This window comes from Lissotriton vulgaris, unplaced genomic scaffold (genome assembly GCF_964263255.1).
Source record: "Lissotriton vulgaris unplaced genomic scaffold, aLisVul1.2 SCAFFOLD_2741, whole genome shotgun sequence".
Lineage (NCBI taxonomy): Eukaryota > Metazoa > Chordata > Amphibia > Caudata > Salamandridae > Lissotriton > Lissotriton vulgaris.
Genome location: NW_028244740.1, coordinates 29,498 through 173,676, shown reverse-complemented (window position 1 = coordinate 173,676; position 144,179 = coordinate 29,498). Strand labels below are relative to the sequence as shown.

The following is a 144,179-nucleotide window of genomic DNA, read 5'->3' as shown; positions in this document are numbered from 1 at the left end:
CTTAACAGCTCATCAAGGGCTGGAGGTGTGAGGGTAGCCATCCCGCTGTGCCTCTCCAATGCTGCGGGGCATCTGAGGAGCTTTGGTGCAGCATCGGAGTGAAGAAAAGAGGTGGGTGCAAGCTGTGCCGGCTTTAGGGTGAAGCAACCGGTGCCCTGTTAAAATGACGGACAAATGGCGTCCGTTAGAGATTCCTTCACGGACAACGGACAGACGGCCGAAATTACGGACTGTCCGTGAAATTTACGGACGGTTGGTCACCCTAGCACCAGCGAGGAGGCTGCCCATGTTAACTATTGCAGGGTATGGTGGGTGCTCTCACTATTCTATAAAGCAATCCCAGAAGGTCCATGACTATTCACCCTCATACACCTCAGAGGAGTAATGGCCCCCCGGGGGCACCTTCCTGCAGAGGTGGACAACCTCCTTACCCAGTTCACTTTTCAGGTGCTTGCCCGTATGCAGGCGAGTGTCAACCGGCTATCAGCCTAGGTTTCCAAAGGCACAGGAATCATGGGGGATGGGGGGCTGGGCCTATTGGGGTGACCTTGGTTCCCACATGTAAGGCCTGCAAGCGTGACGCGGGGCACCTTGAGGGCTTCGGCCGTTGGGCCGACGTCTTCCATAAGAGTGCGGACACACTGAAGGATGCACCCTACCAGGAGGAAGAAACACCCAGGACAATGGGCGACGTTGTTGCAATGGATTTTGATCCCGAGGAGAGATTCCTCGATTAGGGGGAGGGTGATCTGGAGGATGACGACTTTTCATCGGACGAGGCCCAGGCCTCAAGAAGATTCTGGTGTCCGCATACGGCCAACTCAGGCCCATATGAGCACTCTGCCCCATGTGATATGTTTGACATGGAGGACATATAGAGACTGCGCTCTGCAGAGTGGGTCCCTGAAAGAAAGGTAGCAGAATATGTGGGGAGTAAGATCCGCCAACCACTTAGCAAAAAAGTGAGAGCCCGGCTCCGGGCAAAGTGCCCCAGACCATCCCTAGGGGATAAGGTCACCCTACCTCAGATATCGATCTCAAACTGTGTACCTTTTTCACCAAAAAGGGAATTGACTGGTCCTGGAGGGCGGGCCAGAACAAACTTCTGGATGTAGTGGGGCCCATAACTAAGATTACTGAGCTGGCTGAACAAGCAGATCGGGGGAAGGCAAAGAGAGGCAGATTCTCTGAATTGTGCGGGCCGCAGAGGGTCTTTAGGGGAGCCTGATTTTACTTTGATAACAAGCTTGTTAAACTCCTCCATAGAAAGCTCCGGAAGATGGGATAGCTTGATGGTAGTTTTAGGAATGGCAGTAGTGCCCTGCCGAGATCCAGTAGAGTTGGGGAAAGCTTGACAGATACCTTCCACTTTACTAATAAAGAAGGTAGCTAAATCCTCACAATGGGAGGAGGAGCAGATCTCAGCGGTAGAAGTTCTACAGGTAGTAAGCTCTTTAAGAGCCTTAAAGATGAGCTTAGTAGGGTTGGTGCTAGCACTGAACTCACGTGAAAAGTAAGAGGCGCGAGCCCTGCAAATGGCTCTGTGATACTTCTTAATGGTGGCGAGGTACAAAGCTTTCCTGTCCGGATCGTATGATTTACGCCAGACTCTCTCGGCTTGTTTACAAGATTTTTTTAACAGCCTGAGAGAGTCATCATACCAAGGACTGGAATGGGAGCGCTGTTGTTTAGTCAGGGTAGCAGGAATAAGCTTTGCCTCTTAATTCACTAATGGTATTGTTCTCAACGAGGGGGGGGGTGTTGTTTAAAAATGTTTGCTTTTAACCCCTTCGGGGCTGTGCAAATTCTCCTGCTGTGCTGGAGAATTAATAAGTGGGTGGGATTCGGACAGCCCCCTTCCATTCTTACCACACTCCCACTGTGAAGTCGGATGGACGGGGCCGTCCTTTGCACCGAAGAGGTTAATAAATGCTTCCCAGCACAGTGATATAATTTGACTCTATATCAGGACCGGAGCTGAGGATTATGCATTACTTTCTTCACTTTTATTAAACAGCACTTTCAAAGATAAAAAGTAAAACACCACTAAACAGTACAACTCCCATGAACCACAGGGAGTAACCATGACATAACCATGACCACCATCAGCCAATCCAGTAACAGTCCATGAGTCCATATAACACACTCTATGCCATAGTCCTTCCTCTTTCTTCACTGCTTTTAAACTGCTGTTTGGTAAACCCTTCGTCAAGGAGTTGGGGAAGTTCATCATAACCTTTTTGGCCCTTGATAAAGCCTAGTCATCCATGAAGAAAATCTTCCCGGGGGTTTTTGGAGGGGGCGGAAGAGGTAGGTGTCAGGAACTGACATTGGCGCCTACATTACGAGCTGTATGCAGGACTACATTGCCCAGAAGGTTTTCTGGGCGGATCCAAAAGGCATTTAAATCACATGACACGCAATCCGAGTTGTACGTGATTCTAGTTTCTATGGACGAACTGTGCGGAGAGTCGAGTCGTCAGTCTTGGTTCCCGGCTTACTTTTCCTCGTATTCCCAGCTGGGAGGCTAATCTTTGGTGCAGTTCCTGAGACGTTCCTGTTGTCTCCGTCTTTTCGATCCTGCTCGGCTGAGCAGGGCTGTGCAACTACCCTTCCCGCTTGTGGCTGCAGCGGTAAAGGGAATTTCGGCATGGTGCTCGCTGACGCCCCGTTCTATCTTCGCGGCAGCAGTTCTTCTATTCTGCCGATTCCGAGTCCGGCGTGACTCACCTGGATTGTTTTCCGGATTCTATTACAGGACCGGAGGCTTCAGATTATGCTTCTCAAACTTTACTGCATCAACACAGCAGCCAATGAAAATATATTATTTTCTCAAGTAAACAATAAAATTACTACATTTCCCATGAACACCATGGTTATAGGCACGCCCCCACAGTCCATAAGAACCCCTTGCGTGCACATCACTTCCTCTTTCTTTGCTGCTCAAGCCAGAGTTAAGTGCACCTTCCCCTGGGTCCCCTCACTCTGTTTGTGTTTGGGTGCTTCCCTGTGGGGGTATTGTTCTTGATTATTGTCCTGTTTAAGGCATTGAATTGCTGGGCTATTGCTCCGTTTATTGTGTAAATTATTTGATATTTTCAGCTTGTTCTTGGTGTATTGTTTGCGCGCTAGCAGCGAGGCCTGCGAGCGCTTCAGCACTTAGCTCTTTGCTGTTGTGAACCACGTCCCTCCGATCGGGTTCGCCCGCTTGAACTCGCGCTACCAGCGCGCTGGTGGTGACGGTCTTTGACCGGCGGGGGGCCCGCCGTGTATTCAATTGAGCCCGGTACCGGCTGCCTGTGAGGCGCGCAGAGGCTTCCCTTGTCAGCCCTGACGCACACGCCGGGTGGCTCTCGGGCGACGCGCGCGCCCAAACGCTGCCAATTTGGGCTTGTTTTTAGTAGGATTTTGGTAGAGTTTGGGCGGCGCGCCTCGCTCCGACTCCTCGGCTTACGCTGAACGCGTTTTTCGCGCGTTCAGCATTCCGGCAGGTCCCCTGTGTGAGCGCCTGCTCTGTTGATCGGCTGGCTGCATAAACGATTGGCCCAGAGTGCGCACACGCTCCAGGGAATTGAAGGGCCTGGATCTTTGATCCTCGGATTACAGCATTGCTGAGGGGGTTTGGGAAACGTTGACTGTTACATCTGAGTGTGCTTGGGCTGACCCCCCCCCATTACCCCCCATTTCACCCAGTATTATATTTCTCTACTCTGTAGTGGGTGTGCCTTCATAATGGAAGGTTGGGTTCGATATCCTGATGAAGAATTCAATGATGGGGAGGAGATTATGGATGGGCAGCAGGAGGCTGTCCTTGAGGATAATATTGTCGAAGCTTTGAATGCCTCGGTTCAGGCTTCTGTTAATAAGGCAATGGAGACGAAAGTCCCACAGACTGTGCAGCAGGCACTTGCGGAGGCACTACGACCCATTAGAAAACAACTGAAGGGTTTTGCGAAACGACACGGTTATGGAGATAAAAAGAAGAAGCAGGCAGCCACTTCTTCAGCGGCGGACTCAGCTGACACCATTCAATGGCCGCACGCTCAATCATTGGCCTCTTTGCCGCCAAAAGAGTCATATAGTTCGCAGTATGTGGGTGGCAAGGCCAAGGCTAAACGTCCTATCCCTGTGGACACGGACACTTCCGCTACTAACACGGACACGGGGACCGATACTGATACGTCGGAGGAATTCCCTCCTCCCCCGAAAAAGGCCAAAGTGGATCCTAAGCCGGCTGAGGACAGGATCAAGACATTCGATTTTGACCCTACGGAGATAGTCCATCCCCGATCTTCGGATTGGATCCCGCCGCCGGCGGTCTGTGAGTACTTGCACGAAAATCTCCGGAAGGGCTTCAGTAGAGAAGTTTGGACCCGCTTGCGGTCGGAATGCCCACGCCCTGAACTTCCAGACGGCGTGGCAGACACTCCCGAAATCGACGCAAGTATGCTTACTTTCTTGCGGAAATTCTCCAAGGACCCCAAAAGGGGACTAGACAGGGCTTGGCCGGGCTGCCAAGACAAGATGCTGGACGTCGTGGGGCCCCTGGCAAAAATCTTGGAGATGGCCCTGAAGGCTAAGGAGGGTCAAGGGACAGTGAACCCGGATATCCTGGCGGGCTGGGCTCAGCACGCCATTTGTCTACTTGGCAACGCCAACTGCGCGATCTCCTCGGAGAGGCGCAAATCACTATTGCTCCGGATGGACAGCAATTTGACGGAGCTGGCGGATGCGGAGCCGGGACCTCTGGCAGGAGGTTTCCTCTTTGGAGACAGGTTCGTCAAAGACGTCTCAAAGTACGTCGGTACTTTTACGGCACTGGACAAGGCCCAAAGTGGGATAAAGAGAGCCCTTACACAAGGGGTTTTCACCAGGGCCGGACGAGGCGGGGGTCGCTCGTCAGGCCGAGGATACCAGCAAGGATCCCAACGCGGTGACTTTGGCCGCGGACGTGGAGAGTGGGACTCCACCCGTGGCGGCACCTTCTATCCGTCCAAGAGGAAGTTCAACCGCGGACGTTTCCAGTCGGGAAACAATAGAGCAAACTTCAAATCACACCAGAATACCGGTGAGTGCCTCAGATGTTTCCCTTCTTCCATTGGGGGGGCGCACGCAGCATTGCATGGAGCAGTGGCGGACTTTGACGCAGGATGTGTGGGTGCTGCAGACGGTTCAGGGGTTTCGCCTAGAGTTCTACTCCAGCCCAGCGCAGGCGGTTCCCCCTCCACCTCTCCTTTTTTCCCTACAAGAGCGCAGTTTTATAAGCAAGCAGGTGGAAGAATTACTGAAGAAAGGGGCGATCTCTCGTTGCAGACAGGGTCCCCGTACTTTCCTCAGCAACGTCTTCCTTGTCCAGAAAAAAGGGGGCGGCAACAGGTTGGTGCTAAATCTGAGGGAGTTCAACCAGTACTTGACGTACAACCATTTCAAGATGGAGGGTATTCACCTCCTGGCAGACTTGCTCCAAGAAGGAGATTGGTTCGTACGCCTAGACCTGAAGGATGCATATCTATCTATACCGATTTTTCCACCTCATCGCAGGTTTCTACAATTCATGTGGGAGAACCAGTGTTACGAGTACTCGGCTCTTCCCTTCGGTCTTTCCTCGGCTCCATGGTGCTTTACAAAGGTGATGAAGCCGGTGGTAGCGTACCTCAGGGAACGAGGCATACGGCTAATTATATATCTCGACGACATCTTGATCATGGCTCAAGATCAGATCAGCCTCTCACGACATCTGAACATGACTACAGCCTTGCTGCAAAGTTTAGGGTTTGTGATCAATCTGGAGAAATCTGTGATGTCTCCGACACGAATGATAGACTTCTTGGGATTCATGATCGATTCCCAGACCTCGCAACTTCGTCTGCCCCAGGCCAAGCTGCGGGACTTAAAACAGGAAATAAGGAAGTTGCTAGACAGACAGGTGGTGACCCTCAGGACGCTGGCCAGAGTTGTGGGTATACTGGCATCGTCCATCCAGGCCATATTTCCGGGGCCGTTACATTACAGGGCGCTACAACGCCTCAAGATCCAACATCTACAAAGAGGCCTTTCTTATACCGATTCGGTTCCTCTGTCGGAGGAGGTCCGGACGGAGTTACAGTGGTGGCTCAGTCACGTAGACGCGTGGAACGGCAGGGCGATCTTTGGCTCCCAGCCGGAAGTAGTAATCGAGTCCGACGCCAGCCGGTGGGGCTGGGGCGCGCGCTGTGGAGAGGTTTCTACAGGCGGCAGATGGTCGGCTCAAGAGCTCGAGATGCACATCAACTGTTTGGAACTGCTGGCGGGGTCGTTCGCGATCCGCACGTTATCCCCGAGGCAGACATCCTGTTGCATCCTCCTCCGCCTGGACAATGTGTCGGCGGTGAGGTATATCAACAAGTTGGGCGGCACGAGGTCATCCATGCTTGTTCAGATAGCCAAGGATTTTTGGCACTACTGTCTGCAGAACCAGATATCGGTGATAGCGGAGTATATTCCGGGCCAGGCGAACCAGGTAGCGGACTGGAATTCCAGGCACTTGCGGGATTACAGCGATTGGAAGCTGTTCCCTCGTATCTTCCATTGGCTGCAGGAGATATGGGGACCGTTTCACACGGACCTGTTTGCCTCCAGACTGACCTTTCAGATTCCCCGGTTCTTCAGCTGGAGACCGGACCCATTGGCAGCGGCGACGGATGCCTTTCTTCAAGACTGGTCTCGGGGGACCCACTATGCCTTTCCCCCGTTCTTATTGATCCCCAGGGTGATGACGCAAGTGATCAGACAGAAGGCGGAAATTGTCATGGTGACGCCATGGTGGTCGTCACAAGCGTGGTTTCCCAAGCTCCTTCAGTGGAGCTGCGACAGTCCGAGGATGCTCCCGGACTCGAGTTGGTTATTGCAGGGCCCTCAACAGGAACAACACCCGTTACTGGTAGAGGGCAGAATGTCGCTGATGGCATGGAGGCTTTCCGGCAACAGTGGCACTTGCCAGGCATTTCGGGACAGGCTGCCGCGCTTATCAAGCAGGCATGGGCGCCTTCCACAAGGAAACGTTATTCCTCGGCCTGGAAAGGCTGGGTGGATTGGTGCATGGGACGACACCTGGATCCCGTGGGGGCAGAGTTGTCCCAGATTTTGAATTTTCTAACCGAAAAGGCGGGAGTCGGCCTGGCGTACAGGTCGGTGAACAACTTCCGTTCAGCGATTTCAGCGGGTCATAGGCAGATTGATGGCAGGCCGGTGGGTATGCATCCACTGGTATGCAAACTCCTAAAGGGAGTCAGGGTAGCCAACCCTCCCAAACCCAAGTATACTGGGTTATGGGATGTGTCGTTAGTTCTGGATTTATTCAACAAATGGCCGGTCAATAATCTTCTTTCTAGGAAACAATTGTCGGCTAAGCTAGCTATGTTGCGGTGCTTATCATCTTGCAGGCGGACTTCTGATGTGAGGGCGCTCGACGTTACAGGTAGAGTGTTTTCCCCGGAAGGGGTTTCTTTTCATATTACAGGTCGCACAAAAACTTTATCGAGACATATTTCATACAATGCTTTTCCTGCAAATGAAAAATTATGTGTGGTTCAATGCTTAAAATGTTACGAGGAATGTACTAAGGCCTTGCGGCCGCAGGGTTGTACTCAGTTATTGATTGGTGTTAGAAAACCCTTTAAACCGGTGGTGGCAGCCACTATAGCAAGATGGCTTCGAGATGTAATGAAAGAAGCTGGTGTAGATACGCAACTTTTTGGTGCTCATTCTGTGAGAGGCGCGATGGCGTCCAAATCATATGGTTTAGGTTCCAGTATTCAGGATATCATGCGTTGTGCAGATTGGTCGTCTGAATCGACATTTAAAACCTTTTATTATAAGCCGGTGGGTGACATTACTTCTGTTGTGTTTACTCAGCGTTAAACCAAGCATAATCTGAAGCCTCCGGTCCTGTAATAGAATCAAAAATTTTCTAGCATTCGCGACAAGAATTTTCAATTCTATTAAGGACACGGAGGCGAGGATTATCCCACCCGGCGTACTGTATTATATATCAAACGCTTACCCACCCAATTATTTCAGTGATTACGGTGGTGTTATTTCCTTTATTTCAGGAGCTGAGAAAAAGTCGGACTGACAGACGACTGACTTCGAGATGACGACCTGAAGTTCTTCTTCCACGTTGGAGGATTTGTTTGGTTCATGTTATGGACTGTTTTGTTTGGTTCACGTTATGGACTTATCGCCTCAAAGAAAGAGGAAGTGATGTGCACGCAAGGGGTTCTTATGGACTGTGGGGGCGTGCCTATAACCATGGTGTTCATGGGAAATGTAGTAATTTTATTGTTTACTTGAGAAAATAATATATTTTCATTGGCTGCTGTGTTGATGCAGTAAAGTTTGAGAAGCATAATCCTCGCCTCCGTGTCCTTAATAGAATTGAAAATTCTTGTCGCGAATGCTAGCAAATTTTTGATTCAAGTTCCGCTCGGCTGAGCACGAATTCGGGACTTTCCTGCTGCTCTTGTTTTAACCAAGGACCTGAATGTACTGGTAAGCTTAGACATCCTGGCTGGATGTGCTAAGGCTAGACTGTGTGTTATATTTGCTTTCTTTCCTTATTGACTGCCTATCACTTGGAATCACAACCCGGATGGATTTAGTTGGATTCTGGTGAAGCCGTGTGTCATAGACTTTATTACAAACACCAAGTTAATTTCAAAAAGATTCTTGGAACTTTCCCATCACCTCCTTGACTTTACTTTTGCTATCAAGATAGCGGTTTTCGTGGGTTTTGTTTAGAAGCAAGGGGAGTGCGAGCAAGGGTATGTATGAGGTGGGCTTGGTTTGATTGGTGCACAGCTGGAAAAGATTGTGGTGTCTATAATATCTGCTTTGGTTTTCGAGGAGCAATTGATCCTCATAATAAGAGAAGCATCTTGTTAACTGAGATGTTAGGAAGGGTCCATCTCCAGAGCTGAGAATAAAGAGGTGTGTCTTATATATCAAGCTAGAAATAATGAGAGTAGCTAGTAAACTTGATTGTGCCTAACCCTTGTATCTTCTTGTTTCAGGTGCCCCTTCCACTGCTGCTCCCTCCCTTCCTCTCCCTCACTTGATTACCTCTATGCTCTGTGTGTTCATCACTAGTCAGAGTGTGGGGAAATCAGGAGGTGGACCCCTTTAAGCATTACTCTGATCCTGAGGAGTTCGACCAGTTCATGACAGTAGGTGTTGTTCCTCCGCCCGCCAGTCTTATCAAAGCCCTAACAGAGCCCAGGCCACGAGGAACAAAGGATGGCACGATGGCCGTCAGGGAGCATTCTACCCCATCCACGGGAGTGGAAGAGGAAGGTACAACCAGGCCTGGGGAGGGGCCAACAACAGTAGTGGATACAATGGTAAGCCCCATACTTTCATTACCTCTCCGTTTGGGAGGAAGACTGCATTTATTCACACACAAATGGGCAGACATCACAGCAGACCCATGGGTGCTGGAGACTGTGCAAGGGTACCACATAGAGTTTTACTGGACTCTAATTCAGTCAGTAAAACCCTGTGTTTTCCACACAGGACATGTTTCTTATCGACCAAGACATATAGGACCTTCTTGCCAAGGGTCCAGTATGCACTTCCGCTCTTCATCCCAAAAGCTTTCTCAGCAATTTATTTCCGGTGGAGAAAAAAGACAAAGGCTTCCTTCCTGTGATCAACCTAATAGACTTCAATGAGTCGCTGGTTTATCCCCACTTCAAGATGGAGGGGACCCTTCTCCTCAGAAACCTGCTGCTCCAGGACAATTGGTTAGCACCTCTAGACCTCAAGGATGCAAACCTGGCAGTCCCATCGTTCCTCCACATTGCAGGTTTCTCCAATTCGAATAAACAGGGCAGATCTTTGAGTTTCTGACTCTCCCATTCGTCCTGACATCAGCACCATGGTGCATTACAAAGCTCCTCAAACCAGTAATGGAACACCTACGGATACAGGCATCAGGTTAATCATCTACCGAGGCGATATACTGCTGATGGACCAATCACACGAACTTCTGGTGGCTCACCTGAGTGATGGGAAAACAAAGCCATTATGGAGATGAAAAAGCAGCTCAAAACAATTTTCACAATTGATGAAACAACCGATCTTTCACTGTTAAAAAGTTAAAAAAGAATGGATATTTCATCAGAAAAAATAACACTTATTATATGAACAATAGAACACCTTGTCCTCCCTGGAAGATATAAATGTGAATATACAACATATGTATGAATTTGTCATTATAACAATGCAATATTGCAATTTTGGTTAGCTCATAAAATAGTGAAGGATGTATGAAGAAGAATAAATGAATGTTAGGGTTGTCACATCATATAGCAATAACAAGGTATTCTTGCCTAACTGTATGGTATTTAGATTGAAATGTATGTATTTATGATCAATTTCTATTCCCCTTTGATACAATGACAGTATTCTATCTTCATTTGTGATCTGGGTTTTGGTATTTAAACTTTGGTGCCCCCATTCAGCATGGTTGTCTAAGTATTTCTTTATACAATTGCTTTTGTATCCCTGACTTAGGAACCCTATTAAGTAGCAGGGGAACTCCTTTATTTGCATTTGTTGGCTCACCTGAACACCAACATATCCTTGCTTCAGGACTCTGAGTTTGTCATCAACCAACTGAAGTTGGATTTCACTCCACAACAGACCATGACTTTTCTGGGCTTCTGCATAGACTCCAGAGCAGCGACCCTAAGTTTTCAGGACCAGAAGAAAACCAAAATCAAGAAAAAACTTAATAGGGTAAAGATCTCCCTGCAGCAGCCGGCCAGGATAGTTGGTTTGTTATCTTCCTCGATACAAGCCATGTTCCCTGGACCTCTCCACTACAGAGCCCTGCAGAGGGGTGAAAGCGGCTCATCTTCGGAAGAGCCTTACGAATTCAGAGCTGGAGTCACTGACATTGGAGGCCAAGCCAGATATGCAGTGGTGGATAGACCACATGAAAGCATGGAACGGACGGGCGATTTTTGGTTTCCATAGGGACCTTGTGATAGAATCAGACACCAGTCGGCTCGGCTGGGGAGCCAGATGCGGCTCCATATCGATGGGAGGCAGATGGACAGCAGAAGAATTGACCCTTCACATCACCTGTCTTGAGTTACTAGCGGGATTGTTTGCTATTCGGTGATGGTACTTTTAACCCCTTCGATGCTCATGACGAGCTGAGCTCGTCATGAGGCACGGTTGAGCTGTGCTGATGACGAGCTGAGCTCGTCATGAACAATGGGAATGCAGAATAGTTAGCATATGAGGAGAATTGCTGCAGCAGCGATGGTGTTAAGGATAGACAATACAACAGCTGTCAAGTATATCAACCGACTGGGCAGGACACGGTCAAGAGCCCTGGTGGAACTAGCCAAGGACTTCTAGCACTACTGCCTCCAACGACAGATTTCAGTGATAATGGAATACCTTCCAGGAGCGCTGAATCCAGTGGCAGACTGGGACTCCAGGTACCTCAAGGATGCCAGTAACTGGAGGCTCAACCCAAGGGTATTTCAGACTCTGATGACGGAGAGGGCCCATGTCAGGTGGATCTGTTTGCTTCCAGACGGAACATGCCACTTCCTTGCTACGTCAGATGGAGACCGGATCCGGTGGATGGCTTCAATCCAGGACTGGTCGATAGATCAAGTGCATGCCTTCCCACTCTTTCTCTTTATTCAGCAAGTGATGGCGCAAGTCGGGCGTCCCTAAAACTGATCACTACGGTATGGCGATCGCAAGCATGGTTCCCTTCTCTCCTGGAGCTAGCGTGGGCTGCTCCGGTAATTCTGCCATTGATTTGAATAGGGAGCTGAATTCCTCATCCGACAAGTGTGGGCTCCAGGGACTACCAAGAGGTACAGATTGGCTTGGAGGAGATGGGTTCGTTGGTATGTGTAGAAACACCTGGATCCCGTGGGCACCAGTGTTACTGACATGGTGAATTTTTTGGTCTAGAATTTCCAGGAGAGACTGGCATATTGCACTACCAACTTCTTCATGTCAGCTGTCCCAGCGGGCCATGTGCCGGTGAACAATGTTACGGTGGGTGAACATCCTTGGGTAAGCAAACTCCCAAAAGGCATCAGGATATCCGGTCCCCCCAAGCCCCAGTACGCAGGCCTTTGGGTCGTCAATTTGGTCTTGCACTTGTTATCCTCCTGCAAGATAACAAATACCTTTCTAGGAACGAGATTTTGGCAAAACTGGTGATATTGGTCTTTCTTATTTCTTGCAAGAGAGCTTCGGGTGTGCAAGCTTTAGACCTGTCAGCTAGAATCTTTACTCCGGAGGGGTTACCTTCACCATTTACAGGAGAACAAAGACGAGTACCGGTCGGTATTTTATACAGCCTTTTCAAAGGCCTCCAAGTTATGTGTGGTAAGGTGAAGGTATACGAGGACATGACATTGGAGGTTCAAGTTCAAAGAGAACAGCACCTGTTGATAGCCATCAAAATACATTTCAAAGCAGTGTCCTCTCTGACCATTGGCAGATGGGTCATGGCAGAGGCCAGAATTCATACCACTGATTTCGGGGCTCATTCGACTTGCGGGGATATGGCTCCAAAACTGTCCAGGTAGGTGGCAGGCTTGAGGATATCATGAATGCCATAGATTGGTCCTTGAAATCAACTTTTAAATGGTTCTATTTTAAACCAATCTACGACACCTACGAACCCCCCCCCCGCATTGGGGGTCAGTACGCTTCAAACATCCATAATCCTAGTCTCCGGTCCCGACATAGAATGACAAGTTTCCTATTCACAAAACTACCAGCGGCGAACCATAGGTTCTGCACCTCATTTCCCATCACTTGAGTTATATTGTCCTGTGCAGTCCTCTTACGGCAATTGCCACTGTTTGGTGCCACTGAGAACCAGAAAGATCAATAAACTTTGAAATGGAAGGTGCACCAGAATTAAAGTCAAAATCACAAGTTTAGGTCCATCATCTTCTTTTTATTAATCAAAATTTGCCTAAAAACGTGTTTCGTTCCTGTCACAGAGGATCTTTATCAGGGCTGGAACAATCACATAAAACGCAGTATAAATCATAACACATAAAAACATATAAAAGGACATCACATATTAACATATATACATACATACAACTTACTAGTTTACGTCTGTCCATTGGGGATAAAGCTCTACATGAACAAAGACTAACGCATATGACACACTACATTTAGATATAACCGAATAAACATAGTTTGTAACTAGACAGTCCACAAAATGTACATATATCAAATAGTGAATCAAAGAATATCAAGAAAAACATTCTAATAAAATTCCAGAAAGGATTCAAGAAACAGTACGTTCAAAGACATAAAAAAGTACACAGCAATATAATACAGCATTCTATATAGCCATAGTACCTTATAATGGATATGCCACTTACTAGTTTAAAGACAAGGAATAGAAAAAAAGCAAAGAAAAAGAAGAGATAAGAAAAAGGGAAAAGAAACTTGAAAGGAAAGTCAAATTTAATGTAAAGGTGGGATAATTACTTTAAAATCTAATGATATATAAGTAGTTCTGAGTGCACCAAAACCATGCGCCACTTTCTGTTATTGTGCCTATTGTAGAATGTGCCTCACCTTCAAAAATCAAATAGCATATTCACACAGATTTTCAAGAGAACCGTAGGGTCGTCACCAGGATGGCTACCCGCAGATAATGGTGTATATTCAAAGTAAATTCCACCTCGAAATCTATATGAATAATGATTCAGTTAGCCAACTTAAACAACCTATTTAGTATGTAAAGGATATTATAACATTATAAAATGAGCTTTGGTTTGCATGGGGATTGCACTAAACCCTTTAAAATGTAAAGGGGTGTCAGACAAGGATGTGTTCTGGCCCCCTTTTTGTTTGCTCTATAAACCAACAACCTAGATGATGCCTTGATCAAAAGCTCGAAAAACACTCCACAATTCCAGTTTTCTCCCCTCCCGTTCCTCCTTTATTTAGTCGATGAGGTTTTATTGGCTATGACTCCCATGGCCCTTCAAAATATGATCGGACAATATACAGTCTTTGTGCCTAATTTGGACCTACATGTAAATAAAGCCAAAACTTGTATTATGGCGATGGGAGGGGCCAGAAAGAAGACAATGAAATATTACTCAGAGGGTGCAAAGATTGAACAGGTGGAACATTTCAATTATTTGGGGATAGTTTTTGATGTACAACAAAATTGGAAGGCGTTGCTGGATAGTTGTGCAAACCTAATGGCCCAAAGCATTGTGGCAATTTTCAGATTCTCCAAAAAAACTGGGCAACAAGCCAGTTGTAGAAATGCAAAAAATCTATCAGGCAAAAAGACATTCAATTTCTACATATGGGGCAGCAATTTGGGGAATAACTGACGTGACTTCACTTCAAGTCATTGAGGACAAATTTATCAAAAGGTTGCTGTCAGTCCCACCTTCTTGTAATAATTGTGTTTGTCTAGTGGTGTTTTTACTTTTTATCTTTGAACGTGCTGTTTAATAAAAGTGAAGAAAGCTATGCATAATCCTTGCCTCCGCGTCCTTAATAGAATTGAAACTCTCCTTCTTGTTAACTAGGAAATTTTTCATTATCTTGCTGAATCACTTCTGCATGCCAAAGAAGTACATTCATGAATTTTAAAACAGTTTATCATATTTAATATGAGAATTGTAGCACATTTGACGTGCCACACGTGTTCAGGACGCAGCTTATGCACGAGCTTAAAGCTCAGTCAGACCCTGGGCTTGGCTCTTCTCTACCTGATATCTTACATCCACATGCACGCTGGCAGTACATGCACTAACCTCTCCTGTCCTCTGGCTGGGCTTCTCAGGGATTAAACACTGGGACCTGGTCCATGCAGCATTTTGCATTTACTTACCCAAATGCAAACACTAGGTCTCGCCCTTTTGAGAAGTCTGGTGGCACACTCCTCCATACCTGCCAACATTTTAGGAGAAGGAAGTGGGAAATTTTGAAACAGAAATCGGGAGAATACAATTTTCCTGTTGACTTGTGTTATATTCTGTACTTCCTAGTTCCTCATAGCTGCCAAGGTTTCAGATTGCCATGTGTGACACCTTCAAATTTGGGTCTATTTATGAGTGACATTTCAACAACTATGAGGGACATATTCTAACAAGCAAAGTCAAGCAATGAAGCTTCTGAAGAGCAGGAGAGAGACCATCGCGTCTCCTCCCACCCACCCACGAGCAACTTCGCCGACTAAGCGAGTGAAACCGCCCATCCGAGCGGCTTTTCTCCCCCGATCAAGCAAGAAAGCACGGACTCCAATTTTCCGAGTCCCAAAACCAAGGAGGTTTCGTTAAACCACAACCCTCAAACTAGTAGGCAACACCGCCCCCGGATATTGTTAATTCTTGAATATTCACCAACGTCTGTCCAAGTCCGACCTAAAGACCAGACAGGCGTCCCTAAAGAAACAGGCCGTGATCAATACAGTCCTGATGATGATCCCGGTTCATTAGGAGCCTAGGGATCGAAACGTTGACGCTTTTAACAGTGTTTCATGATATTAAATTGTACATTAATCTGTATACACTGTATGTCGGAATTTGCTTAGATTGATTACGAAATTGCAAACAACATTTTGGCTCCAAAAAATCTTTCTTCTGCCTGTAAGAAATTTTCCTCTTGATTCACTCACTCTTCTCTACTTTACGCTCTTTCTAACCCTCGGGATAGGTACAGGAATGTGCTCTATCTGAATGTTTATATGTGACCCTCTTAAGGTCAATCAACTTCATTTGTTTAATTAAATGACTCCTCGCCCGGCTGGGTCACGAATTTGAACTATAGTACTCATTGTGGGCTATTAGTTTATTTTGTCTAGTTATTGATTACCCTGAGGACCGTTGTTCTCCCCAAAATAGTAAACTACCCATGGTCCAAAGGTATTTATTGGGTTCCCTTGTGTATATTTTACAGCCATTACGGGTCGTGGTTGCGCCTGCGCTGCCCACAAACCAGTACCACCCTGCGCACTGGCAGCAGAACATAACGAGCCCGGCTCAGCACCACAGTCAGCCAACTGACTGCCTGGCCCGCCCCTTTGTATCATTGAGCACTACCTTGTAAGGTCAGGCAGCAGGCTCTCTGACTCAGAGCCACGCGGCGCCACAAGAATCGAGATACATTGTAGCTGAGCAGGGAGCCTGCTAGCAGACCATAGCTTAGGTGCGAGGCCCTAAGCCTGCAGGAACAGCGCACATAGGCCAGTGCGATGCGCTGCCAGCTGCCACATACTCTGTAGCGTCTTGCTACTAATAACGACACTACACAATCTGTATTATTCACGAGCTCTTTATTATAGCTCTGCACTGTTCCCCGTCCCTACTCTAACTAACCCTTTCCTGTCGCCGCTCCTCCTCTTCCTGTGTCCCCCTAACTCCACCCACCAACAACTAGACTGCACACATTATTACATCTCCCCCTTTGTTAACAAAAAGTGATGAAACAAAAGTCTGACTTGGTTATAGTTCTTCGATCAGCCGCACAGGTCGTCGAATATCTAGTCTGGGTCGCAGGACCACGCCTCCCTCTTCAGATTCAGCTTCTGCCGGAGTCTCAAGTCTCTGTACTGCAGCTGCACTGCCAGATCTCTCTGCGCCCAGTCGTTCAATCGTTTTGCTGAGGGCATCCTTAACAGCCGGGGTGCACCGTTGAAAGTGCGAGACATTCCTGGTAATTCTCCTGTTCTCCGACTCAGCTGTTATCATTGTACCCTTCTGTTGAGTGATCATTAGAAGTTCGGCTCTAAACTTGCAATCTGTCTTTTTCTGTTGTTCCTGCTTGACCAGTACGCAGTCCCCTTCATGAAGGGATGGAGATCTGGCTCTCCTCCGAGTGTCAGCATAGGACTTCATTTTGTTCTTGTGCTCGCGGCCGTCCACCACTAGCTCTTTATGTGTACTTGTGGGCGACACCGATCGCAGGGCCCCTTCCCACGTAGGTATCCGTGTTCTGATCGGTCGTCCTAATATGAGTGTGGCAGGACATTTCCCCGTAGTGGCATGGGGTGTTGTTCGATATCTCTCAGAACTTCATTGAGAGCCACTTGAAAGTCCTTCTTGTCAATGGTGGCCTGCTGGAATGTTTTCTTTAATGTTGCCATGAATCTCTCTACCATTCCATTGGCCTGAGACCATAGGGGAGTGATCTTGCAATGCTTGAAATTGAGGTGCTTCGCAAATTGTCCAAACTCATGTCCATTAAAAGGGGGGCCGTTATCCGTCTTGAGTTCTTTAGGAACGCCCCAGGCAGCAAACACTTCATCCAACACAGCAATGGTGCTGGTGGCACTGGTAGATTATATAAACTGTGCTATCGGAAATCTAGAGTACTCATCCATTATCACTAGAACATATTTTCCCTAATGAAGGGGTCCATAAAAATACATGGCAAGCTCTTGCCAGACACTACTAGGTAGCTTTGACATCTGTAGAGGAGCTGGAGGCTCTCCTTGATTGACCAGTTGGCACTGGGGGCAATCTTTTAGAGTGAGCTACACCATCTGGTCAAGTAGCGGGAACCATACTCGCTCTCTGAGCGCTCTTTTTGTAGCGACCACTCAACGGTGGCCCTAATGGGCTAGATTGATGACGCCCTGGCGGAGCTGCATAGGGATGACGATTTGTTGATCCCTCAGTAGGAGCCCCTCTGAGGTTGCAGAAAGTTCCTCACTCACATGCCTGAAGGCCTGCATCTCTTGACGGATGTGTGGATCGCACCCTTCCTCCTCATTGTCATGGCGCCATCGATTGGTCCGCAATCGGCACATCACCCTTTGAAGGATATCATCTTGAGCTGTGGCTTCACATATTGCCTCCAAAGGAATCGCCCGTGGTCAGGCTTGGTCCACTACGAAGTGTATGTACTCTTCTGCCATAGATGGACGTGAAGCCTGCGATGCTTGAGGGTGTCTCGACATGTAATCAGCCGGATACGCTGATTTTCCTGGTTTGAGCACTATTGTGTAAGTGTACTCTTGTAGACGCAAACCCCAGCGCTCAAGTCGAGGTGGCATTTTGGCTCTGGGGTTTCCGAAAATGGTAACTAGCGATTGATGGTCGGTCACTAGCGTGAAGTGCTTGCCATATATAAAAATGTGAAAATGCTCGCAGGCCCACACAACAGAAAGGCTTTCTTTTTCGGGTTGGGAATAGGCCTTCTCAGTGTCCACTAAACTTCGGCTGGCATAGGCCACGATGTGCCTCTGGTCTGTTTCGTTGTCAAATTGAGCCAGTATTGCACCCAGTCCCACCGGGCTAGCATCAACGGTGATCTCTGTGTTTCTCTTGGGGCTGAAATATGCCAAGTTGTCCTCTGACACAACAGCTCGTTTGATTTCCTGGAACGTCTGCTCACATTGGGGAGTCCAGATGAATGGCTGCCCTTGTTTGGTAAGGGCACGTAACGGGTGACGGATGGTGGCGTAATCCTTTATGTATCTGGCACAATAACTTGCCATGCCTAGGAACGATCGAATGTCACTCACGTCTTGTGGACTTTTGGTATCGTTTAGGGCTATCACCTTCTCAGGATCAGGCTTCATCCTGGCTCCAGAAAACACATGTCCAAAGAATTTAAGAGTGGACTGATGGAGCTCACACTTGTCTTTGTTGAGGGTGAGGTTGGCTTCCAGGAGAGCATGGCACACCTGGTCTAGCACCTTGTCGTGTTCCTGGACATTCCAACCGTATACTAGAATGTCATCACTATAATTTAGTGTATTTGGTATGTGATGTATGGTCTGGCGGATGGCTTCCTGAAAGATCTCCGCAGCAGATGAAATTCCAAAACTGGGAGGAGCTTAGCGCGCATCCAAGATGGTCTCGTGAGCTGTGAGCTCCCGAGACCCTCGCCGCCTCCACCGTCTATCCTGGTGCAAATCCTGTTTCTTACGACGGGTTCTAGTAGCTGAGACTCTCCTGATCTGAAAGGCCTTTTTCAATTTTGAATCGGATGCCGAACGCCCTAATTGCTCCTTCCTGAAGCCTGAAGGCCTACACCGTGGCTCGTCCTGGGACTTGGGCATCCGGAACACCCCGAAAGTAGTTGAACAACAACGATGTGAGGAATGGGACGGGTACCCGGGTCTACTTTCGGTTTCACTTTTCCTGCTAAGAAGGTTGGAAGCGGCTGCCTAGTGATCAAGCTGGCCTGTGAGCGCACTCGCTTGACTGATCTTCACCGACGCCCTGCACTTCAGTCTCTCGTGGTTTATTCCTTGTGGGGAGCCATTTACACCAGGTCCCAAAAGCCCCTGAGGGGCGTGCAACCCACCTTGGTGGGCAAGTCTGATAGTGACAAGCGGTCCCTCAAGAACGCGACTCACGGTGGCGTAACTCAGACCACCATTATGGACAGATTTGCGTGCAACAAGGGCTCGCCTAGTGGGACTGGCAAAACCCCGGAGGACCTTGGTGGTGGCCCCCCTGAATCAGAGGAGCCAACTCTTCGAGACGTGATGGGCGCCATTGCGAGTATACAATCATCGATGGGCCAACAATACGAAACTTTGGCGGTCAAGATCGACACGGTGACAGTGGATGTCGGCTTGATTAGGGCGGACTTGGCCAAGACTAACGAGAGAGTTAAGTCGTTGGATGTCAAAACAGCCAGTCTCACCACCGATGTCTCCAATCTCCAGACTGAGATCCGGACTCTTCGGACCACGAGTGACCAGTTTGCCCGCCGGCTTGAGGATTTCGAAAGTCGCGCTAGGCGCAATAATGTCCGCGTAGTCGGAGTTCCGGAGTCCTCAGCCGGTCAATTGACAGACTTACTCGTTGAAGATCTGATCTGATCTTCTTGGAGCGTGCCCACAGAGTCCCGGGCGGCAGACGCAAACAGGGGGCTGCCCATCATTGCGCAGATCTTCAATTATAGGGACAGAGATGCCATTTTGCAGGCCTCGAGGACTAGCGGCCCCACCAAGTTCGAGAATGCGTCCATCAACTTCTACCCTGACTTTACCCCTTCGGTGCAGAAGCAGAGACTGGGATTTTCCGAGGTGAAGCGGAGACTAAGAGACCTGGGCATGAAATATGCTATGCTTTTCCCCGCCCGATTGCGCATCAAACATAATGAGCGGGTGCTGTTCTTTGATATGCCAGAGGTGGTCAGTGACTGGTTGGACACACTATCTATGCCACGGGACAATGCAGAACAATCTGGAGGTGCTGAAGGCAGCCAACGGGACCAGGAGGAGTAGGGGCACCGGCGTGTGCTACCATCTTACCGTGCTGCGGTGGATTGTTATCCTTTTTTGGGTCAATGATACTCTTACAGACAAACCCTCGGGTGGCGGGTAGTTCGGGACATTTCCTCCTCCGGGGGTGTTTCCTTTTCTATTTGTAGTTTAGTTTCGTGGGGTAGGGCGACAGGCACACTGCAGAATGGGGTGGTTTTTTGGTTTTATCGCAGGGGTGCAGGGTGGGGGGTTGTTCTGGTATTTTGGGGGAGGGGGGGGTCTTTTCTTTTTACTGTTTGCATTGTTCTTGAGGCTACGTATTGTTGTATGGCTTATTCTGTGTTTCCTTCGTGGGGTTCGGGAGACCCTGCTATTCTTTCTCGGGATGGGGGGTAGGGGGCTGAGAGTCTTGAGTTGTAATGTCAACGGCTTGGGGGACAAAATAAAACGGGGAATTGTACTCCAATATGTGAAGCGCCATTCCCCCGACATTGTATTACTGCAAGAAACACACTTGGTTGGGGACACGTTTCAAGCAATGAACCGGAGGGGCTACCGGTTGGTGGCACACTCGGGATTCACTTCGGGCTCTAGAGGGGCTGGTGTTATGATCCGTAGTTCCCTTCCCCTGGAGATTGATGAAACGATATTGGACGATAGGGGAAGATATGCAGCGATTGTTGGTAGGTGGGAGGGGAGAACAGTCGCCATCCTCTCGATATATGTCCCCCCGGGTTTGCAGACCACCACATTTGTCGACCTGGGGAAACTGGTGTTGAGGCTTCCTGAGGGGATTCTAGTGGTTGGAGGGGATTTCAACTCGGTGGTTAACGGCCTGGAGGGCCAACATCCTCCCAGGGCTCTTACACCATCGCAGTCCTGCCTGAGTGGTTTTTTGGAAACGTTTGGTATGGTGGACTGTTGGAGGATGCTTCATCCAGGGCAGGCTCAATAAATGTTCCACTCTGGGGCCCATGGGAGCTTAGATAGACTTGACTATATTCTTGTGCCCGCAGCTCAGGCCACAACGGTGTGAGAGGCCCTACATTTGCCTAGAGGCATCTCGGATCACTCCCCGCTATGGATCCATATAGATCTTCATTTAGACGCAGGGTGCCGGGTCGCCCCAATTAATCCCTGGCATCTCTGTGTTCCGGAGACCAGGGCAGGGGTGATTAAAGCCATAGATCACTACTTCGTTGAAAATGTGGGATCGGTGTCTTCGTCTGTGTCCCTATGGGAGGCCTTTGAAACTGTGATGCGGGGTCAGACGTTGTCGCTAGTCGCCAGCTCTAAGAAGCGCCACAATGGAGAGGTTGAGCAGCTGGAGTCTGATATAGTGGCTTTGGAGAGGGATCTTGAGTGTGGAGTCACGCGTGAAAAGATACATGTTTTGCGACTGAAGCAGTCTGATTATAAAGCCTTGGTCACGAGTGCCGCGAAGGCCATGAGTCGAGCAACAGGGCCGTTTGTATGATGTGGATGACAAGGCGGGGAAGTTGATAGCTTGACTGGATAAGAGGGAGAGACTGAATCGAGTGGTACCGGTGGTTGAGCGAGTGGATGGTGTACGTGTGACGGATCCGTTGGAGATCGTGGAGGAGTTCGCTTGCCACTTTCGAACGGTGTATGCGCCGGTCTCGGACCGGCCGAAGGAAGAGTACCATCTTTTGCTTAGGGATATCGCCTTGCCTTGCTTGTCCGAATCTGACAAAGAGCTAATGGAGGCAGACTTTTCCACTGATGAAGCAGTGCTCGCTATTCGCTCCATCCGCTCTGGAAAAGCCACGGGCCCGAACGGCATACCCATCGAGAAGTACAAGTTGTGTCCGAACAAAATGGCGTTGTATCTTCGCTCGATGTTCTTGGAGTCCAGGGAGAGGGGTTCGCTTCCTCGTGACCAGCGTTTAGCGTCTATCGTGGTGATCCCTAAAGAGGGTAAACCCCGTGAACTCTGTACCTCCTATAGACCTATCTCACTTCTCAATGTGGAGCCTAAAATCTTGGCAAAAATGTTGGCTAACCGTCTGATTAAAGTGATCGGAGATTTGGTGCACCCGGACCAGTCTGGCTTTATTCCGGCCCGCAATACCGCGTTGAATTTACGCCGTCTTCATGGCGTGCTGGCGAGGGCAAAGACGCTACGCGAGCCGGCCGTTTTGGTTTCTTTGGATGCCACTATGGCATTTGACACAGTGGAATGGCCGTACCTATGGGCAGCACTGGCGAAGTTCGGCTTCGGACCGGTATTCATCGGATGGGTCCGGTTACTCTATGAGGAGCCCCTAGCCCAGGTAGTTGTTAACGGTCGAGTGTTGGCTCCCTTTGTTCTGGGGAGGGGTACGCGACAGGGGTGCCCGCTGTCTCCGCTGCTTTTTGCCTTGCCTCTGGAGCCCTTGGCCGCTTGGTTGCGATGGGAGCCCTCCCTCAGGGGTATCAGGTGGACTCCCGGTTTTGAAGATCGCATCTCACTCTATGCGGACGACATTCTCCTTTACCTCACCTCCCCTCGGAAATCTCTGGGGGTATTGTTCGGCGTCCTTAATTCCTTTGGGAGGAACTCTGGACTGGTCATCAATTGTGGTAAGTGCTATGTTTATTCGCTCACAGACGATACTCCACTCGTACCGCGCAATTGTCCAATACAAATTTCACCCACCGAGTTCAAGTATTTAGGTATCTATGTTTCGCGTGATTCAGCTGTCAGGTATCAGTGCAACTTACTCCCCCCGCTTCTTCGCCTAAAAGCGGATGTGAAAGCCTGGAGCAGACTGCTGCTGTCTCTGGTGGGCAGAGCAGCCTTATTCAAAATGATGTCCCTCCCCAGATTTTTATATGCGCTCCAAAACACACTGGATCTAGTGCCTTCCAGCTACTTCCACGAGATCGAGTGCCTACAAAGAAAACTGCTGTGGGCCGGAAGTCCCTGGGTTGCCTTGGCTAAGCTTACGCTGCCTTGGTATGATGGTGGTATAGCGTTACCGGACATAAGACGATATTTCTGGGCTTCACAACTGAGCTCAGTTAATCATGCGATGTATGGTCCAGCTTCTAACCCAGCTTTCGCTATGGACAAATGGTTGTTGCCGGGCGGGGACTACAACAGGGCGCTTTATTCCAAACGGTCTGATGTAGCGTTGACGGGGCCCACCAGAGTCGCGGTGCGGGTTTGGTACTACGCTAATGCTGCTATGGGCTGGTCGGACACTCTCACTCGAGCGACTCCTCTCTACGCAGCCGAGAGGTTAGGCAATTTGTGGACTACCAAGGGTTTCGAAAAATGGGACCTCATTGGGATTAGTAGGGTGGGGGACCTTTGGCGGAAAGACAAGATAAAGTCTTTTGAAGAGCTGCAACTTGAATTCAAACTCAGCAATCGAGAATACTTTCGGTACCTACAGGTCCGACACGCCCTTTCCTCTGTTTTTCCAGCCGGCACGCTCGTTCCAGAATCCTCACCCCTGGAGGACAGAGTACTTGACGGCTATGTCCTGGACAGTACGATCTCGCTTATATATAAAAAGCTGATAAATGACCGAGCGGACCTTCTTCTACAGCTCCGTACGGCCTGGACCAGCGATGGACTGGAACTTGATGATGAGGACTGGCAGGCGGCGATATCCTCCCCGAAGGAGGTAGCAATCTCGGCCCGTCTGAGATTGGTGCAGTTGAAAATCCTACACTGAGTGTACATGACGGATCCTCGCTTGTTACGTATGGGGTATGCTTCCGATGATTTGTGAAAACGCGGGTGTGGAATGGTCGGTACATTCCTTCATATTATGTGGGAGTGTCCAGCGGTAGTGTCTTTTTGGAATCGTGTGCATGGTGTTATGACCGAGGTGACTGGTGTTTCGCTTTTGCCTGAGGCCCGTAGGTGTCTGTTGAATGTGTGGGAGCCCAATGATTATAATGTAGCACAGACGCAATGGGCCACCTTGGGTAATATGATCGCTAAGCGTGACATTGCGCAATCATGGGGATCGTCGAGGGCGCCCAGTCTGTCGGCCTGGTCTAGAAACATGGACTGGTGCATGTTTCGTGAAAAAACAGTCTACATTGCTCGGGCAGGCCCAAGAAGTGGGGGAGGGTGTGGAACCAATGGAACCAGTATTGTGGGGAAATTTGTACTCCCCCTTTTGTGCCTCCACCGGAGGTGTTACACTCCCCTTAGCGTGATGTTCCTTCTAGTCTGGATTTTTGTCTATGTATTGCTGGCTTGCTCTCTTTCCCCCTCCCCCTCCCGTCTGCTCTTCTTATAGCTGCAATTTCACTTGTTACTACGTAACAGTTGTAGATGTGGTACTCCCTCCCCAGAAGGATTACTTATGTATCTGCCTTGCGTTTAGCCTCTGCAGTTATTTTCTTACTTTTGGTTGGTTGGTTTTTCAAAACATAAAATAAAGACCTTATTTCTCCTGTGCTGTAGTGAATGACATGACATGTTTGCTTAATTGCGGCCGGGCCCTAGGGTTGTCGGCTGAAGGGCTGTGTATTCATTCATCCTGTTATGATCATTGGGAATGTTGCCAGCCGACCCGATGTGGCTGTATGATTGCTATTGTATGTCTATGTTTATCAATAAAGGTTTTTTAAAAAAAAAGAAGAAATTCCAAAACTGAGTCATTTGTAGCGGAACAGCCCTAGATGAGTGGCAAATGTTATTATATAGCGCGACTTTTCATGTAGTTCCAACTGGTGGTATCCTTTATTCAAATCTAGTTTGGAAAAGACTCTTGCGCAATTTAGGGATGAAATCATGTCACTTAAATGAGGTCCTGGATGACGCTCCCTTTCGATGGCGGTGTTGGGAAGCCTCATATCTACACACAGGCGCACCTTTTCAGGTGTGTCCTTCTTTGGCACGATGACCACTGGTGAAACCCACGGTGTTGGCCCTTCTGTCCGCTCGATAATGTCAGTTCGCAATAACTCCTGAATTTCATCCTCCACAGCTTGTTGAAGGTGGAAGGGCACTCGCCTGTGATGTTGTGCGACAGGACGTATTTGTTCATTAATGAGCAACCGGATCTGGCACTTGTTCATTTTTCCAAGTCCGGTGAATAGTTTAGGGAACTTGTGTATAATGTCCGGATCATCGCTTACCCTGTACAAAATTTAGTTCAGCCGAAGACGCTCCGCAGTGGGCAGACTGAGGAGACAGTCAGCTTCCGGGCCTTCAATTACATGTACATAGGCCGGCACAGAGGGGGTTTTGTGCTTGAGTGTAGTTGCAAATTTTCCCAGGCATGGGAGAGGTTTCTTCAACATCCACGTGAACACTCTGACACTCTGACGCTCAAGGTGGGTGGCGGTTTCATTTTGTTGTATTTAGTTACAGGGATATAGTTCAGTGATGCCCCACTGTCCAGTACAAACTTGGTTGCATGGGTTTCACACTTATGGTCTGGAACAGCTACCATGCTGGTATACTCATCAGTGTACATTGATTCCAGAGATGCTGACCTGGATTCTCTGGATGGAGACCTTCTCACCCATTGGGACCTGCAAGACTCTGCTGGAGTGTGAGGGAACAGAGGATGACTCCGGCCGATCCTGTACCACCTTTGCATGATGCCGCCTTGTGTCTAGTCGAGACGATCTCATTGGCTCTTTCATCCTTTCTTTACGATACACATAGCCTCAAAGTGATTTTCTCTTCCGCATTTTCGACACTGCTGACCAAGTGCCGGACAAACATCTGTGTGCGGAAAGTCGAATCCACATCGATAACATTTTCATAGGCGATCTTGTTTCTTGTCTCCACGGCCAGACTCATGGCGTCTGCGCCCTGTGTAATGTTAGCGGGAAGACGGCCTGGATTTCCGCCGTCGATCTCGAGAGTGTCTGCGAGTGTTCTTAGCTTGTACGCGATATGCTTGTTCCCGCATCTCACCATGTCCCGTCTCCATTCTTCTAGCATGTTCCTCTGCTTGGTCATGTACCCGGGTCATCTCTTCAATCTCGTCAAGGTTGTGACTCTTCCGTAGTAGCCGCCTTCTGAGAGTTTCCGATTGGCAATCTTCAATTATTCGCAATCTTATGCCATCCTCCGTGGAAAACGTATCAAACTCACAATACCGAGACAGTCGTCGTAGTCTCATTATAAACGTACTCATCAATTCCTCCTTTTCATGACGGGCTTGGTGAAACATGTACCTTTCATAATCCACATTACTTTTATGTAAAAACCTTTTATTTAAAGCATCTTGCACCTTGACATATGATCCTGTTTCGGCAGTCGGCAATTCCTTGATTAACTTACTGACTTCTTTCCCAACCAGATTGCGTAATGCAATTAACTTTTCCTCTTCATACGTGACTTTTGATCCTTTCATATAGTCCTCAAAGTTCTCGAACCACTCCTGCCATCTGGGGCCCACGGCCCCTCCAGCTATCAGGGCCAGTGGTTCTGGGGAGCGCAGATATGAGACACCGGTTGTGGTCGGCGTGGTCGGCGTGGTCGCCGCCGGGCCCGCAGCGTTCCGGCGCGGTGACGTCGACATCTTTGATTTATGTCTTGGTCCCTCTGCCTTTGCTCGTGCTTCTTTATCTTGTTGTTATCCTTGTCGATTTCATCACTTGCATTTGCTTGTGCTTGTTTGTGTCACTCTTGTATTTACTTGTGCTTGTTTTCTTATTTCAACTCTTGTGTTTGCATGTGCTTGCTTTCTTTTTCTCCTTTGCATTTGCTTGTGCTTGTTTCCTTTTGCTGTTGCCTTTGCTTGTGCTTATTTTCTTTTGCTGTTGTATTTGCTTGTGCTTGCTGCTCAATTGTCTGTTGCCTGACTTCAAAATGGCCGCCCTATGCTTTTAATAGGGACTGGGACTCACCACCTGACTTCAAAAAGGCCGCCGTTATGGAAATCTCATTTCCCACGAGATTTTAGGCGCATTCACTCCTTCAGGCTCACGCTTCAACCGGCACTCACCGGCAGCCGGTCCCCGCAGCAAGCAGCACCTCCACACGCTCCTTGGACCTCAGAGCGGGAGGTAAGATCGGGGTGGGCTCCCGATCTTCGTTTCTTCAGCCACCCTCTGCGACCTCACGCATCTGGGGTGGGCACCCGGTCCCAGCGCTCGACCGCGCTTATTCCGACTGGGTGATTCCAACGCTCGACAGCGATTTCCCGACTGGGCTTCACGGGACCGGCTGATCGCGGAGCAGCGGGCGTTCACCGCTGGCCTTTCACTCTCGGCGGCGGTCTCCTGCACAGCACACGTGTCGCGACGGCGACTTCCACGGTGTGCTGCTCTGGACGGGTCACTCGTCTTCAGGGTTCAGGTGGTGACAGGATGCACCATCCCTTCCTCGTCGCCAGCTGTAGCGTCTTGCTACTAATAACGACACTACACAATCTGTATTATTCACGAGCTCTTTATTATAGCTCTGCACTGTTCCCCGTCTCTACTCTAACTAACCCTTTCCTGTCGCCGCTCCTCCTCTTCCTGTGTCCCCCTAACTCCACCCACCAACAACTAGACTGCACACATTATTACATACTCCACAGGGCAGCACTTCAGCAGAGACACATAATGCGTAATGCATATATGCATGACAATGAATTTAATTGCGGTGATGGGGAGCACCACACTGAAATGCGTTAGTCGAACGCCTGATGCATAGTACTTGGCAGGACTGGTTCCTTGCTGCTTAGCCTGTGTGAGTGTGATGCAATAGAATGTTCATGTGTGCATGGTTTGGATGAGTGGTCATTTGGAATGAGTGGGACTGTGCAGCTGGGTGCTGTTCCCGGTGGGGCTGGACCATCTTACCTGTAATTGACTCAGTGGTTGAAGTGGTAGAAAACAAGTAGGGAAACTGTGGGTGGAGAATGAGAGGGCGTGAATAACCAGTTGATTTGGTCAGTGGACGGAGTCAGAGGTGTGGCAGAAAGAGCAAAATATCCCATTTTTTTGTATTTGTTTCCCATTTCACTAACCGGCTACAGCTTATTACTTTATCTAATTCAACCAATGGATACACATGGTTATTTAAGGTTTAATATGAGTTATTGACATTAAAATACATTGATAAAATGGGATATGTTTCCAATCACAGAATGTCCCAAATATCCTTAAAAGTTGAATCACACGCCATTTGTCTCCCAGCCATGGAGTTTCTGTCATCAGCATTTCTACTCCCTTTTTTTCCACAAGAGCAGTTCAAACATGAATGGAAAAATATCCTAGTTTGCAAATGTTTTCCACATAATTATGGCTCTGCCATATTTGCCACATAATACACCATCTGCTGCATAATCTGACGATTTTAACTGATAAACTGTTTATAGCTCAAATGAATCAAAAGTTACAAAAAAATTTGACATGCTGCTGTGAAGTGGAGGGCCCTTTGCAACGGTTGACTGGTCACCTTTCTCACTGCTGCAGTTGTATGTTCCACTGGTACTAATAAGGAAACGTAAAATGTCAAAATAATAAAGTATCAGAAAATTTACAGCACCACTAATACCAGTGTAGGGTGTCAGAGCACTTTACATCACACATAATATACACAGAGACAATCAATCATACGTGTGAAAATCACTGTAAACTAAATGTTACATGTTGGAAATGGGGGCCTCTGGTTGGCGCAGATAAGTACCAGCGACAAGCAGGGACCCTCACCTCCAGTCAGGGTCGGAGATTACCCCTGGGAATAACCCTTGCTCACCCTCTAGGTGCGTGGCGCGAGCAGACAAGGCTAAACTTTGGGGCGCAACAGTTAAGCATTTATGGCTACACACAGCAAATCCAATGATCCCCCACAAATGGACACCAGACTGTTTTTATATCAAAAATACGTAACTTTATGAAAAAATATGGATACGAGGCAGTGACTTATCACAAGACAAATATAACACGCAAGTTGGGGCCACAAGATTTTTAAATAGGCAATTGTTCTTTCAGCAATACTTTAAATTACCAGAGTTCCTTTAGGAATGCTTATTTTGCAGGTTCCCACACTTCCTTCCATTCTAAAATACGTAATGCAGTGTTTCAGTCCCTTTGGTAAAGGTTGGAGCAAGCTGTACGCCTCTTAGCGCTCCTGTGCGCTTCGTACGGTGCGAGAAACAAAGGCCCTACCGATGCTCACGCATCTCACGGTACGGGCCGTACGGAATGAAAGGCTGGGAGACAGGAGTACTTGGCGTACCGTCCAGGCGGTTCACAGCGCACAGCTTCTTGGTTAGCCACAGGCAGGGAAAGAAAACGTTGCGGGTCCTGTGTCCGGGAAGAAGAGTGAGGCGCACCAGCCTCAGAAGACATGTGCAGGGACTTGTGGGGTAAAGCGTGGGGGTGGGGCGGCGTGGCACTCAGCGGCGGGTACGGTCCGTACCGGTGACTCTTCACATGCAAGGCGGCCCCCTCGTGGTGCTGTGCGATCCCTTTGTGCGCACCGTACTGCGCTTCGATTTCGATGCGTCTCAGCTGCGGGGCAAATGCAGGGAGATTCTAGGCGGCTGGAAGCGGGGAGAGGCGACGTCAGATGCCTCGAAGAGATCCCTGCTTCGGATTCCAGCGGTGGGGGCTCTAGGCTGCAGTGAGGAGCAGGGGGGGAGAGGCGACGTCAGATGCCTCGCAGAGATCCCAGCCTGACTTTTCCAGCGGTGGGGGCTCTTGCGGGAGTGCGGCTCAGAGGAGAGTCGTGGGCAGGGTGCGGGACGGTCCGGCCGAGCAGGCACGGCTCCGGGGAGCGGTGGGGGCTAAAGGCGGGACCGGCCAGGCATGGCTGCCAAGGGGAGTGTGAGGCACTCCAGAGAGGAGCCCAGCAGCGTGTCAGAGAGGATCATGCAGAGTCCAATGGTCCTGGGACTCTAGTCAGGGGACCAGCTCAAATACAGGCCCTTGGAGATCGTCAGAGGCCCCATGGTTTACAGGAATAAGGCCAGGGGGGTCAAGAGGGCCTTGCAGGTTTCTTCTTGTCTTCTTTGCAGCAAGGTCCCTTTTCCTCCGGCAGAGATTCTTCTTTGGGCTGACAGGATCTGATCTTTTGGGAGCAGGGCTCATTCTTTTATACAGTATTTCTTTTGTTTGCCAGGGGGGCCTTTGCATAGGTTCTTTCAGTCTCTGAGCACTTTGTTGTGCAGGGTGTGCCTTCTGCTTTCAGTGTGTGAGGCAGGGCAGCAGACGCTCCACAGGAGGTGGAGCCGCCATTGAGATGATAAGGACAGCCAGGAGCACTTTGTTGATAGGCTTCCCTCTTCCTGGGCCAGGTGTCGGGCAGAGTCATCAGTCGCTCCCAGGAGGTGGAGCCAGCATTGCGGTGGCAGAGCACAGCCCTAATCAGAGTCAAAGGGCACTCCCACCACCTGTCATCCCTAGTCCTGTCACTCACACAGCCCAGACAGCAGATACACATCCTGGCAGAGGCGGGCTGAAATTGTTAGGCAAGCAAATGCTAACTTTCTAAAAGTAGCATTTGCAAACACAAGATATTAAAATAAACTTTACTAAAAGAAGTATTTTATTATTCTGAGTTCAGGGATACTAGACTTGACCTTCTACCATGTTCCCTGAGCCTATGAGAACAGGTAGCCTTACAATAGTGAAAAACGAAAATGGCTGTAATTCACTATTAGGACATGCCACACACATCAGGGCTTGTCCTACCTTATGCTTGAAATGCACCCTGCCCTAGGGCCTACCATAGGGGTGACTCACATGAAGTAAAGGGAAGGTTTAGGGGCTGGCAAGTGTGTGCACTTGCTCAGCCAGCATGACAGTACCAGACTGCACGCAGGTTCTGCAATGGCAGACCTTAGACACATAAAAGGCTGCTTCTGTAGGTGGCGCAACCAGCGCTGCAGGCCCACTAGCAGTATTTGTATTTACAAGCCCTGCCACTCCTGGTGCACTTTACTGGGGACTGACAGTAAATCAAATGAGCCAATCATGGAAATCAATTAAGATACACATTTTCATAGGGAGAGCATATGCACTTTAGCACTGGTCAGCAGTGGTAAAGTGCCCAGAGTCATTAAACAAACAAAAACAGGTCAGAGAGAATATTGGAGGAAGGCAAAAAGTTAAGATGACCCTGCAGAAAAGGCCAAGTCCAACATTACATAAGAAACAAGGTGTAGGAGTCACATAACAACCATACAAGTAGGCAGCATAGTTTAATAGTGATTGGTCTGGAGAAACACAAACTCAGAATTTAAAACGTAATACCATGGTTGGGGGTTCTCTTTAATAATCAGAATTAATTTTGACCCAATTTAACCCTTTTTTGCAACATTAGGATAATCAAAGACTGGGGAAAAAGCTATAACGCTCTAATTTATACCTTGCACTTTGCATGCAGCTCTTACATGACAGTTAATAGCTCACTGTTCTATGTTTGGATTTTAACATTAAGTGCATGTAACAATAGGGTCTCTCTGACAAAAGAAGTAACCCACTTACCTATTTATATTATGTGCACTTTGTGATCTGCATGGTACATGTTTTTTTTTTTACAGAGTTTTATATAGTGCGAACTTGACCCGAATCGGGTATCACAGCGCTTTATATAGCACCAGTTGCAGTACATGAGAACTCATTCATTTTTGTTAGGCACAGGGAGATAAAGTCATTTGCCTAGAATCACAAGATGTTCAGCGTCATTGCCGAGACTCGCCCCTGTTCCCCAGATTCGAGGTTGACCACCCTAGCTGTTAAGCCAACTCCTCTCCCCTGTTCTTTGCAACAGGCACATTAACCCTCTGCACTTCTTTTCCATGAGTCAAAATTGTCCACTAGACAAAACACCATCTCTCTCTACTAAGAACATCAACCACTGGAGGTATCATGATATTTTTATTGTTGCCGAAAATTGTTGGAGGCCAGGAATGAGGCAGCAAGTGCCTTTAAAACCATATTATACTTGCAAACACGACACCCCCCCACTGAAGTCAGTGCCAGCCGCGGTCCGTGCAGCTAACAGCGGTGGGGCCGGATAAGGGGGGTTCCAGGGACGTAGCAGAGGGAACATTAATTATTTATTTAATTTTCCCTCGAAATTATCCATCGAAATCCCCCTTTACCCAGCCCCTCTGCCCCATCGCTGTTACCTGCACTGACCGTGGCTGGTCAGCGCCTGGTGCTGTCACTCTGCCCCAGAGCCACACTGCTCAAGGGTCCAGTGACAGAGTCACTGTCACTCTATGGTGTGCTGCTTCATAGGCCTGCCTGCAAGTTTGGAGGTGAACTTCAGAATGAATTGTGGCGGACAGGCCTTCAAGGTTATCGCACACTTGCCACTACTAGGGTCCACTTGATGTTGCTAAGACACCAGGGCTTTTCAGATCTTTCAGGCCTTCTAAGGTCTAGCATGTGAATGTGCTCCCTTAGGGGCAGTGGTCTGGTGGACTGGTCATAAAGGCTGAGCCTGGTTCCCCAGTTCCAAATTCAGCAGTTCTGACCATAGTGCCGCATCCTCTCCCCCACTGAACACCATACTGCCCCAACGAAAGAAACTCGCACTGCCTTAAACTACAACCCAATTGCGCCCCGCTATAAACACCTGGATGTGACTCAATTCAAATGACACACTAGACAAGAGCAATATGCTGTCTAGAAAAACATTAACAACATCCCAGAAAAAGCAAACACTCATAGGGAATGCAAGATTGAGTAAAGTATGTGAAATGTAAGCAGAAACACCATGGTTACCTTTTTCTTTTTACACTCATTATTTAGAAATTAGTGAGTGCTTTTGCCTGAAAAGTTAAGGACATGACTACAGGGCTCGGAAGGAACCTGTTTCAATGCCCATTGCTTATATCATGACAAAAAGTAAGCAGTATGGTTTAAAAAGGCCACATTGGTGAACACACAGCCGCTCTACACATTTTGATTTCCAATTCACGAATCAAGCAAGGATTTTTAGTATCTCCAGGAATAGTGCATTTTCCCACCTAGGGAAAACAATGTTGGTCAAAGCGAGGTGAGAAAACAAAAGTGACGCTTCACTGGCAAACACTGTAAAGTGGCGCTAATGTGTTTACATGTGAACAAATCCATCTGGCCACCTTGCAACCACTCTGTCTTACTTTAGTTAGTTAGTTATTTTTCTATTTTGAATGTTTTATTTTTCTCCACCCCAAGGCTGTACTTAGATATTGAAAAATGTCATAAAAAGACGATGTTTCCAGCAAAAGTGTTTTTAGGTCGAGCCTATGGCAGCACGCATGCGCTGCATAAGAAATCGACCTCTTGGATTCACTTCAGCTTTCTTCAAAGCGAGTTCATGGTGTGCTCACACGCTATTGAGTAACTCTCAGTCAGGGCAGAAATCAGACTTAGATACCATTGTGGTCAACCTGTCCGACTATGCCCTCACAGTTCATGAAGAGAGGGTGCTCAACAAGGGACTTGGGTTTGTCCCTACGCCCAAGCATGACTCCTTTAAATGTAGGGTGGAATTTCACGAGACCATGCGCAGGATTAAGCTCAAAAAATGTTTTGCCAATAAACCCCGGGAAATCCCAGCGTTTTTTGGAACTGATCTGAAGAGACCCTCGTCATTCTGCCCCCCGTTCCATTCAATGGCACCTGAAGTGGCAGTGTTTGAGGCGAAAGTACTTCAAGATATCATGAACCTTGAAACACAAGCTAATAGGTCTAAATATAACAACATGACCAAAGAAGATTGGATGGCAGTTAAATCTTTGCAAAACAACCACTCTTCGACCATACAAACAGCTGACAAGGGTGGGGCCGTAGTTGTTTTAAACACTGAAGATTATGATGCTGAGGTTAAGAGACTCCTGGCAGTACGAACTAACTACAGGCCACTGAGCCAGGATCCCGTTCAAGATTTACTTAAAATCATAGGGGACCTTGTATGCAGAGCTAAGGAAAATAAATGGATTTCGGTGAAGGAGGCAGAGTTCTTGGTGAATGAACATCCCAGAACTCCTGCCTTTTATGTCCTCCCGAAGATACATAAACCCACGCACCCACCTCCAGGACGACCTATCGTGTCTGTGTTACAATCTGTTCTTGAACCCCTGTCCCAATTTGCGAACTACTTCTTGAAGGAGTCTGTGATTAATCAACAATCTTTTGTAAAAGACACAACGGATGTCCTTAACATTCTTGATGGTATGCCCTTTGATGAGGAATATGATTTTCTCATCACAATAGACATAGAGTCACTCTGAACCTGTTTCCCTTAGGATGCAACGCTGGTGGCAGCAGCATGCGCACTTAGGGAACAGGAATGGTTTTATGATGTACCTCAAACTTTTGTGATGCAGTGTGTAGAGTTGGCTCTCACAATAAATTACTTCAGTTATAAAGATCAACTGTATCTCCAAACATCTGGAACATCAATGGGGGCCACAATGGCACCCAGCCTTGCTTGTATCTATGTCGGACAGTTTGAGGAGAACGTTGTCTATAAGACCACCAACCCCTTCCAGAGGAATCTTCGTCTCTGGAAGAGGTACATAGACGACGTGCTCTGCATCTGGACGGGGACTGAGGAGATGCTTCTGCAGTTTCTGGTTTGGATTAATCAGCAGGACCATAGCCTCAAATTCACATGGTCCTAGAGCCACAATATGGCTGTGTACTTAGATCTGGCGATAGAGGTAAAAGATGGAGTAATTAATACATGTGTACATCACAAGTCCACTGACAGAAACTCTCTTTTACTCTATGATTCTTATCACCCCTAGGGCCCTGCGGGACAACCTCCCTGTAGGATAGTTTCTGCGGTATAGAAGGAACTGTTCTTCTATACAGACTTATATGGAACAATCACAGGTACTAGCTGAAAGGTTAGAACAAAGGAACTACCCTCAGAGAACAATAAAACAAGCTAAGAAAAGAAGCCCTGAACACCCCACGCTGTGCCCTCTTAGAGAAAAATGAGAAAGAGAAATATGATTGTGTTCCAGTGGTCATGACTTTTGACCCCTTGGCTTCAAAAATCACACAGTCCATTCGTAGGCACTGGTCCTTACTCTCATGTAAAGATTTTCTCATGCCACCACCGAGGTTTGCATTTAAGAGATCAAGCAGCCTCAAAGACCAACTGGTTCATACTCGTGGACCCCCAAACCCAGAGTAAATGAAACAACCATTCCTAAAGGACACTTTCCATGCAGAACCTGTTCTGTGTGCCCTCTCACTAAGAAGACGACAAGTGTGATTCCTAACTCAGGGAGAGAGTGGTTTCTTAACCACTTTAGCAACTGCAATACCACTAATGTGGTGTATAGATTGCTATGCCAATGCGGCCTGCAATATATAGGCTTGACATCCAGAAAAGTAAAGAGGAGAATGCAGGAACATTTGAGTACCATCAGGGCTGGGAAATTGACAACTAAATTGGTTCAACATTGCCATACAACCAAACATGGGTTCACATGGATCCTTCTAGAGGAAGTACTAGGCAACCCCCAGAATGTGGAGAAGATCCTCCTGTCCAAAGAAGCCAGATGGATCTACCAAGAAATGAGTGACCAACAGGGTCTTAATGAAATTATTGAATGGAATAAAGTAGGGTAATAAACTGTTCTCACTAACTTTTGTTTTGCTCGTTTGGTCCTTGGTAGCAAGCACGCAGCCATTACAGAGTGTTCTACCCCCTGAGTTTTGAGGACCACTGCAGAATAACTACCTAAAGTAAAGATGTGTTAGAGTCTTTAACCTAAGCGAATAATGACTTATATAAGAGGCGGTTACATAATACATCTTACATCTCTTTACCACTGTTTGATGTTTTTTTGACGGACCATATTATTATTTTATTGTAGCAGTGGGGAGTGTGTATGAAGTCAATTATCCCCCTTTGGTTGTCCGTTGACTGTGTGCATAAAGTTGCATGATTTTGAATTGGGATCCAAATATGAATTGAGTGCCATAATCTGTAAGGCTTTAATCAGGTGTTGTTTATGTTGGTGAATCATTAGACATTTCCACATTATTCTGGTCCATTTAGGAAGTTACACATCAAGTGGACTGGGATGAAGTATGCGGCTACATGAGTGGGTTATACATTCCAATATGGTAGCATTACTTACTGGGAGTTGAATATACAGGTGGCTGCTCCCTGTGTTGTACATGGGAGCACGCTATTTCAGTACCAGTTATTGTAAACCTGTGACCATAAGCAACATCCTGTGTGTTTTTGTAACAGTTTTTTAATGTTTTGAGCTCTTTGGCACAATATATGAATACAAACGCCTGTGGCTTTTGCGATATCGAGAGTTTGTTTGCTTCCCCGATCCAAGATGGCGGCCATGGAAGTCGTGAGTCGCGTTGTGTTACGCGACCACGTCGTTCGTTATCGATGTTTTAAACCCGCTGCAGGTACCGGGCCATATGCAGGATGAGACGCTGTGCCGCGGCAATCCCATACTGGTGAGGAGTAGGGGGACCGGGATCTCCTGTGATGAGATAGCGAGTGTACAGGGTTTGGGCGATCAGTGTTTATGCACCTTAAGTAAGTTGCAAAATATCAGGCAGCATTACTCTCTGGGAGAGGGATCATGCCTGAACACTAACGCAACAATTCAGCATTATGGAAACAAACTCTGAACATTCTAGTTAGGTTAATGGAAGTTGATGACAGTCATTATTGCAGAAACGTGTATATCAATCCGAAGGTAAAATACTGTGACCTATAAGGAATATTGTCACTCATCCCCATAGGAATATATAGCTAATTTTGAGGGTTTTTATCTCCGTTGCTATACAGATCGATATCACGACTAAGGATTAGCAAGAAAAAGAAGGATTCACATAAGGAGTCTGGTTGTGAATCCTATATTCACCCGCAAGCTGGTATGCGAGGAAATGGCTTAGCGAGGGTAATTATGTGTGCTTTTGAGTGTGAACAAGGTCCTGCACATGAGTTTTATCTGTGAGTAATTCGACAGCAGATAGTGGGTTTTAACACAGTGTTGCATTTTTCTTCTTTCCATTGACAGTGTCTGTAGAAGGGTGTGTCCAACAGGGGTGCTGTGACGTGTTGTCTAAGCCCTGAAGAATTTGCCGTATATTGGAGGCAATGAAACATGTTGGCTTGTGAAATAGGTATGCATGAATAGCATCCTGTACACAATTTTATTTTGGCAGCTCACCTCTTTGAATAATAAAAGTATTGTATAATAGGTGTGCTGATCAATTTTAGTTACACATCGTCACCATGGCAGAGTGGATTCGCCTATCACTCTATCTGCACCTTGTTTCTGTTTTGTTTGGACACTTAATTAGAACACATTTTTTGTTCTTTTTTTGAGATAAGTTGACTACCTATGATGGGAACAGTGGGCTGATCTGGTGAGTACCTGCCAGTTCCCCCTTGGTGGTTCGCCCGTGAGGTGTCACTTATCTCTCTCACATTTTTTCACCTAGACAGGTGAGTTGTGTTTATTGGTAAAAGTTGATGACTGAACAGGGTCTAAAACCAATTACCGACATGTTGTTTCTGGAGGCCTGTCATTGGAAAGAGGAACTTTAAATAATAGGCATGAGAGTGGTGCAAAAAACCATAAGATATAAAGAAGGTTTTTGTTTAAGATTATATAGAAAGATATGGTGATGTACACACCACGCTGAAGAGGAAACGATAGCGGCTGATACCCTACTATTTATATGCCACAGAGAACGGGTTTCGTAGTTTGGTGTGCTCACACGCTATTGGCCTTTGCGTCTGGCTTCAGTACACAACTGGCCAGAGGCGTGTGGATGTCCCAGCTTATTTTCAAAGGTTTACTCCCAGAGCGTTTTGCTCTCGGGAGCCAGCAGCGGTGCGCAGGGGCCATCTGTTTTGTCTCAGGTTTTCATCAGCGGCGTGCAGGGGCCATCTGTTTTGTCTCTGGTTTTCATTTCCATTTAGCTTTAACTTTCGCGGCCGCGCAGCTTTTAGAATTTGCCTTCATGCCAGCAGTTCCCCCTAATAATGGGGGGTCGCCTTTTGCTAGATTTTCGAATTTGTCAGGCAGGCAAGTTACGGGAATGTTCCATGATGCACACACCGCCACAGTGAGGGGGCGCATAGGGGCTCTGCGGTCTGACAGCGGGCCAGATGTGCTCCCCCCATAAACCTCCCTGCTCACTCTCACCGCCGGGGGACTCGGACGGATTCAGGCAGAGGGCTGTGGCTCAGGTGTTTACCAACAAGAGTACGCACGGGGCATCTGTCTCGGGCAGGGTTGGCTGCCGGGCTCAGCACGCAGAACAAGCCGGGAAGTCCCCTTTAGGCAGCAGGAGCCGCAGCAGGGGTCTTTTCCTGGGTCCGGTAGCGCAGAGGGAGTAGTGAAACCCTGATTTGTAAACACTGAATACACTGTGATGCCTTCTTTACAATCAAAGTAAAACGTTTTGCGGCATTAGCCTACCAAGATACCCCATAATGACCAATGTGGAGCATATTTAAGTTTATCGAAAACATAATTTCAATATAGTATCTACCTGACAATAATGTAATATCTATACATAAAAATATACTGTAAAAACACTGTGAGTACGCAAGTATTCCCTCACTGATTGTGGCATGCACTGATATCGTCCAAAGAGACAAATCCGATCATTGTGTTGTCGGTTAGTACACAGAGACGAGCAACAACACAAAAAAAGTGGTCCTATAGCAGATTGTCTGGCGGGCTAGATTTGTGATGATGTTGGTTCAAACGACACGACCATCGGCTTCATTAAAAAAAAAAAAAAAAAGTTCGACAATGTTAGAAAAAGCCATCTGATGCAATGGGAAGTGTATATTTGATCAATATTTAGCGCTAAAGCAACTTAAAAGGCTTATACCGCTACACACAGCAAGTAAGTGCAAGAGTACCCATGACAGTTGCTGAGCCTGAGTAACACATTTCAGGGGTGCAAAATGTATCTGTAAATGTAAGGTTTTGCACTCCGCAAGATCCACGTGCAGCAACAATGCTCCACCTCCGGACCGACCGAACACCCTGAAGTAGAAACACAGGGTGCTCAGACGATACGGCGAGGGAAAAAACCCCAAAAGGGGAAAAAACCCAGAAAGAATAAAGAGAAGAAGGAAGGGGCAGCAGGGATAAAGAAACTGTAAGACAAAAGTACATAGGTTAATACTTTACACAACCCTACTCTCATCAATTCTCACTAATTCCATACCCCCAGGACTTCACCTGTAAATGGATGACTCTACACCACCCTATCGCTGTATCTCCCGTCTTCCTTCCTTCCTGGTCAACACAAGAGAAAAGGCATTACCAACAAGCATGGTTGTAAATGACTAAAAGTCTTAAATGTAGATCTACACATACCCCATTGTGCTAACAAAGGAATTGTAAATGTTTCCAAAGTAATAGTAAGGAGCACCCCTGTGCTATTTATTGGTCAAAAGTTCACTCTGTCATTTTCTTAAAGGACACTGTTTTCCTTTTTTCCTGTTGTACCCTCAAGATACCCAAACACGGCAGTGCGTAGTTCCTTCACTACCACACTCCGCTTTGGTAATTATAATCCACAAGTTTTAGGTATATAGATCGTTGTACACTCGAAATAACCAAACACGGCAGTGTGTAGTTCCTTCACTACCACACTCCGCTTTGGTACTTATAATTCCACAAATGTTTTGATGTAAGGAATCCCAGACCAAGGATTCGTGACGGCAGTGCGGAGGTCCTACAATCCCCCCCTGTACTCCGCCACTTGAATGTCCGTAATACAAAAAGGCACTCACGCCCAGGAATCCTCTCATGAACGAGAGCGAAGCCCTCAAACTATATCAAAGTTCCCTCGCAGCTGCGAGGCAAAACCAAACACCAACGCCGTACTTATTACTTGATAAGCACAACACGAAGTCAATACTACGGAGCGCGCTAGCCAACGCGCTACAGATAAACAGAACAGAAGACTCCCGAATACCGATAAACAGGAACTCTTGAAGTCACTTGAGAACGCCGATCAGAGGAGCAGCCGCCGTCTCCGAACCCTGAAGAATCACTAGCACCGGTCTTCCGGTTTGGCCCAGAGATATCCCGTGATTCCCGCCGAGAATTCTGGGTAATGCAGTCCCGCGCCCGTGAGAGTCGGGAAACGTAGTTTATTGGGCAGGCGCGCTGGGCTAGATCCCGACAGTAAATTTAAATGTTCCCGCGTAGGGACAATTCTAGGGCATGGCAAGAATAGACAATTCAGTATGGCGGCAGCAGCAGAGCACCAGGCTACCCTTACCAGCAGCAGAGGCCACCCTGTGTTGCTGGAGGCTGGTAGTCATGGTTGGACTGGCCTATAGGCAGGGCCACTGGAATGAATGCGATTGTGCAACAGTGGCGTTTCCGCATAGTTATAGATATGCCTCATTTGCCACATAATCGATCATCTGCTGCATAATCTTGAGTTTAGCAAAACAATAATTGTTTCTAGTTCAGATGGTTCAAAAGCCAATAAAGACACAGCAACATGTGTTGCTGTCTGATGGAAGGCCCTTTTCAAAGGTTAACTGGTCATCTTTCTGTTGCTTCTTGCTATATTTAGATGCTAAATTGGTACCAATGAGATGCAACCTAAGCTCAGAGAGTGTTATCAAGTGTAAAAATGTCAGAATAATGGAACAACTATGTCACAAAATGTGCCTCATTATGCTGCATAATTTGCCCCCCTTAACTTAGTCAACCCAGCCACATAATTTGGCCATCTCCTGCCCCATAATTCCAGGGGCCCTGTCTATAGGGCAATCTGGCAGGGCATTGAAGGCTGGATTGAAAGGTTAGTGTGTGGGACGTTTTTTGGCTGTTTGTGGGCCTGTTTTATTGCTTTTTGGGCCAGTTTTTACATGGTACCTTGAAACGAAGGGTCCCTCAAAGAAAACAGATAATGGAGCGGGACAGGGAAAACAAGAAAAATGGAACAACATCCCAACTTCAATCAACAATCTCTATGTATAGAGTCAAACACAGTAATGAATAGCTCAAAGGGAATATAATAAATGGAATATATCCAATGGTGGCCTTTATGTTTGCATTATCAATCATTTTATAATTTTCACAGCATAATAACATATTGGAATATAGTAAGAAGAGAACCGTCTCACCCTCACCCACTAACTCTCATCATACCCACAGACTACTCTGCTATTCATTACTGTATTTCACTCTTTATATAGAGCTTGTTGATAGGAGGTGAGTTGTTTTCTCCTTTTTCTTATTACTGCAAACATTACTTGAAACAAACACAAATTCATGCTGTTGCCCATGTAGTATTTAGTTATGTAGCACAATATCCTTGGTGCAACAACATCAACTGTTGCATGGGTAAACACTTATAAGGTCCCAAAGTCGAGACCTATTGGCTATGCCAATTTTGCTCTTTATTTATTCCATTTCACAGGGGAGCAAATAAACGAAAGGAGGAAAGAGAAGGTAATACCTATTTCTTGAAGACTCGGTTTTCACTAAATGAGGCGGAGCGAGACAGAAAGAGAGGGAACAAAGAGAGAGGCCAGCTGCGAGCGGCAGGAGAACTGGACACTGCCCTGGTCTTCTCGTGGCACGAAGGAAAAGACAGAGTCCTTTTCCTTCTCTGCCCGTTCCCAAAAGCTGAGCCTTAAATATCGACCTTGGCGATTTCTGCCGTCCAGGAGGAATGTTTAAAATAATAAAGTAGGGGAACGGACTCTATGAAATTAAAGAAGTAGGGGCACGCCATGCCCTGCCGATCCCGCCCACTTCGACCACTAAACTGAATAAACCTACACAATCCATACAACTGGCTACCAGTACTGCCAAGTATCACACATCAGGCGTGACTCTATCGCATTTCAGTGTGGTGGTCCGCATCACCGAACTGATATGCAAAGTCACGCATTTCTGGTAGGTCAAAGATCTTTACCTGCACTTAACTCGGGCCCTGGGATAGAGGACGTGACAGGCTGCAGAGAATGGCCTGATAACAAGGACCCCATTATCACTCTGCTACAGCGCTATTCCAAACATCGCCACTCAGCCTCGGCTGACACTAGATCACGTGTCAGGGAGAAACTGTGTGATGTTTCCGGTTATGCTATGACGTCCTGTTACCAGTGCATTACCAGCTACACTGTAATAACTCACTACGCAGGCATATGCCAGATCGGAAGTTATTCGCTGCTTGCTAAGGGAACAGATCTGGTGGTAGCCTCGAAACTGTGAATTCAACTTCACAAGAGGTAGAATGCACACTTCACAGAATGGTGCTCTGCTGTCAGCGCCTGTGTTAGGTGTAGAGGTGTGATCTACATTCACCGTTACTAAATAGGAGCTTTAGCGTTTGGGATTTGTTATTATGAAATACAAGATTGGGCGCCTGCACCGTTTGCCGAGAGTCTACAACATCCAGTTTGGTATTACATTTCTAAATGAGGTTACATTTTGTCTTGCTTACCAAACAACATTATCCTAATATTAAAAGAGCAATGTATGTGCTTACAATTATTTTAAAGCTTATTTTAAGGCGTCATCGTCACTGAGCCTGTTCAGAAGTGTTCACTGTTTGGCTTTGTTTGTAGTAATGGATGCACTGATTAGGCCCAGTCACAGTGCCCATCCAGTTTGGTGTGGGCAGGACTTCCAGCCTAGGCAGAAAGGAAAGTCTTTAGAACAGACTTTCACCAGCCGTTGTCTAGCTCACAAAGTGCTTTTCTATCTACGACGCCCGAAGCCAGAATGCAGCCGCTGGTGCCTCTCAGGTCGGTCGGTTCCTCACTTTTCAAGATAGTTAGGATTGCGAGCATTGGAAAAATATACCGGATATTAACATTTGTTCATGTACACATTAAGCCATTTGTATTCACTTTCAACATGACTTTTCTGTTTTTGTTTATTTTACGTATCAGTAGGGATCATTACGAGCATCTCTAAAGCACGTTTAAAGTGATTTCTATATTATACCTGCTGCTTGTAGTATGAACTAATGAGGGAGAAAATACCGTCTTTTTGTGATTTTCTTTTTCTAATTTTCTACCGACTGGTACAGTAAAGTGTGAGTTTTTGGCTGCACAAATGGGTGTAAATTCTGATATTTATATGTTTCCCTGGTCTTCATTGCTTTATTTTTCTCACGAGAAAGTGTTACTCACAGTTGTTGAATGTCACTCATAAGTACACTGAAACAAGCATTGGGAATGTAATAGGTCTCGCATTAGGAAAGTTTGAGCGATTGGTATTGTAAATGACACTTTTTTTATTTATGTGTTGGTTTTGAAAATAGCAAAATTAATAGCTTTGTCAGTTACAATGTCAATAGTTTTAACTTTCGCAAATGTGACACCTATAGCATGTGTAATGCAATGTGTGTTGTATTTACGTGACATAGATGTATTGATATTACAAATAACAATGGCTTTTAATTTTGTAAATAATTAATACTTAAATAAAAGTTATTGTAATTTATAATGGCAATAGCTTAAACGTTTGTAAATAACTTTTGTGAAGATTATGTTCAGTGTATTTTATTGTGACGAAAATCCAAGAACATTGCATTTGCACCTACACACACACAGAGCCACACACACACACACACACACACACACATACAGATGTGGTGGTGGTGGATGTGGGTGATATGGTGGTGGTGGATGTGGTGGTGATGGTGGAAGTGGTGGTGATGGTGGTGGATGTGGAGGTGGATGTGGTGGTGATGGTGGTGGATGTGGGGGTGGATGTGGTGGTGGTGGTGGATGTGGTGGAGGTGGTGGATGTGGTGGTGGTGGATGTGGTGAAAGGGGTGGTGGATGTGGTGGTGGATGTGGTGGTGGTGGATGCGGTGGAAGTGGTGGTGGATGTGTTGGATGTGGTGGTGGTGGATGCGGTGGTGGTGGTGGATGTGGTGGTGGTGGGTGTGGATGTGGTGGTTGTGGTGGTGGATGTGGTGGCGGATGTGGTGGATGTGGTGGTGGATGTGACGGTGGATGTCATGGTGGATGTGGAGGTGATGGTGGATGTGGTGGTGGATGTGGTGGTGATGGTGGATGTGGTGGTGGATGTGGTGGTGGATGCGGTGGATGTGGTGGTGGTGGATGTGGTGATGGTGGATGCGGTAAGTGGGTGAATGCTTGGGCGAAACGATGCATGGGTGGATGTTGAATGATGGATGTCGGAAGCAGCTTATTGAGGGAGTTCTGTGAAATAAAATATTCACCGATTGGCCCCATGCGTGTCACCTGAGCCAACCTTGGGTTTGTATTTAGATCACACACCGAACATTAAGAATGCAAGGTACCGGGAAAAATCCCGAAAAGTGTGGGCAGTGTGCACAATGACAGAACGGAAGGCAAGAAACTGAATAAGCAGAAACAGACTGAGTAACTGGAACGGAACCTCATCTGTGTGTGTCTGCCGTGTCCAGGATTCAAATGAAGTGAGGGGCATGGAGGCAGCAGACGCATGGGAAGGGGTGACCGGATGACATAGGTGGGGGCTGGGCGGGGAAAAGAGGGGGAGAGAGCAGAGGCTGTATAATAGATACATTCACTCCGATGTCATTCTTTCATCAAAACTCCTGGGTTTTACCAAGTCTGCAGCAAACTTTCAGTCCGTCTAGGACCTTACGAATTTCTCATGAGTCGGTTTTATACATTTTGGTTATCCATTCGTTGTGGGCAGGAGATGGGGAGATTACCAGTGACGGAGGGCGGATTGACGGCGCAATGACAGAACGGAAGGCAAGAAACTGAATAAGCAGAAACAGACTGAGTAACTGGAACGGAACCTCATCTCTGTGTGTCTGCCGTGTCCAGGATTCAAATGAAGTGAGGGGCATGGAGGCAGCAGACGCATGGGAAGGGGTGACCGGATGACATAGGTGGGGGCTGGGCGGGGAAAAGAGGGGGAGAGAGCAGAGGCTGTATAATAGATACATTCACTCCGATGTCATTCTTTCATGAAAACTCCTGGGTTTTACCAAGTCTGCAGCAAACTTTCAGTCCGTCTAGGACCTTACGAATTTCTCATGAGGCGGTTTTATACATTTTGGTTATCCATTCGTTGTGGGCAGGAGATGGGGAGATTACCAGTGAAGGAGGGCGGATTGACGGCGCAATGACAGAACGGAAGGCAAGAAACTGAATAAGCAGAAACAGACTGAGTAACTGGAACGGAACCTCATCTCTGTGTGTCTGCCGTGTCCAGGATTCAAATGAAGTGAGGGGCATGGAGGCAGCAGACGCATGGGAAGGGGTGACCGGATGACATAGGTGGCGGCTGGGCGGGGAAAAGAGGGGGAGAGAGCAGAGGCTGTATAATAGATACATTCACTCCGATGTCATTCTTTCATGAAAACTCCTGGGTTTTACCAAGTCTGCAGCAAACTTTCAGTCCGTCTAGAACCTTACGAATTTCTCATGAGGCGGTTTTATACATTTTGGTTATCCATTCGTTGTGGGCAGGAGATGGGGAGATTACCAGTGACGGAGGGGGGATTGACGGCACAACAGGGGCAGAAACAAAAACAAGAAACAAGTTAAAAGAAAAGGAGACACGTCCGGCCGATCGTGAAACTGAAAGCACGGCCGGCCGGCCGTGAAAGCCTTTGTTGCCGCAGGGGGTGGAGTGGCAGGAATGTCACACTGAAGTGAAACCCTTCCGTTAACGAGCTGTGCAGGTTCCCGGGCCGACTCTCTGCACTTTATCCACAGTGGGAGAGTGACATGAGTCGAGAAAAACATTCAGTTAATAAAACCGCATCCGAACCAAGTCCTGCAGCTATGAAAAGAGCAAATACATGTAATAAAGGTATTGTTTTGAACGTTTGACGCTGAACCAGATACCAAGCACAGGGGCTATAGGGGGGGGGGGGGGGGGAAATAGTTCCTCCATGGTCTATGTTCCGGCAACACACGTAGATGGATGAAAGTGTGAATGGGTGGGTGAATGCTTGGGTGAAACGATGCATGGGTGGATGTTGAATGATGGATGTCGGAAGCAGCTCATTGAGGGAGTTCTGTGAAATAAAATATTCACCAAATGGCCCCATGCGTGTCACCTGAGCCAACCTTGGGTTTGTATTTAGATCACACACCAAACATTAAGAACGCAAGGTACCGGGAAGAATCCTGAAAAGTGTGGACAGTGTGCGCAATGACAGAACGGAAGGCAAGAAACTGAATAAGCAGAAGCAGACTGAGTAACTGGAACGTAACCTCATCTCTGTGTGTCTGCTGTGTCCAGGATTCAAATGAAGTGAGGGGCATGGAGGCAACAGACGCATGGGAAGGGGTGACAGGATGACATAGGTGGGGGCTGGGAGGGAAAAAGAGGGGGAGAGAGCAGAGGCCGTATAATAGATACATTCACTCCAATGTCATTCTTTCATCAAAACTCCTGGGTTTTACCAAGTCTGCAGCAAACTTTCAGTCCGTCTAGGACCGTACGAATTTCTCATGAGGAGGTTTTATACATAATGGTTATCCATTCGTTGTGGGCAGGAGATGGGGAGATTACCAGTGACGGAGGACGGACGGCGCAATGACAGAACGGAAGGCAAGAAACTGAATAAGCAGAAACAGACTGAGTAACTGGAACGTAACCTCATCTCTGTGTGTCTGCCGTGTCCAGGATTCAAATGAAGTGAGGGGCATGGAGGCAGCAGACGCATGGGAAGGGGTGACTGGATGAAATAGGTGGGGGCTGGGAGGGGAAAAGAGGGGGAGAGAGCAGAGGCCGTATAATAGATACATTCACTCCGATGTCATTCTTTCATCAAAACTCCTGGGTTTTACCAAGTCTGCAGCAAACTTTCAGTCCGTCTAGGACCTTACGAATTTCTCATGAGGCGGTTTTATACATTTTGGTTATCCATTCGTTGTGGGCAGGAGATGGGGAGATTACCAGTGACGGAGGGCGGACGGACGGCGCAATGACAGAACGGAAGGCAAGAAACTGAATAAGTAGAAACAGACTGAGTAACTGGAACGTAACCTCATCTCTGTGTGTCTGCCGTGTCCAGGATTCAAATGAAGTGAGGGGCATGGAGGCAGCAAACGCATGGGAAGGGGTGACAGGATGACATAGGTGGGGGCTGGGAGGGGAAAAGAGGGGGAGAGAGCAGAGGCCGTATAATAGATACATTCACTCCGATGTCATTCTTTCATCAAAACTCCTGGGTTTTACCAAGTCTGCAGCAAACTTTCAGTCCGTCTAGGACCTTACGAATTTCTCATGAGGCGGTTTTATACATTTTGGTTATCTGGGCAGGAGATGGGGAGATTACCAGGGATGGAGGGCGGACGAACGGCACAACAGGGGCAGAAAAAAAACAAGAAACAAGTTAAAAGAAAGGGAGACACGGCCGGCCGGCCGTGAAACTGAAAGCACGGCCGGCCGGCCGTGAAAGCTTCTGATGCCGCAGGGGGTGGAGCGGCACCAAGCTGGGCAACAGATGGCTGACGATTTGATGCTGTGCACACGCATTTTATGTCAATGCGCTTGCGCATTGACCTAAAAGCGCACGGGCACAGCATCAAATCGTCAGTTAGTTAAAGTCTGTTTAAACCCCTATAGTCTCGCTCCGCTCAATGCGTATGCGCATTGAGAGGCGAGACCTAAAAATGAAAATGTCACTCATAAGCAGACATGCCAACCCTCCCGATTCAGGCGTGAGACTACCGATTTGAAGGTTAGTCTCCCGCCTTCCGATTCGTACAAGCAAAAACCCGATTCGTCTGGGGTTCCAGCTGACACGGCTTGGTATTGTGTAAAGTGCTAATACTTCCAACAAAGAGTGGCGATGCAGGGGCTCTCGAAGGGGTGAAAAACCAACAAAGCGTCATTAACTTGGGAATCGTCTTTCAAAAACCTGCGAAGTACTTGGGGGGGAGCTGTTTCAGCCCGGGCTGCCACAGGGGGGTGGGGGGTGCATGCATTACCAACAACCTGCCAGGCCAGTGCTCAACACTTGCATCACCCTCTCTGCCTGCCATTATGCTCCATGCTTCCGAAAGGTAAGAAAAAAACGTGCATTTACGTTTCAAATGCCGATCCTGCAGCAGCCACTTCCAAAGCCCATACATGCCAGTAACCCGATTCAAAGCCCCATTCTCCCGATTTATTTTTTTAAATCTCCCTCTTTGCTCTCCTGAAATGTTGGCATGTATGCTCATAAGCAAGCTGAAACCTTGGCAGCAGCTATGGACTACTGGACTGATTATCTACAAGGACCTTGCCTTGTTTACAAAAACTTTTATCTAAGAACATGCAACTTCAGGCGGAAGACGGCTAAAATAAACCATTTTTTTTTGCTCGGAAAATCGGGATTCTCCCGTCAGAACCGGGTCTATTGGCACGTCTGCTCCTCTCAAAGGCTATGCCAGACTAACACCTTCCCCAACCACTCGAGGTAAAGAGTTCAGGGAAGGATCAGGCGACTTCTGCTTCAACAGAAGCTTAAAATACTACAATGACAAATTTCAAAGTACGCGGGATGCACGATGACACGCATGCGCAAGGAAGCGACACCTACCTCTGGAACGCATGCGTACCAAGACGCATTCGTACAATGATACGCATGCGCACTAAAACTACACCTGCGTGCTCCTGCGCACACAAGAAAATGCGGCAGCGGGGAGCACATGCACACAATGACACGCATGCGTACTAAAACGGCAGCGGACTATGAAGCGTAAAATGACCGGTTCTGTGACAAATTGCATAGTACGCGTGCTTACGAATACTTGCGTACGGTAACACGCATGCGCACCAAAGGATGGAGCACAAACAAATTGGGAGCTTAAAACGACGGAACACTGCGTCTGGTCAGTCTAGTCCTTTGTTGGTGTCTATCGGCTGTAGCCCCCCCCCCCCCCCTCTTTTTCTCCTGGGATAGAGGCACAGGAGGCCTGCTGATACCCCTGCTGCTCCCTTCCAAATCACCTCCGTTGTCTCCTGCTGGGAAATCCTTGCGCTCCTCCAGTAACGAATAGGCTTGGGGGGGAGCACTAGAACTGTAGCGATAGGGTCCTGCTATCAACCTAGGAAGAGGAGCAGCATCCCTGCTGGGGCCTACTACCTGAGGCAGGAGCACCTAACAACCCGCCACCCGAGACTCCCTGCAGCGCTTTCTAGTGTCTTTCAAGCTATACTTCATGGGACAGCAGTATTCGTCCCATCTCTCCAGGGTCACGAAACTGCATTAAGTCCCCCCCACCCATCCAAACACCGCCCTGGACGAGCACCAAGAAATAATTCCTGGAACAGAATCCGACCAGTTCCCTGACCAAGATCCTGCGTGTAGGGACCTGCAGCAGCATTCGTCCACCTTAAGCCGTACGTGCAGTTGTATTGTCCACCTCCTAAACTAATCTGCTAGAGCCACTGGCTCCATCAAGCCATTTTACCCTATCTGTTGGAAGCTCGTAGCAGATTTCAGGTTAGAGCATGTCTTCTCGAGCCCCCAAGACCAAACAACGCGACGGAGCCAGCCTCGGTGAGCCCATCTTTGCGGGAAGCTGCAGAAGCTTTCAACCTCGCAGCTGATGCTGCAGACGCTCTCATAGCATCCATCTCTGCAGAGCCCCGCCCACTACAATGGACCTGCAGCAACATCCAGACCTTGTGCCCTCTGTCTGAGCAAGTATTCACTCATTTAATACCATATGTAGGACTTTAAGTGGGCTGGGACCTGCCGGTGCTCAGCACCGACAGTTCTATAAAGCAGGTGCTGAGACGGGTCCCTGTCGGGTCCTACGTTTTTGCTCTTATCCTCAGAGTGAACGATTCTTAACTCCGCAACAGTACCACCGTTCACTGCTTTTGTTTAACCTCAGAGACTCGTTGTAGTTATTTCATAGTCTCATAATTTCAGAACTGAAGCATTTTCAATATTCTATACAACCAAGCCATAGTTGTTGCTTATTTATCTTATACAACCAATAGTCCTGGCTTGTTGTAAGTGTAATTTTACTTGTTATAGTCTATACTGGGATGCAATGACAGAAGCAGCAAATTTCCAGTTGGGTGACACACTATGCTAAACACAGATTTTCAGCATACTTTTTAAGCCACATCCTAATGACATCGGCTGCGCCCCTTTGAGGGACCCCCAGTTTTGTAATCTCACTGAAAACCCTGGACATATGCCTTTTACCCATCCCTCGCTGACGGGCTACACATCAACGGCCACGCTCCCTTGATCCTCTGCTTGCAGAAGTCCCTCTCCCCTCTAGAACTTTGCTGGGCAGACACCTGCAGTAGTGCCATAGGTCTCTTTGATCCAGTGACTGCAGGCTACGACACAAAGCCATCCTTTACCCATGACTGCCGAAGCATCCAGGTTCACACAGCCCTACCTTACAAGAAGCTGCAGCCCTCTATGTTCAACTTGAGTCATCGGAAGCCCCAACCATGGGCTCCCAACAGGTATGTACTCTTCCCTCTTCTGGTGGTCGAGGGGCGTGGGGGTGGCTGTACATACTTTTTACATTTGCTATGTTAATGGAATGTATTACCTTAATATTTTTGTTCTGCTGTATAATATAAACAGTAACTAAACAACATTTCCATTTACCAGGGTACAATTATTAAAACACTCATGGAGCATAAATACATTTATTATGAATAGATACGTCTTGAAGCTCATGGAGCAAAGGCCCTTCAAGCTACTTTACAGAAACAGGATTTAGCCAGGTGTTTTTTATATGTGGCAAGAACCACATGCTTTTCCAGACCTTTTATTAACATGGCGACAACACAAACCTATTATTGGACCGTTATAAGATATTTCTTCACAGCTTTGACTAGTGGACACTGTCCTGTCCGGTTGCTCCCCTCGCCCTCTGCCTCCCCCAGACGCTGCATTCACTGCTGGCTGCATTCGCTCCTGCCTACCTGCCTGCCTGCCTGCTGCTTAAGCGCACTCAGCGCTCGGTATCGTTTTTGTGCAGATTTAATTTATTTATTTAATTGTCTTTCTCTGGATTGTACTCGGCGCTCGCTAGTACTTGCCTGCTGACACTATATAGAGGTCCTTCTGCGCACTACTGCTGATTTTTCAGATAAGAGACGATTGTAGAGTGCATTTTCACTGTTTACCTACTTTGTAGCTGTGTTTACCCTCGGCAGCCCGTGGCTCCTCCCAGATCCCGCCTCCCAGCCGCCCCTCCCACCCACAAGCACAGCTAACGCGTCACGGCCTCCCACCATTTGTGACCGAGTGGACACTGTCCTGTCCGGTTGCTCCCCTCGCCCTCTGCCTCCCCCAGACGCTGCATTCACTGCTGGCTGCATTCGCTCCTGCCTACCTGCCTGCCTGCCTGCTGCTTAAGCGCACTCAGCGCTCGGTATCGTTTTTGTGCAGATTTAATTTATTTATTTAATTGTCTTTCTCTGGATTGTACTCGGCGCTCGCTAGTACTTGCCTGCTGACACTATATAGAGGTCCTTCTGCGCACTACTGCTGATTTTTCAGATAAGAGACGATTGTAGAGTGCATTTTCACTGTTTACCTACTTTGTAGCTGTGTTTACCCTCGGCAGCCCGTGGCTCCTCCCAGATCCCGCCTCCCAGCCGCCCCTCCCACGCTCCACCCCCTCCACCATCCATTTATGGCCAATGCCCCCACGCGCAGCGTCCACGCGCTACGGGCGCGCCGAAGGTGCGCCAAAGGTAAGCCCGTCTACGCCTGGACCGCGCCTAGCGCCAGACCCCCTGCCCCTCGCTCTGCCCAGCCCCCCGCATTACCTACGATGCCGCCACCATCCTAGCCCTCCACCCCGGTCGCGCCCCCAACTGCGTCCAAGCCGCCCCTGGCCACACCCATGGACCTTTCTCTTGCTACTCCTGCAAATTCTGCGGCACCGACAACATCTCCACTACGACTACACCACAGATTCCCGAACCCAACCACCTACAATGCATCCTTCTCAACACCCGATCGGTGCACAGGCACGCCATTGACCTATGGAACCTACTAGACACCCTCTCTCCAGACGTCGCCTTCCTTACGGAAACATGGATGAATGCTTCCTCCGCACCAGACATCACCATTGCCATCCCTGAAGACTATAAGATCACTCGCAAAGACCGTACCAGCCACACAGGAGGAGGAATCGCTATCGTCCACAAGAAATCTATCCGCATCTCAACCAGCTCTGACACCAACCTCGCCAACTCCGAACACCTTCACTTCCAGATCCACATCGACCCCAAAACCACACTCAGAGGCACCCTCCTCTACAGACCACCAGGACCCCGCGCAAAATTCAGTGAAGACATCACAGACTTCCTCATGCACTCCCCTCCAAAGACTATATTCTTCTGGGAGACCTCAACTTTCACCTTGAAAAGATAAACGACCACAACACCGCCACCCTCGTGGACAACCTCGCCAACCTCGGACTTAAACAACTAGTCACTTCCCCCACCCACATCGCAGGTCACACACTCGACCCCATCTTCACCTCCAGCAATCATGTCTCCTTCAGCCACACTATGGATCTCCTATGGACCGACCACAGCTGCAATCACTTCACCTACAACAAGCCGAAACCCATCAACCACTCCCAACCTACCCTGCAAAGAAACTGGAACAAAATCACCACGGACCAAATCTCCGCATCGCTCCTTCGAAACTCCCCAGCCCTCTCTTCTAACGCCAACGAAGCCGCCGCCAACCTCACCCTATGGTTATCCATCACCGCCGACACCTTAGCACCACTGAAAAAACGTCAAAGCAAACCTGGCAACAAGAAGGCCTCCGGGTTCAATGATGATCTTAAGAAATCCAAGAAACTCTGCCGCTCCCTTGAAAAGGCCTGGAAAAAAGACCCAACCACCAGCACCAAGGACGCATTCAAAAGCGCCACCCGCACTCACCACCAACTGATCCGAAAAGCCAAGAAAACAGCATTCAAGGATCGACTTGACAACAACGGCCACAACAGCAAGGAACTTTTCAACATCGTCAAAGAATTTTCCAACCCCTCGGCCAACTCCAATGACATCACCCCCTCTCAAACCCTCTGCGACTCCCTAGCCTCTTTCTTCCACAACAAGATTGCAGACATCCACAACAGCTTTGACAACCAACCCGGAAACCAACCCACCCTACCATCTGCTGACCATCTTCCCCCCGTTAACACCCTTAACGCCTGGAACCCAATCTCCACTGAGGAAACCATCCGCCTGATGAATTCCATCCACTCTGGATCCCCCACAGACCCATGCCCACACCTCATCTTCAACAAAGCAGACTCCGTCATAGCACCGCACCTCCGAGACGTCATCAACTGCTCCTTCAACTCCGCTACCTTCCCAGAAGTCTGGAAACACGCTGAACTCACCGCCCTTCTGAAAAAACCAACAGCGGACCCCACCGAACTCAAAAATTACCGCCCCATCTCGCTTCTTCCATTCCCGGCCAAAGTCATCGAGAAAGCCGTCAACAACCAGCTCGCCGCCTTCCTCGAAGCCAACAAATCCCTCGACCCCTCACAATCTGGCTTCCGAGCAAAACACAGCACTGAGACCGCCCTCATCGCAGCAACAGACGACATTCGAACTCTACTGGACAATGGAGACACAGTCGCCCTCATCCTCCTCGACCTCTCTGCAGCATTCGACACAGTCTGCCACAGCACCCTTCTACATCGCCTCAATAACATCGGAATCCAAGGAAAAGCACTTGAATGGATCACCTCGTTCCTCACCGGAAGAACCCAGAGAGTCCGCCTTCCTCCATTCAAGTCCGAGGCCTCTGAAGTCATCTGCGGCGTACCTCAAGGATCCTCACTCAGTCCCACCCTCTTCAACGTATACATGAGCCCCCTCGCGGCCATCGCCCGCCAACACAACCTCAACATCATCTCTTACGCGGATGACACTCAACTGATCCTTTCTCTCACCAAGGACCCCAGCACCGCCAAAACTAACCTACACGAAGGAATGAAAGAAGTCGCCGAATGGATGAAACAAAGCCGTCTGAAACTGAACTCAGACAAAACAGAAGTCCTCATCTTAGGTACATCCCCCTCTGCTTGGGACGACTCCTGGTGGCCGGAAGCCCTCGGAAAAGCACCCATCCCGACAGACCACGCACGGAACCTGGGCGTCATCCTGGATTCTTCACTCTCAATGAACAGACAAGTCAGCGCCGTATCCTCTTCCTGCTTCAACATTCTTCGCATGCTCAGAAAAACATTTCGCTGGATCCCCTCCGAAACAAGGAAAACAGTCACCCACGCTCTGGTCACGAGCCGACTGGACTACGGAAACACCTTCTACGCAGGTACCACCGCTAAACTCCAGAAGAAACTCCAACGAATCCAAAATGCCTCAGCCAGGCTCATATTAGACATCCCACGCAACGAACACATCTCTGGTCACCTTAAAGACCTCCACTGGCTACCCGTCAATAAGAGGATCACTTTCCGACTGCTTACCCACGCACACAAATCACTCTACGACATCGGACCAGACTGCCTCAACTCTCGACTGTCCTTCTACACCCCCCCCCGCCAACTACGTTCTTCCAGCCAAGCCTTCGCCACTGTACCTCGCATCAACAAGTCCACCATGGGAGGCAGATCCTTTTCATATCTGGCTGCTAAAACATGGAACTCACTCCCCGCTTACCTTCGCCTCACCCAGAACCACCTAGCGTTCAGAAAGCAGCTTAAAACGTGGATATTTGACAAATAATCCTCCTCCCCTTCCTAAGCCTTCCTAAGCGCCTTGAAACCCTCTGGGTATGTAGTGCGCTATACAAATTTTGTGACTTGACTTGACTTGACTCCATCTAAATGGGTTTATTCTACCCCGCACAGGCTCCCTGTTTCAGCCGTGCGAGTCGCTTGATACTGATAGAGCGCAGGCTCACCTGCTCGTTTTACCATACTCACCTGGGCCCACAAAAACATACACACGGTGAACAGGTTAACGTACGCTAAATCAGGTATTTATTAACCTTTTTAGGACCTATACCATTTGACTTACCAATTCTAGTCACCGGTACCTAGATTCCTAAGGGATCAAGGGTTTTATAATAATAGGCAGTAAAATAACATTTACATTCATAAAATAACCACAAACTCGGGAAAGTTTAAAACACTTTATCTATAAAAATTCTTAAATGTCAGTCCATACCAATTTAATTAAAAGCTTGTTCAATTAGAAAGAATATGATTAAAGCAAGATGATGTGAAAATATTGTGAAACTTTCTTTAAGCATTGAAACATAGGAAGGGTAGAAAAAGGGAAACAGTACAATGACATACCCACACTTATTTATAATTACCTAGAATGGTGTGAAGACCAACCCTTGCCAAAGGCTGCGATAAAGGACAGAACCCCGATAGTGCAGGTGCCAGCAGAACAGGTGAAGACCAGAATCAGGACAGGTACGGACCAAATTGGATCAGGACGGGACCACCGTAGGTCAGGACCGGCACCCACAGCTAAAGTGCAACGCCAACGTCACACCCCTCTCTGCAGCTAAAAGTCAGACCCCGATTGGGTTATCAAATCTCCTTCCTAGAACCCCGATTAGGTTATGGATTCTTCTGACAGAGTGCTCTGCCAGCACCTCTGCTCTCGATAGCCTATTGAGTGCGTTGGGTCAGTGACAGGTCAGCTATTCGGACAATCTAACTAGCTAAGCCTACCCTAGTTATACAATTTTCCAGGGCAGTGTACCTCCCCCTAATGTTGCAGATTGTGTGTTCCCTCAATTTGATTGGTCAAAATGCGAGGAGAGGTCATCACACCATACCAGTTATGAGGTCATTCCATTCAAATATTAAAATTAAGGTTCCCTCCCAGAATATTATTTTCTCATACACTTTTATTCCACCCAACAATGGATGTTTCAATAACAAATACAAATCTATCAGTTCTGTACAGTTGGTCTTCCTCTTTAGAGGTCGAAGGGTGAGGTTCCCAGGGTTTTCACAGTCCAGTCTGATGCTGGCATGGATTCAATGCCATGGCTTGTGGACTCTGGTAAATTCAGCACAAGCGCATTCTCGGGACCCAAGATGGAGCAACATTGTACTTGATTGCTCCAAACACGAGCTAATAGCAAAGTCAAAGAAGAACAGTTTTAGAACAAAGAATAAATGAATGTACTATATGCCATTTATCTCTACTCTATTCCCATTACTTTATTTTATCTACAGCGTTGGGAATTAAGCAGAACTAACAGTTTAGGGAAAGCAACAAAGCAAGCGGTTAGCATGTGAAACTTATAACAGCCATATTTAGCTCTAGTGCGCAGAAGCAACGTTTTCCCACCAAAGCAGAGAGTGCGTCATATCATATGAGTGTGACAGACGCATGCGCATAAAGGTTCCCACATTGCGGCGGCCATTTTTAGTTCACTCGAGTTACGATTAGTAAAAGGCACATAGGTAAGCTTCCCCTAGATACTAAAAATGTTGTGTGGTGCATTGTTAGTAATACAAAATAATTCTTCTCTCAAATGTGTAATGTTTCTTGCATATTTCTTCATTTCAACACTTTCGTCTGGAATGTAAGTGCAACAATGTTGCATTTTTAGCATCCTAGAGACTCCGCCCTCTTTTGCCAATAATATATAAAGAGCAAGTCGATTTGGTAAAACCATTGGTCTTACCGCAACTAATTCAGTATTCATCATCAAAAATCCACTAGCAGTGTCAGTCGATAGGCGATCTACCACTGTTGGCAATGTAGTAATTCTTTTAGTGTTCAGACCACTCCCACTGAAGGTATTATTGCACTAAATATGTCACCTACGATTTCAGCAAACGTTGCTCTTTTACTACGTGTTAGTCCATTAGTTTCTTCATTGTTTCCAGTGATTTTCTTTACATGGTTTATCTTTGGGAATACACTTCCAAAATAGCAACTCCCATACCAATGAACAGGCAACTTAAAATAGGCCTTGTTCCCGCAAATATAATACATTCCAGGAAACACAGGTTCAGTTCCATCTTTTTAACCCCAACCACCAATTACTTTGAAATTGTGTTCACATTCACTGGAACCAATGAATATATACTGCACTGCACTCAATGCAACATACACTCCAAATACAACTCAGTGCCACATAATTACACACCACATAATTACACTGCACTCAATGCAACATGCACTCCAAATACCACTCAGTACCACATAATTACACGCCACTTAATTACACTGCACTCAACATCTAAGTCACGTAAATACAACACATATTGCATTACAAATGCTATAGGTGTCACATTTGCGAAAGTTAAAACTATTGGCATTGTAAATGACAAAGCTATTAATTTTGGTATTTTCAAAACCAACAGATAAATATAAAATTTGTCATTTACAATACCAACAGCTCAAACTTTCCTAATGCGAGACCTATTGCATTGCAAATGCTTGTTCTGAGTCCTTGTTTGCTCAGTGCCATTTAAAGTCATCTACTCGCTTAGCCCAGTAGGCTGATCCAATGGGCATAATAAAGGCCTTTACCATTATTTCGGGCACTAGCAAATTTACTAAAGTCCCTGGCGGTGCGTTATCATGATATTGTACAAAGATGATTTGATTCTGACTGTTTTTGTACCTCTAGGAATTTGTAGAAAGCATTAGGTATCAAACCAAGGGACCCCTGCCTAGTTAAGGAATGCTGCAGCCAGTATAAGTCTGAATTGGCAAGACGGAAGGCTGTCCTGAAGGACGAGACCTAGTCAGACCTTATTGAGGCTAGCACTTTAAAAAGCAGTTCAAAGTTTTGAAGCATCATAAATTGTCCTTTTTTAGCAGCGGATCGTGCTAACTTATTGAACGCCCATGTTACAGAAGACGACTGGATAAGGCAATTGGAGGAAATGTTTCAGTTCTCTTCTGTCTTGAGTGAAGGCCGGGGCTTGGGTAAAGGGAAATTTACTGTGGTGTTCACAATGAAGGAAGTAAGAAAGGGCATAGCAGGGTTGTCTAAAAACTAGGCCCCAGGTCCAGATGGGATTCCACTTGATCTTTACATCCCTAACGCAGATATCTGGGTTACTTCCATTATCAATGCTGCAGTCGTAACTGGTCCTCGGGGTACCCGGGCAATATCTTCTCTTGTCCCTGTCTTCAAAAAGGGAGCTAGAGACAGTACCTACTGTTCAAGGCTAATCTCGGTAGTAAAGGCAGTTGGGTGCATTCTATTAGGCAAGCTTTCTGGGTGGGCAGATGAAAACAATATTTTATCCGAAGTCCAGTATGGCTTTCTCCATTGACGGTCAATGGTGGACCAATGTCTGAATATTTATATGAGCCTTAACAAGTACACTGTTACCAGCTCTGGCACCATCCACCTAGCCTTCATGGATCTGTCTTCCGCATTCAATCACGTTAACAGAACCAAGCTCTGGCAGATCATGTTATACATTAGAGTTATACAGTAGAGAAGTGTGGCTCAATGGTTAGAGCGGCAGACCCTGCTGCAGTAGTCTGGCTGGGACCAGGGTTCAATTCCCGCCTCGGCGGGTCTCTGGCTCAATTTCCCCGGACCTGATAATTCCCGCCTCGGTGCCTATTCTGATCATGAGCCCCACGCGGCACCTCTGGGCAATAGCTTGCTTAATCTCTACAACGGCCCCAACAACGCTAGGATGCCTGGCTTCACCTTGGGGGTGCCCAGGAGTGGGCTCCTCACAGGGAACAGCCAGGAAGGGTTCCTTGGCGGTATTCGTACAAGCGCCGAGATGCCTCCGGGTAGTCGTGCGCTATATAAGTGCGTAATTACCATTACCATACAATGGTTTAAACAGAGCTATTGTACATTTTTCAAGGGCTATCCATAGGGATACCAAGACGGTGGGTCGTTATACAAAAGATCTTAAGATCACCCTTTTTTTTTTAAATACAAAGAGGGTTCCGGCAGGGATGTATCCTGGCCCCTTTTCTTTTTAATTTATATGTTGACAATCTGGAGCAGGTCCTCTTGAAGTTAAAAGTAGACTGCCCCCAGGTGGGACGGCAAAGTCTGCCTGTACTGATGTATGCTTACAACGCTATCCTTATGGCCTGTACAGCTAGGGGGCTGCAAATTGGACTTTTGTCCACTTTATGGAGTACTAGGATCTGTTGGTCAATATCAACAAATCTTATGTGATGCAGGTGGGACCCTGCTTAAGAAAACCTTATTACTGTCTGGTCCACTCCAGTCCCCAAGACTAATGTTTTTTCATACTTGGGTGTATTGTTCGACTTTGCTTTGAACTGTCAGACTCTTCTATGTAGAAAGAAATGGGATTTCATAAGGGACAATGGTGCTGTTTTTAATTTTGCTTCAAGACTGGGCAATAGACCCATTGGGGCCCTTTTGCAGATCTATAGGGCCAATTGTATTTCCACTGTAACCTATGGCAGTGAATCTTGCCCATGACAAGTTGCAAATTGTAGAAAATTACTTCCTGAGATTTTTTATGTGTACTAGAGAGCACCTCCACCAATGTAGCTCCTAAAGAATTGGGTATGTCTATCTCTCTGATATTCTGGCTTATCATCCCCTTTTGTTATGGATGAAAGTTTGGCTCAGGAAGGGGATTGCTTTAAGCTAAGAGATTTTAAATGATTGTCTGACCCTTGACCATTTTTATCATATCCCTTGGTTTAAGTATATCATGGAGTGTTTTATGAGTCTGGTAAGGGCAAACCTATTTATTAATCCAGAGAACCTCTGTAGGAAGGATTTATGTTGGGTGAAGGAGTCCTATTTTAGGAAAGCGGAAGCTGGGCAGAGAATCTATAAGTGGCACTGAGGAAGTCCAGCGCCAGTAGGCACATTATAGTGAAAACTGTGCAATCAACTGAGCAGTATCTTGTATGGATTAAAAGCAGCTATGACCTTTTTTTATTGACCAGGCTCTGTTTGCACCTTCTTTCATTTTCTCCTTGCCTACCTGTGTGGGGCGAATACGAGTCAGTCATGTGTCCTGTGGCTGTGATGGAAAGTCTCCACAGGACATGGTACACTTTTTACTGTTTTGTAGTTTTTAGGAGGTACCCAGGAAGTCCTATATCATCCCCATTTAAAAAAAGGCAAACTTTAGGCAGGTCAGACACGCTTTTAACTTTTTAAAAAATGCTTTTAGGTAATACTGTACTTTATGTTCTAAGCTTTTTAAGGTTTGCTGTGAGGCTTACATCTAGTTGTGGCTAGCAGATGTTGGCTAATCTTGGCTGAATGTGTCCTAGTGATACTTTTTATTCTGTATTTACGAACTTTGTAGACCTTTTTAAAAAGAAAATTTGTGAATCAAGTATCAATTTTATTGTATTTGAAGGAGATGTAGTAGATATATTGTTTGTAGATTTTAAACGATGTATATTGTTTTAATTTTAATACTTTACTTTTATGGTTTTTACAAAAGCCAAATAAAGTCTGATTGATTTAAAAAAAAAAAAAAAAACTTGGAGCTTAAGAAACATGATGACTATAAAAAACACCTGCTCACAAAACCTATGGCATTACAGGGTTGGTCCAAGGAAGGGATTCTAAATTTAAGTGCTTCTAGTGTGGTAGTTCTAGCCATTTGTATAACGGTCCCTGTTGTTATGCACGCAATATGGCGTGTCAGAGTTTTCATAAGAGGGAACCTTTTTCACAATGTGTGTAAAAACAACGTACAGTATGAAGAGGAGGAAGAGGAACAGGTGTCTATTCTGTCGGAAGTTTAAATAATGTGGATGGTGAAGTTGATGGTGAGAAAGTCAGAATGCCGGAATCTGTCATGACCGTTGGTAGGAAGGAATTGGTATTGCTTGCTGATTCTGGATCACCATTTACCCTTATTGGAGAATCTATGGTAAAGGAGGTGTGCAGTTGTTGCCGCCTGATATTAAACCAGAGGATTATGGGTGAGCAATGATGGGTTTGATCGGATACACTGTCATGAGTATCAACTGTAAGAGGAGAGAGACTCTTGGCAAGGTTTATGTGGCCAAGTGTGGAGACAATCTCCTGGGCTGGCCCATCAAATGGATTTGGGAATCATTCTAAATCTAAATCCTATTGGTCGCCATGGAGGAGGGGAATTCACCTATCATTCAAGAGTTTCAGGATGTGTTTAGGGACGAGTTGGTCTTAACACAAGATTATCCTCAAACACACAAGGCCTGTGGTACACAAGATGAGGGTGTCTCATTTGATGCTAAAACTGGTCCCGGGTGAAATTGACAAATTGTTTATGTGGGTGATAGAGAAAATTGAGGCTCTGAGTGGCTGGTACTATTTGTTGTTAATAACTTTTATTTCGGTCAAGCGACCATAAAAAGTGCATATAAAATACATCCGCACAGACAATAAAACAATAAATAATCATAAAATGTTAAAAAGAGAATTAAACTAAGAGTTATCACAGTACAAGACATTAAAAACTGTGTATACAACAATCAAATTAAGAAGGTATATCTCCTGCGCCACATATTAAATAAATAACGAGAGACCGCAAACACAATGGGAGGATGTGTATCATATGTCGGTATCCTACAAGCCTGTGTAAAGTGCAAAAGTCCCAGGTTCTTACAGATGGGTGTTAGCCAGCGTTTTCTAATTGCAGAATAGGCAGGGCAGATAAACAGTACATGGGTTACGTTCTCAGTTTTGTAGCTACATGCAGGGCAAACTTAATTGTTAGGATTTGACCATTTAGATGTAAAAGACCTAACTGGAAGAGTGCCATGCCTTAACTGTAGATACAGCTTTCGAGCAACTGGGGGTTCGATTAGGTCCATAAATTCCTCGACTTTAGGTTCTGGTTTAACTAGGAGGAACTCAGATGTCAGCTTACCCAGTGATGCAGAGCTCATTAGTGTTTGATAGTTTGACATGCGTATCTGAGAAAGAAGTTCGTTCTTAGATATCCCGAGGCAGAAAATCTCAGGGGTTTCCCACAGTTCAGGGAAACCTAAACGGGTACTAACAGCACTAATTTGCTGGAGCCAAGGGATCTTTATGTTTTTAAGAAGAGGCAAGATCTCAGAAAATTCCGCTCTGTACGCAACCAGTTCACGGACTGACCACAACCTCTTCCAGTACATAATTGGTCTAGCACTAGTGATCTCCTCTATTGGCAACATGCCAAGATCAAATCTAAGAGGGATGAATGGCGTGCTAGATGGTAACCCAACTAAATTTCTAACGAAAGACTGCTCCACCTTTTTAAAATTCATTATCTGCTTGTGCCCCCAAAGTTCAGCCCCATAGGTTGCTGCCAACCTAGCCTGACGGCAATATATCTCTAGGGCTGGGGACATCGGCCTGAAAGTAGACTCCCTGAAAACCTTGCTTATGCCCCCCGCTAGCTGGGATAACTTGAGTGTGAATTTAGCGATCTGCATATTCCAACCAAAATTCTCTGTTAACGTGACACCCAAATAAACAAATGTTTTAACCCCAAGGCTAATGGAAATAAGATCAGAATGTGTGTGGACTTGAGAGACCTGAATCAAAATATGTAGGTGGATTGCCAGCCTCTGTCCAATATAGCGGAAGCTTTGTCCTTTCTTAAACATGCTTGTGTGCTCAGTGTGAGGGATCTGTCAGCCACATACTATCGGGTGCAGTTACATGAGGACTCAAAGGCATTCACTTCTTTCGTGACACCGTGAGGGGCTTTCAGATTTGTGACGGTGCCTTTTGGGTTGGCCTTAGCTGCAACTTGTTTTCAAAGACTTATGAAAACAGTGCTTAAGGGGATTGATTGTGTTGTGTTCTTCCTGGATAACATCATGGTTTATGGGAGGGACAGAGTCATGACTAGGCACTGTGGCAGGTGTTGACAGGACCCTCAAGAAAGAAAAGTGTAAATTTGGGGTCAGTCCTGTCTCTTATCTTTGAGACACCATTTCAGGGGTTAGAATATGCCCAAAGTTGGAATTGATAGTCAATACGGATGCACCTGTCAAAGACTAAGTCAGAACATTCACTCCGCTTGCAGAACATTAGGCCAAGCTTATTCCCAACTTTGCTGGTATGATTCAACAAATTAGGCTGCTCTTGCAAAAGGGGCTAACTTTGACAGGTCTGAGGAATTGTTCATCCTTAATGGGGAACTGTACTGTGGTGAGCACATAATTCAACCCTTCGGCTTGTGGAGGAAAATGGTCAACTTGGCTAATGAGGACCATCTTGAGAGGAACCTGACTAAGTCCAGGGTGACAGAATGTTATATGGTGGCCTGGTGTGGTCCAGACTGCATACAGTGTGCAAGGAGTGATAAAGCTAGATCTATAAGGTCTGTTACTCTTTCTCCTGTAGAAGTCCTGTCTGAACCCTGGAACAAATTAGGGTTGGACATAGTGGCCCGCTTGAGTTGTTACCTACTTTTGAGAGATTTGTGTTGGTCCTGGTGGACTACACCTCGAAGTTGGTTACGGCAAATTGTGTAAATTCTGTCACTACCAGACACGTAATTGAGATTTTGCGAGAAATTTTACGTGTGAAGGTGTGCCCAAAACAAGCATTACAGACAACGGGTTGCAATTTTTATCTCTTGAAATTCTTGGAGGATCTTGCCATTGAGCATTACTGATTCGCTTTATATTCTCCCCAAGCAGATTACTTGATGGAGAGCACAAGCTGGTTTGTTAAGGCTTGTGCTCACACCGTGGTTGAAAAGGGTGTTTCTTTAAAAGTGTTGCTTCGAGGAAAAACTCTGGGCACACCGAAATACTCCCTATTTGGTCACTAACATGTCTCCTTTTTTGTGCTTGAAGGGTAGGTTAGCGGGTAGTAAGTGGAAACCTTCATGGTTGGATTTCAGGAAACTGGCTCATAAGGTTGACTTACAGTCTATCAGACTGCACCATCAGAAATACAAGAGGCAATTTGATGACAGACTTAAGGTGCATATGCTTGCGAGGAGTGTGGGGGGATGAGGTTTTCATTAAAAGCCCACTTTGATCCCCTCAAAAGAAAATCGAAATTGCAGGGTCCCAGATACATAATCCAACTGAAGAAAAATGTGATGGTGGTCGATGATGGCAGTGTGTGGAGTGTGTCTCTTAGCGAGGAGTGGAGCCAGGTGTACATCTGATGATGGTTACAGTAGTGGCAATTGAGAGGGGAGAGTGGATGTTGGCGCATTTCAAGATGGTATTCACCATAGTCACGTCCAAACAAGCAATTAAAGCATCTGCATTACTATATTGAATTTTTATGTTACTATCAGCATTTTTTCTTGGTTTGTGCCTGATGTAACTCTTTTTTGTCAATATTTGCACTGGGCTATTACGTTTTGTAGATAGTGTACTTATTTCAATGTAATCCTTTTAATTCTTATACTCTTGCTCTTGATTTATTTTCTTGAATTTCTCTCATACTTCAGCTCTTTCCTTGTATTCATAGGGACAGTGGCTTCGTCTTATGTTACTGATGCAATTATTACCTGCATGCTTGTCGTGTATATTTGGTATTAATCTTGCTCTAGGTTGTATGAACTGTCAATTCTTTTTATTGCTAAAAAGGGAGAAGTGTTATTACTTGCTCACTGCTGTGTGGAACCGTGGCACTCAGGTGTTCTATGTGATGTCTTTAGCTGCCATGGTTACAGGAAATAGAATGGTGGGTTGTTGACCCCGGCTGTTGGAGTGAGAGGTGCTAACAAGGCTTTGCTGTATATGCTGGTGGATTAAAAGCAGGCTTGAACTGGTGACTGCGTCCAGAGTACTTCTTAACACGATCCACACACTAGACATCAGAAATAGGTCGAAGCCATCCTGGTGCATGGACAAGTCCTCTTACATCATTGCTCTCACATTTCTCCTTGGCAAAGGCTATTTCAGCTCTCCTTTGAAGGGTGAGTGATAGGGGTGGGGAGAAGAAATCCCAGTAGACACAAGGGATCATTTATTTATTCGTTTTTAGGTCTCGTCTACGCAGCCCGCATGTGATGCATAGGAGAGAGACCTGTAGCCATCGGCACAGCTTTCCCTGCAAAGACGTGCACGCGTTGCATTGCTTGCAATGTCACCGCGTGCACGTCTGGCGATTGTCTTACTGGAGCGCGCGGTGCCATATGGTGGCACGCTCCCGCAAGGGAATTTCGCAGCCCCCCCACCCCACCCGGCTCGCACATGACGTTTCTCATTTCTCTCTTCTTCGTTTTGTTTCTCTCTTCTTCGTTTTGTTTCTCTTTCTTTCCTTCTTTTGCTCGAGACTTCTTCCTTGCCCTCATTTTGCTCCTTTATTTCCTTCCTGTATTTTTCCTTCTTTCTTACTGCGCCTTCTTATTTTGTCTTTCCATATTCTCTCTCTCTCTCTCTCTCTCTCTCTCTCTCTCTCTCTCTCTCTCTCTCTCTCTCTCTCTCTCTCTCTCTCTCTCTCGTTGCGTGAGGGATTGCTCGACAGCTGAGAAGTGAAACTTTATACCAGATCGACTGACAGGAGAGGTTCATGGCAAACTGCTTACTAATGATACGCCAACAGCGTGACACAGCAGCATCACTGTAACCTGATGTGTGTGGTCAGGGCTCTGATGTAAACACGCCGCGGAGCACAGGGCTTTGCAGCCTTGCGGGGGGTAGGAAGCGCTACATTAATCTTAACAGAGGAGCCCTGGGGCAATGCCATTTAGTAAAAGTTACGAGCTGCTGCTGCTGCAGGGACCCAAAGGGCCCATCACATGTGTGTGACCAGCGGACCAGACCATCGATCTGGGCCCCCCAGGGGGCGGGAAGCTGTGGATGGGAGGCAAGGAGAGGTCGCCTTGGTTTCAAAGCCGCAGAGAGGGATGGAAAGGGTTCAAACTTCCCATCACGCTTTGTAAACATTTGGTAAAGTTGGATGCAGCTTGTCTTGGGGGAGGGGTGTGTTGCGAATTGATTGACTCAACAACCTAATGAAGATGCTCAAGCCCCCCTCCCTCCCCCTTTCCTCCGGCACGTTGTCCAATCCGAGCAGAGCTGCAGTGGGTGGTAGGCTGTGAGTACTGAGGATGCAGGGTCCCTTTCTTCAGTGGAGTTGGAGGATGGAGAGGTTCTGGGCATTAATGCTGGTTAACACACACTGCACCTGACAGGACCAGGACGTCTTTGTGCGAGGGATGGTGTGGGGAGTGCGGGGTGAAACCAGGAGTCTGCTGGCGCCAGATGTGCACAAGAATCATTGCTTCTGTGACTCGATGAAAGATGAATCTGAGAGACCAGTTGTTGAGAAGTAAACTAGCATTGGCATAGCCAATAGGTCTCGCCTTTGGGACCTTATAAGTATTTAGATATGCAGCACAATATCCTTGGTGCAACAACATTAACTGTTGCATGGTTAAACACTTATAAGGTCCCAAAGGCGAGACCTATTGACTATGCCAATGCTTGTTTAAAAGGTGATGGTGACCCACCCCCCTACTCTTAGAGAGGTTGGGTGGTAGCGGTGGGGGGCTGCTGGACTGTAGGAAGTTTGTGGATCCTCACAGATTCCAACACTTTTGTTCATTCACAGAAGTGTGAAGGAAATGCATAATTGAAGCTGATGTTTGAGAGTTGTAGGGCTGTCTGGGTAAGGCACAATCGTGGGATCCCTGAAATTCGCACCTTCCTGGACTCCCCATGTTGTTTACTTTTCAGAAATGTTTGTGTTTTGTAGGTTTCCCTGAGTGGTGGCCAAGCCCCTGCCCAAATACTGTAGCTATGAAAATTGGGTGATTTTTGATGGTGAATACGTTGTCTTTCCATGTTGCGTTTTTTTGCCTTTCATGTCACGAATGCTAGGATCAGCAACATAGTGAGGTACTCTTGTTACCTGCCGAACTGTGGGAACATAGAATAGTAGAACATTTGTTGCTATGAATTTCATTTCTCTCCATGTATGTAAGCCAGTGTTGCGAGAATACATTTTGCAAAATAACTTCTGAATCACACAATAGTGTTGGTAACCCAAAATTCAGAATTGTACAAATACCACTATTCCTAAACTTTGCATCTAAGGTAAATTTCAAAAATACCCATTTTGCATTCACTAGATTTTACAATATGAATTGAAGCATAGTCTTACACAATGATAACAACAAACACAATATATGCCCGTGTCCAGTAGGGTCTGATGGACGCATAAATATATATATATTTATTTAACTGGCTACGGGGGCAAAAAATTAGATGAAAGATCAGCAGTTTGTATTTTTTTCCTATTTAGTTTTTACATTATATCTCAACAATTAATTTCTTTGGACGATGCTCACAAACTAATTCTTGAGGAATTTGGAATGTTGCCTCGTTTTCAGATATGTATACCGTTTCCATCACAAACTTGCAAGTAGAAGTAGATTTAAACTATACAAAAATATGAAAACTGGATTTTCACAGAAAAAGCAACGTTTTTTTTATTCAACTCTGGTTGTTTCTGACTGCTGGGAAATTGTGATATTACCACTGCAAACGTTTTGTTGGTGGTGTGTTGTTTTAAGAATAATAAGCTTTCTTGCACTTTTGGATCGTTTGGCCGTTTTCTCGGTTCGCTCCAGGGGGGAAACCACGCCACAAACTCTGAGTGCCTTTACAATCCACAACATGTGGGGGAAATAGGGATACAAATGTAGCCTGGATACATTTTATGGAGAATGTTACAAAAGGTAAAACTTCAAACAGGGCTAATTTCTGGGAATTGAAAACACCCAGGAGTTAACATAACAGGGTCCTGCTATCATTTACTCAGAGTTTTTGTTACGTTTGTTTTCTTTCAACGTTAGTTTCTTTTTGCATGAGCAGGTTTGCTGTAGCAGAGCTTGCACTTCCTTCATGGCTTAATTGTTTTTTTAATACAAGTGTGTTTATTATTATTTTTATTCTTAATTCCCGATAACTCAATTTAAAATATTTGTCTAATTTCTACATCATATGCTCTTTTATTCTGTTCATCACTGTACATTGGTGACGTTGGGAGATGTCAGCTTATTTTCATTTGCATAATGTACTTTATTTCTATAAATAACACTACGTTCACTCGTGACTTATCTGCTTCCGCTGTTTTAGTTCCTTCCTTATTTTGTTTGTTGACTTCACATCTCCTGTTCAGTTTCCTTTTGTCTCGCACTTCATCTCTCTCTTCGGTATTTTCTTTGTTTTCAGTTTTCCCGAGGCGATCGCCACCAGATACCTTTTCCTGCTCGTGCCAGCTCCGAGGTGTTGTCGTGTTAATTTTTACATTTAGGTTTGAAGTGCCTTGAGACGGGAATCACACAGTGTAAGTCTGCTGAATAAACCAGCAAGTTCAGGGGTGGGATTACTGATTTAATGATCTAAAAAAACATGTCACCACGTTTACACAACATAAGCTTTCTGATTTTAGAGCTACTTTCCTTATTTATTTATTTAACTATCTATCTATTTATCTATTTATGATTATCCCATGTGCAAACCAGATCAGGACACCAGAGTGCTTTTACATAAAAGATGGTACAGTAATGCAAAACGTGCAATTTTACACACAAAAAAACCCATTGAAAATGAAACTATGCAAAATGTCGCTGAAGAATGTTAATATGTCATACAGATGGTTCAAGAACATGCTATCTTAGACCTCTATAGTGTGAATGGGCTGATTGTGTAGTAGTGTGTATTGAACATTGTAAATTAAAATGCAGTAAGAGATCAGTAAAGTTTAGAAGTATATTCAATGAAACTAGTACAGAATGTGCCTATTTAATAGATATATCAGGAGTCCTGGGTTCAAATTTGAGAGACGTTAAAGAAGGATAAACAGAGGGGAGATATTGTTGTCTGGTGGTGAGCACAGAAAGTAACCTAAAATAATAGACCTTGTAGGGTTGCAATTAATATTTTCGCCTACATTCTAAAGCAGGAAAGATTAGCATATGTGTATTGGGATTCCACGAGGGAGCAAACATGCATAGTTACCAATGGAGTATGAAGTCCTAGTTCTTAGAGGAGAGAAGGCTTGAAATAGAGGGAATGAGGTTAGAAACGTGGAGCTAGGTACCTGAAACTAGGGACGTGGTTTTCTAGAATATGCAAATTGTAGATGTGGGCTAACCTCCAACTAGAGAAAATGTTTTATGTTGTGCGGTCAGACAGGTGATTTTAGTTTTTTTGTTTTTGAGAAGTAGATCAAAATAGAATATATTTATGTTTTAGGTCTTTATTATACCCAGTGTGTGAAAGGAAGAGGAAAGCAGTTTCAGATTGTTTGCCCGTAGCATGAAATTACTTCTGAATTATTTTGTGTACCAGTCATGCTGTTTTGTAAATGCCTCTAGCACCTATGGGCTACCATTGAGGTGTGTATAGGTGTGCTGCGATTGCAGCCAGCTATAATGTGAACTTTAGATGTTGAGCAATAGGGGAACGGGGTGATGTTTTGTAAGTGCTGTGGCAAGTAAGTAATGGAGACTAGACAAAACAAAGGACTGCTCTACAAGTTTGAGAACTCTAAGGTTTTTATGCTTTTTCCCCTTACAGTATTCACAACTATTGTTGACAAATGTTGGCCATAACGGTATGGGTAAGCAAGTTTAATTGTCTAGATAAAGTCTAGAAATACTGTCAGGTTAATGTTAAGTTTACTATCCAAGATAGAAAAAAATTAATGTCAGAATTTGACATACAGGTTTGCATGGAGCGGCGATATTAGCAAGAATTCCTTTTTGTGGGCTTGATTTTAGGTAATGGTAGGTTAGGCAGACTCCTAGTGCTTCTGAAAGGTTTAGGCAAGATTTTTGATGTCCTCTGGAGAAGTGGCCTTTAGAAGACACAGAATTGTTTGCGTATGTATGGAATTATATGTCTCATTGTCAAAGAAGCTTTCTGTGTAGTTCCCTCAAGAGGTGATAGCATAATTGGAAACTTGTGGGCACACCATGTTTTAGAAGTACTGCATCTGAGAGGGTGTTTTCAGTGTTTATCTGCTAGCCTCCAGTAGAATTATAACCAATTAAGTTTTGTCCCCACTGTCCATTTATGTTTAAGAAACTGGTGCAGGATTTCTTGATTGCAGTGTGAAAAGCTGCACTTTGATAAAGAAACATGAAGATACTGTTTTTGTCCTTTGTCAAGGATATAGAATGCATGATCTACTATCTGAGGTATCACAATTCTACACCCTGGTCAAAAAGTTATTGTAAGCCCATGATATTTATTATCTTGAATGTGCCGGTTGAATTATAAATGCAAAAACACCAGTTGATGGACAGAATGCAGAGCAATGTCCTACATTCACCCCAGTACAGAGATCTGGGCCGAAATCCATCGTTTTATTGCTCACCACACCACCCCAGTTCAGACATGGCCATATGCAAATCAACCTTGACCCTGTGCCTCATGGGAACAGTCCAGCCCGAACTGCCAAGCCATGTCTTCCCTGGACCAGAATCAAGCATCCTAAGACTGGTTTCTGGCTATCAGCCATCTTCAGCTAGGACAGCTTGACTCCAGTGGCGTGGAGAGCACGGAAATCGCGTCTGAGCATACCCGTCCCACTCGGGGTGACCAATGCAAAAACAACAGTTGATGGACAGAATGCAGAACAATGGATTAAACCCAGATCTGTGACTGGGGGTGAATGTTTTGCCATTGTGCAACATTTCGTCCATCATCTTGTGTGTTTTGCTGTTCACCCTATGTGGGAAGGGTATGCCCAGACATGGGTCCTGTGCTCACTACGCCACTGGAGTAAAGCTATCCTGGCTGATGAAAGCTGATAGCCAGAAACCGGTCCTAGGATGTTGGATTCCGGTCCAGGAAAGAGATGGCTTGACAGTTCGGTCTGGACTGTTCCCATGAGGCACAGGGTCAAGACTGATTTGCATATGGCCATGTCTGAACTGGGGTGGCTTGGTGAGCAAAATAACGATGGATTAAACCCAGATCTGTGGCTGGGGGTGAATGTTTTGCCATTGTGCAATATTCCGTCCATCATCTTGTGTGTTTTGCGGTTGAATTATAAAGCCACACAATTCCCAAGAACCTTCAATATGAATGGCCGGCAGTTTTATGATGTTGAAGGTACTCTGGGCCAGAGAGGGGTTTTTCCAGTAAAGAATTGTACTGTGAGGTTTTTTGGGAGTTGGCATTGTACTAGGGAAGAGTTGACCAAGTTTGTCCAGACGGACGTCAATTGAAATCCATGACCTTTGCTAAAGATGCAGGCTTAGATTCTAATATTCTGGTTGAAAGTTATATTTAGAAAAGGATTTTGATTTGTTTGTCTTTGAAATCTCCTTGATTGAATACATTTTGTGAAGGGTTAGTTCTCTGTGATATTCTTGAAGTTCATGTTTGTGGAGGGAACCATACAGAGGCCAGTGGTTTAGTTTTTTGGAATGGAAAATGTTGCAAACTCTTTATTTCACAGCACTGTTTGCAGATATGAGGCTAGTTGTAGGGAACAATTGTATATTTGACGACCTTGAACAGTGTTTTTGTGACCTATCAGTGAGTTTACTCTATCATGAAAGTTGACTAGCATTGACAAGTCTGTTCTTGTAATCCTTTTCTTTCTGTGTGTAGCGTCTGGAGCTTAACATTGAAGGTTTTGGCATCGAATGTGCTTGATTTGTCAGCGCTCTAATTGTATGTATGTTTTAATTTCGCAATGAGATTCACCGATGACTTTTATACAAATGTGATCATTTTATCCTTTGAGGGTCGTGTTTAAGTAGTTCAGAATTTACCGTTTTTTAGCTAGTAATGAAAGAATGTGTTCCATAGGTTGGGGTATGAGTCCTTTTGTGGCAGAGGTTGTACAGAGAGAGGAAGGTGCTAGTGTATAGTCTGACAAATGTTATGACTGGAAGATAAATGTTGTAAGTAAGGCCTTCCTCAATGCAGCATCCCCTTGATCTCTAAGCACCATCGCCGAGTAAGTCAAGCACCTCTATCTTTGAGGTTGATCAAACGTTCCTAGTGTTTTTCTTCTTGAAATGATTACAGGGCATGCATTATTGTCTTCTAAATTGCCCTTGCTTTGTTGTTCCATTATACCTTGTTCATTGCATGGGGCGTTACTACCTCTTTTACTTTAGAAACCATTTAAATCAACTAAAAAGCAAAGTGCTTTTATTGATTGAGGAGTTGTCTAACAAAGCAGGAAGAAGCATGGTTAACTATCTCTCGACATGCTCTATAACAGAAACAGTGGATGGTCTTACTTCCATTGTCTCAACATTGAAGAGACTCCTCAAATTGCCAGAGGTTGCGTAAGTGACATTGCACAGACTGTGTTAAACAGTGACATCACATGACGAGAACTTTGTACCAGCCTTGGCCTCTCTATTCCTTCTGCTTTGCTATTGATCATTCAAGGGAAGTGCAGAACGTGGAAAGTTGAAAAGTAAACAGGTCTGTTGAAGCTCTATTTATGTTCCTGCTGATGCTGTCATTTCACTTCTAAGACCAAGAGAACTAAAAGGCAAGCTAGTGGTGGCAGCTGATACCCCTAATAGATGTCCATGCTTAACGCTGTTTGATAGGTGTCATGGCTGATTTATAATCATTGAACAACACCTGAGATTTGAAATCGAGAAATGGGCACATATGTTTGTAAAATGAAGTCCTATTGAGTTCATGTGTTGGTTTGGTATGCTTACACATCAATATGGCCATTTTGGACATCAAACCTTAGTCTTCCATTTATCGGTTGTAGCACATGAATGATACAACATACACCTTTGTGGTCAGCAGCCCTTTTCCTCCGTTTATTGCACTTTTCCCTCTTCCTTCAATGAAATGCCATATTCACTTCACAAGTAGCACAGTCCACTGTTTTGCTGCTGTAACTGTCCTTTTCCTTGAGCCTGTGCATTGCCATCTGAAAGCCGCAGGAGCCACCCTAGTACATTTCACCATTGTAGTCTTTGCTTCACTGCCGCATTGTCACTTTTTGTTTTTTTGTTTTAATAGCAGAGGAGCCGTATTAAATCATGCTGAACTGTAGTAGTGAACTGCTATGCGGTCAACCTCCACAATGAGAAATTTTACAAACCAACTTTCTCTCTCTACTGTAATATTTTTGTCAAACAACAAGGGGTGGTGATGGACAGAGTCTCTGAATTAAGCAGAATACTCTCACCCAGTCAAGAGATCAGGGCTAGATCCAACACCGTTTTTTAGCTCACTGCACCATCCCAGCTCAGAACCTGGCTATATGCAAATTAGTCTGTTCCTGTCCCAGTGCATGATGGGAACAGGGCAAACCAAACTACCAAGCCAATTCTTTCACTGGGAAGGAAACAAGCTTCCGGGGACCGGTTTCTGGCATTACAGCCGTCTTCGGCCCGGCTTGCTTGAATCCTGATGGTGCAATGAGCAAGGGACTCACATCTGAGTATACCCTTCCACGCTTATGGTGGAAAAAATAATTAAACAACAAGGGGTGGTGATGGACAGAGTCTCTGAATTAAGCAGAATACTCTCACCCAGTCAAGAGATCAGGGCTAGATCCAACACTGTTTTTTAGCTCACTGCACCATCCCAGCTCAGAACCTGGCTATATGCAAATTAGTCTGTTCCTGTCCCAGTGCATGATGGGAACAGGGCAAACCAAACTACCAAGCCAATTCTTTCACTGGGAAGGAAACAAGCTTCCGGGGACCTGTTTCTGGCATTTCAGCCGTCGTCGGCCCGGCTTGCTTGAATCCTGATGGTGCAGTGAGCAAGGGACTCATGTCTGAGTATACCCTGCCACACCTATAGTGGCCAAAGACACTCTGTTCATCACCACACCCTTTTCTGAATCGTTTTTGGCCACTATAGGTGTGGCAGGGTATACTCAGATATGAGTCCCTTTCTCACTGCACCATCAGGATTCAAGCAAGCCGGGCCGAAGACGGCTGAAATGCCAGAAACCGGTCCCCGGTAGCTTGTCTCCTTTCTGGTGAAGAATTGGCTTGGTAGTTTAGTCTGCCCTGTACCCATGATGCACTGGGCCAGGGACAGACTGATTTGCATATAGCCAGGTTCTGAGCTGGGATGGTGCAGTGAGATAAATAACGGTGATGGTTCAAGCCCTGATCTTTGGACTGGGTAAGAGTGGTCTGCTTAATTCAGACACTCTGTTCATCACCACCCCCTTTTCTGAATCGTAATATTTTTGTCAACATATTTTTATTGCATTGTAACAAAGATACCGTAAGAAACACAGCTGGTACAAATCCACTTCAGCTGAAGAGGATCATGAAAATGAGGATGATTTGGAGTACATCAACCTCACCCAAATCTTTAAACCAGTTGTTAACACGTTTACGAGGTAAAACACCACAATACCCTTCCTCCCAGCGTATTGCTTGTGTGGGTTGCTAAAAGTGTAGCTTTGGTCCAAAGATTTCTATGCAGCACACACCACCCTCACACATCGGGGCCAATTTGGAGTAGCTCAAGCACTGTACATTATACCCTATGAAAGTACCCCAGATTATAACATGACTGGCCGTTCCTACAGTCTGCTTTAGCGTTTCTGTGTTTTTAACGTGGCTGCTGTTAGTGGCTCACTTGCCAATTCTCTAGTCTCTGTAAACAAATGTTCCTTAACTTGAGCTACCGAATTTTAGCAGGCCATCCTGGGGAGCACTGTGCAGTGAAATTAGTATGCCAGTACATCAGCAGCGATTGCTGTTCTGGGGCATGATTTCGGTTCCAATACAATCATACACTGCTGGAACTTTTTGCTCCATTTAATGATGAATCTTGTAAAAGTGATATCTCCTTCCAATGCCATATTTTGTTAGAAAGATTTTCTTCATACATTTTAGCCATTAAACCAGCAGTCTGTGCTTCTCTCTGGTATTTGTGTTCAGCTTTGAAGGCAGTGTGTCTAAAAAAAGGATCAAGACTACTCCCCTATGCGTGGTACAGGGAGCATTTTTATAGAAAACGAGTGCTTTTTATGACTTTTTGGAATAGTTGTGCTAAAGAGAGGTTTTGGTTGGTATCTGACGAAATGGGCTAAAGGGAAGGAAGCTGTTGGACTCAACCTTGTTTGCCAATGGAATGATCCACAGCTGGACATGCCTTGTAAAAATGTTCATAGGGAGTCATGATGGCATATCTGTCGTGTAACAGTGCTGTAAAAATGTTCATAGGGAGTCATGATGGCATATCTGTCTTGTAACAGTGGCCAGTCCACTGCCTAATTACAAAGATGGAGAAGTTCTAATTGACCTGGTTGTTCGGGAACTGCTATTGGGTGCTGATGGAAGTGTTCCACAAGCAACACTGTGCAGGATGGCTGCAGTGCCCCCTTAGTGGGTCTTGCTATCACATATACTGCTGCCGCCTCCTGCTGCTGTAGCGTGTCTATAACGCAGTCTGGGACAGGCCTGCTCTTTACCTTCGTGACGGGGATCCCCAGATAGCAATATTGTGCATCAGCAGTGCCATAGTCTTGTTAGTATTTCTACTCCATTGCTGTATCCTTCACTCGACTTTGGTAAACAACCAAGAGGACACACAGTGTCAGCCTGATTACCAATGCAGCTTGTTTTAGATTGAAACTGCCTACAGTGTAGGTTCTTCACATTACCAACCAGTGCACATTCCATATCGTTCTCCCAAATATACCTTCCTTATGATATATGCCATCACCCAATCTTCACACTGCTAACCACTGCTCACTATGGTCTGTGAACTTGTGCTCCTCAGTGTGTCCTACAGGGGTAACTTCGCACTGTTTACCAGTGCTAGGTTCACACACTACTTACACATGTGAGGTCCTCACCCTGCCCACTACTTCCTGATAGTTCCACTGCCCACCAGTGCTTGATTCACTATTGCCTACAAGTGCCATCTACGTTCACTGCCCACCAGTTTTTTCTCATCTCAACAAGTGCAATGTATTTACCAGGACAGCTCCCTCGCACTGCCCACCTTTGCCGGCTACTCTGACACTGCCAAAACCTATGTATCTGAAACGTTCTGAAGGCAGAAAGGGGGATTTACACTCTTTGACTAACTCATCTGAGGTGGCAACCGGTGGCGCTCATTGTGATTTTTTTTTTTCTTGAGTGAAAGCTTGAACGCATTACTCTTAATTTGCATCCCTTTTGTTGCGTGTGATCGTCCTTTTCAACCTTTCTGTAAAATTATTTTATGGTTCTCTCCTATCGCCATCACTTTCTATAACATTATCTTCACAACACATCTTTTTGTTCATATTCCATTTCCTTCTGAACTCTATTTTTGTACCTGCTCTCGTCCTCCCTCCACTTCCACAGTGCCCTGGCACAGCCAACTGCTCCTTTAGTTCATGCCTTTGTGTAGGGGAGGCTCTTCTAGGATGTCATGATGAACAAGCTCTTCTATAATAACTCTTGTTTCTGTCATTTAGACTAATAATTTTGCTGGGTTAGTTCCCATCATCGTTGCCAATGTATGATTTACTCTCCATTCATAGAAAGCTACATTTGAAAACCTATATTAACTATAGCAACAAGTACATGCTTGAGTTAGTCCTTTAAAAAGTTCCACCAAAAGAAATTGAGTTAAATCAGTATTTAGTTATTGGGGTATTCTCGAAACTTATACATTGATACTGGATAAAAAGTTCCTATGGGCCCATACTAAAGCATCGTTAGGCCAGCACCAAAAATGTGCAGGATACCAAACATGAAAAAGTTGGTTTTATGAGTGAACTGTTGATCTCACTATGTATTAACTGCATTCCTTCAAGTATCTTCGGATATTTTGAAGGGAATTGATCACAATCCCTTTTGTTAAGAAGATGTAAGGCAGGTGAAGTTTTTTCAGGCTCTGTTCCCAGCTCTTCATTCTCCTCCATGTTTACCTCTGAGAAACCAATCCAATGGTCTTTAGTAAAAGAATGAACACTTGGCAGTTGTGTAGCAGAGGTCTGTGTTCATCGTCCTTAGTTGCTTTGGAGAGATCAGCGCCAACAAGCCATAATGACGGTGAGCATATTAAGTTAGTGTTGCACTGGCAAGGCAAGAGGGATGAGTTAAGATGAGTTTAATCAAAGTACAACTCTTCTTTAAATTGAAAACTTGTGTCTTAAAATGACTAGAAGCACAGCCATTTTTTTCCTCTTCATGTCATGCTTTTTTAGTTTGGCTTCGTTATTACCCTTGTATTACAAGTATGTTTAGGGCTCTTTCCCTAAGTTGTAAATTAACTTTTTTTTTAGGTGCTATGCATTTTTTTTAAATCACAATTTGATCCTGAGCTACAGTGTTTTGCAGTGTGTGTATACACACCCACAGTGCCCCTCCCACCCCCTCCTGGTAGCATGGATAAATGTGATATTGCACAATGTTTGATGCACTGCATAATATTGAACAGAGTAAATGTGTCTTGATACTCTTTTCAGACTATTTCTTGAAATGTGAGGCATATGAATTTGTTCCATTTTTATGTGAACAGCAAACTATCAGTTTTGCTCTTTACAGGTTATTCAAGGAGAAGGTTTGCTTTGATTTGATCCATTACTTCAGTAAATTGTTAAGAAACGTATAAGTCCAAATATGTTTGCAATTGTTTTACAATTCATTAGCTTCATTTCTGCACTACTTTATTAATCGTGCTGCCTGTTAATTTATGAAGCGAGACAGAAGGGGATGATGGACGGAGCGCTTGAGCAAATCAAACACTCACCCCAGTCAACTGATCTGGATTTAATCCATCATCATTATTTAGTTCACTCCACCACCCCAGTTCAGACATGGCCATTAATCCGAAACCGATCCCAGGTTGCTTGTTTCCGGTCCAGGGAAGACATGGCTTGGCAGATCGGGCTGGACTGTTCCCATGAGGCACAGGGTCAGACTGATTTGCATATTGGCATGTCTGAACTGGAGTGGTGGAATGAGCTAAAGAATGATGATGGATTAAACCCAGATCAGTTGACTGGGGGTGAGTGTTTGATTTGCTCAAACACTCTGTCCATCATCCCCTTTGGCATCGCTTTGTTCGCCCTGAGTTGGCAGGGTATGCCCAGACCTGGGTCCCTTGCTCACTCTACCACTGGATTCAAGATGGCCTGGCTGATGAGGATTATGAATCCGAAACCGGTCCCAGGATGCTTGTTTCCAGTCCAGGGACGACATGGCTTGGCAGTTCTCGCTGGACTGTTCCCATGAGGCACAGGGTCAGACTGATTTGCATATGGCCATGTCTGAACTGGGGTGGTGGAGTGAGCTAAAGAATGATGGATTAAACCCAGATCTATTGACTGGGGGTGACTGTTTGATTTGCTCAAACACTCATCCATCATCCACTTTGGTATCGCTTTGTTCTTTTATGAAGGCTATCTATGAAATCTTTCCAATTGAATAGCAGTAGCGTCCCCTTCCCTCCGTCACTGTTAAGCAAAGGATACAAACTTTGTCCCGACTCTACCCCATGCAAAATAGGACCGCATGCCAGTGAAAGATTAACATAGACAGGCCTTTGAGAACAAATCATTGCAAATACTGAATAAAATGTAGCTTATGGCTGTCTCTGCATGTTCATACTTTTCATTCCTGTCTGTGTTGCCAATTGCCTGTACTAGCAAATCTGATGGCTTATGGATTTTGGCCTATTAGGGAGACCTGGCCAAGTCTGTAAGAGAAAGCTATAGAGGCCAGAGAAGGGTAAGTATAGACCGAATGGTAGAAAGCGCAACAGGAACTTCTGTCTGACGTGAAACTCATGGAGGAAACTCCATTGCAAAACAGGCCTGGAAGAGACTGGAAGCTGAGGGAAAGAGAAAAGCTAGTCGAAAGCAATTGAGATTTGCAGGAGGGGGCTTAGCTGGGAGGTGCCGACTAAAGCTAGTCCACTGGAACTGGATAGGCTACAGCACAGCAACCGTCATGTTGCCTCTGGTATCCATAAGTTATTGTTGGCAGTTGAGGGCTAAACATTGGACATCCTTTAATTCCACAGGAGATCTGTGCATCCTCCCTTGGTTTCGTCCTTAGAAGAGGTAGAACTCAGCAATTCCAATGCAAGGATTCACCTGGAAAATCAAATAAAGTCCAGAGAGCTTCCACTTCACCCAAAATTAAGTAACTTTCATGTGATCTGCAGCATGCTCCTAATCTTTTGTCTGCATAGACGTGCTGCCTGGGAGCTGGTTAAGCACTACAGACAAATTATTTAATTGTGGATTTCAAAACCTATTTATTTATCAGTTCATTAACGTATGCTTGTAAAACTAAGTATTAAAACCCATCTCCACCCTATTGAACTTATTATGGAGGAAAGTTCAAGTTCAAGAATTTATATAGCGCACTACTCACCCAGAGGGTCTCTTGGCTCTTGGGGAGGGGGTTCATTATTTATTGAATAGCCAGGTTTTAAGTTCTTTTCTGAAGGAGATGTGGTTCTGTGTAAGGCGGAGGTGAGTGGGGAGTGAGTTCCAGGTCTTGGCCGCCAAGTAGGAGAAGGATCTACCTCCCATGGTGGATCTTTGGATACGCGGGACTGCGGCGAGGCCTTGATTGGAGGATCTTAGTTGGCGGGTGTGTGTGTAGAAGGATAGTCGAGTGTTGAGGCATTCGGGCCCTAGTTTGTAGAGGGCCTTGTGTGCGTGGGTGAGGAGACGGAATGTTATTCTCTTGTTGACGGGAAGCCAGTGGAGGTCTTTCAGGTGGCTGGTAATGTGATCTTGGCGAGGGATGTCCAAAATGAGTCTCGCTGATGCGTTTTGGATGCGTTGGAGTTTTTTCTGTAATTTGGCTGTAATTCCGGCGTATAGGGTGTTTCCGTAGTCTAGTCGACTCGTAACCAGTGCGTGGGTGACAGTCTTTCTTGTTTCGGCGGGGATCCAGTGGAAGATTTTTTTGAGCATACGAAGTACGTTGAAGCAGGAGGATGAGACGGCATTGACTTGTTTGGTCATCGAGAGTGAGGAGTCTAGGATGAAGCCAAGGTTACGTGCGTGGTCTGTGGGTATGGGTGCTGAGCCCAGATCCGAGGGCCACCATGAGTCGTCCCAGGCAGAGGGGATGATCCTAGGATGAGCACTTCCGTTTTGTCTGAGTTAAGTTTTAGGCGGCTGTTTTTCATCCATACGGCTACTTCTTTCATGCCTTCGTGAAGGTTGGTTTTGGCGGTGTAGGGGTCTTTGGTGAGGGAAAGGATAAGCTGGGTGTCGTCAGCGTAGGAGATGATGTTAAGGTTGTGTTGACGCGCGATGGAAGCGAGTGGACTCATGTAAACATTGAAGAGGGTGGGACTGAGTGATGATCCTTGTGGTACACCGCAGATGACTTCGGTGGCCTCCTGATTTTAATGGGGGAAGTCGGACTCTCTGAGACCAGTTTTTTAGGTCTCGCGACCTATCAATGTGCGCAAGCGCATTGAGGGAGCGAGAATTCAAGTGCTCGAAATCCTAGTCAAACCAAGGGCTTCTTGCGCTGCGGTTTTCATTAAGTTCACGTGAATCACGTGACCAAACAAGCACGCGCATTCACGGCCGCACAGCACATCAAAGGGCTTCGCCCAGCGTGCGCTCTGCGGCTTCTCCTCCCCTAATTAACCGCTCTTGTTTACATTTCCTGTCATCAGCACAATTGTGCAATTAAAGTTAGACATTACAAACTACACCGAGCATTAAAATTTGACTTCAATTTAATACACTGAAATTGTCTGTGCATTTTTCCCTATATTTGGCTCCGAATTGGTAAATAGGAGCGCATTAGGCTGAAGCACTGAAGTATGAACGAAATTCAATTGAACAGAAAGCTAATTAATTCCCTACTTAACGAAACGTAAACATCAATATCAGCTATACAGCCATAACTCAAACTGGCGACCTGCATTTTACACAGATCTCTTCAGCTGGAACTTTAGCCTGCTGAGCCATGTTAACCGTCTGATAATAGAGGCTTAACCGTGTATGCTAAAGACAGACCCGTCCCGAGCAGCAGCCTCGTGAACCGTTTGAGTCATGTACAAACCTGAAAATCACGGACAGGGCTCTGCAACATCAACCTTACTCGGCTGAGCTACTGAACCATCTGAAGCGGTAACCAGATTGAAACCAGCAACCTGCAGATTCCAGACAGAGCTCAGCTGTGATAACCAGATGAAACTCCACCGCATTGCTCTGCTTTGCAATCTACAGCAGCAGTGTCGTGTTAACCATGCATGGTACACGCAGATCTCTGCAGGAACATTAACCAGCTGAGCCATGCTAACCAGATTGGAAACAAAAGCCTGCAAATTACAGACAAGCTGCCTGACCCGCAGGGTGCGGGGGGAGGGGCAGAGGCAGAGGTTGCATGAGTAACGGGGCTGAGGGAAGCTGAGCTCTGCAGGAAAGGCCGCTCTCGGGCGGTGACGGGAAGAGGACCGCGTGTTTTCTGCACAACCGTTGGAAAAGCTACAAACTTCACAGGGAGCGCCAGCCACTGCGTGCCAGCATGGGCAGGATGAAACCCAAGCATGCAGAAATACAGGGAAACGCTTTACAAACCTAAAATGCTTCATTATTTCCTGCACGCGTGTTTTCAATGTAATGCATTACATTACACGGCTGGATTGAGAGGCTTTTAATACAATTCACATTTCGAGTGCGTAAACTTAGAAAGATATAAGAATACGCATGGTGTTATCATGACAGACTCAAGAGGTCATTTAGAATTTGGAGTGTAATGCACAGGTCCTCAAAATGATTATCAATCCAGCAATACTAAAGTAAAGCAAACCAAACCATACATGATTGTGTTTGCACAACACACACTTTCCCGATATATCAGCGAACACTCTTAAATGTGGCATTTAATTAATAATGGGGCACAGTGAGATGATGGGGTCTTACACAATTTGTCAATGGGAAACGTTGGGGTTAGAAGCCCGGGCCTCATCTCCAGAGTCTCTAGAGTTCCACTAATGGGCTGTGCTTTGTGTACACGTGGCTTTCAGGACGTATATGTTCACCGTGCTTAATAAAGCTACTTTAAAGGCAAACATCACACGATAGACCAGTCTAAGAGCATATAAGAAATCCTTCTAGTAACCAGTTGGGCAAAGTAGCGGAACCGGTATGGGGGTCTCAAGACAATCGTGGATTACTGGCCTCTGGTGAACACGTGGGATCAATTATCTCCAGTGTCCGGCGATATATTTAGTATTAGACACAAAAACAATATTAGGGACACCCCTTTAAGACGACTCTCAGGATAGCGAAACAGCAGTCAAAAGCTTACTCTGGGAGGCGGTGTTGGCTCTGAAGGCAGTAATATCACTTAAAAATGCTACCTGTTCAGGTAGTAGTTTTAGTATGTAAATAAAAGTTTAATACACACAGACATCCTAATACCTCATAGAAAATGCAATACTCAAAAGAGATCCTTACCCCCTTACTTGACTGAAGATCTGCTCAACAATGTTTCTATCTCAATCAAAATAATGTTCAGTTACTTTCATTCTTTTACTGTGCGGTACATTGTTTTACTGTAGTTTGTTGGTGCTCACAAGTCCCCACAGAGAGTTGAAGTGTTAAAGTACAGTATCTTGGTAGAACGCAGTTTGAGTATTACAGCCGTATGGTTATCAGAGGAACTTTTCTCTAAAATTGTCACTTGCGGTCAACTTTTTTCCACGCATCGACGGTGCCCAGAGCTCCGAGGGACATAGACAGGGCATTGAAAGGCTCACACGAATCAGACCTTGATGAGCAGCACCGATTACAGCATTCAGCTCCACAAAGCCCACCTACATGAAAATTCTACTTCAAGAAAATGAAGAGGGCCAAAGTTAGACCTCAAGGCTCTGGAGGAGGCAGCTTGGAGCACACGACAGCAGGGCACATAGGGCTCATCAGAAGTCCTTGCAGAAGCTGATTCATACTCTGGACCTATGTGAGTGTAAAATTTGATTGGCACTTCCTGACCTGTGCATCTCCTAGGTGACTTCTTCTCATGAACAGCAGAGACCTCACACAGTTGTTCTCAATCAGCTAGGCCAGTGTTTCTTAATCTGTGGTTAATGGTCCCCTGGGGGTCACAACACCTATTCAGGGGATCGGCGATGGTTTGTAAATTTACCCAAAAATGAGCAGATTAATAATGTACATACAAATACAGAATCAAAATTAAAAATGTAAATTTTTAAAGCCTCTGTAAATGCGTAGCGATTTGAATTTGGAATCTAAAATTAAGTCTGTAGCCTTATCTTTATTTGTGGGGGCAAGTACAGCAACCTAAAGAGAGCATGCATTAGGAGCAAAAAAGACATTGATATGCTAGAGTATACCATATTGCGTTCTCCCAGCGTGTGCTGTGCGGCTTCTCCTCCCCTAATTATTCATGGCTGGCCGGTGGCCGGCCGTACTTTCAGTTTCCCAGCCGCTCTTGTTTTTTTTTACACCTTTAACCCTTTCCACCCCCATCCCCCAACTGTTCATCTGCTTGCTCCTTCACTTGCCACAATCTCTTCCTCTCTTTGTCTTTCCATGTCAGGCGTTCTTCCCAGCACTTATGAGATGATACCTTCTGCAGTTTGTAGACTGCTCTGTACCCGTTATACTACAAATACCCGTTCCTTCCCCAGAGGTGCCGCCTTCTCCCGTTCCAGAAGCACACTTCCCTCTTCTCCACACAGAAGCAACTCTCCCCCTCCCTCCATAAACTGCACACTCCCCTATCCTCAATGAGCCAAGTATTTCATTCTCTTACAATAAGGGCACTTTTCTATCACCCACAAGCAGCGTGTGTCTTTCTCCCCTACGAAAAGTGCACCCTCTCCACTACTAGATGTAAACTCCCCATAAGAAATGTACAAAAGACAGCACCTCAGGCTCTCCAACTCTCTTCGCCACTCTGCTGAAATTCCCTCCTGCCCCTTCATGATATGCTTACTACTCTCCACCACAGAAGCAGACAGAAATTAGGCATAACCGCAGGAATAATAATGCCGTATTGTTGGACAGCTGAACGCTGATACTGACACTTTCTGGAGGAGGGGCAGCATGTTCTGTGTGCCTGCTGCGCTAGTAAATGGGGATGTGGCATAACGGCTAGAGCGGTCAACCACGAAGCAGAGGAACCAGGTTCGAGTCTGGCGGGAGGTTCAAGCGTTATCACCGAATCTTCTCGTAGAAAATGAATCTGTATTTGTGTACTGTAACTGGTGCTCATGTGATGCGCTCTGATACCTTCACGTAGAGTTCGATCTATATAAGAAATGCAAAAAAAAAAAAGGCTATACAATTGTGGTTAAGGGGGAGGGTAACTGCAGGTTATCCTGGGTTGTGTTGAGGTATTTTAGAGCCCCAGGGCAGATGCATTTTTTTTTCTTTTTTTAAACCTTTATTTTACCTTCACATAGTTACACAGCAAGTCGCCTACAACCCCGAGGGGCCGGCCGCTAATAAAGAGCAGTGATAGCCATGCATAAAAGAAGTCCACACAGTAGTTACGCTGCTACTGTAAAAATGCACATCACGAAATCGAGTTAAAGGTATTTAGCCAAAATCACATTGCAAGTTAAGTAAGGTTTCATTTTTTGTTTTTTATGAAAATAACAAGAATAACAATCAGGAAATCACAATGCGGTCAAATAAAAGTAATAGTGCAGTTTAGCTGTACGAAAGATTCATATGGCAGTATATGTTGCTATTTATTGTCCGTAGACCCTACTCGAAGTGAGGGAGGACGACACCCCCACCCCCATTTTCACCCGTATGGTATTCTTATCCCTCCTCTCTCCCCTCAATCTACCCCCCCTCATCATCCGACTCTAACTGGTCATCTTCTGGCAGAGGGTCACATATGTCACCACGGTACACATTCCACGGGGACCACACCTTATTCCATTTGCCTGGACACGCACGGCTTAAATATACCACCCTCTCAGTTATCATTATCTTGTCCATATTCATGCACCACTGCGACTTCGTTGGTAACTCTGCCGCCCCCCAACGCTGAGCAATATCTCTCTTCGCCACAATCATTCCCAAAGTCACCCAGAGTTGGCTATGTCTGGGTAAGTCCGTTGGTTCCCACACGTTTAAGAGACATCGCCTTGGTTCTGGGAGGAGCGAGGTCTCTAGGGTCTGTGATACAGTGCGCAATATTTGCCGCCAGTAATTTTGTATGCGTGGGCAGTCCCAGAGCGTGTGAAAAAAGGAACCCTCCTCACCACAGCCACGTAGACAGAAAGGGTGCTGTATTCTGTGGATGCGATGTAAGAGTGTTCTTGTATAATATACTCTGTGTAGGACCTTGAGTTGGACGAGTCTCAGCCTAGCTGAGATGCTTACCTCTTTTGGCGACGCCAATGCCTCATTCCATTCGTGTTCATCTAGGGCGTCTACTTCCCTTTCCCATCTTTCCTTCAGGGGAACCAGCGGGTCAGGCAAGTTGTTCAGGAGTTTACGATAAGTCAGTGATGTCGCTCTTTCTACCATAAAGTCAGTTAGGAGGCGATCCTCCAGCGGGGAGGACTCTGGTAGAGTCGACCCGGAGGGGATGGCCGCGAGCAAAGCATGGCGTATTTGTACGTAACGATATGACTCGTGTGGCCCTAGGTCTTACAATTCCCTCAGGCGGGTGAATGAAATAACTTCGCCCCGCTCCCACATGTCGCCCACCGTGGATATTCCGATGGAATCCCAGTGAGAGAAGCCTTTGCTGTATCTCAGGTTTCCCAAGGCACGTGTGTCCCAGAGCGGGGCGAGTTTGGTAATTTTCCCCTTCCAGCCCAACGCAGCCGTCGCCACATGCCATATTTCCACAGTGAGTTTGGTAGGTCCTGTTAAGAGTCTTATTTTACGTCGGTCATAGAGTGGGGCGAGTATGTTGTTGGTGCCCAGCTGCGCCCTATCTGTTTGAAAAGCTGGATCAGATTGTGAGGCATGTATCCATTGATTAATGGGCTTAAGCTGCGCCGCCCAGTAATATAGGTGCAGATTCGGCAATGCAATGCCTCCATCGTACCAGCCTCTGTGTAGTTTGGCCTGCGCTATACGTGCCGGACGATTGCCCCACAGCAGCCCAGAAACAACTGCGGCTACCTTGGTAAAGTATCCCGGCGCCACCGAAAAGGGCGTGTTATCTAGGATATACAGAAAGCGGGGCAACGACATCATTGTATACAGTGCTGCTTTTCCCAGCATGGTCAGTGGTAACCCCGCCCAGAATTTGACGTCTTGCTTAAGACGTTCCGGTGGTGGCGCCAGATTTAATTTCGTATATTCCAGTGGATCCCTCATGACTTGGATCCCTAAATACTTGAAAGAGGAACCAGCTAATCTCAGGGGACAGTCCGGCCCGAGCGCCGGGACCCGGCCTCTCAGTACATATAACTCCGATTTGTTCCAATTAATAGTGTATCCCGAAATTCTGCCATGCTCGTCACATAGATTCAAAAGAGCCGGCACGCCTTGTTCGGGATCTGTTAAGTACACCAGCATGTCATCTGCATAGAGGGACAGCCGGTCTTCCCACCCCTCCTTCCATTGTATCCCTTTAAGCAAGGGTGTTTGTCTTATTTGATTAGCCAGTGGTTCCAGGACTAGCGCGAAAAGCAAGGGAGATGGGGGGCAGCCTTGTCGGGTGCCTCTCCCTAGCGAAAATGTTCGTGAAATGTGGCCATTCGCCACCACGTGTGCCATCGGTTCCGCATACAACAGCCTAATCCACGATATAAAGTTCGGGCCGAAGCCCATGCAGGACAACACCTCAAAAAGGTAGTTCCATTCCACCAGGTCAAACGCCATTTTCGCATCCAGGGCCAGTATAACTGCGCTGTCGTGAATCTGGTCTGCCCTCGCCAGCACCCCATTTTTGTGCTTATTGGAATGAAGTGTGAGGATTTTTTAATCAGAATACCCGTACCCCGGGAGCCCGATAAAAACTCCGAATGCGCCATCATCTTGTACCCTTTCCTATCTAAGGCCTTAGTGGCCCCTCCTGTCCAGTGTGTCTCCTGCAAGAGCGCCAATTGGGGTTTGTGCCTTTTCAGCTCGTTTAGTACCAGGCAGCGTTTCACCTTATCCCCTAGTCCCCTCACATTCCATGAAAGTATTCTAAGGGAGGAACCATTCGACCGTGACTCAGCATTCCCCGCGGCAACTAGTTGTTCATCTGCCATTTTCAATCACGCAGCCACATACAAACCGTCCAAAGAGGATCAATCGTACCTGTAGGAATACCTTTCTAGTTACACCACACACAATGTAAGCACCAGTTTCTGACCGACCAACGAAATGATAACAGGTCCCAACCCAGCCACCGCGGCTGCACTCACGCCACCAGGCCGCACACTGAGGTCGTTGTTTCTTCCCGTTCCCAGGGCGTCAACGCTCCCAAACTTTTCCTCCAAATGTCGTTCGGTCACCGGACCCGGGGCACCCCTTCTGGGGTCGTTTTTGAACAGATAGGCATGCGGATTGATGCGGGAAGCCGCCTTGCTACGGGAGCCTCTCTAGTTTGCTGCCGCCATCATCGGCTGCTAGCCACGCCCCCCAGATGCATTTTTTTTTTTGGGCAATTCCACCTAATTTTTTTTATCACCAACGATGTGGCTCTAGTCTTCTCAGTGAGAGCTCATGGGTGATACTAAACCTCAGCAGGGGCCTCTAGCGGGGAAACACCATCGAAGCCCATTCATAGAAATGACAGTCATTCCCCTAGCGCCTAGAGGGCACACTTTGGAATGTGTGGGCAGGTCTGGTTGTCTCTGGTTGTCAGTATGCAAAAAGCAGGAGTGCCACTGGCTGTGTGGGTGGGTGAGTCGGAAGTCTCCCTCTGCTGAGTCTTCTGGGGGGCATAAGTTTGAGGGCAGGAGGCCCTCCGGGGAGGCTGGCATTTTTACCATGTTCAAAGGTGTGCCCCTGAATTTATACCTAGAAACTGAGACTCAACCTTTAATTGGGACAGTACTCGATTGTAGGTACTTAAAAAATGTATTGTGTAATTTATATGATACATACAGCCTCACATCCTCACCCTCTCTCACCCTCACAACACCTCACTCACACTCACACACTCACACACCCACTCACCCTCACACCCCCTCACCCTCACACCACTCAGTGCTACAACACATATGTGTGTGTAGGTGCAAATGCAATGTTCTTGGATTTTCACAATAAAATACACTGAACATAATCTTCACAAAATGTATTTACAAACGTTTAAGCTATTGCCATTATAAATTACAATAACTTTTATTTAAGTATTAATTATTTACAAAATTAAAAGCCATTGTTATTTGTAATATCAATACATCTAAGTCACGTAAATACAACACACATTGCATTACAAATGCTATAGGTGTCACATTTGCGAAAGTTAAAACTATTGACATTGTAACTGACAGCTATTAATTTTGCTATTTTCAAAACCAACACATACATTAAAGTGTCATTTACAGTGTCATTTACAATACAATACAAAACAATACAATACGAATCGCTCAAACTTTCCTAATGCGACAAGTTAAAAGTATGGGCATTGTAAATCACAAAACAAAAAAAAATGTCATTTAGAAAACCAATAGCTCAAACGTTCCTATTGCGAGACCTATTGGCAACGCCAGTGCTTGTTTTTTCTTTCTCCATTTGCTTGTTAGACCAGGTGATTGCCTTGTGAAGGACGTTTCATGCAACTAGAGTTTTTTTATTTCTTCTGAAACGGTTTAATTGGCTCTACAGGAGAAGTTTTTTTTTGGGGGGGGGGGTTGTAAATTATTGTGGGAATACGATCAGTTTGCATGCTTGTTAAGAAAATATTCCTGTTTTTGGGAAGCCCGTGACTGGCAGGGGGACTACCAGTCCTAGGAACCTTCATACTGCACTAGGGGTGGGAAGAAGAAGCCTGTGATGCCAACCGCGCTATATAGTGCATACTGCAACCCCACTGCGCAGGCCACCTGTAACAGTGGCAGGGGGATACCAGTCCCAGGAACAGTCATGCATGCTGCACGAGGTACTTTCAAATATGTGAATTTGTCAGTTCCATGGTACAAAAAAGAGTGTGTATATATATATATATATATATATATTATTTTTTGTAATTTTAAAAAAGGAATAGCCTAGCTTTAGCTTCATGTATGACAAGTCTCTAGCCACCATATAGGGTACATGACAAATGACTTGCCTCCTGGTTCACAAATAGCATTGTCATCAGAGCGGGGGCAGGAGTATTTCTCAATTCATGTTTAAAAACTCTCACTTTTAATAAATTAGAAAAGTGTGATGTGGTAGCACACTGACTCTTACAGACGGCACATTTTCTGTTGAAAATGCCACAAACATTCCTATTGACATGCGATTTTACTGATCAAACTACACAGCATACAAACAATGTGTGGAAATCGTGTTTCAGCAAACAATTACCATTTGCATATCACCAAGTAAAACGTTTTGATATACTTTGATCGAATTGAAATCTTTATTTACTTCACACTTCACAATTACAAAAAGTGTTTTCTTAAGTGGTGTTGCATTTTTAAATATTTGTAGCTCATTTACAAGCTATTTAAATGTTATGTGTTGGAAAAAAAACACCTTTCAGCCTTTCATTTCATTCTCGATATTCCCCAGCAGATGGTCAGAGAGTTCACTTTACAAAATATTGTAATTTTGCATGTAGCGAAAGAATAGTAAACCTCAATCCTACAAGATAAAATCAACAGCAATTTGTAAGGAGACATAAGCTGACATTAGACCCCCTTTGAACGCACGGCAAATGTGACAAGATAAGAACAAGATTTAAACGAATCTTTATTGCTCATTCACTTACTGAATGAAGAGAACACCTGTTCTTTTCCAACTCGAGCTCTCTCGCCAGAAGAGACCAGCAGACACTAAAAAGAATCAGGCCTGCCAAGTATCACACATCATGTGTTATACTAACGTATTTCAGTGTGGTGGTCTGCATCACCGCACTGAAATGCATTGTCACGCATTTATAGCACCTCCTCAGCAAGCACTGGTAATTAACACTGTATTATAAGCAGAGCCCCTAGCCTTCGGTGAGATTGTGCATCCCTGCTGCTTTGCAGCCAGTAAGTGAAGTTTGAGGGCTGGCTGAGCTCGCTCTGGGCTCGTCTGGGTTCAGTGTTAAACACCTGTTGCTCACAAGAGTCTGTGAATGTGATGATAGTTGCCCAATGATGATGCGCTGTACTAACTTGGAAGGCCTGCAGACAATCGCAACAGCCGGTAGTGTGACACAATTGGGCGGGCGCAATACATTTAAAGTATGAGTAAGCCTGCTTGAGCTTTCGCAGGCAAGAGTCCGCCACTGTAATTTGCACCGCGTTGTGCCAAGTGACTAGGCCAGCCTTGTGGCGTAATTATTCGGAGCTGGCTGGACCTTCGTTCACCTGCCACCGACCCTACAAAGTGGGGGCCACTTCACCAGAACAAATAGACACACCAGGTGCCTCAAGTGCGGCGGTAGAGCATGGCGTCCGCACGCACCAGGAGGCTCCTTGTCTACAGCGCACCCCTATTTGAAGTCAATGGGGCCCGCGGCCCCTGAGGAGTGGTGCCAGGTACCTCAGCAGCCTGTCCCCCCTGCCATTGCAGAGTGCAGCCAAGTGAGAATGGAGCCTGAGCTGCTCAAGTCACTAGAGTGCTCTCGGGCCACGCTACCGCTGCACGTCGCGGCTGGGCCGGTCCTTCATGCTCTTTCACCATCAATCGGTGCTCGCTAACTATCAGCGAGGAGTGACTGACACAGCTCAGCCCTGGCAAGTACTGGCGTGGTTGGCGTTTGCGAAGAGCTCAGCTGGAGGGGCATCGCACCCACTACATGTGGACCGCTGAGCCAGCAATGTGTTGCCACTACCAGTGAAACTGCAGCGTGTGGTTAGGAGGGCAGTGACATCAACAATGCACTGATGGGGGAAGTGTCACTGAGTACAAGTTACTTTACTCACAATACATTCATTTTTTTAAGCTATTTACCTCGTTTTCGATCCCCAAGTTTCAGTTTCCGTCTTTCTGCCCCACGTTTATAATGGTCAGTTCCAATTCACCTATATCTTTTATGCTCCATGTATGTGTCCCTACGTTTTGGTTGAGTTCCCTAAGCGCCTCTACCCTGTGTCTGCATAAAGTTGCAGTTTCTCGTTTCGCAAATGGTTTTAAGTTGTATTATTTACATATTTCCCTTGTCCTAGTTACTTCATTTAGCTCGCGAGAAAGTGTCACTCATACTCGTTGAAATGTCACTCATAATAACATTTAAATTATGAAAATTTCACACATGGCAATGTGAAACCTTGGCAGCTATGAAGCACTCTCCCTGATTAAAATCTGACTCACCATATCGAGTGGGCTTTTCGAGGCCTTGGTGGTTTAGGATATTGCAGGTTTGGCTAAAGAGTGGAAAAAACAAACATAGGAGAGCAAAGAAGATATATGAACATTTTCATATATCTGGTTACCTTGCCTCTTGATTTTCGACTGGAGAAAAAACTAGGAGCGTGTTAGTTGTTAAACTATTGAGAGATTGAGTGCACTTAATCCCTCAATCTACTCGACAATCCTAAATCTTGAGCTGCATCCTTTATATTTTTTTCCACCAACAAGGCAGTCTTCACTGCTCAAAGTGATCAAGATGACCTTTGCAGTATTACAGCAAATATCACTGAATCATAGTACTAGTGCCGGAAGACTTGCATGCATGCAGCTGCATCTCCTTGCTGAGTGTACCTGCCAACTTGACAGTAGAACTAAGAAATAGAGTCAACTATTCTTCACCAAGATCCCTACTGCCGTAAATATAGAACTGACAGCAGTTACTTACATTGTGTGGTCCTCCCCTAAAGCAACACCAGTGATCAGCCAATGAGCTCCGTCTACAGTTCAATGAAACTAGTAGTCATTATTGCGATGAAAGGATTGGTCAGTAATTTAAGAAACTTTATTGGAAGATCTCACACTACAATTGTCTTATGTTCCAGCCAATCTCCAATTTAGCCAATTGAATCCAGTTGGTGACAGAAGGGGTATATTCAATGCACACATCTGCTTATAGCTTTCAGAGCACAATACAGCTCCTACATTGATTTAAGACTTCACCCCCTTTTTGCAGTTGTACTTAACTAATTCGCTATGCTTAATGCTCTCCTTCAAATGCATGACAAAAGTCAGTGGTCTCACTGGGATACTAACTAGGTGAGTAAAATGCACATTGTTCAGAAATGTCATTCTTCTGTGGCTTAAAGTAGGTCATTTTCAGTCTCAGATCTCTTGGTGTCAAAATCACAGGAACAAAATTACCTACATACGAGGCCCTGCACCATGCAACAAACATCCATTTAGCATTTCTCACTCTTAGTACCCAATCCACCAGTCCTTAATCCAGTGACCCGTCCAAACTGAGGGATGTTGGCACAAGGAGAACAATAATGTACATGGTCATGGTAACCTTGTTGGTGTTGCTTAATTACTATGACTTTCCTCTTTTGGTTTGTGCTGCTGCTTTGTGACTTTGGTATCAAATTTCCTTGCCTGGCGGAAGTTGGGGGTTATGTGAACACTTCCATGCTCGCTTTTGCTTAAAAAAAATCACCTCAACCCCCTCTTTGTGGGACAAGTGCACAGGCAAAGGCAGGCCCATCCGCAGGCCTAGGGAGGCTGCGCTGGGCCATTAGTCTTTAGTTTCACATTTTCCCCTATGGGTAAAAGGAAAGCTGCTGTTTCTTCTCTTTCGACTGGTTGTGATAAGAAACAAAAACCTCCATCTATCTCGAAGTTTTGATTCAAGCAGTAAGAGATTTAATTGGAGGAATTACAAGCACTGAACAATGAATATCCAGTGTAGCAAATTCTGTTTTAGGCTTTACAAAAGGGGTCAATTTGGTGTAGTCTTAGGTACATCGCAATGGTAATTCCAATGCCAAATTTCTATTGATAGATGTGTCGTGGCTTGACTCTTTGCCATCAGGCCATACTACCACTGCCACTTCTATTGATTATTTAAATCGTAATAAGTGGTTTATGGAAAATCTATCCACTGAGGTTGAGCACAACTTGCTGCCCAAGTAAATTTCTATTGAGTAAAGGCTATCTTTTGTGAAATCAAGATTTAAGATAAAAACTTCTCTTAAAGATGCTTCAACTATGATTGTCCCTTTTAAGCTTGGCTAATTACGGTGTGATCAGGCAAGATCTCTATTGGGAGATGATGTATTAGAATATAAAGCTGTATCCTTCCATGCTCTAGAGGAGATGGTTAATATGGTACCTTTTTGCTATACAACGTGAGCCATTTTCTTCTACAAGCTCTACTAGGACCGGTGTGCACTGCCACAAGTGACCCCATGGCCACTATCATACAACTACCTACGTCATGGTTCTTGAAAATTTTCCTATTTTACCTAGTGAACGGAAAGAAAACTTCCTTAACTTAAAAACAAAATGCACTAGCTCCGCTTGCACTGCAGAAAATATTAAATTTCTTTTAATGCCATCCTGTTTAGGCATGTGGGCTGAATTTGAAACTCACAAAAAAACTGTCCTTAAAGTTTGATTATACATTATAAAAGTTCCTAGCTATTGTGAAGGAAAGTTTCAATATTATTAAGGATATGGAGGCGAGGGTTATGCTTAACTGTTTCATTTATTACCTCCCATCTTTAACCAAACATTTTTATTCAAAGACTACAAATCCCATGAGTCTTTGCAACAACTCAGCATAATAACCATAGCATCAATCCCATATATCAATCATCAAGGAAAAACATTTCCTCTTCCTTCGAGCAAAACATCCTAAACTCAGCTTTTCCTTCCGAATTCTTGCTTCTGGTCTGATCCTATTGAAAAGCAACACAATACAAAGGTTGATTTCCTTAACCAATCGATTGTGTCTAAAACTGCAACACATCTAAGACCTTATCCTGACCGGATCGCCAGGAACGGTCCAGGCCCTTCTTTAGGTCTTTGACACATTTCGTAATAAACGTCGCCATTCTAGCGTCGATGTCTGGGGTAATTGCCACTTTATTGGCCAAGGAGGGTCTGAGGCACTCTGCCCTCAGACGCCCATGACCTCCTTATCCATGACCTTCCTAATGAGGCTGACCACATAGCGCGCCACTCTGGACGGCTCTGATTCACTCTTCATTTGGCATTTATGGACCTCAGCTCGGCCTTCATTTGTGTTAAAGGCAAAGCTGTGGCCCATTTCAGCGTCATTGGATATTGAGGATGATGTCATAGATGTATTGATTTTACCTTCACTCTAATTTAACTGCTAAGTTAAAAAAACACACCAAACGTAAAATTCACAAGTTCCTTTAATTTGTTTTTATTTTGCATAATAATGGACTTGAGAGCTACAGAAAATCTTTAAAGTTGGCTGTACCCAAAGTAGGTCAACATGAGTTACCTGTAGTTTTGTATGCAATGGTTTAATGGTTTACAAAGATTGTTGGAGGGTTTTGTTTCCAAACTTATGAGGAGACCTGATTACAAAAACAAAAAAAACCTCTTGTTTAGACCTGCATCATGTCCATAGGTCCTAGTAGATCTACTGATATGATTTCCCGCACTTGTTTTTCTTTAAGCTTCCCAGGTGGGACATGTGGGGGGGGGGGGGGGCGTGGGCTAGCGGCACTCCAATTCCAGCCCTGGGTCATTAATGTCCCCTAGGGCTGGCTCCAGCTATGTCCTGGGGTGCTCACCCCCAGTACTTGACTGTTTCACTGTCTGCACTGGTGTGGGCAGGGAAACCTGTGGTTGCTCTCACTTGCCAGGAGCAATTTCATAGTTCCCGCGAAACGAGAGCAAACAAAGTCCACTCCCCCATGGCGGGAGATTTGAAACTGTTCCTGATGGGGCGTGCCCAACATGGTGGAGCGGTGAAACGTGCCCAAGATGGTGGAGCGGTGAGACGAACAAGTTACTTACCTTCGGTAACGCTTTTTCCGGAGGATGCAATATCTGCCTGTGGATTCCTCACCTTGTGAATATCCCCTTGCGTCAGCAACATTCGGAAATTCTTTTTGTAGCTTGTGGACTTGGACGTCATAGAGGCACGGCATCGCGCGCGACTCCGCTGACGTCACTGACGCCTACAATAGGCCCACGCCGGCGTGATGACATCAGTTCTGCCCTTTTTTCCGTGCCTTCGAGGCACACGAACGGACCAATGACAGTAGACATATACACAGTATACGCAGCACAAAAACCAAGGTAAACACACACAGTGTGAAGCAAATGCAATAAAACATTTGAAATAAACAACCCCTTGAGAATAAAATAAATACATTACAGAAAACCCTGGTACAGAAGAGTGGACAACGGGGAGGCGGGTGGGTCAGTGAGGAATCCACAGGCAGATATTGTATCTACCAGAAAAAGCGTTACCGAAGGTAAGTAACTTGTTCTTCTGATAGATACATCTGCCGTGTGGATTCCTCACCTTGTGAATAGAGTCCCACAGCATTCCCCACTCCCGGAGGAGGGAGTCCACTCTTCTAAACCAGGAAATCCTGAAGGACAGAGCGTGCAAAGAGGCCGTCCCTCCTCACTTCGGAATCCAAGCAGTAATGCTTTGCGAAAGTGTGGAGGGAAGACCAAGTTGCCGCCTTACAAATATCCTCTACAGGAACACCTCTAGCCAATGCCGAGGTCGAAGATTTAGCTCTTGTAGAATGAGCCCTTATACCCTCTGGTGGTTCCTTACCGGCCAAAGAGTAGCAGATCTTTATACAGAGGGCGATCCATCTTGACAAAGTTCTTTTATGGACCGCTCTTCCTTTTCTTCAGCCAGCAAACCCAATGAAAAGCTGGTCATCCAGTCGACAGTCCTTTGTTCTGTCCAGGTAAAAGGACACCCCCCTCTTGGGGTCAAGACGGTGTAATCTCTCCTCCTCTTTTGAAGGGTGAGGGGGAGGATAAAAGGTAGGGAGCGTAATGGATTGACTAAGGTGGAAATGAGTCACCACCTTTGGGAGAAAAGCAGCCCTGGTCCTAAGAACCATTCAATCAGCATGAATGGTCAAGAAAGGGGGCTTGGAACTAAGAGCTTGAAGCTCACTTACCCTCCTTGCTGAGGTTATTGCAACGAGGAAGACCGTCTTAAGAGTCAAAAACCTCATAGGAAATTTGTGAAGAAGCTCAAAGGGAGCTCCCATTAAAAAGGTCAAGACAAGATTTAAGCCCCACTGAGGCACAATAAAAGGAGTAGGAGAGAACTTATTTGTGAGGCCTTTCAAAAACCTAAAAACTACAGGAGATTTAAAAAGAGATGGCTGGTCAGGCAAGCAGAGAAATGCCGACAGCGCAGAAAGATAGCCCTTAACTGTAGCAACAGCAAGCCCTTGCTGCGCCAGAGAGAGGGCACACTGAAGAACATCAGACAAATGGGCTCTCAAAGGGTCAATAGATTTCTCCCCACACCAAGAAACAAATTTTGACCATCTATAAGAATAAATGGACTTAGTGGAGTCACGCTGGGCTGACAATATGACATCCACCACGTCAGGCGGGAGAGAAAAGGAATTCAGGTTGCCCCGTTCAATCTCCAGGCATGAAGGTGTAATGTCTGGAGGTGGGGGTGTAGAACCTGCCCCTCCATCTGAGAGAGGAGGTCTGCCCTGAGAGGGAGACCGAGCGGGGGGTGAGAGGAGAGGTGGAGAAGATCTGTATACCACACCCTTCTTGGCCAGTCCGGGGCGACCAATATGACTCAGGCCCGGTCTTGGCGAATCTTCCTCAGAACTCGAGGAATCAAAGGAATGGGAGGAAACGCGTAAAGGAGTTGATTTCCCCAACCCAACTGAAACGCGTCCCCCAAGGCTCCTTGCATCGGATACTGGAGACTGCAGAAAGACAGGCAGTGAGCATTCTCGCGAGTGGCAAACAGGTCCACCCGAGGAGTCCCCCACATCCGAAAGATGTCGTGAACCACCTCCGGGTGAAGCCTGCACTCGTGGTCGGCAGAGAACTGCCGACTGAGACTGTCTGCACGAACGTTCAGAACCCCGGCCAGATGATTCGCCATCAGACAAATCTGATGGTCCTGAACCCAGGACCAGAGACGCAGAGCCTCTCTGCAGAGACACTGCGACCCCACACCTCCCTGCTTTTTGATGTACCACATCGCGGTCGTGTTGTCCGTCAGGACTTGAACCGACTGACCGCGAAGGGAAGGGAGGAAGGCCTTGAGCGTCAAACGTATCGCCCGCAATTCTAGAAGGTTGATGTGAAACAACCTTTCCTCTGGAGACCAAAGACCCTTGACCTCCAGATCCTCCAGATGAGCACCCTACCCTAGAGTGGATGCATCCGTTATCACTGTGGCCACCGGAGGAGGCAACTGAAAAGGCTTCCCCTGAGACAGGTTGCCTTCCACGCCCCACCAAGACAAATCCGCTGCAGCTTCTCTGGAGATCCTCACTGACTCCCTGAGATTTCCGTTGTGCTGATACCACTGCCTGCAGAGGCACCACTGGAGTGCCCTCATGTGCCAGCGTGCATGGTTGACCAACAGAATGCATGAAGCCATCAGACCGAGCAGGCAAAGGACCTTCAGGTTTGGAACGAACGCTCCATTGTAAAATAAAGGAATCATTTCCTGTATGTCTCGAATCCTTTGTGGAGGAGGGAATGCACAACATACAGTTGTGTCCAGTACAGCACCTATGAACAGGTTGCGCTGGGAGGGCACCAGGTGAGATTTGGGTACATTTATCGAAAAACCCAACCTGTACAACAACTGGGTTGTCTCCTGCCGATGATGGAGCACTCTCTCTGGCGACTCTGCCTTGATCAGCCAGTCGTCCAAATCAGATAATACAGGAATCCCTGATCTTCTGAGATGCGCCGCCACCACTGCCATCACCTTGGTGAAGACTCGAGGCGCAGTAGTAAGCCCAAACGGAATGACCGCAAACTGATAGTGCTGCAATCCCACCGTAAAACAGAGATACTTCCTGTGCGACTTCAGGATGGGGATGTGAAAGTACGCATCCTGAAAATTGAGCGACACCATCCAGTCTTCTTCCAGCAGTGCCTGAAGAACCTGAGCAAGGGTGAGCATCTTGAATTTCTCTTCTTTCAGATAAAAATTCAAGTTCCTGAGATCCAGGATTGGACGAAGCCTGCCATCCTTTTTGGGGATCGGAAAATACCGGGAGCAGCATCCCTGACCCCTTTCCTGCTCTGGGACCACCTCTATCGCACCCTTTCTTAACAGAGTTTGGACTTCCTCCTGTAGGAGTAACAGATGTTCCTCTGAGCAATATCCCTGGCAAGGAGGGTAATTGGGAGGGAATACCCGAAAGGGAAGGGCATACCCATTTTCTACAAGATTGAGAACCCAAAGATCTGATGTAACCGATTCCCAATCCCGTGGAAAGTGGGTAAGCCGACCCCCCACCGGACCCACATGATCCTGAATGGCGGATCTAGGGCTGCTTATCTGTGTCTAGGGGGTTAGGGGAGGTTGAGGTGGAAGAGGCTTGACGCCCTCGAGGACGGGACCTTTGTTTTCCCCTGTATGACCTATACAAGGTATTTTGCTGCTGCTGCTGTTGTTGCTGCTGTTGACCTTGTCTATAGGTACGAAAAGAGGAGCGTCCAAAACCTCTAAACTTTATGGCCATTGAACCCCTTATTTGAAGACCAAGAGGTCTAGCAGTTGCCCTGCTATCCTTAAATCTCTCTAAGGCTGTATCTGCCTTCTTGCCAAAGAGTCCTTCACCGTCAAAAGGTAGATCTAACAACGCAGACTGCACATCAGCAGAAAAATCCGAGGATTTTAGCCAAGCTGAACGTCTTGTGGCCACGGCAGTGCCCATGATCCTTGCAACAGAATCTGCAGTATCTAGACCGCTCTGGATAACTTGACGAGCTGCTGCTTGAGTATCAGATAAAACGTCCTCAAAGTCACCTCTGCAGTCTTCTGGAACCTTTGGAATCAATAAACGCATTGAGTCCATAATTGCGTGCACATACCTCCCCATAAGACAAGTGGCATTTGTTGACTTTAACGCCATACTTGCGGAGGAAAAAGTTTTCTTGGCCACCTGATCCTGTTTTTTAGCTTCCTTGTCACCAGGCACTTGGGGAAAATCACCAACTGACTTTTTCGAGCACGCAGCTTGAATCACCAGACTTTCAGGAGAAGGGTGAGATGATAAAAAGCAGGGTCTTCAGGAGCCACTCTGTGGGCCAGATGTAGACTCTTAAATACCGACTCATACCGAATCGGTATTTAAGAGTAGGTAAATAGGAAGGAGGCAGATGTAGGTAAAAAATTACCAATTCTGTAAGGGTCGGTATTTACCGAATCTGTAAATACCGAATCGGTATTTCACATTGCTTCCTACGGGCCTTGAAGCCCATAGGAATCAATGTGAAATACCGATTCGGTATTTACAGATTCGGTAAATACCGAATCCTGCAAGGGTTGAGGGGGTGTCACCTTGACACCCTCTAGCACCCCAAGTACAGGCATGTGTGCCATGTGGCACACATACATGCCCTAAGGGCATGTCTGTGTGTCACATGACACAGGTGTGCATGCACGGATGTGCATGCACACCTGAATTCGGTATTTTACCACCCAATAGGATTGGGTGGTAAAATACTGACTCTTAAGGGCCTGTGGCACTCTTAGGAGTGTCACCTACATATGAATTTACAGAATCGGTATATTTACCGAATCGGTAAATATACCGATTCTGTAAATTCAGACCCACCTACATCTCAAAAGCCAAATGTCGGTCGGTAACGGCCGAAATCGGCCGTTACAGACCGGTATTTGGCGACCTACATCTGGCCCTATATCTCCTAGCCACACTTTTTGAGACAGCAGGAGCAGAAAGAGGCTTTTTCCATACCTCCATAATGGGTTCTGTTAACGCCTCATTAAATGGGAGTAATGGTTCCACAGCTGAGCTTGGTGAATGGAGAACCTCTGTTAGCAGATTTGATTTAAATTCAACAGTAGGTAATGTCAAGCTTAAAAGTCCTGCTGCCTTTTTCATTACCACGTGATATGGCTGAACATCCTTAGAGGGCGCATCCGGACCTGATGGCAACACCCACTCTGGGGAAAAATCAAGACCACTAGCATCAGCTAGCTCCTCGAAATAATTCTCCTCCAGCTCACCTTCCTCTAAGTCTGAATGAGACTCATAATACCTCTGTTCTTCCAGGAGACGTTGAGCTTCTCTCCTAGATCTGTTTAACACGGATTGCAACCGGATCCACTGTCGACTCCGATGGCGCCGGAGCCGACGTCGGTACCGAATCCGAAGGCTTAGAAGGATGCTCCACAGACTTGCTTGGAGTGGGCGACGCCGGAGCAGGAGTCGTCGACTTCGGTCGAGCCGGCGTCTACATCGGCGTCTACCTCGGTGGAGCCGGGTACTGCCACAGCGGAGTCGGGCCCGGCATATACGGCATGAAAGGTGCCGGGGCATAAGAGTGAGGCACACCCAAATTAAATGCCATGGGACCCGAAGGTGCACCAGAGGGGTACCATGACCTCGAGAATACTCCATACATAGCGTTCAGGAACGCTGAAGGATCCTGTCCTGGTGCTGGAAAAGGTGGGTGATCACCCTCAGGCCGATCTCGAGGCAGATTCGAATCTGGTTCATCAACACGAGCCGATTCCTCCTCCTAATTCGGAACTTCACCGACCTCTTCTTGAGCCGGAGACGGCGTCGGAGTCGGATTGGAAACCGGAGACTGAACCTGTGACTCCGAAGGCGAGGCCTCGCCCTCACGATCCGAATCCTCTTGTGGGGGGGATCACCTTCGATTTCACCTTCTTGGGTGATCTCGACCTCCAGTCCGACTTCTCACCCGAATGACGTCGAGATTCATGTCTCCTTTTCTTATGCTTCTTACGCGACCTCGAAGCATGATCCGACGAAGACTTTGAAGCCGACGCCTCTCGATATCTTGATCTTGACCTCGACTTCCTCGAGCGGGATTTTGAAGACCTCTTTCCTTTATCGGCTTTCAGTTTTGCCACAAGAAGCTTGGTCTCCCTTTCTTGCAGGACCTTTGGGTTCATCTTTTGACATGACGAGCATCCATCTACGTCGTGGTCGGAGCTCAAACACCAAATACAGTCCTGGTGAGGGTCCGTAACAGACCTCATCTTCCCGCACTCCCTGCAGGGTTTAAATCCAGTCTTCTTCGCCGACATTATAAGGAGTCAAAGAGGCAAGAGAGTAAAGAAACGAAGAAAAACAGTAACAGAGTTACCAAAAGCTACTGAGTATCCCGAAACCGTTAGCGTCGACGACGCAGAAAAAAGGGAACTGATGTCATCACACCGGCGTGGGCCTATTTTAGGCGTTGGTGACGTCAGCGGAGTCGCGTGCGATGCCGTGCCTTTATGACGTCCAAGTCAACGTTGGCGCGAAGCTACAAAAAGAATTTCTGAATGTTTCTGACGCAAGGGGATACTCACAAGGTGAGGAATCCACACGGCCGATCTATCAGAAGTGCCTCTCCGTCCCAGGTCCCGGCCCGGGCCACCTAACTACCCTTTTTGCTCACCAGAAAAGTACTGAGGTGGTCCCTGCTGAAGCATAGTCGCCCGGGGCTTTGCCGCTGGTATGAGCGCAAACGACAGGAAGCACCTCCGAACGACCGCAGCCGGAGAGAGCCGGGAGCACCACTATGGCAGCCGCTGTCACAGACCAGAGGTGAGCGGCTCAACCCAGATGACTCAGCTGCAACTCCATTGTGCCCACCGCCCCACCTGTTAGACTGCTAAATGAGGCAGGCCATGGAGTTGTGCCGATTCTTTTAGGCTTCTAGCGCCTATGTCTGGCTGTGTATTTGGTGCGACCCTTTCGCTGTTCCTGGGGATCCAGAGACCCCTCCCTGGCCAGAGGGCCTGTGCATGCCAGCGCTGCTTCCCCTCCATGCGGGAGAGGTGAGGGCGTCTGCAGGACCAGCAGACCACCCTCTCTTTCAAGCTGCACAAAAGGATTGGCGGCCGGCTTGGAACGCTTATTCCTTCAGCTGAGTTTGCGTTGCAGGGAACTGAACTGCGCAGAGAGGCTACTTTTCTGGGAAATGGACTGGTGATGCCCAGAACTATTTAGTCCTGGCTACCTCTTCCCTAGGCCTAGGCCATTGCAGCAAAGCTTCTTGAGAGCCTAGTTAGCCGGACCCATCTGCAGGGATCTGGATGAGGGCTACACGGCACCCACGTAAGACTATTCTGAAGATGTGCCGTACTCCCCTAGCCCTCCATTTTCCCTCGCATCTACTGCCATCTTCCTTGATCCCTCTGGTACTGCAGCTGGGTGTTCGCTGAGCACAAACCAAGGCACAACATAATTGCACTCCCTTACAGGACTCTAAATCAACTCCCTAGTATCCCTCTCATGGACAAGCCCACTTAATTTGGCCAAACCTGTTTTCCTTTCGATGCTGGAGATTGTAGTGGCCCTATTACGTGTATATTTTGGCAGGCCCCAATTAGCACAGACAGTGAAGGGTCCTGAGACATAGGGATTCCCCCAACCTCATCTGTGTGCATGAGGCCTACCAGAAGGTCCCTGGATGTCGCAAAAACTGTTTCTTTGGTACATGTTCTCTAGACACTAGCTTCTGCCCCTGTGACTAGCCATAGCCTTCATAGGGAGTGAAGGCCATGTAATCGGCCATCACTCATATTGACAGTGGCTCTTTTCCACAATTTTTAAGATTCCGCTGCTGATTACATAGTGACAGACCTTTGACGCCATCTTCTTGGCACCCACAGGGGGCGGAATGTGGCTGGTCCGATCAGAGACCCCTCCAAATCTTGATGGATATGGCCTCAGCCTGAGCAAAGAAAGATAGCACCTTGAAATACATGCTCTACTAAAACTCCAGTCCTGTCGACACAGGGCTCAGGCCCTTCATGTGAGGGCGGTAACCCGGAGTGTTCACTGACCCGTTCCTTTCTTTATTCACAACCCTGTGGGAAGACCTACAAAACGTCAAATAGAATCTATCCAATGACCTTACAGAGGTACGTCGCAATCTGCATGCCATTGGAGAGCGGGTCTCAGTCATCGAAGATCACAAAACTAATCATGAGGAAAATGATCAGTTAAAACAGGAGGTCATCTGCCTCTGGGAGAAACATTTAGACCTGCAAGCACACACCCACGATTTGCAAAACCGGTTGAGGCGAAACAGTATTCGTATCAGAAGAGTACCAATAAATGCAGAAGGAACTGATCTAAGTCTATATGTTAGCAGCTATGCCTTCATATCATAGAGGTTCCACTGTACAAGGAAATTAAACTTGACAGAGTGCATAGAGTGGGCCTGCCAGTAATAGAGTATGCTCCTCCAGCAGATATTCCAGTTTGCATTCATGTCTTCCAACTAAAGGAGACAATTTTACACAAGGCTCATGATCAGCAACTGGTTCACTTCAAGGGGGCACACGCCCATGTTGTGCTAAGACTTGGCGGCCATAAACCTGCAGAAGTGCGTTGATTTCTGCCCAGTGATCTCTCATCTGCTGTCCATATGCATTTCCTACTCTTAGGGCAACCTATTCAGGCTTATCTTTCACCTAGACAACAAGCTGCATCAACTACAATCACTATCGCACTCCTGTCAAATACTTGGCATTGATGACTCTGCGGTGGGGGACCAGTCCTAGTGATCAAACTGCACGCAGAAACTCAGTAGGACAGCGACATAAAGCCCCAGCTGGCAGGCTGAAACCAGATCCCGAAACAATTACAATGGAGAGAAGGGCAGTTTTGGATTCATTGTCTGGGGACTCGGACAAAACAGAAATTACATAATGTTGGTGAGGTTTCAATGCCTACTCTATTGCTGGTGTGGCAAGGCGGAGAATCGGGGGGCCTTGACCCACAATTTGACCCCTTCTTTCTTCCTTTTGGAGAGACTGCAGATTCTCCCTTGCAGCATCGACCTCAATGATAATGGTTTCCATCTTTGATTTGTATGTTAATGTTTATAGGTAAAGATACTCCCTTAAAGAGATACCACACACATACCCTGCCATGTTTCCATACTGGCTTTATGTTAATTTTCGAGGATTCCAGGGGGACCAGACTGGTACACGGGTGTAGGTGCAGCTGCTACCCATATCAATTTGACATGGCCCATGCTACCTTAAAGGTTTCTACCTTGAACGTGAAGGGCCTCAACAGCCCTGTTAAACACTGGGCCATCCTCTTACCTTGACCATTTGGGGGCAAATATATGCCTCATACTGGAGATGTACCTAGTGGCTAGGGACTGGCACCGGCTACTGACTCGAGCCTTCCCTCATTAGTTCTTCTCATCTACCCCTTCCAAAACGGGGGGGAGGCATACTAATATCCTGGTCCTTCCATGGCAGGGTGGAGCTCACAATTTCCAAAATATAGGACAGATGTCTTGCATATACAGTCATTACTGAGGACTACACCGTCACATTAGGCTCCATATATTCTCAGAATGAAGGACAGGAAGATTTATTTTCTATGCAAGGCGATCGCAGATGTACTGTCCACGTCGTACAGGTTGGTATTCCTGGGAGGAGACCTGAATCTAGTCTTTAACCCTTTCGCTGCTCATGACGAGCTCAGCTCGTCATGAGGCACGGTTGAGCTGTGCTGATGACGAGCTGAGCTCGTCATGAACAATGATAAATCTGCAAATGCAGCACGGGGGGGAACCTCTAGCAGCCAAGGTGTTAAGAACGAGATAGACCTTTCTGCAAAGCTTTACAATAACACTGGGGCCCTCTCCAAAGGGAGTAAACAGTAGCTTCAAGAGATGGGTTTGAGGGAGCGTTGGCAGGAACACCACTTCCACATGCAGGACTACATCTTTTATTCTCAAGCTCATAAAACATATGCCTGCCTGGATTATTTTTTAGGGAATTCAGATGTTCTTGTAATTGCACTTATATAGCACTTACTACCCCATACGAGGTGTTGAAGCACTTTTTTTGGTGAGTAGCACCCTACTCCAGAACCTATAAGGATTAGTGGTGAAATAGTATAGTGAAATATGAAAGTAATTTGAGTGGTGGATATTAGTCCGTTATTAGGATTGAGAAGGATAGCGGAGGGATAGAAGAGGGGAAAAAAGGTTTGCATATATATAATGCGCTTGTTACCCCTAATGGGGTGTTGAAATGCTTTTTTCCAGTGAGTAGCATGCTACTCTGGAACCCATAAAGGATTAGTGGTGAATTAGTATAGTGAAATATGAAATTTGAGGAAGTGGAGGACATGTTAGTCTTGTTATTTTGATTGGACAGGACAGTGGAGGGATAGAAGAATAAAGGATTTCGTATTTTCTTTTTTGGAGGTCATAGCAGTAGTGGGAGGCTTGGGATGAATAAAAAGGGATGTGGGGGAAGAGTCAGAGCGAAGAGTTTAGAAAGGTTTGTTTTGGGGAATCAGTATAGTAAAAAGAGTTGTTGGGTGGTGCAAGGAGGGGGAGAGTCTAGAAAGGGCTATTTTGGGAGTCATAGTAGTGGTATGGGGTTTCGGATGAATGAGAGAGTGGAGGTAATGGCTATATTGATAGAGGTATAGGGTGAGAAATAGGCTAGTGCATTGGAAAGAGTAGTAGAAAGAGGATTGAGATGAGTCAGAGAGTTGAGATAGAAGATATATTGAGAGAGGTATAGGGTGAGAAATAGGGTAGTGCATTAGATATGCTGAATTAGAAGAAAGTAATATATAGATCCATAAGTACATGGATTGTTTATAGATGCATAAAGGAAGTAAGTATATGTAGAATAAAGATATTGATAGAGGTATAAGGTGAGAAATAGGGTAGTGCATTAAATATGCTTTTTTTCCTTGGAGGAAAGTAATATATAGATTCAAGTACATGGAAGGTATATACATGCATAAAGGAAGTAAGGATATGCAGATTAAAGATGCATTTGATAAACTCTGCTTTTCGAGAGTAGTACTTACATTTTTTTTAAACATAATTATTCTACATGTTTATACAAAGCAATACATTATATAGGTACATATCTATAGTACAAATAAATACTTGTATACAGAGGAGGGATATGCTGTATATTTCTGTTTGCATATGGTGTTAATGTGGGGAAGAGCCTAGTAGTTTTCTGAAGATAAGGTGGTTGTCAGTGGAGCTTATGTTGAGGGTAAAGAGTTCCATATTTTGGCTGCTTGAACAGAGAAGGATTTGCCACCCATGATTTTTTCTTGTATCTTGGGATTTTGAGGCGAGGTGCCACTCTAGAGCGGAGGTTCCTATGATGAATGTGTTTGGTGATATTATTCCTGATGAAGTGCGGTCCCATTCCATGTATGGCTTTGTGGGTGATACAGCGCAGCTTGAACGTGGATCTTCTGGCAACCGGTAACCAATGCAGGGCTTTTAAGGCAGGGGAGATATGGTCTTGCGGTTTGATATGCAAGAGTAGTCTGGCAGCCGAGTTCTGAATCTGTTGCAGTCTTTCCATAGTTGTTAAAGGTGATCCGCGGTAGAGGCTATTGGTGTAATCGAGTTTGGACAGAACAAGTAAGATGGTAGCTTTGACCTTGTGTGGAAATCCCAAATGGGGGAATATTTGTTGCAGAGTTTTTATAGTAGCAAAGCTTGATCTTGCTAGTTTGTCCACTTAGGCATCCATCGATCGCTTGGAGTCCATGGTCATTCCGAGGTTTCTTACTTCCTTCGATACTTTAGGCAGTGATCCCAATTCATCAGGCCAGGCGACAAGCGGGTCATAATGTTTCCAATCGCCACAATAGATTGTACATGCTGTATTCTGGCTTCCTTTTGAGGTGGCATCCCTTTGCTTTTCTACAAAACATTCTGCCATGTCCTAGCTCCAGTCCTAACCCGGCTGTCAGTGGCGGCTGCTGGGGCATTAAAGTCATGGAGCAGCTTGGGGGGGGAGGGTGGCAGTGTGGGGGGGCAGCGCAGGGAAAAGAATAAAAAAAGGCTTATCTGCCATCTGCAGCATCAGTGCTCTTCTGGCCTCTGCTCATCTACTCCCAGCATGCCACAGGCTCCCCAACCCAATCCAGACACTGATCTCATGCTGGTATTACCCAGCATGAGAACAGTGCCGTGATTGGTGTGAGCAGCCTAGTAAGGTGCTCACTAAGGGACTACGACCTTCCAACTGGCACTACAGCACAGCTCAGGTGGAGACATTTAAGTTTGCATGACGGTTTGGCTGGCCTTAGACTGCCAGTTAAACTGTCATGCGCACTTGAAGCAGTGCCACCACTCCTCCTCTTTCCTGCCGTCGTGTTGTGCCAGAATGAATGGCCCTGCCCTGCCCCGCCCCACCCTCGGTTGCAGGAAGTGAACTAGGAAAAATTAACTTATAATAACCGTTATCATATTATTTTTCACTGTAGAAAAGCAGTGGGGTGACACTCCTCCACCTTAGCAGAGGAGCTGCTGCTGCTGTTTCTTTAATTCGATCACAGGCTCTGGGTTGAGTCCCTCTTCCATGCTAGAGGAAGCTATAGTGGTCATAGCTAAACCTGGGAAAGACAGACAACAATGTTCTAAACACCCTTCTTAACGTGGACATTAAACTCTATCCGTATCCTCGCAGCTCGCTTGGGTCCATTTATTCCAATCTTGATCGACCTGGACCAAGCGGGATTCACCTGCAATACACAGTGCAGCGATAATACTAAACGCGTTCTTCATCTCATTGATGAAGCTAAACTCCCAAAAAGGGTGATAATACTTCTGACGGTTGGTGCTGAAAAGGCCTTTGTTCGAGTGCACTGGCCATATCTTGAGGCAACGCTATTCCACTTTGGTTTTGGGAACGGTTTAAGGCATGGATACTCGGCAACTAAAGTCACCCCAATACAACAGTCAGAGTAAACGGACAGGCTTTAGGACCATTCTCCTTTGGCAGAGGCACGCGGCAGGGCTGCCCACTGTCAACTCCTTTGTTTGCTCTCTATATGGAGCCCATGGCTCAATGGTTCGAGTCAATCTGGGAACTACTGGGGTTGCCTTTGGCGGGGAACACCATACTATTGGCTTATATGCATATTCTGTTTTGTTAGATTTAGACCCCCATCCCCCCCTATCGTCGTTCTCCTGGTATTTTTAACCAAACTGGAGACTTTTGGCCAGGCAGCAGGGTTTTGCATCAGTGTGGGTAAATCTCGGGCTCTGTCACTAAATGTCTCCAGCTCAACTTGCGGCACAATACTCTTATCCAGTGGGCACCCCTATCAATTTCTTATTTGGGAATCCAATTAGCTACTTCCGTGTAGGTGACATCCACCTTAAACTCTAGGTCCCTGTGTGATATGTAAAGGAAGACTTGTCCCAATGGAGACATTAATGGCTCTCCTGGTTCAAACGGGTTGCTGCCCTTGAAAATGATGCCCTTCCCAGGATTGTAGTTCAATTTCAAAACTTCCCGGCGACACCCCATCTGGGGATGATTGATGCCTTGCAGGGAGAAAGTAATTGATTAGTCAGGGTGGACAACAGCCCTCAAATGCGGAAAGAGCAGAACTACCAGCCTATATCGAACAGGGACTTGGGACTTCCTAACCTTCTAAACTATTAGTGGCTGGCACAGTTGAGGTATTTAGTGGAGTGGAATTGGGAGGGATCTGAAAAATGATGGCTCTTTCAGGATAGGGCAATTGCAGGTCAGCTCATGTGAAGGATTCCCTTCCTAAGGAGGTTGAATCTCGATTGAAGACTATATTCATCTCCTATCCCTAGAGCCATTATGAAAATCTGGGATCAAGAAAGACAGCGTAAAGGCCTTTTGTCAGTCCCTTCTCCACTGACTTTGGATAATGCGGATTGCCTCCCGGGCAATGATCCAGGTGACATGTGCAACATGGTATTGCGTCCAGTGTCACTCGGTAGGCCACTTTTTCGCCGAGCGGGAACTTTGCTGAACTCTGCTGAGAAAACACACACACACACAAACGCGCACCACGCACACACGCACCCCACACAACCCACACACCCCACACACACACACCCCCCACACCTCCCACATGGGAGTAGGTGTACTATAGAGCATGACATGCAGCTTGCAAACAAGCTAGTATAGAAAGCGCCGTAAAGATGGCCACCTATTGTAACCTTACACTGATTTGTCTCCATAGAGTGAACCCAGAATGAAACCCATACTCCTGGAGGGGGCTGTGGCTTCCCTGGCACATTGCTGTGGAAATGTCCCAAATTAGCGGAGTACTGGATTAGAATTGTAGCTGACATCGATTCACAGCTAGATACACAACTTCCCAGATTCCCTTCATACATGATTTTGGGCCTATCTAATCCCCTTACACACACATTAAAATCCCACAGGGGAAGACCGATAAGGCTAGCAGTGGAAGCTTCACTCCAGAACATATTAACACACTGGGTTACAGAACGTACTCCAACATATCAAGGGTGGCTTCACCACCTCTGGCACATACTGGCAATGGAAAAGATAACCCTCTCTCTAACGGCACAGAGTTCCTCATTTCTGAAATTATGGCACCCATTCATAACCCTCCTCTCAACGGATTTCCAGGAACTTACCAGTCCCAAGTATTTACGTCTTCTCCGTCTGACCGCCATTACCCCGGAGACATATGGAGACTCTGGCTAAATAAGAACCTTGTAGAGATTGTGGTACCATACTTATTGCATTTCAACACATGACTACTGGGAAAGGAGGGAGGGGTGTGTGGTCCTGGTGGGGTGGAGACATATCTTTTCCTCTACTGTTGATAAAAATACAATATTTTACTCGTGCAGAGCGCTGCACAGCTCTAATTGTTTCCATTTCTTTATTAAAATGGCAGTAAAAAGATTTGCACCATACAGCTGCTCCCGCCAGGCTGGGAGTGGACTTCAGGTCTTTCTGCTCTTGCCCGCACTGAGCATAATTTTTAGCTGATCCCAGTGGGCAGGAGCAATGCCAGATCCTGCTGGATGTGGGGATTCGGCTGAGTCCTTAGGACTCCCAAGGAGGACATGGTGAGTGCCCTGGGGCCCACCCTTTCTTTGCCGGTCCCCAGGGATCGGGCCCACATCGACACTGGGAGGGGGGCTGCGAGCCCCCCTCCACTTTAAATCATTAGCTGGGCTCCAGGGATGGGGTCCCTGGGGCTTAAATCGCCCTGGGGGCATGACCCCCCTCCCTCCTTTTGCTACCCTAGGCCGGTAATGGCCTGGGGAGTAGGCCTGCGTGGCCTCCTTCCGCCTGTACTCAAGTTGATATCGGCCCGGAGCAGGGGACTGCTCGTCCTCCCCGTGCCCCCTCACTGACTAACTTTGGCTGGGCCCTCAGGTCCCTGGGGCTGAAATCCGCTAGGAGAAGGGGGTGGGGTGTGTGCCCCCTCCCGCATTTTAATAAGGCCGGCCCCTGGGGATGGGTTCCCAAGGCCTGAAATTGGCCTGGGGAGGAGGGCTGTTGCCCCCTACTTTAAATATAATGGTGGGCCCCAGGGTATGTGGTCCCCGGGGCCAAAAACGGCCCGGGGAGGAGGGAGATGTACACCCTCCCCTAAAACCATGCACTGGGGGACGGGGTCCCCGGGGCTAAAATGAACCCGAGGGTGGGGGCCCACAAGTTGGTGATCTATGGAGGCCAGGCCTTGTGGAACCCCCCCCCCCCTCTGTTTTTTAAATTACTTTTTTTTTTAAATGGTGGTGGTGGGGCCACTTATGGCCTCAGGGACCCCATCCCCCGGGGCCGGCCCTCTCTCCGTGTGGGGTCCCTAATCACCGCACGGTCCCGCCGGCTCCCCGCGTCCTTCGGGAGCCGGTATTGCTTTTCCACATGGGGAGCTGCTAAGATGTAGCTCCCCGTGTGGAAAAGCAATCTGCTTTGGTATTTCCACATACCGAGTTTGCTATGGCAATGGCTATGGCAGGGCGGGAGCCGTGTCCCGGGGGTGGGCCTCTCGGAACACTGCAGGAGCCGGCCCTGGGGGGTGGCGGTCCCCAGGGTCATGACAAGGCTCCAGGAGGGGGGCAGCGTGGCCCCCCTACATCTTCAAAGCCCCGGGGAGGTAGTGGTCCCTGGGGCGTGTGGGGGGGGGGGGGTTCAAGCCCCCCACAGGTTTGAAAAAAAATGTTTTTAATAACAAGCCTGAGGGGATGGCGGACCCGGGGGCAGCTGAGGGGCCATGAGCCCCCAGCCAATATTTTAGATAAGCCCCGGGGGTGGTGGTCCCTGGGGCTTGGGGGGGCTGGGAGCCCCTCCGCAAATATGTAATAGCCCCGGGGGTGGTGGGCCCCGGAGCCCATTAGAATAAAAACATTGCCCCCGGGATTTGGCCCACCCGGGAGCTAATTAATAACGAAGCGCTGGAGTCCGCGCTTCGTTTTTTTTCCTCTGCCGGATCCGTGTAGCCTGCGCGGATTTTGCCGATTTTTAAAAGCTTACAGTCATTTCTAAAGTGTTTCCAGGAACTCCTGTCAATGCTTTTTGCAGTTTGGTGCAGGGCTCCGTCAACATGACGGAGCCTGGCACCTAACTTTTTTTTATTTTCTGGGTGTTGGAGTTTTGCAAAGCATTCAGCATATATCATTACGTATCATTTGACATTGGAATTTTATAAAGAGAATTCAGCTTGATTCAATGCTAAACAGATTGCGAGATTGATCATTTCTATCTAGTGCCATAAGGTAACCCTCGCCTGATGCTCCTTGTGACATATGGAATTTGAATATCCATTTTAACAGAATAGATGGCTTAACTGTGGAAAGTTATTGCATATCCAGGATAGAGTTACTTTGCATCCCAATCTGCTTAAAGATCGAGTTATCCAGACGCCTACGAGTTAAACTACTGTGACGGAGTCCTGACGAAGGCCTAGCCAAAACGCGTTGTCTTCTACAAGCCGCCAGTCTCTGTGCATTTAGCTATCGTTGATTTATGGATTTTTGTCATTGACCTCCTTTGACTACAATAGTAAATGGAAATAATAAAGAAATGATACATGTACTAATGAATTGACATCATAACAATTGTGTTACCTGAAGTACAAAATCATGCAATCAGTTGAAATGTATTTTCTGTCTAAAGAAGAGAAGATATGTGGTTTATAGAATATTATTCCGAAAGTAAATTTTATCTTTTTCACTATTTATTCAAAACATTTTCTTTAAAAAAGATATAAGCATATTAAAAAGAAAGTAATAAACAACTCATATTGTGTATCAGTATTGGTGTTTTCAGTATAAATATTTCCATTTAGTCTAGAGTTAAGATGCCATCTTAAGATATACACTGTGCCCAGTGTTTCTCATTTTCCCAAAAAACTGTTACTAAATTACTCCATCACACTAATGTAGATTTAGAAATGACTGCCAAGCTGATTTCTCAAGCATTTCCAGGAACTGCCGTCAATGCTTTTTGCTGTTTGGTGCAGGGCTCTGTCAACATGACGGAGCCTTGCACCTTACTTTTTAGGTCGAACCTATCCCATTCCGCAAGGAATGGATAGGGTCGAATTTTAGTGTGCAAAATAAGTTCTCAAACCATCAGGAGGATTTCCGACAGTTCACGTGAACACAAGCACACGCTTTTCCCTCGGAGAGTTTCACTTCAAAGGGCTCCCCCGCCCACTGCTTCACACTTCACGGCCGCCAGGCTGTGTCTCGCATTCCCCCCCCCCCCCCCCCCCCCCTCCCCACAGCCATGCCAAGAGCTTGTTCACTTGAGTCAGGGCTGAGTCTTTTTTGTAATCTGGGCATGCCTGTCTTTTTAAAAGCTGGAAACCGCAATTGCATTTTCTGGTTCTACTGCCAGTGCTCGGGTTGTTTTGTTTGTGCTTGCTTCTGCATTAGAAGCAATGTGGAATGGCTGGATTGCACGTAGGTAGGGATTCTTGGGTGATTGCATTTAAGCTCTGAATTCGCTGTTCTTCGTTTAGTCTCTGTATAGAAGAGATATGCAAACACTAGAAGAATGTCAGGTGTGTTGGTCTCTCCCAGTATTTACGCAAATAAGTATTTAAATACCACTATTTTATTTATTTTATAGATATCAAAGCGCCTTATCTAACATAAACATTATACCTTCGTGTCGAGTTCGAGCAATATAAATCTGCAACAACCAACAAATAGACTGAGTATGTTGAAGATGTAGCATGCAAGGAAAGAGGCTTAAGAGCAGGCACTGTAACCTGACGCGATCTCCGAGCCTCTCACTGGCTCGGGCTCCCTCAGGCTTTCGCTTGCAAGGCACAGAGACGGGCCCGGGCTTTTCCGGTTGAACTAGCTGTCAGATGCGGAGTCCCGCCTGGGCTGAGAGACTCCTTCATAGCGCAGAAACCATGGGAGCCCGCTGTGAGCGCGAGCTTTGCTCATGCATAGCGTTTCTTATCGTCTATCGGCTCCTTCTCGGGACCTGCTCGTGCCTGGCGAATGAGCTCACCATCTCATGCGTGTCTATGCCCGCTGCTTAGACCTCCGTTGCCTCATCAGACCATGAGGCAATAGAGGGCGGGTGAAGGCGGCATCTGTACCAATGCCCTGTGTATCAATCTAGAGAGCAACACTACAACGTTGTCTACTCTGTCGCCCTTTGTGGGCTGCGTGCCCGGCTGCGTTTATACCTACACTGACTAAAGAGAATGGACTTTTAGGCACCACTATCCATCCTCCCATATTTACCTGGTAAAGATCCAACTTTCTTTTTCTGCACAAGTTCTTTAACTTCTGTTTCGTGCGCTAGGCACTTTATAATCGTATATATTAAGTATGTGGTCTTGGAGGATTCTTCTGCCAAGTGATGTTGGGCCTGGAGGTTCTCGTCAGCCGGGCAGTGGATGGTGAGGAGATTGCATCCCACAGAGCACCTTGCGCCCAGAGGCATGAAAGGCTCCCTGCTGGCGATATCAGGGGTGCCAAGGCCTCCAGCCATTTTTACGCACAGCAGGCCTCCATATTGTTTGGCCTGGTCTTTTGGAATGACAGTCTAGAGGTTGCTGCATCCCTCGTTAACGTACTATGTTTGATGAGGCCGAGCCAACAAATTAACAGGGAAAGCCAAGTCGAGCACTGGCTCGACTCTCAGAGCCCATACAGGAGCCAAGCCCCGACAATGTTTGCTATGTAAACCATACAGCAAATGTCACTTGAAATGACAGGCTCTTCAGAAGTCCGAAAGGTGTATTGACATGTGGAAGCTTTGTTATTAATATGTAAAGTAATTTGTTGCACTGATAGGTACTTTCTTAAGTGATCGTTTTAAACCATAAACCATTAGTGAAATACCAGGCAAAGCAGTTGTCATGTAAACCTTGTATGTGGCCCAAATTATTATAGAGCAACGTTATTAACTAAAACGCAATAGGTTTTTGTACAACTAGTATTTTGATCTCCCATTTTTGAAAGTGCTTTTTTCAGCGATAATCAAGAAAACGAGATTAGGCGAAATAAAATATTTTCTTAAGATCACACAATTTAGGCTGAAAAGCTGCGATTTATCAAAATTCTCTGCCACTAAATGATTATCTAATTGTCTTTCATTTACTATGTTAACATTTTGTTTTTAACTCTTGGTACATTTGTCTGATTTTTTTTTTTATACAGTGTGAGCGTGTCCTGAAGATATTGGAGCGCTTTTATGTGAGCACCGATTACATTATTAGTTGTATTCATTTTTAAAGACACTAGGAGATTAAGTGATTTGCCTAGAATTACAGGTTGTTGTGCTGACGCCTGACTGGAACCTGGTTCTCCAGTTTCAAAGTCGGCAGCTCTGGCTGTAATGCCACATTCTGGGTAGAGGTGTGGTGACAGACAGAAACCACTTGAAATCTCGGTTAGTTATGGGCTGGAAGTTCCAACAGGACCTTGTGGTGAGCCAGACTTCAGGCTCGAGCCTGGATCGAGCTGTCTTTGGCTCGCCCACCTCTGTTTTAATGCATCCAAATATTTGCCCCGGGGTTTGCCGCCAATTAGGACAATTGCAATCTCAAATTGCTTAAGGTTCCTTCCTCTAATAATTGGACTGTGCTGTTCTGGTTACTCGTAGAAGCCATGAAGGTGCCTTGTAGAGGGCTTACATCTGAGTGTTTTAGAAACTCTAATTGTTGTAGAACTCAGTTGCTTGGAAACCGTGATACTCTCCTGTTTCCTGATCATTGCATCTGCCCTCTGTGGATAGCACTTCCTCCCTTAGTGTGTTTGAGAACTGGTACAGCGACCATTCTAAACTCCTACTGTTGTATGGCCCTCCAAAGCCTGGAAGAGACTGCATGACGCTACATAGGTAATTCATGGATGGTCTATTACGCTTAAAGCTACATTTGATGTGTAGTCTAATGCTGCGACAGCCGCAGTTTTTAGTGCTTTCTTTCCAAGACCCCGTTCTACTGATCAACTCTCACTCTGTTTTTAGTATTTGTTTTTGTATGTCTGTATCTGTTTTTGAGTGAACAGTTTTGTTTTTTAAAGGCATTCCATCTCGGAGCACCACGGTAAGGATGTTTCTGCAATTGGCTAGCTTCTGCGACTGATTCTGGCTGGCAGGGATAGGTGTGGCGCAGTGGCCAGAGCGGCCGACTCCGGCGCACAGGCTCACATTCAATTGCCGGCGGCAGCTCAGCCCAATACCATGAGACTTTGGGCAATAGCACTAGCTCGCGTAATCTTCCCAACGGCCCCCAGCGCCTTGAGACCCTTAGGGGTGATTAGTTTGTGTTTTACAAATACTGGGCTCCGGCCTGTGCTTGAAGTCGCATACTCGATATAGATTCCCTTGTGAACAACAACCAATCCTTTATCGCGAGATCTGGAAAACTGCCTTCAATGTGAAAGAAAATGGACATGAACAGTGTAATTGTTGTTTTTAGAAACCATATACCACCTTCCCTTTATTACCTATTACTCTAATAATGGAGATTCTGTCTCGTGCTCCATTTCTTTGGCTTCTTACCGACTTCCTGGAGAGCAGTTTCCCCTTATGATTAGGAAAACTGTACAGCGTATGTTGCCTCGCACAAAAATTAGGTACACTGTTTAGTGTTACCCATTTACTCATTCTCAGAATATCACATTGCAGGGAACTGGCAAGTCACCTGTCGCTTCACAAAGCTGCAAGTCAGTTCTTTTTTTTTTTTTTAGCGTTGTAGTCTGGAGAGGCTGACATGGCTCGAGCAGTAGTCACTACCTTCAGGCTGCAGTCCGAATTCAGTCTGATGGTGGAATGTATATGGCAGCTGATAGGAGTGCATTATAACGAGAAGTCACTTCAGACTTCAGCTTGCATGACCCTCACGCACCATGTACAAGGGTTGCCTAGCTGTAACATGCAAAGCTGCTGTGTGACTCCAAGTGGGGATTGAAGCCAGGCCTGGACAGGTCCAACACTACACTATTGACATTCTTAGTCACTCTGTTCATCGCTGTGTGTAGGATCTTCGCTCTGTGCACTCCAGGGGATCTCCGCATTTGGTTAGGGAGAAGGCACTCTTCTCCAGTGTTTGTAGGTCCTCATAGTATCACATTGGCCTGCCCGAGCAGCCTTCCTCAGAGAGCTTCACTTCTAAGGGCTCCCCCGCCCCCTGCTTCACACTTTTCACGGCCGCCAGGCTGTCTTGCGCATTTCTCCTCCCCACAGCAATGCCAAGAGCTTGTTACATTCCTTGTTGACAGCTGGCTCTGGACCTTTGACCCCAGAGTGAGTTGAATGATAAGGAGAGGAGAGACACTACATCCCCCACTGTCCTGCCATTATGCAAAGAGCGATCACTAAATTGTATTTTCCAGTCCCGTGCATTACTTCACCGCTGCATCTAGATTTAAAAGGTTTGCTTGTCTTTTTAAGCGTCGCAAATAAAAATGCATCTGGTCCACTCAAGTTTCCAGTTGGAGGTCACAAGGTTGGAAATCATTTTAAAATGGGAGTTAAAATGCGAGCCACATCTTCCTCTGCAGCACAGACCGCTTTCTTTGTGGCTCCTCTTACATCACCTACTGCGCTCTGAAGCTAAAACATTGTGTTTCTCATGCCAGACTACTTTAGCGCATAATGTTTGCTTGTCTTATGCTCACATCACGCATCACAAATGAAGAGCCGTTTTAAGGCACTACATCCCCCACTCCATCCATCCATCCATCCCCCCCACTCCATCCATCCATCCCCCCCACTCCATCCATCCATCCCCCCCACTCCATCCATCCATCCCCCCACTCCATCCATCCATCCCCCCCACTCCATCCATCCCCCCCACTCCATCCATCCCCCCCACTCCATCCATCCCCCCCACTCCATCCATCCCCCCCACTCCATCCATCCCCCCCACTCCATCCATCTCCCCCACTCCATCCATCTCCCCCACTCCATCCATCCTTCCCCCCCACTCCATCCATCCTTCCCCCCACTCCATCCATCCTTCCCCCCACTCCATCCATCCTTCCCCCCACTCCATCCATCCTTCCCCCCACTCCATCCATCCTTCCCCCCCACTCCATCCATCCTTCCCCCCCCACTACATCCATCCTTCCCCCCCACTCCATCCATCCTCCCCCACTCCATCCATCCCCTCCCCCACTCCATCCATCCCACTCCATCCATCCCACTCCATCCATCCCACTCCATCCATCCCCCCCAACTCCATCCATCCCCCCACTCCATCCATCCCACTCCATCCATCCATCCATCCCACTCCATCCATCCCCCACTCCATCCATCCATCCCCCCCACTCCATCCATCCATCCCCCCCACTCCATCCATCCATCCATCCATCCCCCCACTCCATCCATCCATTCCCCACTCCATCCCCCACTCCATTCATCCCATCCATCCCCCCACTCCATCCATCCATCCCATCCATCCCCCCACTCCATCCATCCATCCCATCCATCCCCCCACTCCATCCATCCATCCCATCCATCTGTCCCACTCCATCCATCCATCCCATCCATCCCCCCACTCCATCCATCCATCCCATCCATCTGTCCCACTCCATCACTCAGGGGCACCACAACATCACTATGCGCTACCACAGCATCACTGAACGCCACAGCATCACTCGTCGCCGCCGCCACAACATCATTCAGAGCCACCACAGCATCAATCTGTGCAACCATTCAACAACAACTGATTCAAATATGTTCTCTCAATGTTTCAAACTTTATTACAAATGTCACAAAAAAAATTATTATTTCACTTCTGTTCTTGGATTTTTGTCACAATAAAATACACTGAACATAATCTTCGCAAAAGTTATTTACAAAACTTTAAGCTATTGCCATTATAAATTACAATAACTTTTATTTAAGTATTAATTATTGAAAAAAATTAAAAGCCATTGTTATTTGTAATATCAATGCATGTAAGTCACGTAAATACAACACATATTGCATTACAAATGCTATAGGTGTCACATTTGCGAAAGTTATAACTATTGGCATTGTAAATGACAAAGCTTTTAATTTCGCTTTTTTCAAAAACAAAACCTAAATAACAAATTTGTCATTTACAATACCAATAGCTCAAACTTTCCTAATGCGAGACCTATTGCATTGCAAATGCTTGTTTTTATTTTCGAAAAGAAAATCGCAAAGCAGGACTTTAAAAAAAAAAAAAAAAAGAAATGCCCCCCTTGCTATGGGAGTCATCTCCTCATGGCAAGGGGGGCATTCTTTGTTTTTTCTGTCCTTTACCGCAGGGTTTGCCTGGTGGTGACTGACAGAAAAAAATGGTATGTGTCAGCCCATTCTGTTTTGGCAGACAAATATATATCCAGTTAGACGGCCCTCATTCCATCAGGCCATCTGAGAAGTTTGCGTTTGGCGATGATGGCGTAGACACCAATGTAGCCAAACCTATTGTCCGCCTGCATTTAGAATCGAGCAGGGTGGATCTCTGTGTTGGCAGCAAGGGTACTCAATTACCACTGCGACGGAGTTCCCTTTCCGCAACTTATAAATCAACTTCGCTGTCAGTGGCTTATAAACATTGTCAAATGTATTATAACGTTTGTTCTAATTGTATTCGGTTTTACATTGTATGTTTAAAATGCACTATTTATCATTCTAGTTTCTAATATTGACTAAGGATAGCTCTGCCCCATTGTTTGAAGTGTTAGCCCGCCTCTATTGGTTGTCATGTAGGCCCCCTTCCCCTCTGAACTTCAGATCTAGTTGCAGCCTTGCAACGCACCCACTCACCTATAAGCACTGTATTTTCTTCCTTGTCATTATTTTGACAGCTGTGTACCTCCTTCAGACACTTTCGCATATAATCATAAAATTACAGTTCTCACAACTGACCATTATTCTGTGGCCTCTGCAAAGAGACTAAGAATTGGGTAAGCATGTATTACAAACCACTTTATGACCAACTGATGGGCACCGAGAAATTTGCACTGCATTCTGGCTAAACTCCAAAGCTCTGTTTGGCCCACCCACATCCTGAGCTCACACAGCTGCATTGGGGCGACTCTTGTCAAACTACACACTATGCAAGTAATATGTTGCATGAAAAAATTGCAGAAACACCTCACTTTAGAAATAGTAAATACTCTTAGGGAAAGCAAGAGTAAGTAAAACACAAAATATAAATTGGAACAACCCTATTCCTAGGTCGAACAGGAGGGCAGTGTCTGTTTTGCTGGCTGTGCTGGTTGTGGGCCCAAGGAGGTGGGGCGGGACGTTTGCTGTTGGAATGCCAGGACTATCTGCCCGCCCGTTCCTCCTCCACCTCGTCCTTCCAGGAACGCCACTCTACCTGTGGTATTTTAGTGTCTCCCTTTTCTGTCTCCCGCATAGTACAGTCGCTTTTCTACAGGGAAAAAACATGGGCATTTGTTTGTTTAGAGATTCTATGCAATTGTTCGTTCTGATCTTCTACTTGAATGAAGTTTTTACAAACTTTTTTGTATTGTTTTTTTTGTTGACAATTTTGTTTGCTTTTATTGTTTAGGCTGGGCTGGAATATTTTTAAAGTGTTGTATGCTTGTACTTGCTCTTTTAAGTTTATATCACAAAAAAGAAAATCCCCCATCTTGTTGCTGAGTATTCCCATTTTTAGGTCAAGCTTATAGCGGCAGAGCGCATGTGCTGCTCGCGAGGCATACAGTAATGGAGGATGGAGTGGAAACTCCGCCCATTCTGCGCCCATGTTTTTTATTGGCTTGTGTCATTGTATTTCGAAATGCTGCCGTCTGATTGATTATGAGGCTTGTTAGTCCCTCCTTATAATGGCCATGTCGCCATTTGTACCCTCCCATGGGTGCAGGCCCCTTTACTTCGAATACTACACAGTACGGTACGTTTTATTTAGACTGTGAGCACTACTCTGTCTTTGCATTCTCGCCCCCTTCTCCCCCCTCCCCCGACCGCACTCCTGTTGTCCATGCTCCCCATACCGTTTTCCGTGATGCAATTTAATAGGTCTTGCTTAAATGCGAGTCCTATTGCATTGCACATGCTTGTTAATGTATGTTCATAACCAAAGCCATGCCAAGCTCCGGAGCATATTTACTTGTTGCAAATCGTAAAAATAGTTTACACTTTGTCTCCAGTTCTTGTCGCGTGCCGATTTTGCAGCATTGTGGGACTACGAGAACCAGCAAGCCTTGGGGCACACGCCCACTGGGGCGGGACTCTGTATTTATTAGTCATTCCCGAATGGCAGCCGTGACTTCGTTCTAATGCCAGTGATCAAGGACAGAGGTCTGTCGGAAACGCGTTTGGCGATACAGATGTGCCTGGAATTTGGGGACCGCTTGTCTCTGCAACCTGCAATAAAAGGAGTAAACCTATCCAAGTGCGTGGCGTTTTCATCAGGGGCAACCTGTTGTGTTTGGATTTTGAGCGGTACGCCTAGCCGCGAAAACGCCCTGCTGTTCATTAGTGGACCTGCGATGCTGCAAAATCGGCACGCGACAAGGACTGGAGAGCCCATTATCTGTGGGATTTAATTATGGCAGCGCATGCAGTAAGCCTCAATTCGAAGGAACCCACATGGGTAAAGATTTGTATTGAAATTTAGCAATTCACTGCAGCACCCACTGTGGATTTATCATGGGGTACTACGAGAACCAGCAAGCCTTGGGGCACACGTCCACTGGGGCGGGACTCAGTATTTATTAGTAATTCCCGAATGGCAGCCGTGACTTTGTTCTAATGCCAGTGATCAAGGACAGAGGGCTGTCGGAAACGCGTTTGGCGATATAGATGTGCCTGAAATTTTGGGACTGCCTATGTCTGCAACCTGCAATAAAAGGAGTAAACCTCTCCAAGTGTGTGGCGTTTTCATCAGGGGCAACCTGTTGTGTGTGTATCTATCTATCTATCTATCTATCTATCTATCTATCTCCCGATCTCCCGATTAGTGGTTTTTATTTTTTGGGACATTTCTGTCTGTATTTATCCATATTCATTTTTGGTTTTGTGGAAAAATGAAGCTGAAATTAGTATATTTCCACATTTATTTAACCGATAAATATGCACTCGTGCTTGAATGTCTGCCATGTTTTAAATGCTGTAAACACAAGCAGAAGATCAATCAATGCACTTATATGAAAATATGCACATTTCTGTATCAACCTTGTGCACATCTACTGCTGTTAAAGCCTCTTTACTAAAATTCCTTTATTGTTTAACCCCCCCCCCCCCCCCTCCCCCCTTGCCTATCAATCCACACAGCTATTTGCCTTGCAGTCATGGCAGACCGTGTTTAGAATTACTCTAAAAGAAACCCAATTTCTGTTTTAATCCTCTTAAAAATAAATACAGACAAGAAAATAAATGTGTTCAGTCTGTATTGAACTGTAAAAATCAGTAAAAACTGAAAACAGGGAGCCTTCATTATAACACGTTGAAATTGAAAAAATACTGAGTATTTATAGTAAGGCACCTTCATTTTACTGATTATCATCGTGGTGTAATTGTTATTTGAAAATTACTGACAAATGCTGTCCCCACTGCTATTTCCTGGGCAGCCTTCTTATTTTTTTTGTCCGAAATTGGCACCAAGCTGGGATTACAGGAGGTACACTTGGCTGTCCAGTAGCAACCTGATTGCTATAGGCAGTGGAAGGTAGTTAAGGACCCTTAAGAGACCAATCCAGATAATGTTTATTTTGTTTCTCGATTGCTTTTGATGTTCAAAGGCGAATATGCTTTAACATTTGTTGCAGAATCTGGAGAGAAAAAAACAAGTTTCACTTTTTAAAGCAGTAGTGTTGTATTGCTGTATAGGACTGCTTCTATGCCTCCACTCATCTGCTAAAACTGAACACAGTTGTTATACACCTAACCACCTTTCAAAAATTAGAGAGGTTAGAATATTGTGACCCCTTTGTAAATCTCATAGGAAGTTCCCAGACTCATCCATCTTCTTGATCAACATTAGGCTCCAACTTCTAAGTTTAAGTGCTAGTCCTTCTTTAGCCCCACCCTGTCGGTGATACAATAAAAGATGTATTTTCGCCCTGTTCTATATGGTATGAGGATGCAGTTCATGTGCCAACTCATAACATATCCCTTTTAATAAGCAGGAATGTGTAATAATATTAAACAATTAACAGTAGTGGCACTGTGCTCCTGTTATTTCGCATCACTTCGTGCTATATCCCTCTCACGGTATGTCCCTCCCCGCTCGGCAGCCCTGACTCCTGCCACTGCGTCCCGGTTCTTTCTTCTGCCACTGTTTTCACTCCTTGGCTTTACAGCCTTCCCTACCACCCCTCGCAGCTATCTGGCTCGCTTCACTTATCTGCTGTCCACATGCCTCGCAGTTTGCCCTTCCCTCGCGTCTTTGTGCTCCGCCCATTTCCCTCTGCGGTCCACGCCTCTGTTCCACAGAAGTATGTCCCCTGCCGCATGTTTATCCCCCGCCCCTTTTATCCATGTAGATGGGCCTGTCTCTTGACATCTTCTCAGCTCTGCCCCTCACTCCTGCTGTACAAAAATGCACCTCTCTTCTAACAGATGACCATGCATGACTTCGAGAGCGACTACTGAAACTAGACTCGGTGCAGTGTCCTTCGGTAACAGTGTGTGGCGTTTGTGCTTCCAGGACCAGGTGACGTTCAGTGACATCGCGGTCTACTTTTCGGAGGAGGAGTGGCGGAACCTGGACGGCTGGCAGCGGGACCTCTACAAGGACGTCATGACTGACAATTACCAGACTCTTCTGTCACTAGGTAACGACCCATTCGCTCTCCTTTCATCACCGGGTGTGGTTTATTTTTTCGACGGATGGTTTGGAAGGGTATTTTTTTGAGTTCGATGATGGCTATATTTAACTCTCGATGGCAAGTAATTTACATGTTTGTAACAGCTGTACGGCAAATGCAGACTTGAACCTAATTTCGTGACCCACCCCGTCCCCGAGGGACAGGATACATTTTTAATAACACAGGCAGCGCGCACTTGATACATGGCTGCGCTCCCAGAGGGCTCAGGTTATCCTTCTCTTTGTGTTCCTTTTCTGTTCTGTCTTTAGACTTCCTGCACTAGTCCGCACTTGGCTCTTGATCAAATGGATCTTTTGAGTTAAGAAGTTTTTTCATAATGACATTCTCTACTGTATCTGTGCTTTATTGGTAACCTTTATGCGATGCTCAATATGCTATTGTCATATTCATAAAGCTCACAGTAATCATAATGCTCACAGTAATGGAGATTGTGTAGCTGATTTCTAAAAGCTCACACTTTTGTAAAATACTTTATCGTAGACAGAGCCCCCAGAGTGATATCTGTACATTAGCTTACCTTTTAAATGTTTAATTTTATTTTCAGAATGATTTCTAAAAACCTTAAACAATTCATAATACTTTAACAAATTTACATTCTTCTAAAATATATCCATGTTATGTATACTTGTATCAATAGATTAAACTAGCTAAATGACATTTGAAACAAATTGGACTTCAGATTAATGAGTTATAAAAGTATTACAGTATATACAGCTGAGAACATTCACAAATTGAGCACTGCCTAAGAAAGATAATGATTTTAAATTTTTCTAAAGATAGACAGTAGGAAGCTGGGTCTGTATATGGTATGCCACTAGATGGCTATACCCTGCACAGAGTCCAGGTGTTCCCCAAAAGTGTACAGGGCTCAATGTATCCCCAAGTTCCTCTATTTATGGGAGTGTGCGTGAGCCGCCTTAGGCTTAACACAGAGGAGTGTAAGACATTTATTGTACATAAATAACCAATAACTGACGCACGACTCAAAGAGATCCACACCAATTTTAGAAAAATAAACTTTGTTTGTACTTTATTTTAAGACCAAGATCTTCCAATAAGGTAAGTACGTTTTTAATCAAAAATACTTTTCTCTTTCAAAAGTTCAAAGTGCAATTTCTGAGCAGTTTAATGTTATCTTACAGAGGAAAACAATAATGCGGTTATGCAGGTAAGTGCACAACTTACAGTTCCAGTCTTTGGGACCAAAGGTAAGTAAGAAGCAAGGGTCAGGTGAGCACCAAAACTGCACCACTAGCGGTACATGGTTTGCCTGGTGCTGAGGTCAAAATCTTAGTTCAGCCCAGTTCGTTTCAATAGAGAGTCGGTGTGCTCAAAGCCACACTACTTGCAAGTTAGTAAATTGGTTGCAGGGGCCTAGCTTTAGGGGTTAAAGCAGCACGAAACATGCACCACCAGGGGCACAGGGGCGGCCGGGTGCAGGGTGACATTTCAGTATTGATCGCCCAATGTTTTTCATTGGATATTCTGTTTTTGACAAAGGCTGCAGGTATCGTACTGGAGGTTGCAGGAGGGAGACCAATAACAGCAGAGGTAAGAAGAGATGTAGGGGGTTGCAGGGGCACCGTTGATTCAGCTCACCAAGGCGCAAGGGCTTCGGGTACAGGGGTGCCTTTAGGCGTCAGAATCTTCTTAACAAATGTGGTCGCGGTCCAGGAGAGCCTCTGGATTCAGGCTGCAGGCATCGTTGTTGAGTCCAGGAGAGGTCAGCCAAAAATGGACTCAAGGTCAGGAATGCCGGAATGCCGGAGAGACTTCGCTGGGCAGGTGGGTCACTCTGACTCTGGCCATGGGCCTCGGGTGCAGAGTGGGCAGCTGGATCTGGAGCTCTTGTAGTAGGTTTCTTCTGGACAGGTCAGTTGTCCATTTGAGATTGGAGTCTTTTTGAAATGCAGCAGTCCTCCAATGAGATTGCTGGCTGCAAGACGTGTCGTAGGGTCGTTGAAGCTGGAGACAGGCCAGTAGGCTGGGGCCAAGGCAGTCCTCGTCTTTAGTGTTCTCTGCAGGGGTGCCTTCTTTCTTCTTAGGTCATAGTTTAGTCATAGTCATAGTCTGGATCTAGTTTCTAAGTCTGGGGGAGCCACCTAAATACTTAATTTAGGAAGAATTTTAGGGGAGTAGTAGGTAGGGCCAATGGGCACCTTACCTGGGGTGACTACAACCACTGTTATGACACCCTCCTATGGGAGGGGACATAGACCTAGCACTGATTGGAGGAGGCCACTCATCTTCAAGATGCTGGGACTGAAAGTTGTGCCTCACCTCTTCTCCCCCAACTTAGGAGTGGAGTTGGTAGAGGTGGAAACACCTCCTATTTTTCTAGGTTTTCCCACCCAAATTGGGGTGTAAACTGTGGGCTGCCAACGGCTGGGTGTCACATTACAGCGGCGTCAGGCCTTTGAAGCTTCCCCTCTCGAGCACTGGCCTATCCTGGGGGGGGGGGGGGGGGGCGGTGTGAGACCTCTGCCCAGGATATGCTTTGGTGCAGAGAAGTTATCATGGTGCTGTGTAACAAAAGTTGTCAAGTTCTCAGTCCATGTACTCTCTATGGTTTTCCTGGCACGTGCAGTTCTAAAGAATATACCCTAATATTGGGTGACATATCTGCTCATGCTGATATGCCCACACCTGGTATATAGTGCACCCTGCCTCAGGGCTGGTAATGCCTGCTAGAGGGGTAACTTACCTAGATCTTAGGCAGTGCTAGTTTGCTTGGCACAAAGGTAGTGTGTTATGTTGACTTTGTTGTTTTGTCTGCACCAGGCCATGCATTCTGCAGTGGCAGTCTGCATTGTCTAGGTGAGGGTTCCTATGGACCCTCTTCAGCCCCAAGGCTGTAGTTACCCTTGTACCTTTTACTAGGTACTTACAAGGGGATTGAAAGGCCAATTGTGGACCAGTTTTAGGCAAAGAGCATTGGTACAGGGAACCTTGACAGCAGGGACCCAGTACTCTACAGTCAAAGTTGCATCAAAGCCAGGCAAAAAGTATGTGTGTGTGTGGGGGCGGGGTAGTTTAAGTTAAGTTAAGTTAATGACATTTGTTAAGCGCTTGGTTGCACAGAGAACAGTGCGTCCCCGCGCTGACAACCCTACCTACATCTCTTCAGCTTAGCTCACAGAGGGTGAGCAAATGGACACGGGCGTACTATGCTGAATTTATCTTGGGGAAAAGATGGGTTTTCAGCCTCTGTCTGAACCTGGTTTCAGACGGCTCCATCCTCAATTCGATAGGTAGGTTATTCCAGTCATTGCTGGTACTGCAACAGAACCCAGTGTTCCCACTTAGACACTCAAAAAAGTTGAGGTAAAGGACTTTATTAAGAGCAGTACGACAGATCATCCCCTGGCAGAAGTGCTTAGTTCCCCACATTCCAAAACGTCCATGGTTCTATCACGTGTCACATGGCAATGGCCTCCGAATGACCCCATTAAACACATCTCTCCCATATTCGAGAAAATTCAACATATCTCCCCTTTTCAAGAACATTTGTTATAAATAACTTAAGATGGATAAACCTTACTTAGCTAAACTAGGAACACATTTTATCATCAACATTTAGAATTGTGCAGAAGTCGCTTCCAACCCTGACGTATGGTCCTCTCCTGAGCATTGTCGGTGCAAAACTCCTGCCCACTATTGCTTATGGCAGTGAAGCCTTAATGGGTAAAGACCGTGATATCTTGAACAAAATCATAACCAGAATATACAGAGTGTTATTTCATCTCCCAGTGAACGCTTCCCCGGCGCAAGTAAGGTTGGAGTTTGGTCTAACCAATCAACAGTTCGCTAGGAAAGGCCATTTTAATAAAGTCTGGAATCAAATAAAAAGTGACCAGAAAAACGAGATATCGATGCTCTTATGGATAGAAATAAATAAGGATACTAATTCTTCTGCAGCTCTATATCTTAGAGAAGCAATCAATGAGTTTGGGGTCATGTCTATATGGGAAACGAATATAGCCAAGTCATCATTCAAGAAAATCATTAATAAAACTGCAGCCCACCTATCCATCATAAAGGATAAGGCTACCCTTACCAAGAGGAAACACGCCTGGATCGTGCTAAACGGTTACAAAAAGAAGGAGATGCAACAATATCTGATAACCCCGTGGACGGAAAAAAACAAGCAGGTGCTCCTTAAAGCAAGATTCGGATGCATGCCAGGCCTATGTCATCTTCCCCCATGGGAATTTCAAGAAACCCAAACGCTATGCAGACTATGCAACAGGGGTGAGGAAGACATTCAACATCTTATGTGTATTTACCCTGAACTCCTTCAAGAGAGGAAAATATTGCTGAAAGCTCATCTCAAGTCACGCGGCATACGGTCATGCAGGCAGGCCGTGATTAATTCTATGATCCCAAATGATATCATTTTAAAATCCTCCTTTGTAAAGTTCCTACTGTTAGTTAAAAGGAAACTCGGAGACTTAATTAATGCAAATACTTAAAGGATTGTAAAGTTAATTTTTATGATATTTTATATGATTTTAAACTGGAATATAACTTTTAAATGTTTTGTGTGGAATGTTGTAAGATTTTAAATAATCATCACAATAAACTACCTTTGTACCTCATCAACATACGAGCAGGAAGGAAACAAAACACTAAAACCAAAAATAATAATAAATATTCTTCAAGTTTGATATCAATACATGCAAATAACACAAGGTAACATATATGTATTATTAAGTGCATACATAACCTTCCAGATGTTTAGGAGGTTTCCTGAGCCACGGCAAAACACTTCTGGTAACGCCCTGATAGGGAACCATTGGACTTCCACTCTTAGTTTGACTGTCTCTACTACACATCCCACTCGTAGTTTGACTGTCTCGACTCCGCATCGCAGGTTCAATAAGCATGGCACTTTACCAACTTCCTCATATTCCACCATTTTGCCTCCAACAATACTTTTTTCCCCTTCACATCACTGATTTGTTTAGGGAATTGACATTTGGAAAACCCCTTTTTATGACATTCCAAATGTGCTCTAGCCTATTCTCCCTTATTGAGAACCCATAACTTTGTCACCCTTACATTATGCCTTTGCTCATATTGATCCTGATAATCACCAATCTTTCATTCCAATAACTCAAGATCCACCTTATACTTAACTGTCCTTTCCATCCATGCAGGGACAGCAGTAGTACTTGCTACTCTTCCAGACAATAGGAAAAATGGATTTGTATCCGCGACTGAATGTTGTGTGGTTCTTTTTTTTTTTTTTCTTTCTTTTTTTTGTCCTCATCTAACCTTTAAGCATATTGCAGAGTGTTACAACCGTTATTATGGACCTGTGCTCCCTCCGGCCAACTGCACTTCTCCCGACCAACTCCTTACACTCGAGTTTAACCTCTTCGCCGCTAATGACAAGGGTAACTCGTCATGGAGTTTCCATTGATTTCAATGGAAATTACATGGAAGATCCAGAGGAGCCATAGCATCCAAGTGGTTAAGGTGTAATCATAGGACCGGGTCCCTTTGCACTTAGTTACCTACACAATCTCAAGTCTCTGCCCATGATAATAAGAGGTTGCCAGAGGCTGGTTGAAGTGCTGCTGGAGCTCGCAAGATCGAGGCGAGCCATTGCAAGTGCTGAATTCAGCCATTCTTCTGTTCTTGGGGGATTTGGGTCTTTTCATTTCAGACAAATTTCTCTGCGCGCCAGCAAGATAAGACATAGTAATAATCCTCTATCCTTGACTGCCAGGTTCTTTGTTGAGGAACAGTCATCTGCAAAAAAGACTAAGGGCCCATTGACCACGATATTTATACCGAAAACCTACGCAGGTAGTCCCCAATCTCTTTCCAGTATGCCACCAACTCTATGCACTCAAAAAAGATATGAATGTCATTGGCTTTGGGGGCCATGCGTGTTGTGTGGTTCTATAAATTCACAACATATTTTTGATTTATTTTTTCCATTCCAAACCTGCACACAAAGCCAGCTGTACACATTCACTCAGTACACGGTTGAACCTCTCCACTAAGCCATTTTCCCTAGGGTGATACACTGCAATTTGGTAATGTTTGATACCTTCCATCCTTAAAAAATCAGTGAATTCCACAGATGTAAATTGCCGGCCATTGTCTAATACTAAAGTTTCAGGACAACCCTCCCTTCTGAAAATCTCCCCTCAGAAAGAGATTACCTGATTGGCTTTGATCTCCCTCATAAATGCTATGTCCAGCCACTTGGAAATTAATCTATTAATACTAAAGTATATTTTATTACCTGTCCTAAACAATCAAACGCCTACAGATGTCAATAGCTAACTTTTCCCAGGCTCGACTCGGAAAAGCGGTAGAGACAATCTGAGTCTCTGTGACAGTATGAGACTTGTCACTGCTAGTCCATGGTACACAATCTCTCACAATCTATCAACAGCTCTATCCATTCCCAGCCACCAAAAGTCAATACATGCTTTATGTTTCATGGCAGATAATACCCCATGACCTTTGTGCAGTAGTTCCAACACCCTGCCACACAAACCCTTTGGAATCACTAATATGTCTCTCCTCCTAACAGTTCCATTCTAGATAGCTCTGTAATTTATTCAGTCAGTTTCATGCTTTGTATTTTCCATTTATCCTCCCAAATAGCTCCCTTGCACATTTGATTTAATTCTGCACTCCACCGTTTATTTTTATATATTGAATTTTTTATCTGCTTTGTTGTGTATGTACTTTTATGGTTTGAATCCAAACCGAAATAAAGTCTCTATTGAATTGAAATGATTTACTTCTGCCACACCCCATTCCTCATCTTCAGCATTCTCGCCCTCGTCCAGTGGTAGACTTGACAAGCAATCTGCACTTACGTTTCTGCTTTCTCGTACATAGCACATTGTAAATGTGAATTCCTGCAGTCTGTACAACCATTTGGCTATACGAGGTGTGGCCCTCCCAGCACCATGGTGGAAAACAAGACGATTAACGGTTTGTGGTTAGTCCTTAATTCAAATTATTCCCTCAAACATAAGTGTGAAATATTGTACCCCCAACAACACGCTAGGTCTTCTTTCTCAATTGTAGACTAAGTGGATTCATCCCCTTTTAAAGTACGGGATGCAAATGCCATGGCTCTTTCCCACCCTTCACACTTCTGCATTAATTCAGCACCAAACGGTACATGCTAGCATCAGTGACTACTATGGTTTAGGGTCGAAAAATTTTAGCATCAGTGCCTCACTAATCGATTTCTTAACCTTTAAAGGCTGCCTGGCATTCATTGATCCATAGATATTGCACTACTTTCTTCTACAATGTTCTTGGTCTGCAAAGATTTTTACAAATTTGTAATAGTATTCCTACATTCCTAAAATGACCTCAGTTGCTCCCTGTCTTGTGAGGCAAGCACCTTTTCTATTGCCTCAACCAATGTCACCTTTGGTTTAATACCATCACAAAATAGTACCTAGGTACATCACTTCATTTGCCTCAAATTAGCATTTTTCTAGAGCAATCGTTAGTCATGCTTGCTCCAACCTTTTTAATACTTCTTTAAACTTGCCATTATGTTCTCTCTTATCAGTTCCCCACACCAATGTTGTCTTAAAAGAAGAAGACAGTTGACAAGCCCCTCCGCACATTCTGCATGACCCTCTAAAACACATTTGATGCCAATCGAAGGGCATGCATATAAATTGATATGCCCCTTGTGGTGTAATAAATTCTGTTAGGCGCTTGGACTTGGACGTTTCTTGTGGTATGTGCTGGACAAATATAGATTGGTGTAACCTTTTGCCCTTTTTACACTCAACATCTTATTGATTTTGGGAAGTGGATGATCCATCCATATGCATCTGTTCAGATTTCTCAAATCAATACATTCTTATCTTGCTATTAGCCTTCTGGCAAGTACAATAGGGCTAAGCCATTCTGAGGCTTCAATGGGCTCAATGACTCCGGAATTGCACAAAAAGATCCAACTCCCTTTTTTAGTTGGCCAGAAGAACATTACGAACCTTGTGAACTTTCGGTACCGCATTCTGCTTTAGAATGATGAGGTGTTCAATCTTTCTATGAAATCCTAGTTTTCACACAGATTGGGAAACTGAGAACTCCACTTTTCCCCACCATTTTGTACAGTCAACAACACCTGCTCAGGGTAGTGTCGATCTATATAATACAGTGAGACTTTTGTTCTCCCCTTCCCAATATTCTTGCCTGTCTCCACTACATACACTCTACAGCTTGTACTCCTTTCTATGTACTTCAATTCAGTACAGAAATACCCCATAATCGGTAAATTAACGCCACAATAGCCCTCCAGTTGTATGTCTGAGAGAATCAATGTAGAACCCTTGATACTTTTCCACACTGCTTGTCAACCTTGATACTTTTCCACACTGCTTTGTCAACCAATGTGTATGGTGAACACTAGTCAGCCCACATGTGTACTTTCGTGCCATTCATTTCCCTCTTGCATTTAAGTGGCTGATACGGTCTCAAAATAGAACCCCTGCCATCTTTGTCCACATTGCACACTACCAACACCTCCACTTCTTCCTCATTTGTGTCAGTATTTGAGCACTGCTCTCTTTATGTTCGTTCCTTCACCAAGCGCACACCGGAATTCGTTGTCATTACTTCCATCTTTGCACACCCTTGAAAAATTCTTTACACCAAAAGCATTTGGCTTTGATTGCAGGGCAAGCATTGAATTTTGCTAAATGTCTAGCGCTACCACATCTGAAACATTGTTTAGCATTGGACCCTTTATGCCCATCACTTGTTTCAACCTCTTTGGAGGTAGTGCTTCTGTAGCACCTCCCTGTAGTGCATAATGCATTCACTGATTCACTAGCTGCACTCTCAGATTAATTATTGTGGTGAACTTGGTTTAACTCTTTGATATACCGAGAAGTGTTTTCAGTCCTATGAGCTATAGTTATTGATTTTTATGATGGGTCTTTCAGGCCTAGTAGTTTTTCTTGAAGTTTGGTGTAGTTTGTCCTGTATATCATTTGATCTCATAGTATCTCCTTGTGCAAGTTTTTTTGATTTTTTTCATGAGGTTCTCTACAACTATGCTTGTCTTTTTCCCAAAATTCTCTTCTAGAGCCTTCATTTCCCTTGCATACTCATCCACTTCCTCGTCCTCCACATTCTCATCTTGCCCTTCTTCTGATACAAAAGACACACATTTGATGGACAGAATGTAGAACAAATCAAAACATTCACCCCCAGTCAAGAGATCTTTTGCTCACCATGTCACCCCAGTTTAGACCTGGCCATATGCAAATCAGTCTTGATCCTGTGCCTCAAGGGAACAGTCCAGCCCGAACTGCTAAGCCAGGTCCTCTCTGGTGAAAAAAAGCATCCTAGGACTGGTTTCGGGGTTTCACCCCTCTTCAGGCAGGATAGCTTGATTCCAGTGGCACAGTGAGCCCTGGACCCACGTCTGAGCATACCTGGCGCACTTAGGGCGAGGAAGCAAAAGACACACTATTGATGGACGGAATGCAGAACAAATCAAAACATTCACCCCCAGTCAAGAGTTATGGGTTAAATCCATAATTCTTTTGCTCGCCATGCCACCCCAGTTTAGACCTTGGCTGGGTCTAAACTGGGGTGGCATGGTGAGGAAAAAAACGATGGATTTAACCCAGATCCTTCGACTGGGGGAGAATGTTGCATTGTCAGCATTCCGTCCATTATTTGTTTGCTGTAACACTTCTTCTGATACAGGAAAGGTTTTCAAAATCCTGCATCCCTCTAAACCTAGATTGTATCTAAGAATAGCTAATTTCCGCTTAGCCACAAAAACATCACTCCCAATGGCCTCCGGATACTTTTTGAAGGATACCCTCTACTCCTCCCACACCATGCCAGGGAACCCTGGATTTTGGAGGTGGAGAGACAGTGATTTTCTGCGCTGTTATGACACTATAAGTATAATAAATGTAAATGTACATGTATTTATATAGCGCAAATTACTGACCGAGGTTGGTATCTAAGCGCTTGCTTAGGGAACCCGTCCTGGTATTCCCCTGTGAGATAACCCCGGCAGGGTATCCACAAGGTGAAAGCCAGGCATCCTGCTGCGAGAGGCCGTTGTGGAGATTAAGCAAGCTATTGCCCAGAGTCGCAGAGTGTGAACCCGTGAGTCGAGAAGACACCGGAGCGAGAATTATCGAGTCCGTGGAATTTTTGAGCCCAAGACCCGCCGAGGCAGGGAATTGAACCCTGGTCCAGGGCCGATCTCAGCTTCCGGGTCTGCTGCCTCTAACCCCTGAGCCACACTTCTCCAACAAATGTATATAAAATAATAAAAGTAGTCAAATGTTGTCTGCACAGGTGCAAAATAATCAAACAAAATAATAAAAGTAATCACAAAGAGGTCACTGCCGTCCAGGGACTGCCTTCAAATGTCCTTCCTTTAAAAAAAGAAAAACAGATTGCTGGTCTTGGTGACAGTCTTGTTTTATCCACTGGTTTCCATAAAGAAAGCCCTGTTTCTACAAAGATGCTATCTTATATATCCAGCCAGGCCGCTCTACCAAGCAAATGCCACAGGGGTTTCCCAAAACACTGCCTCCTTGCAAGGTTGGACCAAAGGGGCAACTTTATAGCGAGATTCACCCAATCTCCTGCCTTCCTATTATTATAGAACAGTGGCGTGTCACTGTAACTCAGAACACAGCTTAGGACAGATATACACACCACTTTGTTCGTGATCACCTCACACCTTCCTTGTAAGTTCCTTTTTCTAATAATTTGTATCACTAGTTTAAACACGCCTATATTTCAATAGTCCAAATAATTTCCCAGTGCACAACATGCAAGTAGCACTCCACTTGAAGAGTTAAAACATTGCACAGTTCTTCTCATTACGAGTGGTCCGACACTCGCTGCTGATGTACGCCATGAGTATGTTCCACACTGTTATGACTGGTACGCTGTCTCGCTGCTGCTGAAGGCCTGATTCCTGCATTTCTATGCAAGTAAGCACCTGCTCTGCTGCTCTGTCCTCACTCTTGCTCCCCACTCCTTCAACTATCTCCTGGAGCCGCCCGTCAACACGCGTTAAGTAACAAACTTGCAGTTTGTTACTTAACATCTCATGCCCATATAATCTTCAGCCTAAGAGGTGTATGGGTACCTGATGTGCATGCTTGCATGCTGCTTCCCTGGGCCACTGTTGCTGCTCCAGTTGGAGTGCAGTTATATTTATTTTATTTTTATGATGGATACTTCTATGCACAGATTCCTCACCCTTTTTACATCCTTCTAGGTCTCAAGCTAGATCTGGAATACTTTTTGCAGTAGCTCTTACGTCCCAATAAGTAGCAACACTGATCTCCATGGGGTTCCGCCCCACCTTTGGAAGTGACAACACAGTCACATACATTTGCCACCCCTGCTCACATACACAATTGACACCAGGAATGTAATCCACAGAGAAATCCTATTCCTGTAATGCAATAAACCAGTGACTGATACTAACATTTAATCCTTTCTTCCCAAAAACCTCTTCCTTCAGTTTGCGATCCGTATTTACAACAAACAGGGTACCCCCAAAAACCTTTCTCCATCTTATTTTTTTTTTTTTTAAATCTTTTTATTATCAGGATAGAAAGTACAAATGTAGGTATCATATTACAGTCATGAGTCCAGTATTCTGATATGTACATATATCTTCAGTATCAGTTTCAACAATGAGATATTTTCGTGGGAGGAGCTTAGCGCGCATCCAAGATGGTTGCGTGAGCAAAGAGCTCCCGAGACCCTCGCCGCCTCTTACATATATCCTTTCACGGATCCTGACATGAACGACGGGTTATTGCGGACATAACCCTGCTGATCTAAACGCTCTTTTCAAAAATCGAATTGGATGCTGAGAACCAGAATTACTCCGTTCTGAAGCCTGAAGGCCTACATCGAGAGACAGCCCGGGACTCGAGCATCCGATATACCCAGGGGGCAGTTGAACAACAACGGCTTGTGGAAGGCGACTGGTACCCCTGGTGTACTTTCGGTTTTGTTTTCTCTGCTCTTGTCTACCGAAAGACGACTGCCCTTTGTTCCTGTCGGCCCATGGTTCAACCTGTATGCCCGCTCCTACAGGGCGCCCTGTGTTTTTGACTCTTTACAGCCTTGTCCGTGAGGAGCCATTCATACCAGGTCCCAAAGGCCTCTTTGGGGCGCACAACTCAACATGGTGAGCAAGCCTGACAGCGACAGACGGACGGTCAAGATTACGTCCCGAGGAGGCGCCATCCAATCCAATAACATGGACCGATACACTCGCCCTAAGGGTTCCCCCAGCGGTACTGATAAAACACCGGAGGACCTTGGAGGTGGCACCCCAGAAGCGGAAGAGTTGACACTGCGGGACATCATGGGCGCCATTGCGAGCATGAAAACTTCCATGGGCCAGCAATATGAGACACTGGCCTCCAAGATCGACACAGTGGCAATTGATGTCAATTTGATTAGGACGGACTTGGCTAAAACCAATGAACGGGTCAAGTCGCTGGACATCAAGACTGCCAGTCTTACAACCGACGTGTCTGATCTCCAGACTGAGGTCCAGAACTTGAGAACCTCGAACTAACAATTCGCCCGCCGACTTGATGACTTCGAAAGCCGTGCGAGGCGCAACAGCGTACGTATTATCGGAGTCCCGGAGAAGTCTGCTGAACAAACGACAGATCTTCTTGTGGAAGATCTGATAATAAATCATCTCGCCCCCAAGGGCCTCAGCAACTTCTTTGCAGTGGAGCGTGCCCACAGGGTTCCGGGCGGAAGACACAAACCAGGCGCCCCACCGAGGCCCATAATTGCCAGAATCTTTAATTTCAGGGACAGGGATGCCATCCTGCAGGCTTCGAGAACTAACGGCCCCACGAAATTTGAGAATGCGTCTATCAGTTTTTACCCGGACTTCACCCAAACAGTACAGAAGCAGAGAATGGGATTCACTGGAGTGAAACGGAGATTGAAAGACTTGGGCTTGAAGTACGCCATGCTCTTCCCTGCCCGGCTACGGGTTGAACACAACGAACGTGTGCTCTTTTTTGATCGGCCTGAGGTAATTAGTGACTGGCTGGACACTTTATCGACGCATCGAGATCATACGGAACAAACCAGTGGTGCAGAAGGTGGCCTGATCGAACAGGAGGAGTAAGCGGGATCGGCGTGTGTAATTCATGGACATTGCAGCAGTGGTTCGTTGAAATTTTGGGTTAATGAAAATATAATGATTATACACCCAGAGGCGGCAGGGTGACTGGGACTCTTCCTCCTCCTGGGGTGTTCCTCTTTCTTCTTGTAGATTAGATTCGGGGTAGGGCGACAGGCACACTGCAGTTGGGGTGTTTTTTTTTGGATTAACGCAGGGGTGCAGGGAGGGGGGATGTGGGCTTTGGAGGGGGGTTTTGGGGGGGTTCTTCTTTCTTCTTTTTGTTTTGCTACAGAGGCTACATATCATTGTACAATTTGACTTTTGTGTCCTTCTCACTGTTTGGGGGATTCCGCCAGCGTTCTGGGGATGGGGGGGCAGGGGGTTTAGATTATTAAGTTGGAATGTCAATGGCTTGGGAGACAGGATAAAGCGGGGTATAGTACTGCAGTACTTGAAACGCCTTTCCCCCGATGTTGTGTTATTACAGGAAACGCACCTAGTGGGGAATACATGTCACGCAATGAATAGGCGTGGTTATTGGCTGATAGCACACTTGGGGTTCACCTCCAGATCGAGAGGGACTGGTGTTCTTGTCAGGAACTCCCTCCCCTTGGAAGTTGACAATACCATCCTAGACAATAGGGGACGGTATGCCGCTATTATTGGTAGATGGGAGGGGAAAACGATTTCACTGCTATCTGTGTATGTTCCACCCGGTCTACAAACCACGACATTCGCTGACTTAGGAAAGATAGTCTTGGGGCTCCCCAAAGGGATCTTAATTGTTGGTGGAGACTTCAACTCTGTTGTTTGTGATAGAGAAGATCGTTACCCCCCCAGGGATCTTGCAAGAACGCAAACCTGGCTTGGCAGTTTCCTGGAGACGGTGGGTCTTGTTGACTGTTGGAGAATGTTGCACCCCGGACAGGCCCAATATACCTTCCACTCGGGTGCACATGGAAACCTCGCAATGCTCGATTACGTCCTCATGCCAGCGGCACAGGCCGCATCAGTGAGAGAGGTCCGACACTTGGCCAGAGGCATTTCGGACCACTCCCCACTATGGCTTCTCATTGATATCCAGCTGGGAGCCGGGGGTCGGGTCGCCCCGATCAATCCCTGGCATCTCCGAAACCCTGAACCCGTGCGGGTGTTGTCAAGACTATAGATCACTACTTTGTTGAAAATGTGGGGTCAGTGTCCTCCTCTATATCGCTGTGGGAGGCTTTTAAGTCTGTGATTCGAGGCCAGACACTGTCGTTGATTGCTTGTGCTAAAAGTCGTAAGAATGAGGTGGTTGCACGTCTGGAGTCTGAAATCACTACCCTGGAGGCGGAACTGGAATCCGAGGTCACGCAGGATAAGTTACATGTCTTGCACCTCAAGCAGTTCAACTACAGAGCCTTGGTGACAGACGCCGCCAAGGCCATGAGTCGCGAGCAACAGGGATGACTGTATGACGTGGGTGATAAAGCGGGGAAGTTGATCGCATGGCTGGACAAAAAGGAAAGATTGAGTCGAGTTGTGCCGGTGGTTGAAAGAGCGGATGGTGTGCGGGTGGTTGAGCCGATTGAGATAGTGGAGGGCTTTCGATGTCACTCTCAAACGGTGTACGCGCCGGTCTCAGACAGGCCTGAGGAGGACTCGCATCTATTGCTCAGAGACATCGCATTGCCTAGCTTGTCTGATTCTGATAGAGAGCTTATGGAGGCGGAATTTTCCAACGATGAAATAGCGCTCGCTATTCGCTCCATCCGCTCGGGAAAAGCCACAGGCCCTAACGGCATCCCCATCGAACTATACAAGCTATGTCCCGACAAAATGGCGCCGTATCGCCGCGCGATGTTTCTGGAGTCGCGCGAGATTGGGTCACTCCCCCGACACCAGAGACTGGCCTCCATTGTTGTGATCCATAAAGAGGGGAAACCCCGAGATCTGTGTGCGTCTTATAGACCTATATCACTCTTGAATGCCGAACCTAAGATCCTGGCAAAACTCTTAGCAAATCGATTAATTAAAGTGATTGGGGACCTGATACACCCGGATCAGTCTGGATTCATTCCCACTCGTAACACCGCACTGAATTTACGTCGTCTTCATGGCGTCCTCGCGATGGCGGAAACGTTGCGTGAACCGGCCATTTTGGTATCCTTAGATGCCACTATGGCCTTCGACACTGTGGAATGGCCGTATCTATGGGCGGCCCTTGCGAAGTTCGGGTTCGGCCCAGGGTTCATCGGTTGGGTTAAACTCCTCTATGAGAATCCGCTGGCCCAGGTGGTGGTCAATGGTAGGGTATCGGAGTCCTTTCCTCTCGGGAGAGGCACGCGGCAGGGATGCCCCCTGTCTACGCTACTGTTTGCTCTCACCTTGGAACCCCTTGCTTCATGGCTGCGGTGGGAACCATCGCTTAAGGGCATTAGATGGACCCCCGACTTCGAGGACCGCATATCTTTATATGCGGACGATGTCCTCTCATATCTCACTTCCCCCCGGAAGTCGTTGGGGGGCCTGTTCGATGTCCTTTGCTCCTTCAGGAAGAATTCCGGCCTGGTGATCAACTGGGCTAAATCCTGTGTTTGCTCGCTTACGGGCGTGGTACCTCTCGTGCCGCGTAACTGCCCGATACAAATATCGCATACCGGCTTTAAATACTTGGGGATATATGTCTCGCTTGACCCAGCGGTTCGGTTTCAGAACAATTTGCTTCCTCCGCTTCTTCGGCTAAAAGCTGACGTAGCGGCCTGGTGTCGATTGCCTTTATCTCTGGTCGGAAGGGCTGCCCTATTCAAGATGATGTCCCTACCTACATTCCTATACGCCCTTCAAAACACACTCGATCTCGTGCCCACCAGTTATTTTCGTGAGATTGAATGCCTCCAGAGGCGGCTACTATGGGGCGGGCGCCCCCGCATTGCTTTAGCAAAGTTAACACTGCCCTGGTATGACGGGTGCATCGCGTTGCCGGACATCAAACGTTATTATTGGGCTTCCCAATTGAGTGCTATCAATCATGCCATGTATGGCCCTACATCCAACCCAGCATTCGAGATGGACAAAAGGCAGCTCCCGGGAGGGGATTACAACATGGCACTATACTCCAAATCGATTGATCGGACATTAACGGGGCCCACCGGGGTTGCAGTGAGGATCTGGCATAGCGCAAATGCAGCTATGGGTTGGTCGGACAAATTAACCAGAGCGACTCCGCTCTATGTCGCCGAGAAACTAGGCAGTCTATGGACCAACAAGGGCTTCGATAAGTGGGACCTCATTGGTATCAGCAGGGTTTGATTATCTCTGGGCCAAGAACAGGATAAAGACTTTCGAAGAACTGAAAGTTGAATATGCGCTAAACGATAGGGAGTATTTCCGATACATGCAGATCCGGCACGCGATTGGTTCGGTCTTCCCGACCGGAACCATAATCCCGGAATCTTCCCCTCTTGAAGATAGAGTGCTTGATGGGCACGTCCCGGATAGCACCATTTCCCTGATATATAAAAAACTCATTAATGATAGAACGGATCTCCTTCTGCAACTACGAGAGGCTTGGACTGGCGATGGATTGGAGCTGGATGATGAGGATTGGCAGGCTGCGATATCCTCTCCCAAGGAGGTTGCGATTCCGGCCCGCCTTCGACTGATGCAATTAAAGATCTTACACCGCATCTATATGACAGGCCTCCGACTGTTGCGTATGGGTATTTCAGTGGATGGGTTGTGTAAGCGAGGGTGTGGTATGCTGGGTACCTTTCTCCATATTCTATGGGAGTGTCCCGAAGTCGTAACGTTTTGGAATCGTGTGCATGCTGTCATGAATGAAGTTACGGGAGTTGCGTTGTTGCCTGAGGCTAGACGGTGTTTGCTGAATGTGTGGGAACCTAATGATTACAATGTGGCGCAGACACAATGGGTCACTCTGGGTAATATGGTGGCCAAAAGGGATATTGCGCAGCTATGGGGGTCCCAGAGGGCGCCTCGGGTCTGAACCTGGACAGAGAACATGGACTGGTGCATGTTTCGGGAAAAAAACGTGTATGTTGCACCTGGTAGACCCAGAAAGTGGGGCAGAATATGGCACCAGTGGAACCAATATCGTGGAGAGATCTGTACTCCACCTCTGGTAGATACCCCGGAGACGCTGCAATCCCCATAGCCTGACATTCCTTCTGCCATGTTGAGTTTCGTTACTACCATGCTTGCTTGCTTTCTTCCCCCCTTCCCCCCTTCCTTTTCATTCCCTGATTTGCATATAATTTTCCAGATGGCACCTCACATAAATTTCCTGTTTTGCCTCTTCTTATGGTTTTTAGTTCACTTTTAATTTCTGTTTCTACATTAAAAAAAGGGAAAAACCCTTCATTTATCCTGCGTTTTAACGTAAATCTTCATGATGCCTGCGTTCATCCGCCGCCGGACCCCCGGGTTGCCGGCTGAAGTGCTGTGTAACTGTATAATACCATGCTACTGTCTGCTTTGGCGACGGCCGGCCCGCGTAGTTGTAGGCTCGCAAATGTAATTTTGTGATTCCAAATAAAGGTTTTCCAAAAAAAAAAAACAATGAGATATTTTCATTTTTATTTTCATCTAAACAATACCCTGAGAACACCCCCCCTCCCCGCCCTCCCTCTCCCGGCACTCATAGGCGATTGTATTCAAACTTCTTGATACATGGCTCTACCCGTCGCAGCCTATACCTCTGCTGGACTCAACACAGATCGCCCAGGGACTGTATATACAATAATTGCGTACGGGTTCTATTTGCTGCACCTAGAGTCGTAAACTTCCATCTTGAGTGTAGATTAGCGCCAGCTATATATTAATCTACATACACCTTGAGTACACCACCCTCGTCTTAACCGTCAGTGGATGATGGAGCGGACTCGCTGACCCCTTCAGCTTCGAATGCCCCTAGTGTAGTATACCAATCTAAGGAAATTGGTGTTTTCCTGAGTCCCTTGCGCTCTTCGCGTTGCAACGCTTCACCTTCTGCCTTACCCCCGCGCACTACCTCCGCCCTCCATATCTCTGGGTCAGGCGGTCTGGCCGACTTCCACCTCATTGTTATTGTGCGTTTTGCAAGTAGCAAGGCCAGATCAATGAATCGAGTAGCTACGCTTTTTTTGCGCTCCACCGTCCCCAGTCCTAGTATGGCATATTCTATGGTGTCAATCGGCTTGGAGGAGCCAGGTTAATCAGCGCCTCATGTATTGTTTTCCAGTAGTAGCCTAATTTTGGGCAGTCCCACATCATATGTAGTAGCCTTGCGTCATCCGCTCCGCATCGGGGGCAATTGTCAACTGTGTTAGGAAACATAGCGTGAAGGCGGTGAGGTGTAAGGTATGCCCTATGTAGGGACCATCAGTTGTATGAACTTAAACTTCGGGTTTCTTGACACCTTCTTTGGAAATTTTAGGATACGTTCCCATTCCTTATCCCTAATCTGTCTGCCAATGTCTCCCTCCCATTTCGCTCTTAGAGGTTGTAACGATGTTGCCTTCCCTGTTCTGATATTATTTGTAATCCATTTAGTTAGGTGGCTGCCCGTTCCCATAAGATATTGCATTGTCAACAGCGGGTTTGTAAGTGGTTCGTCTCCATTCTGCGCCCATGTCTTCGCTATATACTGACGTACTCCGGCGTGTAGGAGAAACAGTCCTCCTGGGGTGTGATGCGTGGCACGGAAGTCCTCAAAGGACATCATGCGGCCATCTGCAAACAGATCCCCGACTTGTTACTCCCGCATCATGCCATGCAGTGAGTGTTTGGTTCAACAACAGTCCCGTCCCTAGTGGGATACCCAGAAGTGGTATTGCGGGGGCGTATGAGGTCGTCGGTGCCGTGTACTTCACCGCCTTCCTCCAATAGTTTATTGCAAGCCGGAGTAGTGGAGGTGTCACCACCGGGATCTCAGAACGAGGTAGTAGCAGTGTATGAACTTTCCCCCTTGACCAGTCCTCTTCCGCCATGTCAATTTAATGGAAATTTCGTCCTGCCAGCCAGTAGGCAAGCCATTGTAGTTGGCAGGCATAGTTGTATGCCCGGAAGTCTGGCACTCCCATACCGCCGGACTCAGTGGCGAGCTGCAGTTTGGCAAGGCTGATACGCCTCCGTCCCCAGCCTCACACTAGTTCCGTTAGGATCGTATCCAGCGTCTTAAACAATGCAGTCGGGATCACGACGGGTAGGCTTGTGAAGTAGTAGATTAGGCGGGGAAGTACAACCATCTTGGAGATGGCCACTCTGCCCGCCACAGACAGTGGTAGCGCTGTCCAGAATTGTATCTGCGATTTCAGTGCTGCTATTGACCTCCCCAGGTTGCCGTCGATCATGTCCCCAGCTCCTCTATATACCTGTATCCCTAGGTATCGGAAGGTTGTTTCCACCATCTGAAAATTATGTGGTGCAAAGGACAATGGGGTGGTCGCACCAGTGGCGTTGAAACAGTATCCGTATGACTTAGGCTCACTAATGGTGAGGCCCGACAACGTACGGAATTCCTCAAATATCCTGGGTATGGGGTCTAGGACACCCCTCAAATCCCGCAGGTAGGATGATATCATCTGCATATGCAGACACCACGTGGACTGCCCCGGCTCTTTTTATGCCCCTGTGAGGTGCCAATTTCCGACGTTTACTGAGCAATGGCTCAAGTGCTAAAATAAACAAGAGCGGGGACAGCGGGCAGCCTTGTCTGGTACCCCTTGCAATGTTTAAGGTCGCTGATATACACCTGTTCGTACGTACCCGTGCTGTTGGGTGGGTGTACAATAATTTGACCCAGACGATATATTCGGGCGGTATCCCAAATTTTGCAAACGTCGCAAACATAAAATCCCATCTAAGGGAGTCGAAAGCCTGCTTTAGGTCTAGGGAAATACAGCCCTCCGTTCCCTCCTCTGCCTGCTCGCATAGCATGAGTTGGCTTAACCTCCGTAGGCTTATAGCCGTACTCCTGCCAGGCACGAACCCGCATTGGTCAGGAGGTATTAGTTGTGGGATGTATTGAGCTAGTCTCGTTGCCAGGATCTTACTCAGTATTTTATAATCTGTGTTTAGTAAAGATAAAGGTCTGTAGTTAGCCAGTTGCATTCCGTCTCTTCCCGGCTTCAGAAGGGAAACTATCAGCGCCTGTATGGACGACTGCGGTAGAGATTGAGTTTGCAGCGCCTCCTGATATACCACCTGTAGGCGCGGGGCAAGCAGGTCAATATATGCCTCGTAGAACTCTGCCGGGAGGCCGTCTGTCCCAGGGGTTTTATTCCTCTGGAGCGCGTGTATGGTCTGCCGGATCTCTGCAACCGTTATAAGGCGCTTCAGGTCGTCTTTGTCGGTCATCAAGTTGCGGCAGGTCTAGTTCCCCCATAAACTCCTCAAATGCCATATTTGAAAGCTGTCGGTGTGGGCTGTACAATGTGGCATAGTATTCCTTAAAAGCAGTGTTAATATCTATCTGTGTCGTGGGCTAGCAGGGGCCCCGATCTTTCTGCTTGTGCGTGTTGTCTGCAGGTGTACTCCCTATAGTCCAGTAATCTTAGTTCCTCTAGTAGTTCAGCGTGGCGTATGTGTGCCTCCTGTAGTGGTGTGAAGGGCAAGTTCGTACCAGCAGCTTCACTTTCCAACATTGTTAGTTTACCCTCTACCTCCTGAAGGCTGTTGATTACCTCACGTCTCCTGCCCACCCGTGTGGCCATTGCTTCCCCTCTGATTGACACTTTAAATGCGTCCCATTCCAATTGCCTGGAACTAGCAGAACCTGTGTTTACGATAAAGTAAGTTGTAGTGGTATCTGCCAGCGACGTATTGAAGACAGTATCTTCTAGCAGTTCTGCATTTAGGCGCCATGTCGGTATTGGTGTCGGG

General features: G+C 46.3%; 1 protein-coding gene across 1 annotated transcript; it reads left to right on the top strand.

Moving 5' to 3' along the window:
• Positions 1 to 48,941: 48,941 nt before the first annotated feature.
• On the top strand, positions 48,942 to 123,419 carry LOC147667142 (zinc finger protein 436-like). The gene is made up of 3 exons (XM_086948894.1): positions 48,942 to 50,556; positions 122,977 to 123,103; positions 123,406 to 123,419. The coding sequence occupies exons 1-3, from the start codon at positions 50,542 to 50,544 to the stop codon at positions 123,417 to 123,419; spliced, it is 156 nt and encodes a 51-aa protein (XP_086805020.1). The 5' UTR covers positions 48,942 to 50,541.
• Positions 123,420 to 144,179: the final 20,760 nt, after the last annotated feature.